The sequence below is a fragment of the Oncorhynchus mykiss genome, chromosome 24 (genome assembly GCF_057628025.1).
Source record: "Oncorhynchus mykiss isolate SJ-2025 chromosome 24, ASM5762802v1, whole genome shotgun sequence".
In the NCBI taxonomy this organism is placed as follows: domain Eukaryota; kingdom Metazoa; phylum Chordata; class Actinopteri; order Salmoniformes; family Salmonidae; genus Oncorhynchus; species Oncorhynchus mykiss.
In genome coordinates, this window is record NC_143045.1 from 21,632,627 (window position 1) to 21,736,009 (window position 103,383).

The 103,383-nt window shown below is 43.1% G+C and overlaps 4 protein-coding genes, 2 long non-coding RNA genes and 1 pseudogene across 8 annotated transcripts; 3 read left to right on the plus strand and 4 right to left on the minus strand.

The window, feature by feature from the left end:
* Positions 1–1,712: 1,712 nt before the first annotated feature.
* Positions 1,713–33,761, minus strand: LOC110503988 (mediator of RNA polymerase II transcription subunit 13-like). Of its 2 annotated transcripts, none has more exons than XM_036961322.2 (30): positions 33,001–33,761; positions 31,357–31,591; positions 30,465–30,633; positions 24,520–24,665; positions 24,055–24,252; positions 23,731–23,916; positions 21,569–21,728; positions 21,359–21,469; positions 15,931–16,626; positions 15,521–15,737; positions 15,128–15,158; positions 14,867–14,988; positions 13,081–13,168; positions 12,758–12,966; positions 10,494–10,693; positions 9,505–10,397; positions 9,178–9,345; positions 8,121–8,344; positions 7,814–8,009; positions 7,241–7,613; positions 6,774–6,990; positions 6,434–6,625; positions 5,938–6,161; positions 5,674–5,816; positions 3,944–4,102; positions 3,623–3,808; positions 3,307–3,452; positions 3,035–3,199; positions 2,734–2,834; positions 1,713–2,600 (listed from the first exon to the last, which is right to left on the minus strand). In XM_036961322.2, the coding sequence occupies exons 1-30, from the start codon at positions 33,064–33,066 to the stop codon at positions 2,468–2,470; spliced, it is 6,354 nt and encodes a 2,117-aa protein (XP_036817217.2). In that variant the 5' UTR covers positions 33,067–33,761; the 3' UTR covers positions 1,713–2,467. The 2 variants fall into 2 exon arrangements, with proteins under 2 accessions (XP_036817217.2, XP_036817216.2); XM_036961321.2 differs by having other exon boundaries at positions 13,081–13,171.
* Positions 33,762–36,954: 3,193 nt separating this feature from the next.
* Positions 36,955–50,481, minus strand: LOC110503989 (ribosomal protein S6 kinase beta-1). The gene is made up of 15 exons (XM_021582705.3): positions 50,268–50,481; positions 49,147–49,190; positions 48,913–49,033; positions 48,702–48,770; positions 48,014–48,161; positions 47,480–47,537; positions 47,139–47,239; positions 46,243–46,333; positions 46,011–46,101; positions 39,325–39,432; positions 39,179–39,241; positions 38,854–38,931; positions 38,654–38,761; positions 38,110–38,222; positions 36,955–38,005 (listed from the first exon to the last, which is right to left on the minus strand). Exons 1-15 carry the CDS (start codon positions 50,334–50,336, stop codon positions 37,750–37,752), a joined length of 1,518 nt encoding a protein of 505 aa, XP_021438380.1. The 5' UTR covers positions 50,337–50,481; the 3' UTR covers positions 36,955–37,749.
* Positions 50,339–56,965, plus strand: LOC110503368 (tubulin delta chain-like; annotated as a pseudogene).
* A 1,042-nt stretch (positions 56,966–58,007) lies between these two features.
* LOC110503992 (vacuole membrane protein 1) lies at positions 58,008–80,472 on the minus strand. Of its 2 annotated transcripts, none has more exons than XM_021582708.3 (12): positions 80,341–80,472; positions 79,653–79,736; positions 78,858–78,990; positions 78,625–78,715; positions 77,510–77,620; positions 67,659–67,826; positions 67,192–67,323; positions 63,324–63,404; positions 61,856–61,972; positions 61,223–61,284; positions 58,977–59,079; positions 58,008–58,840 (listed from the first exon to the last, which is right to left on the minus strand). In XM_021582708.3, the coding sequence occupies exons 2-12, from the start codon at positions 79,726–79,728 to the stop codon at positions 58,688–58,690; spliced, it is 1,227 nt and encodes a 408-aa protein (XP_021438383.1). In that variant the 5' UTR covers positions 79,729–79,736; positions 80,341–80,472; the 3' UTR covers positions 58,008–58,687. The 2 variants fall into 2 exon arrangements, with proteins under 2 accessions (XP_021438383.1, XP_021438382.1); XM_021582707.3 differs by having other exon boundaries at positions 79,653–79,806; positions 80,341–80,417.
* Positions 80,473–80,783: 311 nt separating this feature from the next.
* Positions 80,784–84,266, plus strand: LOC118944113 (uncharacterized). The gene is made up of 2 exons (XR_005039433.2): positions 80,784–80,908; positions 82,738–84,266. It is a non-coding gene; the product is annotated as an uncharacterized LOC118944113 (long non-coding RNA).
* LOC110503990 (uncharacterized) lies at positions 81,239–96,123 on the minus strand. Its single transcript, XM_036962161.2, has 11 exons — positions 95,203–96,123; positions 93,642–93,782; positions 93,127–93,501; positions 86,101–86,457; positions 85,657–85,859; positions 83,412–83,516; positions 83,212–83,307; positions 83,010–83,120; positions 82,728–82,848; positions 82,279–82,581; positions 81,239–82,183 (listed from the first exon to the last, which is right to left on the minus strand). The coding sequence occupies exons 1-11, from the start codon at positions 95,402–95,404 to the stop codon at positions 81,324–81,326; spliced, it is 2,874 nt and encodes a 957-aa protein (XP_036818056.2). The 5' UTR covers positions 95,405–96,123; the 3' UTR covers positions 81,239–81,323.
* Positions 96,124–98,194: 2,071 nt separating this feature from the next.
* Positions 98,195–102,241, plus strand: LOC118944065 (uncharacterized). The gene is made up of 7 exons (XR_005039369.2): positions 98,195–98,325; positions 98,618–98,939; positions 99,148–99,385; positions 99,461–99,767; positions 100,093–100,203; positions 100,937–101,203; positions 101,534–102,241. It is a non-coding gene; the product is annotated as an uncharacterized LOC118944065 (long non-coding RNA).
* Positions 102,242–103,383: the final 1,142 nt, after the last annotated feature.

The following is a 103,383-nucleotide window of genomic DNA, read 5'->3' on the forward strand; positions in this document are numbered from 1 at the left end:
CCTAAGCTCCTGATTTGATTTTATCACTTAACGCGCAACAGGAGTGTGAACAACAGGTGGAATTATAGGTTGTAGTGTAGCCAGAGTTTCTCATTCAGCTGTTATATAGTGACATAAGTCAGAGGGATAAATCACTATTAAAATCATCTCACTGTGATGGAGCAGCAGTGAGCAGGAAGAGACTCCAGGGATTTTCCGTTTCTCGAAGCTCAAGTAATTTATTAAACCCAACCATACACATCAGGCCCTCAAAGCTAGGGACTGCAAACACAGTTGCACTTCTACATTATGGTATCCTTCCGCTCCTGGAGGACTTATGTTGTGTTCAGAAGTGGGAAAATCGGAAAATAGTACAACTTGTAAACTGGGAGCAATGAGTGTGCATTCACATGCCTTCAACTCATTGAGAACACCAATTGGCTGATGGCAAACAAGCTGTAGGCTGTACTTTCAGTTTATGGTTATCATGCTTGTAAACAAAAGGAGTTCAAAACATGTTAGATGGCTTTTTCTAAATGTTTTGTTGCCTTAAACTGCAGAAAATGCTGTTAGAGGTAATTTCCTTAGTACTGTATGTGACATCAGCATTCAGCATGTGGGAGAAGTCGGAGCTCAGATGGTAGACAAGTTTCCCACTAGTAATTAGCAGTTGGAGGGGTGTTCAAGTGGACTTTTCCCAGTCCTATGCTGGTATTTGAAAAGTCACCTAAAGCGTGAGAGGAATACTGATGCTGAGGGTTCATAATGAGGATGACTGGCTACTATTCTGAACTGTGTGGTGAGCTTTCTGGCACCCAGAGCTGCTGAGGCATCACCCAAGTGATGTTCCACAGAGTGAAAGAAGTCGAGTGGCTATAAGAATCAGGCTGGTTCCCAGACTTGCCCTCAACAAGATCAGCAGCAGACTCCATCTACCATCCTGACCAGCTCTCTCCACTCAAGCCATGAACTGACCAACTCCATCTTCAGAGGATACAGCTTTTAAAGACTTGGCCTCTATTGGCTGACCTGTCATGATTGCTCATTTGTTTGCTAAAAGCGATTAACTAGATGTTATGAACACAGAATTATATTTGAGATTCCTGAAGAACATGCTCAGTCACAGATCAGCTCTCTGATCTCACATCCCTTCAGCCTTGCGTGTACCCATATTGGCCCAAACTCCAATAAATACACACTTAAATTTGTCCATACTGTACGCTGCTTGGTCCCCAGATGATTTCAGTGTGACTGGAATAGTTGTGTTGCACTAGAATTGCCCTCAAATGACAGCTCTGGCACACTGTCCCTAATGCCCACTAACGAATGAGGCAAGTAGCTACCCTTCCAATGGGATCCCATTAGACTGAAAATAAGGCGGTTATTGGATGAGGCTTTGGGATGAGCTGTTCTCCTCAGTTAGCCAATTCCACTCTTACCGACCTGCCAAATCCATTTAGCTGGGGTAGGGGTTAAATGGGGGTAACCCTAAACCCGTGGTCCATTAAGGACCCATCTGGACCCTAGCCATGGCCCTGTCAACCCCTAAAACAACATCTCATTAATGTGCCAATCCAACCCTCACCCAGCAGTGAGGGTGTGGCTAACAAGGACAGAGGTAACATTTGTATTCTGAGTTAGATTTTAACAAACAAGGGCTAGAACCTTGTACCGGAAGAAATCGCTCCATTCCGCAACACTGCAATGTTTCCATAAGAGACAAAACAATTGGATAGGTAGACGCACTTTATTCCTAAAACAGAAGCTGCACCATCTGTAGCGGCACACATTTATATGTACACACATATACACACAATTCTCTAAATCTGTCATATAAAATATATAATCTGACAACCTGTACCTCATATCCCATTTATCTGAATGCATTGAATTACTGTGCAACAGACTCCGCCACTTTGGCTGAGCTGTAAATCATGTCCACTCAAAAGGAGGGGATATAAATGCCCAGCCTACTTAAATCTGTACATCAGGGCAATACCCTTTGAAAAAATAATACTCTAAAAGTGGCCTACAGCAAATTCACTTGAGCGGGTTTTGGTTTTGTAATTGAGAAAATTACTTTACATTTTAAACCAATTCCTTTTAAAGTGAAATGGCAATACACAACCTTTAGATGTTTATATATATAAAAGATAAAGAAATACAAATGACATTTAAAAACTTACAATAAATAATATATATATGCAGGCATTTCATTAAGATAAAATTTTAATCAGAAGATTGAAATCTAAGATTATTAAAAAGACTATTCTTCTTTATGAAAAGTCCCTTATCATCCAAAATGGACACTTGGCATTTGATTGATAGGCTAGGACACCTCCAGTGCTGCCATGGAGAAGCAGGCTGGGGGGGAGATATTCCTTATGGCCATGCCCCCAACCTGCAGTGTTGAGGATCCATCCACTTCAGGGAATCCCCTACCATTTGTTTCATGATGAGGTCCATAGATCCCCCTTGATATCCTTGTTCAGAGCATGTTCATGATAAAGTTGTACATCTGGTTGAGCACCACAAAGTGAACAGGCAGACAGGAGCGCCGGTCCTGAGTGGCAGGGTCACACGTCAGCCAGGAGAGGGCGTTGTACTGCTCCAGCACAAACCTTTCAGGGGAAGAGAGCACATCACTAGGTATAACTAAATATACATTCAATTCACCCCTTTTTTCTGCCTATCAAATCAATGTATTGCCCATTTGTTATTTCATATGGCTTCCATTCCATTTGAGCAGTGTACCTGAGCACATCTGAGGTGTGGTTGGAGTCCAGAGGGTGGGAGTGTTTGCTGTGGAGGAGCTCGTCTGATTGGACCGAGGACACGTGGAGGTGCAGGGAGGCCTGGGGAGGGACGACAGAAGGTCAGTTAGAAGAACACCTGAACATCACACCAGTTACATTAGAAAAGGGAACCATTCAAATGACAGGACTCCTGATCAAGTACACATTTAAGTAAAGCATAAATGTGATGCTGAGTTTTAGGACCCGAGAAGAACTTAAGCCTTTGCGAGCAGGTTAACTGTCAGAGGAGCGATGGGTACCTTGAGGAACAGTGGGCACTGGTTCTGTGCCTGGGGGCAGGCTGACCAGAACCAGTCAGGTAGGGGGCCAGCCTTGGCAGTGGAGATGAAGTAGCCCAGAGCCATAGGCTGCTGCAGGATGTTCAGGGCCTCCTCATGGGACTCCATACGGTCTGTGCTTTGGCCCTGGAACACACAGGGACACCACCAATCCTTATTCAACCCTCATTTACCAGTCGTCAGGTAAGCATACTCCTGCTGGTAGTGTTGTGGAGGGGCAGAGAGGGGCTTACCTTGCTGCCGTCTCCCCCCTGGTGATAGTGTCCACCCGGGGAGTGAACAGGGGAGGTGGTGGGGGAGTTAGGCAGGATGTTGATGAGGTCAGGGTCCACCATGTCGTTATCAAACAGGTCAAAGATGCCCATCCCATCTGAACCATCTATGGAGAGCGATAAACACAAAGAGTCATTCAATACTATATCCCAGTAGCTTAGACAGAGAGCTGCTCTGTCTCCCTGTTTCGGGTAACGTCGCCCTGTGTAGAGCCAGACTACAGCCAGAGCCTAGAAATGCATCAACATCTACAGTGTGTGTGTGTGTGTTACTGACCAGGGTTTATGGGGTTGAAGGCGATGTCTAGGTTCTGTTCGGTGGTGCCGTTGTTCACCTGCACCATGGCCGAGGTGGGGAACACCAGGATGTGGGTGCAGGACGTGTCCTGAGGAGTGCTCAGCTGGGACGTCTGCATGTTCAGAGTGGTGCTGCGACCGAACACTGAGCCTGTCGACACAGAGTCTACACACAGCAGAGAGAGGGGTTACCACGATACAGACATCAAAAACATTTCAGGAAACTCAGTGGACTCAGACGGGGGAAGCAAGGGCGCATTGTGCTGCCATCACTCAAGGTTCAACTTTTGTTCGTTTTTACCTGGCATGATGACAAAGGAGCCTTGAGGCTCCATGGCAACCAGGCAGGCGCTGAGGATGCTGGGTGTGTCTGCGGCAGAGATGCCACACATCCTGCAGGTCTCCTTGAGGCGCTTGCTGAGAGACTGCAGGTTCCTTCTGCTCAGTAGAATACTCCAATCTGGAAAACAGAGGGAGATGTCATCAGTCAGGGCACAACAATAAATATATTGAACAAAAATATAAATGCAATACGTGACAATTTCAAAGATTTTACTGAGTCACAGTTCATATGAGGCAATCAGTCAATTGAAATAAATTCATTGGGCCCTAATCTATGGATTTTACATGACTGGGAATACAGATATGAATCTGTTGGTCACAGACACCTTCAAAGGTGTCTGTGACCAACAGATTCATATCTGTAGGGGCGTGGTTCAGAAAACCACTTCAATGGCTGTGCGAAGTTGCTGGATATTGGCGGGAACTGGAACATGTTGTACACGTTGATCCAGAGCATACCAAACATGCTTAAAGGGTGACATGTCTGGTGATTATGCATGCCAGGGAAGAACTGGGACATTTTCTACTTCTAGGAATTGTGTACAGATACTTGCGAACATGGGGCCGTACATTATCAAGCTGAACAATGAGGCGATGGTGGCGGATGAATGACACGACAATGGGCCTCAAGATCGTGTCACTGTATATCTGTGCATTGAAATTGCAATCGATAAAATGCAATTGTGTTTGTTGTCCACAGCTTATGCCTGCCCATACCATAACCCCACTACGGGGCTCTCTGTTCACAAAGTTGATATCAGCAAACCACTTGTCCACACGACGCAATACACCCCTCCCGTGTGTCATCTGCCAGGTACGGTTGAAACAGATTCATCTGTGAAGAGCACACTTCTCAAGCGTACCAGTGGCCATCGAAGGTGAGCATTTGCCCACTAAAGTCGGTTACAATGCAGTCCGGTCAAGACCCTGGTGAGGACGAAGAGCAATCAAACGAGCTTCCTTGAAATGTTTTCTGAGTTTGTGCAGAAATTCTTTGGTTGTGCAGATCCAGTTTTATCAGCTGTCCGGATGGCTGGTCTCAGGTGATGCCAGAGGATGGGATGTAGAGATCCTTGGCTGGAGGACATTTCTACAGTCAACATGCCAATTGCAGACTCCCCCAACTTGAGACATCTGTGGCATTGTGTTGTGTGACAAAACTGAACATTTTAGTGACCTTTTATTGTCCCCAGCAGGGGTCTTTTGGATCATCAAGGTATATGCAAGGACTAGCCAAATCTTACCTCATTTGCACACACTGTATATAGACTTTTCTATTGTGTTATTGACTGTACATTTGCTTATCCCATGTGTAACTCTGTGTTGTTTGTGTCGCACTGCTTTGCTTTATCTTGGCTAAGTCGCAGTTGTTGAGAACAAGTTCTCATTTACTGGCCTACCTGGTTAAATAAGAAAAAAAAGTGCACCCGTGTAATTATTATGCTGTTTAAATCAGTTAATATGCCACACCTGTCAGGTGGATGGATTATCATGGCAAAGGAGAAATGCTCACTAACAGGGACGTAAACAACAAAATGGAGAGAAATAAGCTTTTTGTGCATGTGAAAAATGTCAGATCTTTTATTTCAGCTCATGAAACATGGGACCAACATTTAACATGTTAGGCTTATATTTTTTGTTCAGTGTATATCTCCCCCGTCTGGTGGAGTTTGGACTAGTGTGGCATACCTCGTAACTCTCCGTGGCCCATTCTGCCCAGGCGGCCAATCACCACCCTCCAGGGCAGTGATGTCACCTGCACCAAGCCTAGACACCACTCCCACAGCTTCTGCAGGCCCAGTCGTCTGGCTGAACCCTTTTTCCTCCGAGCCCTGGACAGAGGACACAACAAACAGTCACGAAAGAGAAAGATACCTGAATTGAATTTGTTTGCATGTCAAGTGTCTACCATTTGGCAAGTTGTGTGTGTGTGTGTGTGTGTGTGTCACTGACCTGTTAGGCACATCGATGCTGATGATGCATGTCTCCAGAAGCTCTCCTGATTGGTCAGTACAGGAGGCTAGGAGCCAGCGCTGGTCATGCGACAGGCAGTAGCCCACAAACAACACATTGTACTTCTGAGAGGCCTCGCCAAACGTCTCCCCTAGCTCTGTCTGCTTGTCCTTGATGGGTGCCAGGATGAATGGTGGTGTGTACAGACGCAGACATTCTGGCCTCTGCACAGGTGTAAAAGTCAAAAGGTCATGGGTCAAACCAATGGTTCCTTATGTTTCACTTAGCAAGCTGTATTTAGTAAGCAATTGTCTTTATTCAACAGAGCAGTGGTCTCTTGGATCATCAAGGTATATGCAAGGACTAGCCAAAGACCAGGATGTTATATTAAACAGACCATTCACATTGTGACCGTTTCTAAAAACCGATCAGCAGTCTAAATCAATCCAGGAACAATATTTGTGAGGTTTTGTGCAGTTTCCTATGTGCGGTTTACCTCTGTGCTCCTCAGTGCCATGTCAATGGCCAGGCCTGGGCCGAAGCCCGTCAGAGCCTTGATGTTGGTGTTGCCGGGGAGGGGCCGTCTGCACTGCGTGAACACTGAGAAGGCCAGGGACTTGAGGTGCTGACCGTACAGATGGCGCTCCTCAATGCGCACAGGCTGCAACAGGTACTGACAGGGAATGATCTGACCAACACAACATATTGTTAGAAACAGCCTTTTTAAACACACCAACCCCCACAGGGGTTTGAGATAACTTGTCTGTAGAGCCAATGTGCTGAAGATAAATGTGAATGGTCTGCAGTCTGGCTACATGTGTCAAGTCCTCCATTACCTGCACAGACACACAGTTTCTGATGTGAGGCGGCAGGAACTGGAGCATCTCCACATAGCAGCGCAGCAGACCCAGCGTCCACACACTGGAGTGGGTGTCCCTCTCCCCGTCCTCGTAGCTGAAGGGGTCCACGATGTAAACCACAATGGACGGCGGGAATGTCACAGCATGGGACTCTCCGTCTGTAGGGACGCCCACCTTGTCTCTCTCCAATGTGCTGTAGAGAGAGCAGCAGTGGCGTCAAAGGTCCAACAGCCAATAACCAACTAGCTTTAAGTATTAAAGACATTTAGCAGGCCAAAGTCTGGTGCATAAAAATGGGAGAGATGGGTAAGGTGTTGCAGTCGTAATTCAACCTATTCCAAGTGTGAGTCAATTACAAATGTGGGGCTACAAGTGGTGCTACAGAAAATCATTTAAACTCCGTGTGACTAAACCTGAGGATGCAAGATGGTGGGGTTACATACGTCTCTACGGGCTCGGTGCTGGCCTGGGGCTGGTTGGCAGTGGGGCCATTCTCCCCTGCAGTCTGAGGACACGACTGGGGCCCATTCTGGGAGACGCTGCCCTGCAGGCCTGATGTCCCGTATGGTGTGTAGGAGCTGGGCTTGGCCGACGGCATTCCTACTCCCCCTATCCCTCCCATTGCCTGGGGGCCTGTGGAGGAGGGTGGGGTGCTGTTGGTGTTGGCAGGCTGGGCAGTGCTGCTGGAGCTCTGGGGACCTGAGGAGGGGGTGGTGGAGCTGGGGGACTGGGAGGAGGAGGACTGAGGGGAGGCCACAGTGGGGCCACGCTGGTTTAACAGAGAGCTGTCCAGAGACTGTCCAGCCAGGTATGGAGCTGAGGAGAGTAACAAATAAGTAAAGAAAAAGACAGCCAATGTCAAATATTAAACTCAACTCAGAAAATAACCAATAAATTACATCTGAATATTTGCTTCTTGTACAAGCCACATAAAAAATTATAAACCCAAAAGAGATCCCATCTCTTATTCAGTACAATCTCCTGAAATAGAAGATGGCAATCTAATGAAGACGTACCCAGGTCATGCCGGCACACTTGGGCATACAGTTTGAGTTTGCTGAAGGCTTCGCTGTTTCCGTTGCTGCTGGCCATCTTGAGGAACCAGTCACTGAGAGGCTGCTCTGCCCGGTTCCTGCCCTCTGCTGTACCAACCCGCAATATTCCATCTGTATGAGTCTTACATATTGGTCTGTGCTGACCCAGTCGACAGGCCTGCAAAGAGGAAAAATATGGGTAAATGTATCATTGAAAAAATTAAAAAACATTTGTGTTTTATTAGACTATCGAGGTTGTCTATGTGCATGAGAGTGTGTCCCCGCTTACCTCATACGCAGCCGTAAGGTCCTTGAAGAAGCTCTTAGCCCCACGGAGCAGAGCCTCATTCTCGGGACAGATGACTACATATCCCACGTCCCTGTGGGAGCCGAAGGGGTCCAGCAGCAGCTTTTCCCAGTAAGGCAGGCCGAAGGGCGACAGCACCACAAAGTCATACTCATACCCCACCAGGAAGGTAGGGATGGGGAGGGGCTCTGGAGACTCGTCAGTGCCTAATGGTTCAGAGAGGAGGGACAGTCAGACTCATTGCAGAAGGAGTTGAGGGCGGCAGGTAACCTAGCGGAGAGGACCGCTGGGACAGTACCTGAAAAGTTCGCTGCTTGGAATCGACTAGGTGAAACAATATATTGATGTGCCCTTGAGCAAGGTACTTAGACCTATTTGCTCATGTAAGTCGCTCTGGATCAGAGCGTCTGCTAAATTACAGAAACAAAAAATAAATGTAGGTTGTCACATTAAACACTTGTTTCTGACCCAAACAATCATGATAAATCTATATGATCATTACATATTTAGAGCGCATGTGATACCAGGGATGGAAAATGCTTTGTGTAAACTTAAACCAGATATAAAGTATGTAGAAAAGATAATGGACCTATTTATTTTTATATAATATTATATTTGAGAACTACAATCACCAAAATAAAAGCTAGACAATAAGGGTGAACTCAATCTAATAGTATGGATTCTGTCATTATGTTTAAGCAAAAGAACACAGCATTAACAAAGTCAAAATTCATGGATTGCAGGAAATTATATTTCAAACGGCAAAGTTTTGTCAACTCCATGACAAAATGTAAAATTGAAGGAAATGTGCATTAAACTGCAAGATTCTCTCAGCTCCACGGTAAAACGTGGAGTAGAATAGCACAAAATGGGCCTTTTCTTCCAGTTCTCAGCTCCATAGAGACATTTATAGAATTGCAAGAATTCTATTCAATTCAGCCACACCAACAGGCCACCACCTAAGCCTGTTTTTGATCCAGAAAAAACCCTGTATCTTTATGTATTATTATTGCTTGATTTTTAAAGTCCTTGTGTTTACCGTAGGATCCCCTGCCGGCCATCTTGTGAAACTGCTGCCAGGTGAGAGGTCCCTGAACGCCCCAGGAACGTACGCTTCTCTTCTTCTGGATGGCATCTTGGAGTACAGGCTGAAGGGAGAGCAGCACCCGCAGCACGTCCTGAGAGAACAGCCTGCTCACTTCTGCAGCTGGAGGGGGAGACAAGAGGGTGAGAAGGCTCAGAATCATACATCTAACCAAGAAGACTGGGTTTTACATAAGAGGAGTAGGAAGAGAGAGGAAAATAAGTAAAGAGTAGGAGGGGAAACAAGTTTGTGCATTATCAATGAGTGAAGGAGCAGACTCACCTTTGCGTTTAGGCCAGTTGTGTAGACACGTGCTCTTAACCAGCACCTCGTCCACCTTGCCTCCTGACATGTTGTCCATGAACTGCCGGCCATGCTCCAGAGCCATGTAGCAGTCATTATAGCAGTCCCTCTCCTCTACCCGTAGAGAAGAGTGAGAGGGGCCGGAGGACAACGCCTTGGGATACTCCACCCCAGCCATGCGGGAGAATGGGTTGGTGCACTGGTCCTGCAGCAACAGGATGAGCTCGTCTGGGGGCCTCTCGGTGGGGTTGCCGGTCCTGTGAAGGGAGGCAGCGCGCAGCTCCTGGAAACGCCTCTCAGAGTCCCGGCCGGCGTCCGAGCCACGCCCCACCACGTCCAGCTCATCCTCCAGGAAGAGACCGGCCGAGCTGCCGTAGCGACGGTTGACCACAGCGCTGAAACCACAGGTGCAGGGGTACTGGGCCTCGCCGTTGTCGTTAAGATACACGCCCACATCAGCGCCACGGATGTTCATGTTGCAAACGCACACGCAGCAGCTGTCAAAGTTACAGTCCTTGAAGAGGTTCATGACGGACTCGGAGAGGATGAGGGTGACGTAGAGGCTGTGGGCCTCAGGGATGGAGGGCACAGTGGCTGGCTCCACTGAGCTGAGAGGTCGGCAAGTAGAAGGGGTGGAGGCAGGCGAGTAGAGGTCAGAGTTGTCGTATTTGAGCGATCCCTGGACACTGGCAGGCCCTCTTGGGGTGCGTGGGGTACGGGGAGTGCGTGGGGTGGGGGCGGAGAAGCGGGGTGTGGCCGGGGAGGGCAGGATGCCCGTGCCGCTGTTGCTGGGTGGGGCACTGTTGGACATGAAGGGAGTGTGGGTCTGTGGTGTGTAGCTCTGGTAGTCTGGCTCCACACTGGGGATGTTACTGAAATAAGGAGACAACAGCACACACATTAAAACCCCTGACACATGTGGGTATATGAGACTTGCATAACTCAAGAGGACCAGTCTGATTGGTTACCCGTCTTTGGTGAGGAGGCCCATGGTTGGCACAGGGGGTATGAGCTCCAGTTTGCCCATGTTCCAGCTGGGTGTGTAAACACAGTCCTCTGGCAGCTTGATGGGCATCATACACTGACTGGGCAGCATCTTCAGCGGAGCAAACATGGAGCAGCCCGTGAATGCCTTGCACGCCTCTGACTTATAAACAAACGAGAAGTCCTGGAGGTATAATGTGGGAAGAGAATGAAAATAAGCCACTAACACTTCAGCAAGTCTAAGCTAAGAAAAAGTATTGAAGCAGACACCAGCATGAATAGACAGTGTCAGTCTTATCCCCCACCCCCCCTAAAAAAAAACAATCTTGCACTTGTATTTTCCTACAAGCACCGGCTTGGATAACCTCGGAGGGAAAAATGTACTTAACTGCAAGTCATTCTGGATAAGAGTACCTGCTAAATGACTAAAATGTAGAACTTCCACGCTAGGCTGAAGTGTTCAAAGGCCAATTAAAGGCCCGGTGCAGTTAAAAATGAGATTTTACTGTGCTTAAAGAAATATTTCCACACAAGGTTAAAATAATACTGTGAAAATGATAATGTAAGAGCTGTTTGAAAAGACCACCTGGAAATTCTGCCCGTTTTGGTGGGATGAAGTTTTGGCATGCCTGGCGACATCAAGTTAAATAGACCAAAAACAAAGAGCATTTCAAACCTCTGCTAATAAAGGCTATTTTTCAGGTTACATATCCCTCCCATTATACTCATCCAATTAGGCCCCACACTCCGACCACTCCCAGACAGTACTAAGAAAATTCTTGCTTGAGAAATTGCTCTTTGCTTAGAAGCCATGAAGTGCTTTGAAAGGCTGGTCATGGCTCACATCAACACCATTATCCCAGGAACATTAGACCGACTCCAATTTGCATACCGCCCTAACAGATCCACAGATGATGCAATCTCTATTGCACTCCACACTGCCCTTTCCCACCTGGACAAAAGGAAAACCTATGTGAGAATGCTATTCATTGACTACAACTCAAAGTTCAACACCATAGTGCCCTCAAAGCTCATCAATAAGCTAAGAACCCTGGGACTAAACACCTCCCTCTGCAACTGGATCCAATACTTCCTGACGGGCCACCCCCGGGTGGTAAGGGTAGGCAACAACATATCTGCCACGCTGATCCTCAACACAGGGGCCCCTCAAGGGTGCGTGCTCAGTCCCCTTCTGTTCTCCCTGTTCACCCATGACTGCATGGCCAGGCACGACTCCAACACCATCATTAAGTTTGCCAATGACAACAGTGGTAGGCCTGATCACCGACAATGATGAGACAGCCTATAGGGAGGTCAGAGACCAGACCGTGTGGTGCAAGGACAACAACCTCTCCCTCAACGTGATCAAGACAAAAGGAGATGATTGTGGACTACAGGAAAAGGAGGACCAAGCACGCCCCCATTCTCATCAATGGGGCTGTAGTGGAGCAGGTTGAGAGCTTCAAGTTCTTAACTTGTTCTCACATCAACAAACTAACATGGTCCAAGCACACCAAGACAGTCGTGAAGAGGGCATGACAAAACCTATTCCCCCTCATGAGACTGAAAAGATTTGGCATGGGTCCTCAGATCCTCAAAAGGTTCTACAGCTGCACCATCGAGAGCATCTGGTTGCATCACTGCCTGGTATGGCAACTGCTCAGCTTCTGACAGCAAGGCACTACAGAGGATAGTGCGTACGGCCCAGTACACCACTGGGGAAAAGCTTCTGCCATCCAGGACCTCTATACCAGGCAGTGTCAGAGGAAGGACCTAAAAATTGTCAAAGACTCCAGCCACCTTAGCCATAGACGGTTCTCTCTGCTACCGCACAGCAAGCAGTCCCGGAGCACCAAGTCTAGGTCCAAGGATCTTCTAAACAGCTTCTACCCCCAAGCCAGAAGACCCCTGAACATCTAATCAAATGGATACCAAGACTATTTGCATTGCTCCCCCCTCTTCTACACTGCAGCTACTCTGTTGTCATCTATGCCAGTCACTTTAATAACTCTACATATTACCTCGACACTGGTGCCCTCGCACATTGACCTTGTACCAGTACACACTGTATATAGGCCCGCATTTCACTGTTATGTCTATAGCTGTTGTATTCGGCACATGTGACAAATACAATTTTATTCAATTTTTTACCATTTCAATTGAAAACAATAACAGTAAGGTACTTAATTATCACCCAGAAATGATTTGATATCAAGATGAAAATGGCTGCATTGGGCCTTTAAGTTACCTTGATCTCAGAGGGCTTGGGGCTGCAGAAGCCTTCCTCCACCTCCATCTTGTAGTGGCTGCTAAACTGGCTCCCATCCAGCAGAGTGAGGCCCACCCCGGCCTCCAGGCCACCGTAGTCCTTGCCCCCAGTGTTCATGGGGGAGTAGCCCATGATGTGCTGCTCTAGGGAGGGAGGGGTGGGGAACATCTTGTGCAGGTCAGCTGAGCCTGGGGACAGGAAGGTGAACGGGGGAATCACCCTATTGTTTGGTAAATTAATGTAGGATACAGTGATGACCTAAAGAGGAACTTTAGGGAAGGAATTGCAGAAAGGGAACATACTTATGCAGGACAGAGGGTCCAGATTTGATGTTTTGTGTTCCTTACTGCCAAACTTGTCTCCATGAACTCCTGCTCTCCTGGATCCAGGCTGCTGGGGACAGAACATTTAGAATGTTTTAAACAGGCTTTGATCAAAACATGTAGAGATATTTTTTAAGACTTTACACAATGTTCTGTTAGCAAAGTATCAACGGGAGATATGGAAACAGACAAAAGGATATGTAACCCAAACAATGTCCCCCCAATGTAGATGAGAACTACAGTGCCTTCAGTAAGTATTCATACACCTCTTAATTTATTCCACATTGTTGTTATAGCCCGAATTCAAAACTGGAGTAAAAAAATAATTCCCACCCATCTACACACAATTTCCCATGACAAAGTAAACAAATGTTTTGAGAAATTTTTGTAAATTTCATTTAAATAAGTATTCACACCCCAGTCAATACTTTGTAGAAGCACCTTTGGCAGCATTTACAGCTTTGAGTCGTCATGGGTATGTCTGTATCCGCTTTGCACATCTAGATTTGGGGATTTTCTCCCATTCTTCCTTGCAGATTTTCTCAAGCTCTGTTGAGTTAGATTGGGAGCAGCAGTGGACAGCAATCTTCAAGTCATTCCACAGATTGTCAATGAGATTCAAGTCTGGGCTTTGGCTGGGCAACTCAAGGATTTTCACATTCTTGTTCTGAAGCCAATCCAGCCTTGCTTTGGCTGTATGCTTGGAGTCGTTGTCCCGTTGGAAGGTAAATCTTTGCCACAGTCTAAGGTTGTTTGCACTATAAAGCAGGTTCTTATCAAGTATTTACCTGTATTTGGCTCCATTCATTCTCCCCCCCCCCCCTCTATTCTTAGTCTTCCAGTCCCTGCCGCTGAAAAGCATCCCCATAACATGACGCTGACACCACCATGCTTCACAGTAGGGATGGTGTTAGATGTGTGATGAGCTGTGCTTGGTTTTCTCCAGACATTGCGCTTTGCATTCAGGCAAAATAGTAAATGTTTTGCTTCATCGGACCACATTATATTTTGCCTTATGCTCAGTCTTTCACATGCCTTTTTTCATGCCTTGTGCTGTCATGTGCCTTTTTCCTCAGGAGAGGCTTCTGTCTGGTCACTCTTCTATAAAGCCTAGATTGCTGAAAGGCTGTATAGACTGTAGAGACCGATGTCCTTCTGGCAGGTTCTCCCATCTCAGCCAAGGAACTCGTAGTTCTGTCAGAGTGTTCATTGGGTTCTTCGTCACCTCCCTGACCAAGGTACTTCTTGCCGGGTTGCTCAGTTTGGTCAGACAGCCAGCTCTAGCCAGAGTCTGGGTAGTTCCAATTTTTCAACACTCTAGAAATGATTTTATACCCTTGCCTAATCACAATTCTGTCTCTACGACATCTACCGACAGTTGATTCAACTTAATTGTGTAGTATCAGTTCTTACATGCACGGTCAACTGTGGGACCTTATATAGACAGGTGTGTTTCTTTCTAAAAATCAACTGAATTGGCCATAGGTGGACTCCAATCAAGTTGTGGTAACATCAAGGATGATCAAAGGAAATTTGATGCGCCTGAGCTCAATTTGGACTGTCATAGCAAAGGAGTCCATTTAATTTTCAATAAATGTGCTAAAATCTCTAAAAACACATTTTAATTTTGTCAGTATGGGGTAGTGTGTGTAGATGGGCAAGAATTTGTATTGAATCTATTTTGACTTCAGGCTGTAGCACAACAAAATGTGGATTAAGTCAAAGGGTATGAATACTTTCTAGAGGCACTGTATACTCTACTGACCGCTAGCTCGTCTTCATCTGAGTTGAAGAGGTTGTCCAGGTCGTTGATGGACACAGCCAGGTCTGTCTCATGGATAAGGCTGGTGGAGGGTACAGGCTTTCCACCAGCTGCACCCTGACCATCTGCACACACACAGAGAAAGACAAACAAAGGAAGTCCCCTCAGTAACCACTCTGGATGACCATTTTATTGACATTCCAATCTTTTATAGTTTTACAGGAGTGATTAAAACAAAGTCTTCAACAAGAAGGAAATGCTCACCATCTGCTGAGGTTCCACTGCCATCGTCACCCTAAGAGAAACAAACACCAGCATAAAACGTGTTATTCTCTTGGCATCTGCTACATCAGTGGTTCCCAACCAGGGGTACTAAGACCACTGGGGGTACTTGAGAAGACTCATGAGACCATAAGCTTACTGGTAAAATGCACGAGAGAGTACTTCAAGGGGTACTACGGGCAAAGCAAAATTCAGTTGGTGGTACAGTAAGCAAAAAAGGCTGGGAACCACTGTGCTACAGCATCCCATAAGCAAAGGCGTAGTATACACGTCAGTCAACTGAACTAACAAATCCTACCACATTAGGTAAGATTAGGAAAAGTGTATAGGGATAACTATGGAATTAATTATTAGAAACTCATGTTTGATACTCACCTTGTGTCTCTTGCTGGTCTCTCTGTCCGAGCCAGGTTTGTCCTTCTTGTCAGTGAAAGTGAAGTCCTCGTCTCCCTCCACGAAGGCGTAGGGGTCTGGCTCCTCCTCCTGATCTTCGTCAGCCATGGCAGCCACCAGGTGGCTGTTCCTCCTCTGGGTGTAGGTCCTCACCAGGTCTTCAGATACCTTCAGAGGCCTGCCAGAGCCAGACATCAATCTGAGAGGAGACAATGTTACATAGATGATCAGTAATCATGTGAAAGGAGGGGAAACTGCATATATAATGCTCCAAGTGGATGTACACAGAGAGAGAGAGGGAGAAACCAAATATCTATCATAGCCACTCATCACCTTGGTGCTTATAGTAAGGTTTATCATTAAATGTTGAAAGAGAGGGGTAGTGTACTCACTCTGTGACAGAGACAATGTTCTCCTGCCCTCCTTCCCCGGAATCATCCTGTAGTTTGTCCACAGGCAACAGTGGTGTGAAGAAGTTGGAGGTCTTCTTCCGTGGCAGGTTGAAGTATTTCCAGGGGTTGTGGGCCGAGTCTTCGTTGGGGTTGATGGCTGATCCCACATAGACAGTGGGTTCCAGGGAATCAGGGTAGGCAGGTGGGAAAGGCAGAGGCAGGGGCTCCAGGTGGGGCTCGTCAGGCGAGGTCTTTTGGGGAAGCAGGCAGGGCTCGGAGGAGGGGGGGTAGAAGTGTTGGTGGATGGGCGTGGAGGAGCTCTTCATGGCCCCAGGGTCTTCTTCCCCGCGCTCGCAGGGGTGGGGACTGAGAGGAGGGGGCTGGGGGGAGCCGGCCAGGTCTTGGAGGGGTCTGTGGGTGTGCAACATGGGGGCTTTGGAAGGGGCCGTGTCCACGTGGTGCAGGCTGGGGTAGGGGCCCTCATCCTGGGTTCTCATACACAGCCTCTGGGGCTCCATGGCCTGCTCCTCAAACACATAGCTGCGGTGGTGGAAGGGTGTCTGGGGCCTCTTCTGCTGCTTCTCCCCCTTCTCCAGCTTCTCGCCCAGCTTGTGTTTGGGCAGCAGCTGTGAGGGCTGGCCCACCGACGGGGGGTTTCCTGAGGTGCTGCCTGATCGTTGCTTCTGGTTTTTATGCCTGGGGTAAAGAGAGAAATTATTTAAATAGCAATTTACTGAATGTTCACTTCCAAGGTGTCTGTGATTAAAACAAATCCCCTAAAGCATGCATTCCCAAACTGGGGATGTGATTATTCTTTTTTGTTGTTGTTTTTTTTAACATTTTCAGACAGTCCATTTATATTTTCCAACGGGGCTATACACAAGGTTTTTTCCCCTCGCTTGAGTAGCCTTGTTTCACTGACAAAAACTAAATTAAACCATCTAGTGTTCAGCGAAATAACACCAATGTCAAATACAGGTAGCCTAGTCAAATAATTAACATCCAAACACATTAAACATTACTCTCTCGTGGGAATTCTACTAACGGTCCGTATGTAGCTGCTGCTCTTTCCGTTTGCTCCAAAATGGATGAATGGTAAAAAAAAATAAAAAGAAGCAGCAAGGCCCGCAGCTCTACTGGTAGTACTGCTACTACCAGCAGTACTACACCTGCACCTGTCGATGACAAGTTGTTCTGCTTCCACGATCACATCCAATGCTAGCATTAGTAATTCTACATATGTTGTTAACCAAGCTAGCATGGACACTGACAGTTGTGAATCTGATGCAGCCGAAGAGCTACTGCCCCCTTACCCGGGAAAGCACCTTACAGACAGGGACGATGGACCATCGAAGAGGCGCAAATCCGATGATAACTACATCGATTTGGGGTTCACTTATATTGGGAGCAGTGCCTTTCCTCAGCCAGTGTGTTATAGGTGCAAAGGTACTCTCACAACTCGATGAAACCTTCACTCTTGCGCAGACATTTAGAAACAAAAACATGCCAAATTAAAAAATAAGCCACGGGAGTTAGAGAATTAAGATGACTTTCAAGTAGTAAGACACATATAAAAGCAACAGATACCATTAATAAGGAGCTAGAAGCGTCTTATATGGTGAGCTACCGAGTGGCTAGGACAGGCAAGCCCCATACTATTGTGGAGGACTTTATTCTTCCTGCTGCCGCAGATATGGCTAGGGGAAAAGGCCCCAAAAAACTATACTAACAATGCCTTCATCAAACACTGTTTCACGATGCATCAGCATCATGGCAGGAGATGTTTTGAAACAATTACTGCTGCGCATACAAGCCAGTGAATTATGTGTGTTACAGCTGGATGAGCCAACAAACGTGGCAGGCCTGGCACAGCTCCTGGTATATGGTGTTTATGGGGGGTCAATTAAGGAAGACCTCTTCTGCAAACCACTGGAAATTATTTTTTAAAGTACTGGAGAGCTTTGTGACATCAAATGGACTTTGGTGGTCAAGATGAGTTGGTATCTGTACTGATGGCGCAAAAGCCATGACAGGGAGACATAGTGGAGTGGTAACGTGCGTGTAAGCAGTTGCTCCTGACACCATTTGGGTACACTGCAGCATCCACCGAGAGGCTCTTGCTGCCAAAGGAATGCCTGACAGCTTGAGATATGTTTTGGACACTACAGTGAAAATTGAGGCTATGATTAAGAAGTTGGAGCTCCTCTCTGTCTGCATTAACAAGGACAACAGACAGGTCTTTCCATCATTGTAGGATTTGTGCAAATGAACTCAAGCTTACGGACAATGTAAAATGTGATATACAGTGGCTTGCAAAAATATTCACCCCCCTTGGCATTTTTCCTATTTTGGTGCCTTACAAACTGGAATTAAAATAGATTTGGGGGGGTTGGATCATTTGATTTACACAACACTTTGAAGATGCAAAATATATATTTTTATTGTGAAACAAGAAATAAGACAAAAAAACTGAACTTGAGCATGCATAACTATTCACCCCCCCAAAGTCAATAATTTGTAGAGCCACCTTTGCAGCAATTACAGCCGCAAGTCTCTTGGGGTGCCAATAAGCTTGGCACATCTAGCCACTGGGATTTTTTTCCCATTCTTCAAGGCAAAACTGCTGCAGCTCCTTCAAGTTGGATGGGTTCCGCTGGTGTACAGCAATGTTTAAGTCATACCACAGATTCTCAATTGGATTGAGGTCTGAGCTTTGACTGGGCCATTCCAAGACATTTGATGTTTCCCCTTAAACCACCCGAGTGTTGCTTTAGCAGTATGCTTAGGGTTATTGTCCTACCGGAAGATGAACCTCTGTCCCAGTCTCAAATCTCTGGAAGACAAACAGGTTTCCTTAAAGAATTTCCCTGTATTTAGTGCCATCCATCATTCCTTCAAATTTGACCAGTTTCCCCATCCCCACAGCATGCTGCTGCCACCACCATGCTTCACTGTGGGGATGGTGTTTTCCTTGATGGCCAAAAAGCTCAATTTTAGTCTCATCTGACCAGAGTACCTTCTTCCATATGTTTGAGGAGTCTCCCACAAGCCTTTTTGCGAACACCAACATGTGTTTGCTTATTTTGACTTTAAGCAATGGCTTTTTCTGGCCACTCTTCCGTAAAGCCCAGCTCTGTGGATTGTACGGCTTAAAGTGGCCCTATGGATAGATACTCCAATCTCCGCTGTGGAGCTTTGCAGGTCCTTCATGGTTATCTTTCGTCTCTTTGTTGCACCTCTGATTAATGCCCTCCTTGCCTGGTCCGTGAATTTTGGTGGGCAGCCCTCTCTTGGCATGCTTGTTGTGGTGTCATATTCTTTCCATATTTTAATAATGGATTTAATGGTGCTCTGTGGGATGTTCAAAGTTTATTCTAATATTTTTTTATAACCCTACCCTGATCTGTACTTCTTCACAACTTTGTCCCTGCCCTGTTTGTAGAGCTTCTTGGTCTTCATAGTGCCACTTGCTTAGCGGTGTTGCAGACTCTGGGGCCTTTCAGAACAGGTGTATTTTTACTGAGATCATGTGACAGATCATGTGACATTTAAATAAAGTCCACCTGTGTGCAATCTAACTAATTATGTGACTTCTGAAGGTAATTGGTTGCACCAGATCTTATTTATGGTCTTCATAGCAAAGGGAGTGAATACATATGCATGCACCACTTTTTCGTGTTTTGGATTTTTTTCCATTTCACTTCACCAATTTTGCGTCTGTCCATTACATGAAATCCAAATAAAAATCATTGTAAATTACAGGTTGTAATGCAACAAAATTGGAAAAACACCAAGGGGGATGAATACTTTTGCAAGGTACTGTAGCGAAGCACCTGAGTGAGTAGGGTGTGCAATTACGCAGGTACTTTCCCGAAACAGGTGACAAAAACAACTGGATTCGTTATCCTTTTCATGCCCTGCCTCCAGTCCACTTTCCGATATCTGAACAAGAGAGCCCCGTCGAAATTGCAACAAGTGGTTCTGTGAATAAATTAATTTAATCAGAAGCCACTTGCAGATTTCTGCGCTCAAAGTAACTTGCCTTGGCAAAACGCGCTGTTAAGACACTGATTCCCTCTGCAACCATGTACCTATGTGAGAGTGGATTCTCAGCCCTCACTAGCATGACAACTAAATACAGACACAGACTGTGTGTGGAAAATTATTTAAGACACTCTCTAATACAACCCAACATTGCAAAGGCATGTGCATCCCTTCAAGCACACCCTTCTCATCAACCTGTGTTGAGTTATTCACAATTTTCGATGAACAAATAAAGTTTTATATGTAAGATGACTAAATAAAGAGCAAAATTATATTTAAAATATTGTGGTACTAATAAGAGCTCTTTGTCACTTCCCACAAGCCGGGTTGTGAAAAACTCACTCGTTCTTATGTTTAATAAATGTATCGTATAGTGTGTGTGTGGCAGGCTTACAATGATGGCAACAACAACAACAAAACATTTGAGAACGCGCTGACCCTGGTGCTAGAGGGGGTACGCAGCTGGAGGTTGAATGTTTGAAGGGGTACGGGACTATAAACAATTTGGGAACCACTGCCCTAAAGGACTCTGGTGAGTTATGGGGGGAAATTATCAGCCTAAAACACGTGTAAAATATGGCCCACAGGCCAGATCTGGCCCATGACAATTCTCTCCAGCTTTCACAATGATTTGGGTTGTCAATTCATTTTGGCCCGCTTCCATACCGCACACGACGTGCTGCACTACAAGTCCCAGCAAGCACTGCCAACTTGTTGAGCGCCAAAGGCAGTGCATTGCCACACACACCTCCTCCCAGACTCAGGAGCCAGCCAGACATCTTCGTGTCAAAAAGCTATTAGATTAAGGATTCACACAGAGTATAAATTACTACTAAAGGACACACGCAAGTATAAATTAGTTAACAGTTGAGTCATCTACTTTATGAAATTACAGCCCGATGTGCTTGCACATCAACTCAACATCAATTGCGCTGTCCCGTTTTTAGCACGTAGCGGAGGAAAGTACACAGGAAGTCCTCCTAGGCTACTAAAATGTTGCAGTCTGGCTTCGGTTTTGAAGCTTGACCATGAATAACCCACCCCCCCCCAAAAAAAACACTACTAGGGTTTTACTAGGGTCGCAGCATATTAGCCAATGCACATCTGCAAGCATAGGATGGACAAATATTATTTATCTTGTTTCGTGTTAAATTGCTATATACACAGCACCCCATGGTCAATATTTACATTTTTAAAGGCGCATATTTTTTCCAATAAAACAAATGCCAGTGTGGGTTGCAGTTGTATGCACGTTATATTCTAAAAACAAACATACTATTTCTGGCCTGTAAATTATTTTTATTCAATATGGCCCGTGTGGTGATTGAGTTAGACAATCCTGGCCTACAACAACCCCCACCGTTATAAACATGAACCACAGTACCTTGAGCAGTTGCAGTGTGCCCTATGCGAGAACTCCACAAAATCCCACACTCCTGTTTTGTCCCCCTCCTCCTCCTCACAGGTACCATTGGTCAATGTAGCAAACTTCCTCCTGACAAAGAACCAGACAAACAGAGCTCAGCAGACAGACTCCTTCAATAGACCAGTAGTATACGAATCAGTAGGGCGATTTGACTTGTAGTGTACGTACTTGTTCTGGGCCCGGTTGGTAGTGCACTCCTGCCACACGCTCTCCACCACCTGGGCAGCCAGCCTGCGGGGGATCTTGCTGCCGTGGATACCGCTGCTGTTGGAGCTGAAACCATCCACTGTCGAGCAGAGCTTCAACCACCTCTGTGCTGCCTGAGAATCTACATGGGAAAAGAAAGTAACACTTACGTGATAATGACCGAGAAGCCGGTGTTTGGAAGAGATATATATATATATATATATATATATATATATATATATAGGCACAGGTGTTAGTCCCGCGAAGAAGTTGAGGGCCGGCAAACCGTGACAATATAGTCACCAAACACTGGCATGGGGCCTCCCAAACACATTCTGGGGCCTCCCGAGTGTGGCAGCGGTCTAAGGCACTGATCAGTGCTCAAGGCGTCACTACAGATCCGAGTTCAATCAAGGGCTGTGTCGCAGCCAGCCGCAACCAGGGGGAGGGGGGGGGGGGGGGGGGGGGGTTTGGCCTCCATGCCCACTGGCTTCGTGTCGCCAGCTGTATGGTGTTTCCTCCGACACAAACGGTGCGGCTGGCTTCCAGGTTAAGCAAGCAGTGTGTCAAGAAGCAGTGCAGCTTGGCTGGCTCACGTTTTTTGGAGGACGCATGGCTCTCAAACTTCGCCTCTCTCGAGTCCACACGGGAGTTGCAACAACCGGATAAGACTAACTACCAATTGGATATAACGAAATTGGGGATAAAAGGGGGGGGGGGGTAGCAAAAAAAACAACTTTGTTTTGATGTATTTAGTCATACTATTTCATCTTTCCACAAGATGTAGTCCTGACACAAATCTAGGGTTGCTACCCAAGCCGGCTAGTCATTCGTTCTATCGGTTCGGTTGCCAGAGACATAACCCAGTCGTTAAGTCTTTTTGTTCTAAATCTAAGGACGCGACTCGGGCGTTCGTTCTAAATGTTCCGTTGCCATTGTAACAGTATAGCTTCCGCCCCTCTCTTCGCCCCAACCTGGGCTCGAACCAGGAACCCTCCGCACACATCAACTGCCCCCCACAAAGCATTGTTTCGCATCGCTCCACAAAAACAGCGGCCCTTGCAGAGCAAGGGGAATAACTACTTCAAGGTCTCAGAGCGAGTGACGTTACCGATTGAAACACTATTAGCGCGCACCCCTCTAACTAGCTAGCTATTTCACATCGGTTACACCATGATGGCTGACAACGTTCTTATCCCTTACTTGCTAGTCAGCCAACTTCAACTAACAGTCATGTCAAACAGTTTTTTGGGGGATACATTCATAACAATGAGCTAATGATGCACGATTTCACCTGGCATTGGCTCTCTCGCCAGACCACTGTTGAGAAGAGATAGCCAAATACACAGCGAACACAATCACTTCAAACTGGAGCAGGAATGACAGCAAACTAGCTGCATTATGTATTTTCCGATTGACATTTCTTTGGGTGGGTGTGTAAATATAACACATATACATAAACACACAAAAATATTGCTGATTTATGATTTCGACTGACTGAGAAAAGCTGCCAATCTGTCTGCCTAGTCCCAACTCCAGAAACGCTCATTACTATGGGGACAGCAGGAGATCGAATTTCAACATTGAAACAATTTTGCAAATGTCAGAGATAGACAGCAAAGTTAATACAAATCTCCGCAGTTGAAAACCAAATGTTAGTCGAAAAGAAATGGGAGATAATGTCTAGATGGTTTTTAGTGTAGATCTAGTATATACATTGTCTGGCTGGGCTGATGAGACTGGATTGCACAGTCAGATGGTACAGAGTAAATAGGCATTTCAACTTCAGATTTAGACAGCGGTAACTTGTGGAATAGACATTGGCTGAAATGCGGTTTTAACCAAATCAGCATCCAGGATTAGGCCTACCCGTAGTATAAATGAATATAATACTCAGTATTAATGTACACTACTTACTTGTCAAAATAATCAGTAAGCCATTGTGCTTCTACATCTGCATTGCTTGCTCTTGGGGGTTTTAGGTAGAGTATCTATATAAGCACTTTGTGACAAGTGTTGAAATTTGATTGATTGAACTTGAATGCATCAATGTTAAATAATTCAAAAGATGGACACTGAACCCAGACAGCTACACTTGCAGAGTTTGTGGTCCTAATAGACTAATTAGTAAATGGTAAGGCTACCTGTTTGGGCCTCCTCCGGTGATGTGGGAGGGGTAAGGGTGACAGAGGACATGGCAGGGTCTCTGTGGGCCCCCAGGCCCTCACACAGGACGGGTGAGGGGTTGGCTGATCCCTGTGGGGCCAGTGCAGGGAGGTCTGACTGGGGCACCAGTACTAGACAAGCAGGGTACACCATCCTAACTCCAGCTGGAACAGATCAGCATAACACATTTAGTCAGTGAGTCTCCATCAGAAAAACACACACAACTGCATTGCCACATACTAACCATTAGAATAACATCCACACTGGACAACACACAACTGTAGCAACAACCTCCATCTTACCAACAAGGACCTCCACGGCTGCTAGTGAGTCGTCCTCCCAGTCTGCATCCTCCATCTTGTCCTCTGGGCGGTCCTTGGAGCTGGGGCTGATGGGATAGAACTGCCTCCACTCCTCAATAAGTTTCTGGGTGGGGTGGTCAGACATCTTGAAGGACTGGCCCGTGACCGTTCCGTTCAGACCGTATGGACTCAAGATGACTGTGGAAGGGAGAGAGGGGACAGGAAGTGTGAGGTCAGCACAGGTCAAAATAGAGTCTTGACTAGAGGTAAATTAATTATGACAGCAGAGAGCAAGACTATGCTTTAATTATAAACACTACTGCATTGCCTTTGATATAAAAAAGAAAAACCTATGGACATTCTAGTATCTAACCAATGGCAGGTAGATCAACGGTTGTCTCAATAGGATATGGCTGGGTGACCAGGATATAGCTGGGTGACCAGGCCATGCCTGGTTAGACCCACCTTGCAGGGGGCTGGCATTTTGTTGTGCCAGGCTCAGATGTTCTTCACCTAGCCTCTGGACAGGCTGGTGCTGGGCAATCTCCACGCTGGTGCACACGTTACTGTCCCCGTGCAGGAAAAAGGTGAACGCACACGACAAGTGCTCACTGCAGAGGGGATGGAAAAACAGTTATTCTCAGATCAATCTGGAAATACACTGCTCAAAAAAATAAAGGGAACACTAAAATAACACATTCTAGATCTGAATGAATTAAATATTCCTATGAAATTCTTTTTTCTTTACATAGTTGAATGTGCGGACAACAAAATCACAAAAATTATCAATGGAAATCAAATTTATCAACCCATGGAGGTCTGGATTTGGAGTCACACTCAAAATTAAAGTGGAAAAACACATTACAGGCTGATCCAACTTTGATGTAACGTCCTTAAAACAAGTCAAAATGAGTCTCAGTAGTGTGTGTGTGGCCTCCACGTGCCTGCCTCCCTACAACGCCTGGGCATGCTCCTGATGAGGTGGCCGATGGTCTCCTGAGGGATCTCCTCCCAGACCTGGACTAAAGCATCCGCCAACTCCTGGACAGTCTGTGCTGCAACGTGGCGTTAGTGGATGGAGCGAGACATGATGTCCCAGATGTGCTCAATTGGATTCAGGTCTGGGGAACGGGCAGGCCAGTCCATAGCATCAATGCCTTCCTCTTGCAGGAACTGCTGACACACTCCAGCCACATGAGGTCTAGCATTGTCTTGCATTAGGAGGAACCCAGGGCCAATCGCACCAGCATATGGTCTCACAAGGGGTCTGAGGATCTCATCTCAGTACCTAATGGAGGTCAGGCTACCTCTGGCGAGCACATGGAGGGCTGTGCGGCCCCCCAAAGAAATGCCACCCCACGACTGACCTACCGCCAAACCGGTCATGCTGGAGGATGTTGCAGGCAGCAGAACATTCTCCACGGCGTCTCCAGACTGTCACGTCTGTCACATGGGCTCAGTGTGAACCTGCTTTCATCTGTGAAGAGCACAGGGCGCCAGTGGCGAATTTGCCAATCTTGGTGTTCTCTGGTAAATGCCAAATGTCCTGCACGGTGTTGGGCTGTAAGCACAACCCCCACCTGTGGACGTCGGGCCCTCATACCACCCTCATGGAGTCTGTTTCTGACCGTTTGAGCAGACACATGGACATTTGTGGCCTGCTGGAGGTAATTTTGCAGGGCTCTGGCAGTGCTCCTCCTTGCATAAAGGCAGAGGTAGCGGTCCTGCTGCTGGGTTGTTGCCCTCCTACGGCCTCCTCCACATCTCCTGATGTACTGGCCTGTCTCCTGGTAGCGCCTCCATGCTTTAGACACTACGCTGACAGACACAGCAAACCTTCTTGCCACAGCTCGCATGGATGTGCCATCCTGGATGAGCTGCACTACCTGAGCCACTTGTGTGGGTTGTAGACTCCGTCTCATGCTACCACAAGAGTGAAAGCACCGCCAGCATTCAAAAGTGACCAAAACAACAGCCAGGAAGCATAGGAACTGAGAAGTGGTCTGTGGTCAACACCTGCAGAACCACTCCTTTATTGGGGGTGTCTTGCCAAATGCCTATAATTTCCACCTGTCCAACAGCATGTGGAATTTATTGTCAATCAGTGTTGCTTCCTAAGTGGACAGTTTGATTTCACAGAAGTGTGATTGACTTGGAGTTACATTGTGCAGTGTATAATGGTCGGTACGATATTCCTTAGAGAAGCAATCCGAGTGAAACATCAAAAGATTCAATGTCTTATGAGATACAGAAAAATAACAGAAAGTTATATTATTTATTGTCAATTGGATTAACTGGTACCAGGACAAATGACAGGTTTCATAAACGCAAAAGAATGCGCAATTAAACGGAGTTGAACAGGGAGGTGTATACTACAGCCAAATGAAAACTACAGTCCTTCTCCCTGAGGCTCACCCATGTTATACGTGCACTGAACAGCTAACAGTAAACGTAGTGATTAAAAACCCAAACTATTCCCATTTGTTTTTCCTCTATGGAAAAGGAGCTTAGGTGGTGGGTGTGGCAGGGGGGTATGGCAATGGACGTGGTCGGCACTGAAATTCTCTACACAATTTCCTGCAATTCTACCATTTCTCCATGGAGCGATGATCATTTTTTGAAGTTTAAAAGCTAATTTCGTGCTATACTACATATTCTGCAATGGAGCGAAGAGAAAATGTTATAGTTTTAAAGCTAATTTACTGCAGTTATATGCATTTTGCTATGGCTAATGCGGTGTTCTTATGCTCAAAACAAAATCAATACTGTTAAATTCATTGTTTTTGGAATGATCAATTCTCCCTGATTGACAAGCTTTTATTTTGGTGATTGTAGTACTCAAAGCTTATTATAAAAAAATATATCTACACTGCGCTTTGTAAAGTATTCTGACCCTTGAAGGTCCCCAAGAACACAGTGGCCTCCATTCTTAAATGGAAGATGTTTAGAACCACCAAGACTCTTCGAAGAGCTGGCCGCCCAGCCAAACTGAGCAATCGGGGGAGAAGGGCGTTGGTCGGGGAGGTAACAAACAACCGATGTTCACTCTGACAGAGCTCCAGAGTCCCTCTGTGGAGATGGGAGAAACTTCCAGAAAGACAATCATCTCTGTAGCACTCCACCAATCCGGCCTTTATGGTAGAGTGGCCAGGCGGAAGCCACTCCTCAGAAAAAGGCACATGGCACCTAAAGACTCTCAGACCATGAGAAACAAGATTCTCTGGTCTGATGAAACCAAGATTGAACTCTTTGGCCTGAATGCCAAGCGTCAAGTCTGGAGGAAACCTGGCACCATCCCTATGGTGAAGCATGGCGGCAGCATCATGTTTTTCAGCGGCAGGGACTGGGATACTACTCAGGATCAAGTGAAAGATGAACGGATCCAAGTTCAGAGAGAACCTCAATGTAAACCTGCTCCAGAGCGCTCAGGACCTCAGACTGGGGTGAAGGTTCACCTTCCAACAGGACAACAACGCTGAGCACATAGCCAAGACAACGCAGGAGTGGCTTCGTGACAAGTCTCTGAATGTCCTTGAGTGGCCCTGCCAGAGCCCAGACTTGAACCCGATTGAACATCTCTGGAGAGACCTGAAAATAGCTGTTCACTGACGCTCCCCATCCAACCTGACAGAGCTTGAGAGGATCTGCAGAGAAGAATGGGAGAAACTCCCCAAATACAGGTGTGCCAAGCTTATAGTGTCATACCCAAGAAGATTCTAGGCTGTAATTGCTGCCAACGGTGCTTCAACAAAGTACTGAGTAAAGGGTCTGAATACTTTTGTAAATGTTTATGGTTGTTATTAAATTAGCGAAAACATCTAGAAACAGGTTTTTAATTTGTCATTATGGGGTAGTAGTAGTGTGTAGATTGAAGAGGAATTGCTTTTATTTAATCAATCAATCAATTATTTAATCAATCAAAACAAGTCAAGGGGTCTGAATACTTTCCCAAGGCACTGTAGGTCTATTATCTTTTCTACATACCTTCTCTCTGGTTTTATAGTCACTTTAGTATACACAACGTGGTTTTCATCTCAAAATGTAATTAATCTACTTTGGATTTAGGCAGCCGTCAAGGATTACAACAGCAGAAACCTTTCCAGTCAAGTCATTAAACAAACCTTGATTTGCTATAAGGTTGAATCAAAGATGGGAATGTTGGCACGAGAAGGCACCTGACAGGGTTACCATTTTCAAACAAATCTTTACAATCAAAACTTTTACAGTCTGTGTCACATAGATAGCAGCTACATTACTTTGCTGAAAGGATAACAGTCTCAACATACCAGAAATACACCAGTCACATATAAATTGAAGACTATATGACAGGCTATTGGTCTGATCCTAGAGCAACAGGACCATGTCTGCACCACAGAAAAAGCTGATTGTCCATGAATGGGTCAGAGGATGGGTGTGAGGGTTGAGAGAAAAGGAGAGCAGGGAAGGGAGTAAGGACCGGAGTGGCAACAACATTCCTCACATATTTGTTGTGCACTTCTATGTCATTAAAATATACCTCCAGGTGCCAATGCCTGCTTACTGTGAGGAAAGTTATCAGTGAGGCCTGAGCCCTGGCCTTCAACCAGCATGGATAAGACAGAATATTATTTTAGTTAAAAGTGCTACTCCAAATTCCTTAAATAGGCCTTGTTAAAAATAGACTATTATGAAATTGAAATGTTAAACAAGGCTTTATTTCCTCACGAGTGCTGCACAGCCAAACGGCTAAACATACCAAAACAGTTCTTGTTGACATGGTTGGTGTAAAACCACAGTGCAGACTCAGCATGTTCCAAAGACAGCCCTGTTTACCAGACAGAGAGTACAGGCGACAGTGAGACCGCTGGATCTCACTCACACCCCCACCCACTCTCATTTTCACCAAGTCCAAGCAGGCACTGCTCTGCTTCAACACCCACTTGTAGATGTCTTCATCCAGAACATTGGAGGCCAAGGGGCCAATTCTCAAACACTTCACACCCGTAAACACATCGTGACACCTTAACCCCCCAGTGAACATGCATTGCAATCACCTCAATTCTATCTCACTCTCCCGTGTGTATGAGGTGGGGGCTCTGAAATTAACAGAGCAAAACGGAAATGCTTAAAACAGAAGAACTGCTTGAATTACTAGGGCAGGCAAAACAGACAGGGCTCAAATTAGCTCCTCAGGACACTCCAGGATTCCCCCAGGACCCATTCAAGTGCAGGGGGAAGCCAAAACTGTGATGTCATTCCCCTTAAAGAACCAGTCGGGCACACGTTTTCCTCTAGGCAAGACGAAGTCTATGCCCCTTCATCGGTGATTGGTCAAGAGTAGCGATTCTTCAATAAATTATGTCGCCATTCAAGGAGAGACTACTCATTTTTATGCACATTTTTACATTGACAAATACTGCACCAAACATCTTTGATGTAAAACTGGGCGACTAAAATTATCTCTGCAAAAACGTCAAAATTAATGACGGATTAATACCGACAATTTTGAGGAGGTGTATACTGGCTACGTCGTCTCAAAATGGACAAACAGTACTATTGACGTTTTTTTCTAGATTTTGAAGAGAAGATATTTTAAGGGAGTATGCAAGCACACTTGTTTGGTTGGCCTAGCCAAACTGAAGCATGCTCACGCATAACAGGGCAAGAATTAATACAGTATGCATGTCTACTCTCAGCAGCAGAACAAAAACAATCTGCTGCTTGTTCAGTCTGAGACAGGCATAGACTCCCTAATCTTTCCAAATTAACTTAATGGCAGTGTTGTAGTTTTTTGGGAAATCGATCAAATAATCTGTGCAGGCTGACTCACGTGAACAAGTATACATTCACCTGTACTGACAAATACTCTACGGACAACAGGAACAGGAAACTCTAGACATCCAAGTAATCCAGCCGGGCTATTAACAGAAAAGAATACTGAAGCGGACATGAACTATACACATGCTACCTTTGAAGAGCCAAGTGTCCTAGGTGGATTTCAATGAATCCATCTATACAATTTACCTCAGGGTTTCTTTCAAGAATAAACCATAAGGGACAAAAGTGTCAGATAGGGAGTAAATTACAAAGTGTCTACATTTATATGGCCTGTGTTAGAAAGCACACGCCCGAACATCAAGTAAGAGGAAAACGGCTGAATTTCACAACAGACACCAATGCATGTCATTAACAACTGATTGGCATCCACTCAATTTACTGTAGGTAAATTGTATCCAACCAATTTACTTTTCTTGACAGACATTTTAATCCAGTGCAATGCATTTCTAAAATCAATAAGGAAGTACACTGATCAGGATGACTCGTTGACCTGCTGTATACATTTACTAGAAACAGTCAACAGAGCACTCTGCAATACTGATGAAGATATCAATGCACTGGTTACAGAAGGGGATAATTATGGGGACTCTTACCTCTTATTGACGGGCTTCTCATCCTTCTCGTAGGGCTTGACAAACCACTTGCCAATACGGACAAAGCTGCGGTTCATGAGGCAACGCTCCAACAGGTTATGGACAGCTTTGAACAGGAGTGTACGGCACTCATAGGACAAGCCACTCTCCCACTCGCCGTCCTCCTCACCTGAGCCAGGAAGAGAGAAAAGACAGTTAGATACCTGCTGAATGCTCCATCAACATCACAACTGTAAACAAGAACTCAAGAATTGGTAGTGTTACTTTTTGCCATGGGTTCAAACACTTCAGAAAAAAGATAGGATGGGAATGTTTGACCATCTGCCAATGTTTACAATAAAACGTAACATTATGCAACCATGTAAATAATATGTTAAAGGGAAACTCCACTCAAAAACAGAAGTCAAGCGGTCTCGCCTTCAAGATATTTGACATTCAAGAATCAAAGTGCTACCACCCACATCATCATGAAGATAATTTTGTTGTTGTTTTGCTTTGTCAGTGGCAAGGCCTATAAGATCTAGCCACCAGGCAGCCCCTTAGCTCCCTACAGGGTAAAGCTAACTACTTTAACAGGAGCCGCGACCTCAATGAAAAAGCTGATGGGAGATAGAATTTAAGCGTTCATATGACAGGTATCGTGATGTGCAAACCCATTCCCAACAACAGGCAGAACTCAAAACTGTAGGCCCAACATGTAAACTACTTGCATGCTTTCAGTCATTGAAGTGTGTCAGGCTGTGGACTACTGTGGGTCCTCAACTGAGCAGTGTCTCTCCCCATTTGCATGACACTTGCAGCCCCTCTCCCAAGTGTCAACTGAGAGTTCATCCTAACTCCAATGCTATGTGAGCAACAAGCAACCCTTCCTGTGGCAGAGGCTAGCCCTTACTTGACAGCTCGTGGTGGATGAGCTCGGCGAAGCTGGGGTCATCCCCCCACCAGAAGAGCCAGAGCTCGCGGCGACCCGGGGTGTGGTGCCTTCGCCACACGCTTAGCACATCGGCCGCAAGGCACCGGCTGAAGCTGCACAGGATGGGGTCCTCCTCCGTCACAGGGAACAGGATGGGCGAGGAAGTGGGCCCCTGCCACACAAAACGCCGCCATTTTATCCCAGTCAGGTCAGCCTGGGGGACAGGGTGAGAAAAAAAAGAGCTGAGACAGAGGCCCAATCCCAAATAAACACTACACCCTGTGCACTTGTAGAGATTTGAGAAGATTTGACAGGTGCAAAGAATATGGTACTAGCTCCACCTTGCCATCTGATAGGCTAGGTGGAAGTTTCACCATATTGCTTATACCAACCAAATACTTTCAGATCTCCAAAAGTGCATAGGGTCAATTTGGGATTAGCCCAGAGAGAGGCTGCAAGCCCGCTGAATGCAAAGCAGTGCAGTAGTAGCCTGACAACTTTAACAACTGCACTATCCAATCAGTGTGAAGCACCTCCAAATACAAAATGTAAAGGAATGCACCTGTTCCTTCTGTGCAACCTAACCTTCCAACTCATTAGTCTTCAGAGTTCAAAGGGTGGGAAATCCCTTTCTATCAAAGTATTTAGTGCCAATGGATATTTCCTAGAATTCCTTTGAATGCTATGCAACACATTTGCCAGAGAAATAATATAGTACCAATTCAAAAATATGACAAGATATTTATTTTATCCTAGTTTCAATAAAATATAAAGTTTCAGAATCACTTAAACTATTTGTTGTTTTTGTCACATTGCTTTGCTTTATCTTGGCCATCCCGCAGTTGTAAATGAGAACTTGTTCTCAACTGGCCTACCTGGTTAAATAATGGTGAAATAAAATAACTAGTAGACTATAGTTGATATTATGTACACTTATCTGGGTACCCTGCTTAAAAGTTCTATCCATAAGGGAGTAGTACCACATAATACTACAATGAGGACGTGTAACACGCAGTAGAATCGAGTTGTAGTTGACAGCATTGGCAATAGGAATGCTCACTGAAGAAAACAATACTGTAGACATAATCATAGGCTGACTCATGATATTGTTGGCCTAAAAAGTTAGCCATAACTAGCTAGCTACCTAGCCAAGCATCAAGTTGTAAACAAACAAGGAACACTATGACTAGTTGCTAACTAGTTGGATATATCCAATTGCAGTCAAATACATAGCTAATGGTGCTGATGTGACGAATAATAAACAAATCTCACAATGACAGACATCACAAAACAAACTGAACCTAGCAAGCCAGTTAGCCAACATTAGCTAAATTAGCTAGCTAGTGAGCGACATGATTATAGGTAACTAAGTATTTTTGTTGTTTTTTAATCTGGGAACTTCAGTTGCTATAAACTAACATATCAACCAATATTAATGTTAGCTAGCTAACGTTAGCGCACTTGCAAAATTGCATTAGCCAGCAATCTAGAACAGGCCTTGACGCCTCCAGAGTCAGCTGTAGTCAAGCGGTTTAGCTTGCTGACTGGCTAGCCAAAATGGCTTTCTGGCCTCAGTTTGAGCTAGCTAACGTTAGCATGCTAACAGCGAGTTTAATCACTTACCAGGCAAAATAGGTTGGAGTGGCAGTCCTCCAAACTGGCCCCGTTTGGTACAAAACATGAACTCATCCTCACAGAGTGGTTGAACAATCCATCGTCTCAGTTACAAAGAGCAGCAATATTCAGCTAAGTTTTAATCTATTTAATCTGGATAGAGTATTTAGTCAAATACCCCATAAAACTAAGATGCTAACTGGCTAGTTATTTATACAACCGGTTGATGATGGCTAGCCACTACGCTAGCTAAACAATATCGCTGTCTTGATAGCCAGCTAACACAACTAGTTAGCTTTCTACGCTAACAAATTCATCAACCCCACTTCGAGCCCGTTTTCTTACTTTACTACACAATGCGTTTAATAAAATATATACACGAACCATACCACAACCTCACCATAAAGTGATCTACTAGTAATCTTAAACAATTTCAGAGCAAAGAAACTCTCCCCTCCTTCCGAGTTTCGCTAGCTAACATAGCCAACTCAGACTAAATAAAACAGTTAGCTAACACCACCCTTCTATTCCACATAGTCGCCGGAATCCGATAAAACTATAAAAACTTTCACTCAAATACTGAAATCATGATGTAAATGTCCAGTAAGGTTAAGCATTTGCGTTCACTGATTCTCGGGTCCGGCAGGTTTCCATTTGAATTCATGGATTGAATTCTTTAATGGCGGCCAGGAGGACAACTCTGCCTCCCAACTCCCATTGGCCAATGTGTGGTAACGGGGAAAAAAGGGGGGGGTTGTCAAACTATAACTGATGGCTCGTCGCTGAGTTTACTGATCAAACCAGTGAGATATTTGTATCAGGCAAATCTCAGCCTATAATGATCAGCACGCTTTCAGGCTCCAGTCAGCTATAATCTAAAACAACTGCATTGTATTATTAGCTGCCATTATAGCAAGCCTTTTGGAGTTTTCCCTGGCAATTAGAAAAAATATATAATATATATATATATATATATTAGATGAAACATTTCTAGGTATACCCTTGTACTGAATACCTAGAAGGGATAGATATATAGATACAATATAAATCTGTTTTTATAAATAACACCTACTACTATCAATAACATACAGTGGCTATTTCTATATCAATTTTGTGTGCATCCTAGATATGGGTGCTGCTGCCAACTAGAATATATGGGAAATATATGGGAAGGTGAGATAAGGAATACCTGGGAGAATGCGATGAGAATGCTGACCTTGAGTTTGTCTGTCAAACAGGGAAACTCTAATGCTCTGTGCTTAATGGAAATAGTAAAAACATAACCTCTCATCCTGGCCCAAGCCAGTCCAGAGGCTGCACCTGAACATCGCAGGTAACCCTCCTCAAGACACATAGGTCTTAAGTAATTTATCAGATGCTCTTATCCAGTGGTGTAAAGTACTTAAGTCAAAATACTTTAAAGTGCTACTTAAGTAGTTTTTTGGGGTATCTGTACTTTACGATTTATATTGACAACTTTTACTTCACTACATTCCTACAGAAAATATTGTACTTTTTACTCCGTACATTTTCCCTGACAAACCAAAGTACTCGTTACATTTTGAATGCTTAGCAGGACAGGGAAATTGTGAAATTGACACACTTATCAAGAGAACACGTGGTCATCGCTACTGCCTATGGTCTGGTGAACTCACGAAACACAAATGCATCTTTTGTAAATAATGTCTGAGTGTTGGAGTGTGACCCTGTCTATCCGTAACATTTCTAGGTATACCTGCTTTGCTTAATTTAAGGAATTTTAAATGATTTATACTTTTAACACTTAAGTATATTTGAGCAATTACATTTACTTTTGATATCTAAGTATATGTGAGCAATTACATTTACTTTTGATACTTAAGTATATTTAAAACCAAATAAGTACTTTTTTAAAGTACTATTTTACTGGGTGACTTTCACTTTTACTTGAGTAACTTTCTGTTAGGGTATCTATACTTTTACTCAAGTATGACAATTGGGTACTTTTTCCACTACTGCTCTTATCCAGAGCGATTTACCGCTGCAATTAGGGTTGCTCAAGGGCACAGAGAATAGTTTTTCACCAAGTCGGCATGGGAATTCAAATACCAACCAGAACATCAATACATCCACTTTTCATCTAATAAAATCTTCAATACATTTGAAAAAGCAAAAGATCAAACTGATTAATTTCACAAAATATAATATGGTTCATTATGAGTCTCAAATAAAGTGTCTGTATCACTGTTTTTATCTGGCAAAATCCAAACAAGTGCACCTAGTCATGCAGTACCACTTATCACCGTGTGGCAGTAGCACCAGTAAGATACATGTATTTTTTACAGAAATTGGCAGCAGCCACCCCTCCTGGCTCTCAGACTGGCTACTGCTGGTTTAGAGGGGATAGTAGCATAGAAGACATCCTCTTCCACAGTGAAGATGACGTCAAATAATTCATACATGAGGTTGTTGACACTGGCAAATATTATTCAAGGAGAGCTGGTACAACAGGCTGGAATGCTGAGTTACTTGAACTGGCCATATTTACTTTATGCCAAGATTGACCACGCAGCACAATATAATCTAGGCAGTATACAAACCAGATGAGGTTTAACACTTTTTAAAGTCTACACTACCAGTCAAAAGTTTTAGAACACCTACTCATTCAAGTAAAAAAAAGGCTATACTGAAGATAACCCTATTTGGTAAAATACCAAGTCCATATTATGGCAAGAACAGCTCAAATAAGCAAAGAGAAATGACAGTCCATCATCATTACTTTGAGACATGGTCAGTCAATATGGAACATTTCAAGAACTGAAAGTTTCTTCAAGTGGAGTCTCAAAAACCATAAAGCGCTATGATGAAACTGACTCTCATGTGGACCACCACAGGAAAGGAAGACAGAGTTACCTCTGCTCCAGAGGATAAGTTCATTAGAGTTACCAGCCTCAGAAATGGCAGCCTAAATAAATGCTTCACAGAGTTCAAGTAACAGACGTCTCAACATCAACTGTTCAGAGGAAACTGTGAATCAGGCCTTCATGGTCAAATTGATGCAAAGAAACCACTACTAAAGGACACCAATAACAAGAAGAGACTTACTTGGGCCAAGAAACACAAGCAATGGACATTAAACTGGTGGAAATTTGTCCTTTGGTGTGGAGTCCAAACTTGAGATTTTTGGTTCCAACCGCAGTGTCTTTGTGAGACAGGTGTGGGTGAACACATGACCTCTGCATGTGTATTTCCCACCGTAAAGCATGGAGGAGGTGGTGTTATAGTGTGGGGGTGCTTTGTTGGTGCCACTGTCAATGATTTATTTAGAATTCAAGGCTCTGGTAGCCACACTTAACCAGCATGGCTAACAGAGCATTCGGCAGAAATTTCACCATCCCATCTGGTTTGGGCTTAGTGGGACGATCATTTGTTTTTCAACAGGACAATGACCCAACACACCTCCAGGCTGTGTAAGGGCTATTTTACCAAGGAGAGTGATGGAGTGCTTGCTCAGATGATGTGGCCTCCACAATCACCCAACCTCAACCAAATTGAGATGGTTTGGGATGTGCCGGACCACAGAGTGAAGGAAAAGCAGCCAACAAGTGCTCAGCACATGTGCGAATTCCTTCAAGACTGTTGGAAAAAAGCATTCCAGGTGAAGCTGGTTGAGAGAATGCCAAGCGTGTGCAAAGCTTTCAAGGTAAAGGGTGGCTACTTTAAAGAATCTAAAATAGTTTGATTTGTTTAACACTTTCTTGGTTACTACATGATTCCATATGTGTTATTTCATTGTTTTGATGTCTTCACTATTATTCTACTAAGTAGAAAATAATACAAATAAAGAATAACCTTGAATGAGTAGGTCCTAAAACTTTTGACCGGTAGTGTAGGTCATAGTCCTTGGACTGCGTCACAGTAATTCTAGTCCCACTAAGCAAATGGTACCTTCCCAACAATTAAAAATACACTATGACAGAGTTATTCATTTGAGTGTGGTGCATATTGTTTAATATTATAGAGGATATGCATGTACTCATTTAGTTCTTACCCAACAACATTCTATCAGTAAAATAATACAAATGTAATAACCAAAAGTCCACATTCAGTTAGTAATTCAAAATGTAAAAAGTAAACATGTATTTTTATTGAGGCCCTCATGAATTGATATAGCACAGTAGATGCATCCCTTTTGTAAAATACTTAAGACATAAAGCTATATTCAGAAACTCAGCTTATTGATACCCCTCCCAATCATATATGTTTTCAATTAACAATAATTTGTATGATTTCATCCTGAGCCAGGAAGCAACCTTCAAGAAATACTGTCAAATCTCCCAAGTGTTCAGTGGAAGCAATTCATTCCTCATCAGCAGTTAATCATCTAACATGAAGGACTTTGGATGATGTTTTATATACGGCACGTTACTGTGAATTGTGATGGGTCACATTTGATACGTTTTATCTCATTCCTTTTTTTTGTGGTAGGATGGAGTAATAAAAAAAAAAAAAAGTTAAATATCCATAGTGATGCCCCGTCCCGCTGGTCCAGTCCTGTTAGGGGTCAGGCTGCAGAGGTCAAGGGGACCTGAGGGAGTGGCCGAGTCTGCCGAGCTCAGCTGCAGCACACTGGAGGTTACAGCCTTGGGGATACTTCAGGTAGTGATGGTGTGTGTGTAGAAGTGAAATTTAGAGTTTCATTGTCTCTAGTGTCCTTATCTTAAAAAATAAAGAATAATTATCAACAAAGAAAAAAAATCCTCTAAGATGAGCTGCTGGTCATAGGTTCATGCGTAAATGCTCGGGCCTCTTGGCCATGACGGGGTAGGCCTGTTGTTTGAACTGGGACAGGTTGGACCCAGTAGGCTGGCGGATGGGTAGGGGGGCTGAGGCCTCAGAGCTGGCCTGCACATCCATCTGTTCTGGGGGTGACACATACATGACCTGCTCCTGTGGCGACTGGAGACATAGAGAGGATCCGCCGGGCATCAATGGGCCCCGGGGCCACACGTCACCGGCAGAGAACTTGAGAGGGCTGAAAAGGAATAAAGGACATACCCTGACTATGTGGTGATGTGGCATACTCAATGTTGTACAAGATATGTAGGAACAGCTGAAGAGGCTGAAATGACAGAATACCTGACTGGTGTTCTTGGGCTCCCCAAAAACCGTCGGGGTGAGCGGATTTTTGGCTCGAATGAGAACTTTTCCTTTACATTTTCCAGTACTGATGGAGCAACATACGTAAAGCCCTGCAGGAGCAATGACAGAGGGGTTACTGTCACCAGTACTGCCTACCAAGGTATAAGGAGAAATTAAGGTGAATTCTGTCATATCATGATTTTGTCTTATGAGCAAAATTAATACAAACACATATACTACGCGATAAGACAGGTTCCGAATTTATGTGAAACATCACAGCACAGCTGAAAAATATATGGCTTATGGAAATCATAAGAGGGCGGTTTACGGAGATAGGTAGGATGGAGAGTAGCCGAGGGGTGGGTTTAAATGCTCATGTTCTATAATAGTTAGTACTTATACATTATGTTTTCAGTCATATCTAGATGTAATGTATGTCAATGTTGCTATGTAAAAAAAAAGTGTAATGTGTATGTTACAAAATAAATAGCTGTAAAAAATAAAAACATGTCATCTCTAACAAGATATGTAGCAGTCTTACCAGAAAGGCTTGGTTGGCGCTTTCACTAAGCGTAGAGTCGTCTGGGCTGTCTACTGGTGTTTGGCTGGTGAACTTGGAGTCAAACTGGCTCACATCTTCAGCAGATTGCTATGGATACAAGAGATCAGGTATGTTACAGAGTCTAATGCCTTTGAGAGCTGGAAAGGTTGCTTAAAACAAACAGAAGCTCTTCTGCTTACCAGGAAAGGCTTGAATGGAGCCTCCACTTTCCTGGCCAGGAGCTCTTCCCAGTTAATGTGTCGGAAGAAGGGATGAGCCTAAGGGAAGATTAGCAAACAAAATATTATAACAATAGCATTTTAATTTCAATACTTCCCAGTCCCCTATCACTTTTGAACACTTCTATTTAGGGTAATATTTTGTTGTATTGTGATCAGAGGCTAGAGACAAAGTGTTGCTTGCCAGAATGAGGTAGAATCTCAAACTCAAGGTTGAGGTTACATTTGTCTTGGTAGCATCAAGTCACTCCATCCAAAAATGTTCCACTCCTTCTCTTGTTCTCACCTGCACCTCTGTAGCATCTCCAGCCCCTGCTCCAAGTCTTGATGAGGCATTTCTCTTCAGAAGCTGAAAAACAAGAACAACTATAAATACATATGCGATAACCAAAATTAAAATAAAATGGTCAAATATGTTAAACAAATAGTCACCCTTTTCAGGAGATCTCTGGCTTCTTGTGTGAGGTAGGGTGGGAGGTTCAGCTTGCATTTTAAGATTTTGTCAATGGTCTTCTTCCTGTTTTCACCAGTGAAGGGTGGCTGCATTTGAAAAATAAAATAACTTTGGGTCAATACTAGGGCTGTGGCAGTCATGAAATTCTGTCAGCCGGTGATTGTCAAGCAAATAACTGTTGGTATCACACAGTAATTGACCATTAACATATTTAGCAGATCGTTGGAACATCTACATTTCAAAGTCTAATAAATCCATGTAATACCTTCACAAAAAATACACTTTAGACAGGTCTAAAGAAACATGACATGAAGAAAATGTCTATTTCAGAAAAGAACAGCATACTCTGAGTGGTCCTTACGTTGACAAGATGGAGCCGGAGAACAAGGCTGACATTTTACGTATTCCTAACCAATTGTGTTTTTTTTAATAGATTCTTTGCATTGTTTAAATGAACTTGTTTGTACACAATGTTTCTGCTACCATCGCTTATGACCGAAAAACCTTCTGGACATCAGAACTGCGATTACTCACCACGGACTGGCACAATTATTTTTTTCCTTTAACGACTCTGACGTGAATGGCATATTGCTTTCCTGGGAACAGGCCCGCTTTCAAGGAGCGGGACTCTAAGCTTAGGAAAAAAAATCATTCTATGCCCTCCAACGAACAAACAGGCAAAGCGTCAATACAGGACTAAGATCTAATCGTATTACGCCGGCTCTGACACTCGTCGGATGTGGCAGGGCTTGCCAACCATCAGACTACAAAGGGAAGCACAGCCGAGAGCTTCCTAGTGACACGAGCCTACCAAACAAGCTAAATTACTTCTTTGCTTGCTTTGAGGCAAATAACACTGAAACATGCATGAGAGCACCAGCTGTTCAGGAAGACTGATCACGCTCTCCACAGCCCATGTGAGTAAGACTTTTAAACAGGTCAACAACAGAGATGCTTGTTCTAGATCCCAAGAAACAAAGAGATCTTCTGTTGAATCTGAAAATTAATATTAATGGTTGTACAGTCGTCTCAAATAAAACTGAAGGACCCTGATCTCTCTTTTGACGAACATATCAAGACTGTTTCAAGGACAGCTTTTTTCCATCATCGTAACATTGCAAAAATCCGAAACTTTCTGTTAAAAAACGATGCAGAAAATTTAATCCATGCTTTTGTTACTTCTAGGTTAGACTACTGCAATGCTCTACTTTCCGGCTACCCGGATAAAGCACTAAATAAACTTCAGTTAGTGTTAAATACGGCTGCAAGAATCCTGACTAGAACCAAAATATTTGATCATATTACTCCAGTGCTAGCCTCCCTACACTGGCTTCCTGTCAAGGCAACCCTATTACAGGGGCTGAGTCACTGGCTTACTGGTGCTCTTTCATGCCGACCTTAGGAGGGGTGTGTCACTTGAGTGGGTTGAGTCACTGACGTGATCTTCCTGTATGGGTTGGCACCCCCCCTCAGGTTGTGCCGTGGCGGAGATCTTTGTGGGCTATACTCGGCCTTGTCTCAGGATGGTATGTTGGTGGTTGAAGATATCCCTCTAGTGGTGTGGGGGCTGTGCTTTGGCAAAGTGGGTGGGGCTATATCCTTCCTGTTTGGCCCTGTCCGGGGGATGTCATCGGATGGGGCCACAGTGTCTCCTGACCCCTCCTGTCTCAGCCTCCAGTATTTATGCTGCAGTAGTTTGTGTCGGGGGGTCAAGAGCCAGTTTGTTATATCTGGAGTACTTCTCCCGTCTTATCCGGTGTCCTGTGTGAATTTAAGTATGCACTCTCTAATTCTCTCTCTCTCGGAGGACCTGAGCCCTAGGACCATGCCTCAGGACTACCTAGCATGATGACTCCTTGCTGTCCCCAGTCCACCTGGCCGTGCTGCTGCTCCAGTTTCAACTGTTCTGCCTTCGGCTATGGAACCTTGACCTGTTCACCGGACGTGCTACCTGTCCCAGACCTGCTGTTTTCAACTCTCTAGAGACAGCAGGAGCGGTAGAGATACTCCTAATGATCGGCTATGAAAATCCAACTAACATTTACTCCTGAGGTGCTGAATTGCTGCACCCTCGACAACTACTGTGATTATTATTATTTGACCATGCTGGTCATTTATGAACATTTGAATATCTTGGCCATGTTCTGTCATAATCTCCACCCGGCACAGCCAGAAGAGGACTGGCCACCCCTCATAGCCTGGTTCCTCTCTAGGTTTCGGCCTTTCTAGGGAGTTTTTCCTAGCCACCGTGCTTTTACACCTGCATTGCTTGCTGTTTGGGGTTTTAGGCTGGGTTTCTGTGTAGCACTTTGAGATATCAGCTGATGTAAGAAGGGCTATATAAATACATTTGATTTTGATGATTTGATATGTCTAGTGCAAACCCAACACCTCTCATCACCCCGAGAACATTTTGGTGGCATCATCATGCTGTGGGGATGTTTTTCCATCAGCAGGTACTGGGAAACTGGTCAGAATTGAAGGAATGAAGGATGGCACTAAATACAGGGAAATCTGTTTCAGTCTTCCAGAGATTTGAGACTGGGACAGAGGTTCACCTTCCAGCAGGACAATGACCCTAAGCATACTGCTAAAGCAACACTTGAGTGGTTTAAAGGGAAACATTTAAATGTAATGGAATGTCCTAGCCAAAGCCCAGACCTCAATCCAATTGAGAATCTGTGGTATGACTTAAACATTGCTTTACACCAGCGGAACCCATCCAAATTGACGGAGCTGGAGCAGTTTTGCCCCGAAGAATGGGCAAAAATCACAGTGGCTAGATGTGCCAAGCTTATAGAGACATACCCCAAGGAGACTTGCAGCTGTAATTGCTGCAAAGGTGGCTCTACAAAGTATTGATTTTGGGGGGGTGAATAGTTATGCACGCTCAAGTTCAGTTTTTTTGTCTTATTTCTTGTTTGTTTCACAATAAAAAATAATTTTGCATCTTCAAAGTAGTAGGCATGTTGTGTAAATCAAATGATACCCCCCCCAAAAAAAAAAAAATGTACACTGCTCAAAAAAATAAAGGGAACACTTAAACAACACAATGTAACTCCAGGTCAATCACACTTCTGTGAAATCAAAACTGTCCACTTACGAAGCAACACTGATTGACAATACATTTCACATGCTGTTGTGCAAATGGAATAGACAACAGGTGGAAATTATAGGCATTTAGCAAGACACCCTCAATAAAGGAGTGATTCTGCAGGTGGGGACCACAGATCACTTCTCAGTTCCTATGCTTCCTGGCTGATGTTTTGGTCACTTATGAATGCTGGCGGTGCTTCCACTCTAGTGGTAGCATGAGACGGAGTCTACAACCCACACAAGTGGCTCAGGTAGTGCAGCTCATCCAGGATGGCACATCAATGCGAGATGTGGCAAGAAGGTTTGCTGTGTCTGTCAGCGTAGTGTCCAGAGCTTGGAGGCGCTACCAGGAGACAGGCCAGTACATCAGGAGACGTGGAGGAGGCCGTAGGAGGGCAACAACCCAGCAGCAGGACCGCTACCTCCACCTTTGTGCAAGGAGGAGCACTGCCAGAGCCCTGCAAAATGACCTCCGACAGGCCACAAATGTGCATGTGTCTGCTCAAACGGTCAGAAACAGACTCCATGAGGGTGGTATGAGGGCCCGACGTCCACAGGTGGGGGTTGTGCTTACAGCCCAACACCGTGCAGGATGTTTGGCATTTGCCAGAGAACACCAAGTTTGGCAAATTCGCCACTGGCGCCCAGTGCTCTTCACAGATGAAAGCAGGTTCACACTGAGCACATGTGACAGACGTGACAGTCTGGAGACGCCGTGGAGAACGTTCTGCTGCCTGCAACATCCTCCAGCATGACCGGTTTGGCAGTGGGTCAGTCATGGTGTGGGGTGGTATTTCATTGGGGGGCCGCACAGCCCTCCATGTGCTCGCCAGAGGTAGCCTGACCTCCATTAGGTACCGAGATGAGATCCTCAGACCCCTTGTGAGACCATATGCTGGTGCGGTTGGCCCTGGGTTCCTCCTAATGCAAGACAATGCTAGACCTCATGTGGCTGGAGTGTGTCAGCAGTTCCTGCAAGAGGAAGGCATTGATGCTATGGACTGGCCCGCCCGTTCCCCAGACCTGAATCCAATTGAGCACATCTGGGACATCATGTCTCGCTCCATCCACCAACGTTGCACCACAGACTGTCCAAGAGTTGGCGGATGCTTTAGTCCAGGTCTGGGAGGAGATCCCTCAGGAGACCATCCGCCACCTCATCAGGAGCATGCCCAGGCGTTGTAGGAAGGTCATACAGGCACGTGGAGGCCACACACACTACTGAGCCTCATTTTGACTTGTTTTAAGGACATTACATCAAAGTTGGATCAGCCTGTAGTGTGGTTTTCCACTTTAATTTTGAGTGTGACTCCAAATCCAGACCTCCATGGGTTGATAAATTTGATTTCCATTGATCATTTTTGTGTGATTTTGTTGTCAGCACATTGAACTATGTAAAGAAAAAAGTATTTAATAAGAATATTTCATTCATTCAGATCTAGGATGTGTTATTTTAGTGTTCCCTTTATTTTTTTGAGCAGTGTATTTTAATTCCTGGTTGTAAGGCAACAAAATAGGAAAAATGCCAACGGGGGTGAATACTTTGGCACGCCACTGTAGATGTACATATTACCTCAACTAACCGTTGCCCCTGCATATTGTACCGTACACCCCTGAATATGGTCTCGCTTTTGTTATTTTACTGCTGCTCTTTAAATTACTCGTTACTTTTATTTCTTATATATATATTTTTTACTGCATTGTTGGTTAGGGGCTCGTAAGTAAGCATTTCACTGTAAGGTCTACTCCTGCTGTTTTCAGTGCATGTGACAAACGTTTTTTGATTTGATGTTAGGTCCTGATGTGGCTAAGGGCTAGTTCATTCAGTAAACAAGATTTGCTTAGAATTCTGTGGCATTATTTTATAGTATGAAGAATACGGAATGAAATAAATATTTAATCCAAAAGATTTGCACATGCAGCTATTCTGTGTTGAGCGGTTAACAAATAAATAGGTACTCCTATATGCTTCATTTAGAGTTATTAATGTAACTTTAGTTCTACAAACATTAGGCTATAAGTTTTCATTTTTAATATATTGTAAGGCTGCATGATGAGACTAGTACTGATTATTTTTTAAAAGTAACTTGAAAGGCATGAGCTCAGCTTTGTTTTTTTTGCGCAGACTGTACACACTCCAATAGTCTCTCATTCACAATTTGACAAGCACTTGATAATGACTCGAATTTCCCGGCGGCATTCCCTTTTTGGCTGTAATGCACCCTGAAAAAACCCATGCCTTTTGCGGCCCGCAGTGCTGCCTTGTTCCAGTCTACCTTAGTGCTGCGCAATCCGAAGGGCCTCTCACTCACATGGCTCTCCATCACGTGATTGGGTCTTTCTCACAGGCTACAAGTGAAGACAGACACCAGGGACGCAACTACACGTGTCCTCATCCAATTCAGAGGTGTATATTGAAGACAATGGAAGAACTTTCCACATTTACTTTGTCAGCTAACAAGATGAGTAGGCCTAACAAACAGCAAAAGCACTAACCTATGTCAATCTACTATCCCCCATAGTACAAAAATGTACCTATGCTATTGGTCAACTTGACCTTCTGCGCGAGAAAGAAATATTCCAAACATAGTCTGAGAGTTGTGGGATGGGATAGATCCCATATTTATACAACCACTAGCATCAAAAAAACATTTTTTCACAATGTGACTGACCAACAGAACGTTTAGCTTCAAATATTGATAATCTATTACTTCACATTATAAGCGCAGCAATGCACACATGGCAGTAGGCTATAAGCGCGAATGGTCCATTAGCGGGAAAACACCATTATCAAAAAGTGACTGCAAATGCAATTATACATGTACTGCTTTTATTAAAAAGGAGCATTTATATGGTGAAAATTATCTTCCCCAAACTTGAAACTCAGGTGCTGCTTATGTATGCCAGTTAGGCTCTAAACACCTTGTAAAATAGATTAATGTGCTTCATTTTAAGAAGTTATTTGGCCACTTCAGTTGTGATACACGCCGTATCAAAACATACAGGCCTTTAGGGTAGGCTACATGAGGTATGCGACTATGATTAGAAAAAGCTGTAAAAAAATAACATATGCTGATATTATCACCCATCAAACTATTCTGATTTCATCTCGTCTTTACATATTCTAAATAGTATGTGTGACATTTGCTTTGATTTAGAATGGACCATTATCATGCAACTGTCTCAAAACTTGGGCAGCGGGAAAAAATATATAGTAGACCTAGCCTATAGAAAGCTGATGGGATCCTCCTCTTTTGATACATGGCCATCACTCTGTTTCCTCGTGCAATCAGAGTGATTAGAGGGACAATAGTGTGCTGAGTACTGGCAGTTAGCAAGTTTGGTAAGCTACTAATGACCATCAGCAGCATCAGAGAGCTTGGAGAAGCCTAATTACCGTGACTAAACGGTCATGTGGAATTTGATTGCCTTCATGACTCGGGACCGCCATTGTGGCAGTAATACGGTCACTACAACACCCCTAGTCAACACCGATTGATTGTAACAGAAGTTGTTGTATTAATACGTCATTATAAACAGAAGTCTATGAAAGAAGTTGTGCACTAACCGCTCCAGTCAGCATGTCGTACATAAGCGCTCCAAGACTCCACCAGTCCACTGCTCTGTTGTGTCCACTTCTCATCAGGATCTCTGGAGCCCTGACACAACAAGTTTTTTTAACACATCTTTTCATGATAGACTGAGGCAGTAACTGAGGCAGTAAATAGATTTTAAAAAATAGCAGCTTTCAACAGATTTACATGAACAACAGGGTGTGTATTTTACAAAGTGTGACTTACATGTACTCTATGGTGCCACAGAAAGTATGGGTGACTGTGCCGCCGTGAATGGACTCTTTACACAGCCCAAAGTCAGTCAGTTTCACATGGCCTGGAAAAACACACAATACAGAAACACTACAGCCAATTTCACTTTGAGGTGGACATGCAGAAAATTTTCTAAATTACATTTCCTGCGGACTAAATTAAATGTTAGTCACATGCGTTGAATATAACAGGTATTCACCTTACAGTGAAATGCTTACTTACGAGCCCCTAATCAACAGTGCAGTTTTTAAAAAATACAGATAAGAATGAGAGATAAAAGTAACAAGTCATTAAAGAGACACAGTAAAAAAAATAAAAGTGTAATAGTGATATGGGGAATTTTTTTTAGTTCGTTTTTTTAGTTACATATCAATTAAATTTTGGACAATATTATACCAATATTTGACTCCAATTATCAATTTATATTTGTTTGCTACGGTAGGTAGCATTAGCTAGCGCTAGTCAGCAGTACCTGCGCCAAAAATTTGTTTCATCCTATAGCTTGTTTTCCATCTTCTTAAATAGTGAGCCAACAAGTTTTCAGCACTTATTTCCATGACTGATCAAAACTTGCTTTCTCACACTCCGTCTCTCAGCAGCAGACTTAAGGTGAGCAATATTTTTGGAACATCAAATCGCAATACATATACAATTGTGAAAATCGCAATAAATATAGTATCAGCAGCTAAGTATTGTGATAATATCGTCTCATTAGGTCCATGGCAATTCCCAGCTCTAATGTCGAACATGAAGTGCATATACATGCACAAATGTGGATGCATTTACAGCTAATGTAGCATCAAACATTGTCTGCAGTGCACATGATTGCAACTCAGGACATCTGTTGTGACATCTTTTCCCAGCATTACCTTGGTTGTTAAGCATGATGTTTTCAGGCTTCAGGTCTCTATAGATGATGCCTTTCTGGTGCAGATGGCCCAGAGCCATGGAAATTTCTGCCAGGTAAAAGCTGCAGATAAGAAACCACATTTACATTGTACACATACACTGATTTTTACTAAATTATTTTCTGTGCCAGACACAGCCAACACCTGGTAACCTAATCTTAAGTTTACTGCTTTTGTAAATAGCATTTTCCCTTTCACCAACTAACATACTGGTGTAGGTTATTCCAAATATGTGTCTTAATACAGTGGATGTAAGAAAACAGACTGGTATGACAACATTGCCTTTTGTCATCTCTACTCACCAGGCGGTGTCTTCCATAAAAATCCCCTCTCTTTCCAGTTGCATAAACAGCTCTCCACCTGAAAAGTACAACAAAATTCAAACTGAAACAGACATAAAAAATTTAAAATAAGAACAGTGTTGCACAAAATAGTTGTGGGGAGACTACACCAAATTAACTCTTTCACCCATTTAATTTTGAATTCTGACTGACTTCCACATACCATACATTCCAGCAGACAGGAAGGGATGGTGGACAGGATGTAGGCACTATTACATACATTATGGTTAGATGCAATGAGCAGAGGAGGCCCATTAAGTGTTCATGTAAATCATGCAAAGGCCAACGTCCTGTGTGAAACAACAAATTCAGATGATTTGAATCATATTTTTTGTGAAACCATCCCTTGGTCTCAGAATAAGAGAAACCATCTGCATGACTGGGACTGCTAATGTGTAAAGAGATTCAGTCGGACTGCCCAGCTACTCTTGAGCAACAGGAAGAGTGTGAAAAGAATGGATGTTTATCTATCTGCGTGACTCCTGATTTACTGACCGCTGAGGTACTCCAGGATGAGGTACAGCTTGCCCCCCGTCTGGAAGGCGTAGATGAGATCCACGATGAAAGGATGCTTCACTTCCTCCAGAATGTTCCTCTCTGCCTTGGTGTGGGCCGTGTCCTTAGCATTGCGTACAATCATAGCCTGCAAGGCCCCAAAACATTTATGACCATTAGTCATGCTAATACCGCTAGTCTGCCATTCAAAAAGCCACATGATAAAATACACTTCATTATCAGTTCTAGAAATGCCACCACTTTAAAGAATGTGCTAACATTGACTTCAGTGTTGCTTAGAACATTTCTGTTCGAAATTAAGCAATTGGCTTTTCAGGGAATTTTTGCTGCATAGCTTAGGGGACAAATCTTGATGAAGTGGTATGTGACAGCATCTCTCATTAAAGTACATTTCACTGATCAAGCAAAAGCACAATCTATTGTGCAACATCTAATGGACTGAAACAGCTTCTGAAATGCCAAGACTGCAGCAGTGAAGATGGCAAACTACCAAAAACACCAACAGGCTTCAAGGAAAGCCAATATTTGCACAGAAGCAACATAAAACAATGTTTATTTGTCATATTTACTAAGTTTGAGACAAAATTGAGAGACTTGATAAATATGCCTGCTGCCAATTATGAACTAATTGTAAATAAATGTGTCTTTGAATATTATTTTTAGGTACCTTCTTTAAAACCTTCATGGCAAATATCTTCCCCGATGCTGCTCCAGCAACTTTTCGAACTTGAAAAACCTAAAAAAAAAAGAAGGGAAGAACCAGTTCAACACAATGGGCCAGGCCAAATAATGACAAGTTTGAAATTGAATTTTAATAAAACCTCATAAAAGCCAATGAAAACGCATTTTAAATGGCTCTCAGGGGAACAGCACCGTACCTTTCCATAACCACCCTTTCCCAGCACCCGCAGCAGCTCAAAACACTCTGGCCTGATGTTCTCTTTTCCTTGGTTGACGTTGTCCTCAGATATCTCAATCTTCTCACAGTCGTCCATATTGCTGGGGAAAGAAGTAATGTATGCTCACTGACCGAAGCACGGTACAATTACTGTGACAACTCAACATAATTATTCATCTACCAGGCATCCATAATGCTAAGGGTGAACACTTACAATTCAAAGCCGCTGCACTGGTCCATGAAATCGTTGATCTGAGCCTGACAGAAAATGTCAATTAGAACATTGTAAAAATAAATCTGCTTTATAACTGAAATCACTGCAGAGCCATATAACAGCAGTAGCACTTCATTAGATTCAACAGGAATGTTGATTATATTATTTTTAAAAAGTGTTACATCTTAGATGCAAGGATATCATCTGAAATCAATGCAATGTTAGCTAAAACATTAACTCAACATAGACCAACATGCGAGAGTATACCATCATGTGAAAGAAGGTTAAATTCAAATCTGTTTTGTTCACATTTCAGAACCCTAGATAGAGGATCTTGAGCTGTAGACTGCTTTTTTTGTATCTCGACAGCTTTGGAATTGACCCCAAACTTAGATTTATTTTGTTATGTTTACAAATCTTTATGGAGATAAACATTTTACACCCAAAAAACATGTAACGTGATATTTAGTGTAGCCCAAAATCCTTGCCAATGGGCACTGAACATGAGATGTTCAATAGAGTACGAAATGTTTATGATAAAATGGTCATTCTTGGTAGCTAACTGTCAGAGCATGAATAGAGTTCGTTCATACCATGTAAACTGTAAACATGGCCCTATACAGCCAATTTACTAGCTAGCTATCACAAATAGTTCACAGGTAGGTCTATTAGAACGGCGAATGTCCACTATAACCAATCATTAAATCTTGTCCAAATTGGGATTTGCATGTGTCCACATAAGGACCTCCAGTCCATATTGTTCCAAACTGCAGAAGTACCAAAATAAACTGTTGCACGACAGCAACCAAAGCACGCTTGCCTTTGCTGCACATTGTCTAGCAGGCTTTAAAATATAATATTCAATATTCGCATAAAGTATGCAAATATATGATTTGTATAACTACTATCTCCCAACAGCTGAGAACAAGTGACAGCTCATGAGTGTTAACTGGCTGATCTGTGGCTAGCTAATGTTAGAAGGCTAGCTTGGAGCGTTGTCAAAATTGGGCCTAAAGCATTGGCAACAAACCAAGACGTCGGGCCTATAGCTAGCTAGCATGGCTATCAGCAATTACATCGAACACTCGTGCAACAATACCCGACAGAATCGAGAAAATTACCTCCTCGAGCTCATCTTCGGAGACATTTTCCTCCGGCTGATCCAAATCGATGTCGAATACACCCGCCATCAATGCTTTCGTTCAGGTTCAGTCGGTGAGAATAGCTCGCGCTCATCCGCCTCATGGACAAACACACATCGCCGCCGCCATAACCGGCTACTAAACAGAGCATGCGCACCACACAACCAACCAAGTGAAGCGCCGATATGACAACACTGTGTTTTCATTTCTTTGCGTGGAGATACTGTCCATGGACCACGTCTTGAAGAGGTGGTGGTGGACAACGTGAGGAGAGAGGTGGTTGTATTTTAAGACGGTTAAATGCTCTACTAACAAAAAAGCTGTTAGAATTGTAAGTATATGCATGTCCCTTAAGGTCCTTGTGTAATTGTAATGTGAAAATTGTACCCCCTAGCTCGATTGTCCCTTGTTTGTAATCTATGTATGCTTGTGTTCCCTCGTGTGCTTTATGTATTGATTTGTTGTTAATAAAAAAATATATATTAAAAAAAGTGAGGAGAGAGGTGGAGCGCTATGACCATATGGCAGGAATCATGACATGATCAGTGTGGCAGGGGGCACAAGGTCAAGGATGGGCACATACGCCACTCGGTGTCTCCTGGAAGACTACCCAAATTCCTTCATCCTCAACCACCTGACATGGCCCTATGGCACTGGAAAGGCAAGAGGCTTGCTTCAGCAACTGGAAAACATCACAGATCTGGCAGATAAAGGCCTACAATTTATGTTTTACAAACAGACATATTTCCTATGTTCTAAGAAAGTAATATTTCAAAGCATTTTATTTTTACATTTTAGTTGTTTAGCAGACCTTCTTATCCAGAGCGACTTACAATTAGTGCATTCCTCTTAAGATAGCTAGGTTACAAAGGATTGACACGGTTACAATAATATAATTTCTGAAGCCAGAAACATCATCATCATCAGTACTCTTTGGATGACCAGTTTTCACTAACTGCTGTTTTGTCCAGAACTACACCTCTGTGCTCACGCTGTCACACCTCTGATGCCATCCTCGTTCACAAAAATGACACAGTGCACAATATCTTTACCCAGGTCATGAACATCAACACATATCATTCAGTGACTTCAACAAAGTAATCGCCCACCAGCTAGGGAGTGTTCTGCAGTCTGCACTCACTGGTGACTTCCACGGTGTCTACAATAGAAACCCCATAGGTGAGCACTGAGCATCAACACTACTGCAACAAATAAACCAGTGTGTCAAAGTCTTGAAGTTGCATATCACACACTGTGCACTGTGTTTCCATTTGAACTGATGAGCGGCCTGGTGTGTCACCCAGAGTACAAGCTGCTCATCTTCTGCAACATTCCCCAGGTGTCCAGCTCCTCCATGGCTTACAGCGTGTTCACCTGGCCAGGCCTGCTCCAACACCAACATCAGATGCTTACTGCATTTTGCATGTTACTGTTTAATAAAAATAAAATGAAAAATAAAAATCTCTGTGTAGCCATAGTGCATTTGTCAGAAATGAGTGCTGTACTAGTTTTGAACACCATGGGGAAGCATTGGCTAACTATGAAATTCAAAGGTGTGAAATTTCAAAACAATTGACGTCCCCGTGCAGCTCAATATGGGCCTATTTACAGTACCAGTCAAAAGTTTGGACACATCTACTCATTCAAGGGTTTTTCTTTATTTTTACTATTTTCTACATTGTAGAATAGTGAATACATTAAAACTACAATATAACACATGGAATCATGTAGTAACCAAAAAAGGGTTAAACAAATCAAAATATTTTATATTTAAGATTCTTCAAAGTAGCCACCCTTTGCCTTGATGACAAGGCATCAAGGCATTCTCTCAACCAGCAAGGCACACATTCTCTCAACCACCTTCATGAGGTAGTCACCTGGAATCCAATATACAGGAGTGCTTTGTTTAAAGTTACAGTGACTTATGAAAGTATTCACCCCCCGTTGGCATTTTTCCTATTTTGTTGCCTTACAACCTGGAATTAAAATTGATTTTTTTGTGGGTTTGTATCATTTGATTTACACAACATGCCTACTACCACTTTGAAGATGCAAAATATGTTTTATTGTGAAACAAACAAGAAATAACATGAAAAAACTGAACTTGAGCATGCAAAACTATTCACCCCCCCAAAGTCAATACTTTGTAGAGCCACCTTTGCAGCAATTACAGCTGCAAGTCTGCGAGTTCAGTGTGTCAAATTGGAGGGCCTGTTGTCCGGACCTCTGGCAGTCTCTATGGGGGTGCCAAAGGGTTCAATTCTCGGGCCGACTCTTTTCTCTGTACACATCAATGATGTCGCTCTTGCTGCTGGTGATTCTCTGATCCACCTCTATGCAGACAACACCATTCTGTATACCTCTGGCCCTTCTTTGGACACTGTGTTAACTAACCTCCAGACGAGCTTAAATGCCATACAACCCTCCTTCCGTGGCCTCCAACTGCTCTTAAATGCAAGTAAAACTAAATGCATGCTCAACAACAGATCGCTGCACGCCCGACTAGCATCACTACTCTGGACGGTTCTGACTTAGAATATGAGGACAACTACAAATACCTAGGTGTCTGGTTAGACTGTAAACTCTCCTTCCAGACACACATTAAGCATCTCCCATTCAAAATTAAATCAAGAATCGGCTTCCGATTTCGCAAAAAAGCCTCCTTCACTCGTGCTGCCTAACATACCCTTGTAAAACTGACTATCCTACCGATCCTTGACTTCGGCGATGTCATTTACAAAATAGCCTCCAACACTCTACTCAGCAAATTTAATGCAGTCTACAACAGTGCTATCCGTTTTGTCACCAAAGCCCCATATACTACCCACCAATGCGACTTGTAGCCTCTCGTTGCTGGCCCTCGCTACATACTCGTTGCCAAACCCACTGGCTCCAGGTCATCTATAAGTCTTTGCTAGGTAAAGCCCTGCCTTATCTCAGCTCACTGGTCACCATAGCAACACCCACTCGTAATGCACGCTCCAGCAGGTATATTTCACTGGTCATCCCCAAAGCCAACACCTCATTTGGCCACCTTTCCTTCCAGTTCTCTGCGGCCAATGACTGGAACGAATTGCAAAAATCACTGAAGCTGGAGACCCATATCTGCCTCTCTAACTTTAAGCATCAGCTGTCAGAGCAGCTTACCTATCAATGTACTTGTACACAGCCCATCTGTAAATAGCACACCCAACTACCTCATGCCCATATTATTATTTTTTTTGCTCCTTTGCACACCAGTATCTCTACTTGCACATCATCATCTGCACATCTATCGCTCCAGTGTTAATGCTAAATTGTAATTATTTCACCTCTATGGCCTATTTATTGCCTTACCTCCCTAATCTTACTACATTTGCACACATGGTGCATAGATTTTTTGTTTGTGTTATTGACTGTATGTTTGTTTATCCCATGTTTAACTCTGTATTGTTGTTTTTGTCGCACTGCTTTGCTTCATCTTGGCCAGGTCATAGTTGTAAATGAGAACTTGTTCTCAACTGGCCTACCTGGTTAAATAATGGTGAAATAAAAAAATAACTAGTAGCCTATAGTTGATATTATGTACACTTATCTGGGTACCCTGCTTAAAGTTCTATCCATAAGGGAGTACCACATAATACTACAATGAGGACTTGTGAAACTCAGTAGATTGGTGAGTTGTAGTTGACAGCATTGGCAATAGGAATGCTCACTGAAGAAAACAATACTGTAGACATAATCATAGGCTGACTCATGATATTGTTGGCCTAAAAAGTTAGCCATAACTAGCTAGCTACCTAGCCAAGCATCAAGTTGTAAACAAACAAGGTACACTATGACTAGTTGCTAACTAGTTGGATATATGCAATTGCAGTCAAATACATAGCTGATATAATAGAAATTCATATGTTTAAGGTAATGGTAAGATATTAACTGAATTATTTATATCTTAAAGGTAATGTTATTTAGATAATGACTAAAAGTATTCTACCCTGTCACTGTATAATGGAGTGAAATGTATTTGAATCATAAGACTGGAATTCTTATGATTGTGTGTGCATAGGACAAGTTAAGACTTACCATTTAGAAGTTAGAAGTATAGGCGAGACAGTGTGTGCCTAAGAAATTACCGAGAACAATTCAACTGTGTTTGACCCGACCTGGCTAGAACTCTGAGAAACTTATAAGAGGACAGGGAGTACTTCTCAAGGTTTCCCTAATCTCGGGGGAATGGAACTGTCGGCTGGGTAGTGATACACAGTGGTGAGAACTCTGGAGAAGGATACAACTCACCAACTGTTCGTGTGTATGTATGTGCATAGGATATCTACTGTTTGTGTGGAAGTATGTGCGTAAGTAAGGAGCAAGGTATAAAATGGATGTCTTCAGAACGTTCTCGTGAATTGTAACTGTACTAACCTTTTGCATAAGCTGAGTCTTTGCCTAATTATTATTAAACCCATGGTCTTACAAACCTTGGGGATTGGTCAAAGCTATTGATTGTTAGTTATTATCATTGGGGTTGAACATTCTCGTGACAATAGCTAATGGTGCTGAGGTGAATAATAATAAAAAAATCTCACAATGACAGACATCACTACAAAACAAACTGAACCTAGCAAGCCAGTTAGCCAACATTAGCTGCCACCATGGTGTTCTCGGGGTGATGAAAGGTGTTGGGTTTGCGCCAGACATAGCATTTTCCTTGATGGCCAAAAAGCTAATTTTTAGTCTCATCTGACCAGAGTACCTTCTTCCATATGTTTGGGGATTCTTCCACATGCCTTTTGGCGAACAGCAAGTGTGTTTGTTTATTTTTTCCTTTAAGCAATCGATTCTTTATTGGCCCCTCTTCCAAAAAGTCCAGTTCTGTGGATTGTACGGCTTAAAGTGGTCCTATGGATAGATACTCCAAACTCCGCTGTGGAGCTTTGCAGCTCTTTCAGGGTGATCTTTGGTCTCTTTGTTGCCTCCCTGATTAATGTCCTCATTGCCTGGTCCATGAGTTTTGGTGGGCGGCCCTCTCTTGGCAGGTTTGTTGTGGTGCCATATTCTTTCAATTTTTTAATAATGGATTTAATGGTGCTCCGTGGGATGTTCAAAGTTTATTCTGATATTTTTTTATAACCCAACCCTGATCTGAACTTTTCCACAACTTTGTCCCTGACTTGTTTGGAGAGCTCCTTGGTCTTCATGGTGCCGCTTGCTTAGTGGTGTTGAAGACTCTGGGGCCTTTCAGAACAGGTGGAAATATACTGAGATCATGTGACACTTATTAAATAAAGTCCACCTGTGTGTAATCTAACTAATGTTGTGACTTCTGAAGATAATTGGTTGCACCAGATCTGATTTAGGGGCTTCATAGCAAAGGGGGTGAACACATATGCATTCACCACTTTTCAAATGTTTTTGTGTGACTATTTTGTGTATGTCCATTACATGAAATCCAAATAAAAATCAATTTAAATTACAGGTTGTAATGCAACAAAATAGGAAAAACTGCAGGGGGATGAATACTTTTGCAAGGCACTGTAATTTGTGGAATTTTTTTCCTTCATGCATTTGAGCCAATCACTTGTGTTGTGACAAGGTAGGGGTGGTGTACAGAAGATAGCTCTATCTGTGTGAATCAAGCCTTCATGGTCAAATTGGTGCAAAGAAACCACTACTAAAGGACACCAATAAGTAGAACGTACTTTTTTTGGGCCAAGAAACACAAGAAATGGACATTAGATCGGTGTAAATCTGTGCTTTGGTCTTATGAGTGCTAATTTGAGATTTATGGGTCCACCCGCCGTGTCTTTGTGAGACGCAGAGTAGGTGAACGGATGATCTCCGCATGTGTGGTTCCCACTGTGATGCATAGAGGTGTAATGGTGCTTTGCTGCTGACACTGTCAGTGATTTATATAGAATTCAAGGCACACTTAACCATCATGGCTACCACAGCATTCTGCAGCAGTAAGCCATTCCATCTGATTTGCGCTTAGTGGGACTATCATTTGTTTTTCAACAGGACAATGACCCAAAGCACACCTCCAGGCTGTGTAAGGGCTATTTGACCAAGGAGAGTGTTGGTGCTGCATCAGATAACCTGGCCTCCACAATCACCCGACCTCAACCCAGTTGAGTTGGTTTGGGATGAGTTGGACCGCAGACTGAAGGAAAAGCAGCCAACAAGCCAAATAGTGTCTAACTATTATGGGACAATAGACATTAATAGATACTGGTTGATTCATTCAAGAATCTCTATTTCTATATCTATAGGTGGATTTCAGGATCCGACCCTATATACCCCCTGGCTTTCAGCATGTGGAAAAACCCAGTCCCCTTTAACAAGTATACGTCTCCTACACTGGTCAGCAACAGCCAGGATCTGCTGAGGCCTCTGGACCACATGGGGTGGATAGCTTAGAATATGTTTGATCCAGGTAAGGTTAGGCACATAATGTAAAAAAAATTTTTTTTTAAAAAAGGCATGCATGCTCACTTATTTAGATTTTTTCCAACAGCATGAGTCATTGTCAATCATTGCAAAAAGATTGGTAATTGCATTTTACTGTTCTAAACTGCCTCATTCCCAGGCTATTGGGTATATTGATATGGTGTCTCTGCTTGTGTCTCTGCTTCCACAAGGCCTACATTCATCTGTACACTAAGTTTGGGATCTCGGAGGAAGATTTCCTGAACAGGTAATCTCTAGCGACAGTCAACTTTGGACAAGTAAGATACTGTTTGGGATCCAATCCGACCGCAGATTTGGACAATGCACTTTAAAGGTCATTTCCGATAGTCATCATATGCAGCATTTACTGCGAATGTGTTCTCTGAACATTGCCTATAAAACATGCATTGCAGACAAAGCGCAATCATATTGTATTCCTGCCTAAGCCAATTGACTTGCAGAGGTGATACTATATTGGCATGTTAAGAACAGGAGATTGGTACAAGTAGAGTACATGTGTGTAATGATCAAAGGAGTCATGTTGAATGAATATGTACATTTGAGGGGTATAAAAACAACATTTTATATGAACAAGGCGATTTATTGAAGACAGCATGATTTTTCAGATAAGACAACTGATTCCCTACAAATGCACACAGCCATGACGCCCTACAAATGTCTGTTGGAAAGTTGTTTGGTAGCTAACGGCTTGAAAGTTTGACTCTGGTAAAAAGACGGCACTCTTCAGATGGTTAATACCCAGAACTTCAGACAGCTTACAGACCGTTGTCGCCATGCGATTCAAACAGTCAACACCAGTCTGATAAGCTATCTGACAGGATGGGAGATGGAGTACAACACCTGCAACAACCAGGACCAAGTCTGTACAAACCAGCTTCAGGAAACTCATTGCCACAGGACAATAAGCATTGCTTTCTTTAAAACATTAAGCCATGAGAGAGAGAGATAGATAGATATATATAGTTTCTAATTACAACATACCAACTGCATATTTTCTATAAGATTTTTTTTAATACATTTTTACAAATTTAAAAAAGCATCCGGATTGCTATTGGAGAATCTTGACACTTACCTTTTGGATGTTAGTTCTCAGAGATTCAAGCATTTTTTCCTGTCCTGGTGTTCTGATTGCCTAAGCATCATTAACTCAACAGTAGAAGATGCTTTATACAATAACATGGGGCAAGCTTACAAGAATGGGAGCAATTGTTTTCATATTTACACCTACAAAGAGTAAAATAGATGGAAAAACTCAGACATGGAAACAAGAAAAATGATTTAGGCATTTTATACATTCTGATCAGAGACTCAGTAAATGTACAGAATAAAAATAACACCAAGTTAGCCGAGTGTAATGTAAGTTCTGTTTTGGTTCAAGTTAGTTTGTCCAGATCATTCTAAATGCATGTGCATACATACCGCCCAAAAAATATTTCCAGGATGTGCAAACTATCAATAACATGTTGAGACGACTTGATATTGCTATTTCCAATTGCAAACTTGAATTTCAAACAAATCCAAGAAACGCGAATGACAGATGGCCTATTTCTGATCAACAGGACAAAAACGCAAGAAAAATGTAACCCTGAAAACATCCTTAGCATCATATCAGCATAGAGTCCATCCATACAGTGAAAAATGTACAAATCAAGTCGTGATCAAGAACTGTGTTCAATGGAAGTAGGACCCTCCACCTTGCATAAGGCATCGCAGCTGGTATAGCTGCCAGCAAAAAGTTGACATCCAACTGCTGCTTCACTGCTCATATCCTATCATTATATTATTAAAATCACACAAGTTACACAAATGGAGGGGAAACTACAAAACCATAAGAGGGACAAACAAACAGCACATACATCCGTAAGCAAACACAGAAGTGTCAGTTCAGCCTCTTAAGAATGGAAGAGGGCGAGGTTAGTTTGTGATCAGAGCTGAGGGACTCAAGAGTCTCGTCACTTGGTTTTCTCCTCAGAGTATCGCTGCTGCTGACTCCGTTGTCGTCGCTTGGCGTAGCTCTGAGCCATGGAGTTGATGATAGAGAAGATAAAGTAACAGACCATGACCAGAACCACCTTCTCAAAGACCCACGACAGCCAGTTCTCACTCTGCAGAGACATGCATACAGAGAAATATTACTCTATGGACACTAACACATTAAAATTTGTATAATCTTGCCAATCAATAAAATCACATGCTTTGTCTCAACATAGAAAGGATGGATGATGGTAGTAGTGCTCTTACCGCCGGGGTGCCTTGTCCGGTGTGGTGGTGGAGTTTACTCCTCTGCGCCTCCAGGTACTCACTGAAGGGCTTCTGTATGGAGGGACCTACCCTCGGCAGAGACCTGACACAGTGGCAGGGCAAGGACATCCACAGGCAGGGGAGATGCGAGGAGGGGAAGAGAGAGGCAAAGACAAAGACATGATTATACTTACCATACCAGCAGTATCCCTTCACATGGTAAAATAATTAGGCTGTGGAGAGGGAACCCTTGGGCTATAGGACCAGGGTTTAAAGAGAACAGTCCATTGCTCAGGATGTTGAGAGTTCAATTTCCTATGCATTTCTAGTTAGGCCTCTAGCTGGGAGTTCACACTGCAAGTGTAGTTGCTGGGAGCACGCAGCAGAATGAAGTGAGGCAGTCCTCCCCATCGTTCTTATTTATCCCGGAGGTTCCTATAGGAAACCAGTCTGAGACCAATAACCAGGAAGTGACTCAATATGCTGTCATCACAGCCTTATGGGTGGAAACAGAACAAAATAGGCGTGTTCATCAATATGACTGTCCATATATGGGAGATAGCGCAGAGGATTAGATCACTGTGGGTCACCCAGTTCATAGGTGCTCTTAAGATTATAGTTAGAGAATGCAGACAATTTGATTGGAAGAGAACCCTCAGACCATGAGGTACTATAACTTGTACCTTAATAAATCCACAATCATTTGTAGTTGACTGCACTATACCAACAATAATTGGTATAGTCTAATCAATGTATCACAACCATATTTAAATAGAATATAAATATGGATAGAGAGTTTAGTTTTAATTCAGGTGTTAATATAAACTTCCACATTTAAAACTTGACTAAACCGTTTCAAGACTATTTACTATCAGGAGTAGAAAAGTTACAGTTAACTGTAATTGCTGATCTTAAGAAAGGGATATGGCAAGCCCATTCCCAGGCTAACTGACTGACACAAACTGCTGCAATTACAAAAAGTCCCAATTCAGCATTCAAGCACCAGTGTAACCTCATAGCGAGTCAGACCAGTCAATTGCAATGGTAGCAAGAAAGGGTTCTTTCTCATGCAACTAATTTTAACTGTGAATAAGACGGCACTATAAACTGATAGGGCAGCTCACAATTGGCCCAGCATCGTCCGGGTTAGCGGAGGGTTTGGCCGGGGTAGGCCGTCATTGTAAATAAGAATTTGTTCGACTAGCCCAGTTAAAATCATTAGTTGCGAGTACGATTTTAAATTAGATTTGTTAATGATAAAAAAAATGGTGAGAAGTAAAAGCCAAGGAAGTTGTTAGATGTGTAATATGGAAGTGATTTATTGTTCTTAAATAAACCCTGCAGTTATTTTGTTTCCCTGCTGCTGTCGAGAAGATTCTGGTGCAGTCAAAGCTAAACTGCTGTGAGTCAGAACAGAACAGAAGACATTCCATCTGAGAAGACCCCACAAGGCTGGCTGACCACCTATGTGGGGGATTAGTTTCTGTGTAAGGGAAATACCCTTAATGGAGGGGGCAAAACACACATCTGACTTTGAGGTTATGCTTTTGATGCCATTTGTTCAGAATGAGAATGATCAAACCATCAGCAAAACTGGTTTCAAACGTATAATCCTAAATTCATACAACCGCTGCACAAATACAGTATCAGTCAAATGTTTGGACACCTACTCACTCCAGGGTTTTTCTATATATAGATGTTTTTTTTAAATTTTCTACATTGTCGAATAATAGTGAAGACATCAACTATGAAATAACACATGGAATCATGTAGTAACCCAAAGTGTTAAACAAATCAAAATATATTTTATATTTGAGATTCTTCAAAGTAGCCACCATTTGCCTTGATGACAGCTTTGCAAACTCTTAGCATTCTCTAAACCAGCTACACCTGGAATGCTTTTCTAACCGTCTTGAAGTAGTTCCCACATATGCTGAGCACTTGTTGGCTGCTTTTCCTTCTCTCTGTGGGCCAACTCATCCCAACATGCATATCACATACACTTTGACATGTAGGCTTTTTTTTAAATGTAGATTAAAAACAGATTAGAATATTATTCCAATTTTGGCCTCTGATCCAATTCTGATCCGAGTAATTGTTTGATATTGTGATGGGATTATTACGTAACAAAAGGACAAACAAAAAGTGTGGAGCCCTGTCCCCATTAAAGCATAGAGGAAGGATGCTAACCGGGCAAAGCACCTCTCTTCATCTATACGCATACATTAACAAAGACACATACTCACCCGATCAGAGACACCATCTGTTCCACTATGTGCTTGCTGAACGTTATGATAACAAACAGTTTCTGTGGGGAGACAAATTAATCAACTGGGTGATTAGTGATCAGTCTCAGACAGACACAGTGAAAACCTGAGTCATCATCTGCACCGAGGTGGGGGATATATCCTATGTCTGCTTTGAACACGGTGACACATGCCGTCCCAGCCAAGTCTGGACAGTAAAAGACCCTTGATGTCTGAGGAGAAAAAAAACAAAGCATCCCCCGGACCCTGGTCCTCCTCAACCCTGGAGGGCTTTGTCAGAACTGGTGAGATCACTGGCTGGTACCACAGATGGATTGGTCTGGTTAGACTGCTCAGCTCTCACCACCACAACTCACAGAGACACAGTCAGTCTCTCACCGTCTGGGAGTAGATTAGTCACCGTGGCAGACTCAACAATACAGCCGAAAACTAAGAGTTTGATCTGGTTTACAAAAAGCAATGGCTCTCATTAAAGTGCTCTCCATACTCCTTTCATCTGGAATGGTCTTCTACAGCAGCACTAGAAGTACTTCAAAAACACAGAATTACAGCCAACAGAAAATATTCAGACAATGTCCATGTGTAATTGTTAAGTACAACTAAAATATTTACTTGTATGTGCATCTTGATGATGGCTTTCCCAATAAGAGTCGCTCCAAAGAAGGTCCAAAATGGTACCAGGAAGTGGCCACATGTTATACCAGCAAGGTCAAACAGAGGATTAGGGATCTGAAAGACATGTCAAAATATATTCTGTAATAGAGTGCATTCGAATTCTACCTTCATTGTCATAACTTCATTGTAACAAACATACACTACATGGCCAAAAGTATGTGGACCCCTGCTCGTCAAACAACTCATTCCAAAATCATGGGCATTAATATGGAGTTGGTCCCCCCTTTGCTGCTATAACTGCCTCCACTCTTCTGGGACGGCTTCCCGCTAGATGTTAGAACATTTCTGCAGGGATTTGCTTCCATTCACACAAGAGCATTAGTGAGGTCGGGCACTGATGTTGGGCGATTAGACCTGGCTCACAGTCAGTGTTCCAATTCATCCCAAAAGTGTTTGATGGGTTGAGATCCACACCGATCTCGACAAACCTTTTCTGAATGGAACTTGCTTTGTGCATGGTGGCATTCTCATGCTGAAACAGGAAAGGGCCTTCCCCAAACTGTTGCCACTTGTTGGAAGCACAGAATCGTCTAGAATGTCATTGTATGGTGTAACGTTAAGATTTCCCTTCACTGGGAATAAGGTGCCTAGCCTGAACCATGAAAAACAGCCAGAGACCATTATTCCTCCACCAAACTTGACAGTTGGCACTATGCATTGGGGCAAGTAGCGTTCCCCTGGCATCCGCCAAACCCAGATTCGTCCGTCGGAACTGCCAGATGGTGAAGCGTGATTCATCACTCCAGAAAGCGTTTTCACTGCTCCAGAATCCATAGGCAGCGAGCTTTACACCACTCAAGCCGATGCTTGGCATTGCGCATAGTGATCTTAGGCTTGTGTTCAGCCATGGAAACCAAATTCAAGAATCTCCCGATGAACAGTTATTGCTGCAGACGTTGCTTCCAGAGGCAGTTTGGAATACAGTAGTCAGTGTTGCAACCAAGGACAGGCAATTATTACGAGCTACGCACTTCAGCAGTCCCGTTCTGTGGCCTACCACTTCACGTCTGAGTTGTTGTTGCTCCTGACGTTTCCACTTCACAATACCAGCACTTACAGTTGATTGGGGTAGCTCTAGCATGGTAGAAATTTGATGAACTGACTTGTTGGAAAAGTGGCATCAAATGACGGTGCCACGTTTAAAGTCACAACTCTTCAGTACGGGCCATTATACTGCCAATGTTTGTCTATGGAGAGTGCATGGTTGTGTGATGTACACCTGTTAGCAACGGTGTGGCTGAAATAGCTGAATCCACTAATTGGAAGGGGTGTCCACATACTTTCGGCCATGAGTGTACAATATTCAGTGATGCGCTTTAATAATAAAGGCCTAAACTTTAAAACAGTATAAGATAAGAGTGCAAGTCAAGTCAAAAGGTTGCCTGCGATGTAGTTTTGGATTTACCGAGGCACAGGCTAGAATCCCAAAGAATCCCACTTTCTGCACCATGTTCTGAACTCCCAGTTTTGCTCGAGTAACAAAATCCTGAAAACATAATTCAGTTTACAATCAAATATAAATGTATGCTTCACACATTAAACAACTTCTACAATAATATCAATAATGATACAGTATAACCAAAATAAAAAGCAAAAGTCTAATGTAATTCTGAAAAAGGAGTTACTTGATAAAGAATTCATGTGGTATAGCAAATGCTATCAGACGGGCTATTATCTTTTCCTTTGATCTATTTGAGCAGCTCTGGTAAAAATCCAAGGCAAGAGTTGTTGGCAGAGAGCTATTGAACTCATTTGATCTGATTGATACACACTACAAAGGGGGGGTGAAATATTGTGGTTTCATGTTGAGGGTGAAAAAAATAAACATTTTGTTATGTTACAGCCTTATTCTAAAATTTAGTAAATTGTTTTAATCCCTTCAATCTACACACAATACCCCATAATGACAAAGCAAAAACAGGTTTAGATTTGCAAATGTATATATATAAAAAATAAAACATTTTTACATAACTATTCAGACCCTTCACTCAGTATTTGTTGAAGCACCTTTGACAACGATAACATCCTCAACTCTTCTTGGGTATGACTCTACAAGCTTGGCACACCTTTATTTGGAGAGTTTCTTCCATTCTTCTCTGCAGATCCTCTCAAGCTCTGTAAGGTTGGATGGGGAGCATTGCTGCACAGCTATTTTCTGTCTCTACAGAAATACCTTATTTACATAATAATTCAGACCCTTTGCCATGACTCGAAATTGAGCTCAGGTGCATCCTGTTTCCATTGATCATCCTTGAGATGTTTCTAACAACTTGATTGGAGTCCGCCTGTGGTAAATTCAATTTGTTGGACATGATTTGGAGAGGCACACAACTGTCTATATACGGTCTCACAGTTGACAGTGCATGTCAGAGCAAAAACCATGCCATGAGGGGAGAGGAATTGTCCGTAGCGCTCAGAGACATGATTGTCAAGGCCCAGATCCAAAAAAATTCTACAGCATTGAAGGTTCCCAAGAACACAGAGGCCTCCATCATTCTTAAATGGAAGAGGTTTGGAACCACCAAGACTCTTCCTAGATCTGAGCAATCAGGGGAGAAAGGCCTTGGTCAGGGAGGTGACCAAGAACCTGATTGTCATTGACAGAGCCCTAGAGTTCCTCTGTGCAGATGGGAGAACCTTCCAGAAGGACAACCATCTCTGCAGCACTCCACCAAATCAGGCCTTTATGGTAGAGTGGCCAGATGGAAGCCGCTCCTCAGTAAAAGGCACATGACAGCCCACTTGGTGTGTGCCAAAAAGGCACCTAAAAGACTCTCAGACCATGAGAAACAAGATTCTCTAGTTTGATGAAACCAAGACTGAACTCTGTTGGCTGAATGCCAAGTGTCACGTCTGGTGAAACCTGGCACCATCCCTATGGTGAAGCATGGTGGTGGCAGCATCATGCTGTGGGTATGTTTTTCAGAGGCAGGGACTGGGAGACTAGTCAGGATCGAGGGAAAGATGAACGGAAAAAAGTACAGAGATCCCTGCTCCAGAGTGCTCAGGACCTCAGACTGGGGCGAAGGTTACCTTCCAACAGGACAATGACCCTAAGCACACAGCCAAGACAACGCAGGAGTGGCTTCGGGCCAAGTCTCTGAATGTCCTTTTGGCCCAGGTTTCATCTGACCATATGACATTCTCCCAATCTTCTTCTGGATCATCCAAATGCTCTCTAGCAAACTTCAGACGGGCCTGGACATGTACTGGCTTAAGCAGAGGGACACGTCTGGCACTGCAGGATTTGAGTCCCTGGCGGCGTAGTGTGTTACTGATGGTAGGCTTTGTTACTTTGGTCCCAGTTCTCTGCAGGTCATTCACTAGGTCCCCCCGTGTGGTTCTGGGATTTTTGCTCACCGTTCTTGTGATCATTTTGACCCCACGGGGTAAGATCTTGCGTGGAGCCCCAGATCGAGGGAGAATATCAGTGGTCTCGTATGTCTTCCATTTCCTAATAATTGCTCCCACAGTTGATTTCTCCAAACCAAGCTGCTTACCTATTGCAGATTCAGTCTTCCCAGCCTGGTGCAGGTCTACAATTTTGTTTCTGGTGTCCTTTGACAGCTCTTTGGTCTTGGCCATAGTGGAGTTTGGAGTGTGACTGTTTGAGGTTGTAGACAGGTGTCTTTTATACTGATAACAAGTTCAATTAATACAGGTAATGAGTGGAGGACAGAGGAGCCTCTTAAAGAAGAAGTTACAGGTCTGTGAGAGCCAGAAATCTTGCTTGTTTGTAGGTGACCAAATACTTATTTTCCACCATTATTTGCAAATAAATTCATTAAAAATCCTACGGGATTTTCTTTCTGATTTTGTCTGTCATAGTTGAAGTGTACCTATGATGAACATTACAGGCCTCTCTCATATTTTTAAGTGGGAGAACTTGCACAATTGGTGGCTGACTAAATACTTTTTTGCCCCACTATGTAAATATGATGTGTTTTTTATTATTTGTAATGACTGTCCTGTGAGGATCACAATGGGTCAGAGCAGCTTGACAATGGCTGACAATAACCAAACCCTCTCGCACCCGCAAGGGGATGACAGCTAAATGAAGTCCGAGTGGGCTCTCTTGCTCTTTAGTATCAACCAAAGGAATGTCTGTTCAGAAACTTTTGCCCGCCTAACATCCAGAAAGTGAACAACGGAACGCTATTTCTAACATAATGATGTGGGAAATGGTCAGTGGGAAACTATGGAAAATGAATGTAATATTGCTTTCCATTTTGTGATGTTATTAAAAACTGGATGGACCAAATAATTTAACTTTTTTAGGAAATCTGAAATCGACGATAAGTGTGCCTTTTTCTCCCCCCCACCCTCTCCATTATGTTGTAACAAGCCATCATATCTTTCAGCCCACTAGGGAGCTTTGTCTCATAAGTTTGTGTATTCTGTGCTATTATATAGTTAGATAATAAATAAAATGATTCAACCAATGTGTAGTACTGAATAATGCGTAAAGCTGTTTTTTTTTGCAGATCCAAGGTCACGATCGTTTAGAATGAATATTTGATAAGAGGTAATGATTAATAAGATGACTGTGTATCGATGTTATAGTTAAAGACCTTTACAGTTTAATTCGGGAGATGGTAATGCTAAACAACTTGTTCCATGATGCCCCAAATCCTAATGAGTTCATTTGTTACATGATTAAAAAAATAAGACTATTTTTAATTTAAATCTAGCAACAATTAAACATTTGATTAAATGACAGTCATCAGATTAATAAAGTAAAGACACAAAATATTTGCAAACATCTCTAAAAAACTATTTCTGCTTTGTCATTGTGTAGATAGAAACAATCATTTTTTCCCCATCATCAATGTTAGAATAAGGCTGTAACGTGACAATGTGGAAAAGGTCAAGGGGTCTGAATACTTTCCGAATGCACTGTGTACACCCCCCTCCCCCAAAGGGGCAGTCATGTTGTCAGTAGCCTGTTTACATTGCCTGTCCCTCAAATGAAAGGATCATGAAAAGAAATGCCTCTGGGATGATTACAGGCGAGCTTGTTTCACCGTGACTCACTCCACTAGCAATGACCTTACTGGAAATGGTGGGAGGGGCTTTCAGAGAAGTCATGTGATAACTGGAGGCCAATCACAGGCCAGATAGAGAAGTCAGTAGATAGTGATGACAGTTAAGTAGAGTCAAACCCAAAAATCAAAGACTGAATGAGAGTATTTAGGACTCCACAGATTTAGATGGAATGGGGCATTCAAGGGGCAGGCTACTACACTCAGAGGGGAAAACAGTCCCCCACTCACCTGAGCAGTCTCTGCCTGCCCCAGCATCTCCTCAAACTCCTCATAGTCTTCGTCATCTGGGTCTGCTCCAGATAGCCTGGCCGCTCGAGCCATGAAGTAGGGCGGCAACTCCCCAATGGCTGTGCCTGCACCCTGGAGACAGTCACACACTGGGTTAGCTTAGCACTGATTCACACCAGAGTCAGGCATAGCTCTATGGTGGATGTCATAGTTGAGGAGACGTGATGTGAACCAATGTTGAGCACTAAAGATGCCCTTATTGTTCTAAACACAAAAGGACAGGTTTCCCAAGGAACAGATTAAGTCCTGGACAATTTCAAAATAAAACTATTTTTAATGGACATTATCCATTAAGGGTGTGTTTTTTGTTGTCCAGGACAAGGCTTAATCTGTGCCCAGGAAACCGCCCCACAGAGTTCACTAGAACGATGAACCTAGACTTTAGTTGAATAAAGACGTTTCCTCACCCACATACAGGCCTCCAGCCGGACCTTTGAGATGATGGACCAGAGTGAGATGCTGCCCTCCATTCCTCCTGCCTCTGGGCAGATGATCTGGTCTGGGTACGGGGGCTCGGGGAAGTCTGTAGAACCACACTCGTACGCAGCCAGGGTGACTGATGCTATGTGTGGACCCTGAGAGCCAGAGGATGGATGGGCATTCCTTAATTCAACTGAATATGGACAGTTGCGACACACTAGAGCTGGGATGATAAACCAAAAATGACAGACATCGCCTTCTTACCGAAGCATTTTGCTTACATTGGTAATTCTGTGATTTTGCTACACAACCTTCATATAGATTGACCAAATAATAGTTTTAGAACAGTAATAGCCTACGCATTGTTGGTCCCTGCCGGCTGCCGACTCACTCCCTCTCCCCACTGTGTGCACGGAGGAGGGAGCGATGTATTCTGAGAAGCACAAGAAAAAAACAGTGCATTCGGAAAGTATTCAGACCACTTGACAATATCCACATTGTTACGTTACAGCCTTAATCTGAAATTGATTGAATTGTTTTTACCCCCTCAATCTACACACAATACCTCATGACAAAGCAACAAGTTTTTGTTTTGTTTTGTTGATAATGTAAAAATAAAAAATATCACATTTACATAAGTATTCAAACCCTTTACTCAGTACTTTGTTGAAGCACATTTGGCAGCGATTACAGCCTCAAGTTTTCTTGGGTATGACGTGACAAGCTTGGCATACCTTTAATTTGGGGAGTTTCTCCCATTCTTCTCTGCAGATCCTCTCAAGTTCTGTCAGGTTACTGCACAGCTATTTTCAGGTCTCTCCAGAGATGTTCGATCGGGTTCAAGTCCGGGCTCTGGCTGGGCCACTCAAGGACATTCGAGACTTGTCCCCAAGCCACTCCTGCGTTGTCTTTGCTGTGTGCTTAGGGTCATTGTCCTGTTGGAAGGTGAACCTTGATCCCAGTCTGAGGTCCTGAGCTCTCTGGAGCAGTTTTTCCATCTAGGATCTCTGTACTTTGCTCTGTTCATCTTTCCCTTGATCCTGAATAGTCTCCCAGTCCCTGCCACTGAAAAACATCACAGCATGCTGCCACCACCATGCTCACTGTAGGGATGGTGCCAGGTTTCCTCCAGACGTGACGCTTGGCATTCAGGCCAAAGAGTTCAATCTTGGTTTCATCAGACCAGAGAAGCTCGTTTCTCATGGTCTGAGTACTTTAAGTGCCTTTTAGCAGAACTTCAAGCAGGCTGTCATGTGGCATTTACTGAGTGGCTTCCGTCTGGCCACTACCATAAAGGCCTGATTTGGTGGAGTGCTGCAGAGATGGTTGTCCTTCCATCTCCACAGAAGAACTCTTGAGCTCTGTCAGAGGGACATTCGGGTTTTTGGTTACCTCCCTGACCAAGACTCTACTCCCCTGATTTCTTAGGTTATCTGGGCATCCAGCTTTAGTTAGAGTCTTGGTGGTTCCAAACTTCCTCCATTTAAGAATGATGGAGGCCACTCTGTTCTTGGGGACCTTCAATGCTGCAGACATTTTTTGGATCTGTGCCTTGACAATCCTGTCTCGGAGCTCTAGGGACAATTCTTTCGACCTCATGGCTTGGTTCTTGCTCTGACATGCACGGTCTAATGTGGGACCTTATATAGACAGACCTTCCGAAATCATGTCCAATCAATTGAATTTACCACAGTGGACTCCAATCAAGATATAAAAACATCAAGGATGATCAATGGAAACGGGATGCACTGGCGCTCAACTTCGAGTCTCATAGCTAAGGGTCTAAATGCTTATCACATTTACATAGTTTATTTTATTCATAAAACGTTGCCAATTTTAAAATAACCTGTTTTCACTTTGTCATTATGGGGTAGTGTGTGTAGATTGATGAGGAAATGTTTTTATTGAATTCATTTTAGAATAAGGCTGTAACATAAAATGTGGAAAAAGGGAAAGGGTCTGAATACTTTCCAAACGCAATGCATGACCGTTGCTCAAAATATTGCGGAGTTCAATGCAACTGTGGTTCTACACTGAACAAAAATATTAGCGCAAAAAGTGAAGTGTTGGTCCCATGTTTCATGAGCTGAAATAAAAAGATCCCCAAAATGTTACTTACGCACAAAAAATAAAAATATTTTGGGCACAAATTTGTTTACATCCCTATTAGTGAGCATTTCTCCTTGGCCAAAATAATCCACACACCTCACAGGTATGGCATATCAAGAAGCTGATTAAAACAGCATGATCATTCATCATGTTGAGGGAGCGTGCAACTGGCATGCTGACTGCAGGATTGTCAACCAGAGCTGTTGCCAGATATGGTAATTTAATGGTAATTTCTCTAAGCTGCCTCCAACCGTAGTTTTAGAGAATTTAGCAGTACGTCCAACTGAACTTACAACCGCAGACCATGTGTATGGTGCTGTGTGGGCAAGCAGTTTGCTGTTGTCAATGTTGTGAACAGAGTGCCCCGTGGTGGTGGGGTTATGGTACAAGCAGGCATAAGTGACACACAATGAATACAATTGTATTTTATTGATGGCAATTTGAATGCACAGAGATACAATGATGAGATCCTGAGGCCTATTGTCGTGCCATTCATCTGCCACCATCACCTCATGTTTCAGCATGATAATGCACAGCGTGTCGCAAGGATCTGTACACAATTCCCAGTTCTTCCATGGCCTGCATACTACAGACATGTCACCGATTGAGCACGCATGGGATGCTCTGGATCAACAGCGCGTTCCAGTTCCCGCCAATATCCAGCAACTTCACACAGCCATTGAAGAGTGGGTTAACGTTCCACAATCAGTCTGATCCACTCTGACGGAGATGTCGTGCTGCATAAGGCAAATGGTGGTAAACTAAATATTGACTGGTTTTCTGATCCACTCCCCTACCTTTTTGTTTTTAAAAAGGTATCTAACGAACAGCTGCATATCTGTACTCCCAGTCATGTGAAATCCATAGATTAGGGCCTAAATTATTTTCAATTGACTGATTTCCTAATGTGAACCAACTCCGTAACATTTGAAATTGTTGCATGTTGCGTTTATATTTTTGTTCAGTATAGTTATTGAAAGGAGAGTCACAACATTCTTTACATATGTCAACTTATTTCTCGCCTCTTAATATTGAGTTCACGGCACCACATTACAACCGGAGTAGGCTGTAGTTAGTATAGTTTGAATGTGCCCGCGGAGCAGAGCACTCCATTTGCCTACATCAAGTAGCCTAGGCCTAGCGCTGGAAAGTTTTTGTAGGACATTGATTAATTTATCAGAAAATGTAAGCTAATCAGTCTACATGGCTATATAGTGTTACGCACACCTCTTGGAGGGAACGCAACACCCTGCAACACCCAACTCCCCGTGGAGTGAAAGAGGTATGTGACTGCAGGTGCGGTTAAGGGTGACAGAGGCAGAATATATTACCATTTACAGGGAATTTATTTCCTTCACACAGTAATTTGGGGAAAAGGGGCTGGACGGAACCAAAGCAACAACAAAAAAGTTAGAGCCCCCTCTCCTACCTTACCTAACTAGCACCAACTTACCTAACTAGAACCAAGCCATTTCTTGAAATACACACAAACCCACAACACAGAAACTGGGGAACGTAACTCTAGCTATAATATATTTAGAGTTCGCAATCTAGCGAAGTGCTTTGAGGCCCCATTTCCTCAGGTGATAAATAGGCTATAGATTATAGGCCAATACACACAAAGATGTTGGCAAGTACTATGAAGAGCCAAAAATACATCTGATAATTCCAGATCCTATTTTGACAGGTTGCACATCAAAATATAAAATCATGCATTTGCTGGATGTGCGCAATGAAATAGCTTCCTTTTTAAAAAATCATAGGCTACCTCAGTTGTCTTATCTGGCACTGGGAAAAAATGCTAGAGCCGTGGTGCTAATGTAAAGTAACTGTCCATAAAATAAAATCCTAACATTTATTGCAATATGACTTTTGGTACATGTCGCCCAGGTCTAGCACCACCCCCAAAAATAATTGTCATTTATCATTATCACAAAAACTAATCACAATATGGATTTGTCCATATTGCCCAGCTCTCTCTCACACACACACACACACACACACACACACACACACACGAAAGCCCGGCATGCAGCTCCATTAATCAGAGCCCAGGCTTAACCACCTGGCTTCATTAACAGTGAGGGCAGTCAGGGCAAATCAAATCAAATGTATTTATATAGCCCTTCGTACATCAGCTGATATCCCAAAGTGCTGTACAGAAACCCAGCCTAAAACCCCAAACAGCAAGCAATGCAGGGGTAGAAGCACGGAAGGGCACCTGAAACCACAGTACAGGAGGTCTATTATGCCTCCTGTTGAGATACCACAGTGACAGGAGATAGAAGACAATTAGTCAGTGCTGATCCCCATAGCTCTGAGAGAACGAGCAAACGTGCTGAGGATTCTTCTTTTCACAATACGTGTTCACAAGGTCTCAATCCCTGCCTTTCCTTCCGTTACAAATCTATTCTTGTTTCACCATGATGGTGACTCAATGATAAGACAACACCTTTCCATTATTTTGAAATAATAATTGAAACATAGCAAATTAAACACAGTGGCTATTGCCTTGTTTGATTTCCTTTGTTTAGCAAAATAAGAAAACACAGTCCCAAAATTTCCATCTGAATCTAGCATGACCAGACTCATGAATACAATTATACAATTATCATACAATTATGCTTGTAATGCCCAGCAAAATATCTAATTCTTTAGGTCTGAGGTAAATCCATAGCAGCTCTTCAGAGGGCAGATGTTTCTGGCACCCTTCAACTAGGGACTTTTCAATATGTTGACCTCACCTCTGAATTATTTGTGTATGGTAAAGTGTGCACATAGCCTATTTTAGCAGAGAGCACATATACACACAAGTGGTTGATATTTTAGTGATGCCTTGATTCAAATAACATACTGGTAATATCCACATTTGTACAATACAAAGTAGGCCTACTGCTCTAGAAATCATGACACTGCATCTAACTCATATAGGATAATTTGAGTGTTTGTAAGTTGCATTAAAACAGCTACATTCTCATTTTGGAGAATATGACTGAAAGCTGATGGAAATAGCCTCCCTCACATCGAGTGGAGAGATGTTGTATGACCTCATTCCCTTTCCCACATGTCATCTTCCATAGATGTGTGTGAGGTCAACACCACCAACACTACCATAGGCTGTGGTTCACAGGCCCGTCTCTACTAGTGGGTTTGGGTAGTGTGTGTAGTGAGGAAAATGGGTAGTTAGGCATATAATTGGAAAGGCTACAAAAGTAAATTGTATTTTCAAAGCAGCTATTTCAAAAGTTTAGTAAAAACCTTTCAAATTCCCATTTGTAATTGTGGAGCTGTTGACTCAAGGGTACATCATAAGATCTAGTGAACAATGGCCATGTCACTGAAAAAGTGGGGACCTCGGTAGAATCACTTGTCTTAATCAGTTTAATGCTTCATTTCATCACAGCAAGATGGATGTCAAACAAACCACAGTGAGGAAGGAGCGTGACTCAACCACAGTCACACTGTTCACTTTCACTCATCAGAAACTAGGGCTGTGGCGGTCATGAAATTGTCAGCCGGTAATTGTCATGCAAACAACTGCCGGTCTCAAGGTAATTGAGTGTTAATTAACATCTCTGGGCATCCACACATAGACAAGCCACTTATGCAGACCTTTGGAACATAACATTTAAAAAATGTCTAGTAAATCCATTTAATATAGCTAACACCATCACAATAAATCCATTTAATATAGCCAACACCATCACAATAAATCCATTTAATATAGCCAACACCATCACAATAAATCCATTTAATATAGCCAACACCATCACAATAAATCCATTTAATATAGCCAACACCATCACAATATATCCATTTAATATAGCTAACACCATCACAATAAATCCATTTAATATAGCCAACACCATCACAATAAATCCATTTAATATAGCCAACACCATCACAATAAATCCATTTAATATAGCTAACACCATCACAATAAATCCATTGTTAATTTTAGGCAGGTCTAAAGAAACATTGTGACATGTAGCCCATTCAGAAGAACAGAAGAGCATATTCTGAGTCATCCTTATGTTTGTCCCTGATTTGTGGGCTTAACTAGTTCATTTAGCAGATAATATTTGCGGAATTATTTTGAAGTAAGAAGAATACAATGGAACACAGCTGAATAAAATAGAAAGGATATTTTCCCCAAACGAATTCCGAGGGAGTGTGGACATGTGGCTATTCTGTGGTCAAAAAAGTGATCATTTGAAATAGGTCCTCCTATATGCTTAATGTAGAGTTATCCATGCAACTGTAGCTGTGTTACAAACCTTAGGCTCCATGTTTTGATTTAATACATTATAAAGGCCCCGTTTACATCGTGGCACATTCATTACGGTAGGTAGTCTGGTGGTTAGAGCGTTGGACTAGTAAATGAAAGGTTGCAAGATCGAATCCCCGAGCAGACAAGGTAAAATCTATCCTTCTGCCCCTGAACAAGGCAGTTAACCCACTGTTCCTAGGCCGTTATTGAAAATAAAATCTGTTCTTAACTGGCTTGCCAAGTTAAATTACAGGTAAAATAAAAATAAATACAATCACTCCATCTTCACAGTCTTGCCCTGCTACTGAACAGACAAGTGAAGTTTTTGTAACGCAAGATGGAGAAGAGCCAGTTTAGTCGGTGCAGCAATCTATTACCAGGTCCGACACACCTTTGCCTCCAGAACAGCTTGAACTCTTTGGGGCATTCTACAGGGTGTCGTAAACGTTCTACAGGGATGTTAGTCCATGCTGACATTATGGCATCACGCACATGCTGCTGATTGGATGGCCATGCTATGAACAGCGCGTTCCATCTCATCCCAAAGATGTTCTATTGGGCTGAGGTCTGGTGACTGCACAGACCACAAGTAAACTGAACTCACTGTCATGTTCCATGCAATGTTCTTAACTGACTTGCCTAGTAAAATATATATATATTTTTTTTAAAGTCTCAATTGTCTCAAGGCTTAAAAATCCTTCCTACCCTTCATCTACACTGATTGAGGTGGATTTAACAAGTGACATCAATAAGGGATCATAGCTTTCACCTGGGCAGTCTCATGGAAAGAGCAGGTGTTTGTAATGTTTTGTACACTCTGTGCATGTGTGAAATGTATATATTCTTTTGAATAGCCCCCCCCCCAAAAAAACAAAGCAGCCTGCACTTGAATAGCGAACGGAGGAAGCGCTTCCCTCAGTTCCGTTTATAATATGCCAGGTAAGCTACACCAGTTATGCGATTACATTTTAAGAGTTGAGCAATAAATATAGTAGCACGGGAAAGCTGGGATCCTCTTAAATATTGGCCAGTCAAAACTCTGTTTTCAAACTCGATTGTGCAATGATAAGTACGTTTCACAACTCTGTAGGCTAAAGGCTATGCTTAGACATTTGGCCACTAGTTGTGATACAAACCTTATCAAAACATATAGGCCTATGGACTAGGATACATGATGCATGGGACTATGATTTGCCTTAGACTCCACACGCCGGGCATCAATATTCTCACCCATTACACTGTCAATTTAATCTGGTCTACATGTATACTAGACAATGTCTGAAATTAGTTGATTGAGAATGGGTCATTATCAAGCACCTGTCGGAACAGACGCAGAAAAATAAAAACATGTCATCCATATGCACTTGAATAGTGAATGGAGGACACTTTCAGGCGTTTCATTTTCATATCAGCCATGTAGGCTACTCCGGTTGTAAAGCGAAGCAATGTGCTTAATATTAGGATAGTTGAGAAATAAAGTCAGCCTAGTCTAGAGAAAGCTGATTGGATCCTCTTTTTAAATGGAGACCATTAAAACACTGTGTGAGAAAACAATTGCATAGCCTATAGAAATGTTGCACAACATGGGCTAACAGGAACACATTTAATTCCATGCATCACCCAGCTATGAGGAGCTGGTTCTCGCTGCCCAACAGGTGATCATATTCCCCTCAAACTGAATGCCAGGGCTCTCATGAAGTGTTTGATTTTCGATTGCATTTGCAGCAATGTCAGAGTGATTCAAAAATAAAATAGCCCAGCACATCATCGGAGCCAAGCCATCTGACATCCAGGACCTCTATACCATGCAGTGTCAGAGGAAGGCCCTAAAAATTGTGAAAGACTCCAGACACCCCAGTCAGATGGTTCTCCCTGCTACCAAACAGCACCGTAGAGCCAAGTCTAGGTCCAAGAGCTAAATAGCTTCCACCCCCAAACCATAAGACTCCCGAACAGCTAATCAAATGGCTACCCAGACTTTCGTGCCCGGTTTATCAAAAGTTATCTGGACATAGTCCAAATAGAAAAACTGGGCCCCAGAGGTGAATGGCAGTTCTATTTGGACCAGATCTATGGAGAACTGAACACACTGAAAGAATGAGATAGGATGTATGAGGCCACCCACTGGACAAACTGTGGATATGTATTAATTTTCTGGCAGTGATGAATCAAATGATGGAAATAGCCTGTGCACAAAATGTGTCCCTCTAGGTCAGAGGACAAGCACAAGCCTGTAAACCAATTCACCGCAACTACAATTTTTTTGTTGGTCTATCGTGCTAGTTATGGAACAACAAGCAGAGCTAACAGGCTCACAAAAACATCCAGAGTCACATACTGTACCAGCGTTCTCAGAAAAAAAAGTAAATACTATTGTGGACTACAGGAAAAAGAGGACCGAGCACGCCTCCATTCTCATCGACGGGGCTGTAGTGGAGCAGGTTGAGAGCTTTCAAGTTCCTTGGTGTCCACATCAACAACAAACTAGAATGGTCCTAACACACCAAGACAGTCGTGAAGAAGGCACGACAAAGCCTATGGCCCCTCAGGAAACTAAAAAGATTTGGCATGGGTCCTGAGATCCTCAAAAGGGTCTACAGCTACAACATCGAGAGCATCCTGGTTGCATTACTGCCTGGTACGGCAATTGCTCAGCCTCTGAACGCAAGGCACTACAGAGGGTAGTGCGTACGGCCCAGTACATCACTGGGGCTAAGCTGCCTGCCATCCAGGACCTCTATACCAGGCGGTGTCAGAGGAAGGCCCTAAAAATTGCCAAAGACCCCAGCCATAGACTGTTCTCTCTACTACTGCATGGCAAGCAGTACCAGAGTGCCAAGTGTAGGACAAAAAGCCGTCTCAGCAGTTTTTACCCCCAAGCCATAAGACTCCTGAACATGTAATCAAATGCCTACCCGGACTATTTGCATTGTGTGCCCCCCAACCCCTTTTTTTACACTGCTGCTGCTACTCTCCGTTTATCATATATGCATAGTCACTTTAACTATACATTCATGTACATACGTCCTCAATTGGGCCGACCAACCAGTGCTCCCGCACATTGGCCAACCGGGCTATCTGCATTGTGTCCCACCCACCAACCCCTCTTTTACTGCTACTCTGATCATCATATATGCATAGTCACTTTAACCATATCTACATACTACCTCAATCAGCCTGACTAACCGGTGTCTGTATGTAACCCGTCTTTTTACGGTTGTTTTATTTCTTTACCTACCCATTGTTCACCTAATACCCTTTTTGCACTATTGGTTAGAGCCTGTAAGTAAGCATTTCACTGTAAGGTCTAAACCTGCTGTATTCAGCGCACGTGACAAATAAACTTATATTTGATTTACCAAGATACAGCAGGCTTTTCCAATGTCTGAGTGAGATAAGTTAGCTTACATTTTTGATGTCACTGCTGACAGGCAAGGGAAGGGTGGTTCTCTTACTTACCAGGTATAGTAGGAAGGTATGCAGGCCAGTCCCAAGGCCTACTGAGGACAAGATGCCCAAACCTACCCAGTAGGCACACCACAGGAACCTCTTCTCCAGGTACTGCACATACTGCAGATGAGAACAGACAGGAGGGGGGAGAGAGTAGAGAGAGCTTTAGGCTTTTGCATGGACAAAGAGCAATAACACACGACTTCACAAGACATTTATCCTTAGGAGAAAACATTGGAGACCTACAGTTGAAGTCGGAAGTTTACATACACCTTAGCCAAATACATTTAAACTCGGTTTTTCACAATTCCATATCCATTTGGAAGACCCATTTGCGACCAAGCTTTAACTTCCTGACTGATGTCTTGTGATGTTGCTTCAATATATCCACATAATTTTCCTTCCTCATGAAGCCATCTATTTTGTGAAGTGCACCAGTCCCTCATGCAGCAATGCACCCCTACAACATGATGCTGCCACCCCCGTGCTTCACAGTTGGGATGGTGTTCTTCGGCTTGCAAGCCTCACCCTTTTTCCTCTAAACATAACGATGGTCATTATGACCAAACAGTTCTATTTTTGTTTCATTAGACCAGAGGACAATTCTCCAAAAAGTACAATCTTTGTCCCCATGTGCAGTTGCAAACCGTAGTCTGGCTATTTTATGGCGGTTTTGGAGCAGTGGCTTCTTCCTTGCTGAGCGGCCTTTCGGACTCGTTTTACTGTGGATATAGATACTTTTGTACCTGTTTCCTCCCACATCTTCACAAGGTCCTTTGTTCTTCTGGGATCGATTTGCACTTTTTCTCACCAAAGTACGTGGAGTGGATGAAAAACGGGTTTTGATGACTCCAACCTAATTATGTAAACTTCCGACTTCAACTATGCCAAGGATAGTAATGGAAAATTAGGAAATGTGAACAATTTACACAATAGTAACACATTGGCTAAGAAACATCCAAAGTACTGGCCTGAGCATCAAGTAAAAAAATATCGCACAACACATCTTCTCAGGTGACCTTTCCTCCAGGAATGCAGAGCATCTGAATAAACAGTTACTTATCTTTAACCATCCCAAATAAATAAATTACAGAGGAGATGAGTTTGTTTATCTCCTTCCTTACCTTCTGGTGTGCTCCCTCAGTGGAGTAGGCAAGGGAGAAGAGTGAACACAACACCAGGAACAAGAACGCTGTCCCCCTTCGTCGCCATAACCTGCAGAGGGGAAGAAGTGGAACAGTTTGATACATCTACCAAATGGCTAGACTGGTAGAGTGTTACTTTAAACAACAGAACTGAGACAGCTTTCAACTAATCAGTTGGTTTCTAGTTTTACTGTCAAGTAGTGGTGGTTTACTTTAATGTCCACTCCTTTAGTGTGATGAAGGTTTCCAGGAGGAAGTAGTGTAGTGTGATGATAGGCCGCCTCCACAGCACCAGAGCGAGACGCTCTTCCCTATCTTTCTGCCTCCTCTCACTGACCACAGAGTCTGTAGATACAGGAGCACACACGTGAGGTCAGATTAATCTATAAAAGTAGCCTAGTATCAAAAAAAGCCATAACAATATCCCCTTAATTTGATGGACATAGGCTAGCCTTTGATAAAGTCATGTCACTTTGTCTAGGCCTAAGTGGGAACATAACACTAGCAAATGGTGGAGTTCACTAGTCTAGACCTTTGAATCATGTATAATTATTTAGTTTTTTCTAAACTATGGAATTAATAAGTACACAACTGTTTGGGAACCATTCTGGTGTAACAGTATAATTTTAGACCGTCCCCTCGCCCATACCCGGGCGCGAACAAGGGACCTTCTGCACACATCAACAACAGTCACCCACGAAGCGTCGTTACCCATCGCTCCACAAAAGCCGCGGCCCTTGCAGAGCAAGGGGAACAACTACTTCAAGGTCTCAGAGCAAGTGACGTCACTGATTGAAACGCTATTTAGCGCACACCGCTAACTAAGCTAGCCGTTTCACATCCGTTACACTGGCAATACGTTGTAAGAAGAATTACCAAGATAACAATTTGTGCATTGCTGCATACCTTTAGCAACACAACCCTTCTCCTTCCTTGGTAAAATTGTTAATCTATTTTCCATAAACACAGGCTAATGCTGGTTCACTTGGAGAAGTTTCACAACCAACCTGCAAAATATCCATTCGGTTTGTCTTTGGTTCCTCGCTTCTGTGGTTGTTCACAGCTTGCCTCATTCGTCGCCATCTCATTCACTTTGAATCGACCAGAAAACACAAACACATGACCAGCAAATATGTTGTATTGGGTTTTGGCCTATATCAACTGTAGGAAGAGCATTAGTTAGTTATTACTTGTCACTGACTGACAATTAGTGGCAACATCTCCCACGCGCTAACGTTAGTTAACTAACCGGCATGCATGCTAACAAAACAGCTGATGGCAAGTAACCTTTATTCACGACTCCATTGGATTTCATTGACCGGCTGTGTAAACCACCTTGGGTTCTCGTTAACTAGCTAGCAAGTAAAGTGTGTAATAGCTAGCTAGCGGGCGTGAGTTAATAAAAACATAACTGGTTTACTACAATTGTTCAATGTTTATAACTATGAATTATAAACTACAGTAACCTATTGCATGTTCACGTAGCAAGTTAACAAGGTGACGTTAGCTTGGTAGTAGCGACACTAGGAAATATAGGCTACAACCATTGAAATATGTTTGGATCAAGCTACTTCGGTTGTTGTCTTGAGAAGTAAAATACTATAATGTCAAAACGTTTCACAGTCGAAAATGTTACATACTAATAACAAATATGAATTTGTTAGGTCACACAAATTGAATGAAACAAGCTCATACCCCAGAGCGTCTTCTTCCTGAAGCCGTGGCAATCACTTCCGGGCAATACATTTCCTTCCAAGTAAAAGTCCTCTTTACATTATTATATATTCATCAATATTGAATTGGTTTCTGCATATTCATACGTGATAATTGCATTACTGTTACTTTAAAAAAAAATGTTGTGCCCTTGAACGTTGAGTTGCATCTAGCCTTTGATCATGACTAAGTTCCATTACACATAAGAGTAATTTCGTGAAGTTTTGTTAAGCCGACCCGAGGCTCGGTCTTAACATTAACTTGCGTCGCTAGCGGTACGGGTTTGGAAGCACGAGACCTAATCTTTCATGTCATCGATAAATTGTTTTCAAAAAAACTAAAGGTTAAATTGATACACAGCTGTATATGGTTAGGGTTCCCACACGGCCATATCTCCATGTTACATTTCGTGTTTATGATAGACATTGGTACCACCTGTGCTAATTAGCCATCTAGCATGCTGTGTGTAACAAAAGGCCGCCAGAAACGTGTTGTGAATGAAAAATACTGCTTGCTGCAACAGTGAGAAAGCTGGTTAAAACAGTGTACAGTAAGTGTATAGTTTGCATTTGTGAAATGATTTTGATGATATGAAAGTAAAGGGCGTATTGTTTCTAGGACCGTATCGCAATTGAGACTCGATCTACGTTTGGATGGAGTATTTGGCTGCCAGAACCAGTCTGTCTACCTCTGCAAATAACATATTTGGACCATAAGGAGTAAGGGTAGACTCCTTATTAATAGTACATCTTGGGCTAGTTTGAATCTAGAGGCATGGACTCACCATATTAACAGTATAGTGTGATTATGGGCAGGATATTGATAAACCCCTCACATTGTTCACAGGTTGTTCAAAACAAAATGCACAGGGAATCGTTAGTCACAAAACTTGTTCAGTATTTAATGAAATTGTTTATATTTTAATTAAAGTCAATTCTATGAGACTGCTCCTGCAGAATCCCATCCTAAAATCTATGACTTTTAAGATGTGTATTCAGATTTCCCCTTACAGAAAATCTCTTCCCACACTTGTAGCACTGGTGAGGTTTTTCGCCAGTGTGAGTAAGCGTGTGTCTTTTAAGGCCTCTTGCCGTAGTAAAACGTTTTGTGCACAGGGTGCAGGGGTATGGACGCTCTCCTGTGTGAGATCGCATATGAAGTGTTAGATGGCATGATGCTTTGAAGCCCTTTCCACAATGTTTACAGGTGTAGGGACATTCTCCTGTGTGTGATCGTGTATGCAACCTCAGTTCTCCTGAGCTAAGGAATGCCTTACCACAGATGCTACATAAATAGTTTTTCTCCCCTGCATGCATCCGCATGTGTCTTGCTAGATGTTGGACAGATGTTTTCCCACAAATAGTGCAACAGTAGGGACGCTCCCCAGTGTGTGTGCGCACATGCCATTTGAGTGAACCTGCACACATGAATTTTCGGTCACAGTGAGAGCATTTGAATGGTCTTTCCCCTGTGTGAACTCGCTGATGTTTTTTCAGACCACACCTGGAAGAAAATCTTTTCTCGCACTGGTTACAATGGAATGGCAATGTGTGAATTCCTATATGTACTTTCAGGGTTTTGGAGCATTTGAAAACTTTACCACAATGAGTGCATTTGTGAGTCTTGATTATTGGTGCATAGGGGATTATTTTAGTGCTGCTTGAGGGAAAGGGGTGATCAGTCCCAGATTCCTTAGAACATAAAAGCTTCCGGTCCTCTCCTCGATGCCTAATCCTGATGTGCTGGTGGAGTTTTGCAATTTCAATGTGATTGAATGGGCATAGGGAGCAGGCAAGGATGCGGGATGACATTTCATCATTAAATCCTGCAATGACAAGATCAGGAATTTAGATTGTATAACAGATGTTATCAATAATTTGATGACATGAGATCAGTGTTTAAATTCCTGAATACCCTTACCGTTATTGGGCATTGGGATACACAGAGCAGACGTCTCTGCCGTTGAAATGCCCATCTGCTCCTGTTGCTCCAAATCCTGCCTTATATAACTTATTTCATTGCAATCTTCATCTTCCCAGTTCTCTTCATTCTGTCTCTCTTCCATTTCCTCCTCCTCTCTGTCCCCATTAGGTTGTCCTTCTCGCTCTTCTCCATCTCTCGTTTTGTCAGAGCTGGGCTGCTCAGAGCCAATGACAACTCTTATTGTTGGAGGGAGGGACAGTGTGGATAGGATGGTATCTGCAGTGTAATAAGATAAATAACCTACGAAAGATGGCACACGTTACTCTTGCTATATTTTTCAGCAGCGTTTTCCTTTCTCTTACCATTACAGCTAAAATCATTGTCACTGACACCTGCATTATCAAGTTCAATTGGCAGGAGTTTGGTTTGACTGGATGGAGACTTACTCTTTTTCAGGTTTCCATGATGCTGATGGTGCTGCAGAAGTGTCTTCAGCTCTTCAGTGTCAAATATGGCATGTCCACATTCCTCCAAGACAGAGGGGCCTGCACCAAGCCATGCTGCCGTCTGAGGTGCAGGGGAATAGTGTTAAAATACAGTATGCCAGACAACTGATATTTTATACACATGGAGTATATTCCATTCAGTTGTACTCCAGCCATCTTTGCAAGCTTAAAACCTAGTGTAGACAAAGGATCAAACTTATACTGTGATGCTTTATTCTGTACCTGTGTGAAGTCTGGTACAGGTAGCAGCTCCTCCAGTCTGGAGAGGAACTCCCACACCAGTACCCGCAGTGCTGTGTCATACCGAGGGCCGTAGTGTATTGGGAACACCACCTGAAAAATGTATAATTTATGACAAAGTCCTGTGCCAATGCTGATACAAGCAATAGTCACCTGCAAGTCACAAAACAGAAAGCTCTTTTACCTGAAAGAAGTGCTCCCTCTCAGAAGGGTCTTCCAGCAGGGTTTGGACCAATTCCACAAAATTAGACAATGTAGCCTTCAACTCATCATCATTACTCTGTCAGTAAGCATAAACAAACGACATCAGACATTAACTCAACATGTGGGCTGAAAACTCCCCTATATCTTTTTAAAATATGCTGCCAAAATAAGTTAACTTACCTCTTTGTGTACAGAGAATTCTGTCAAAGAATGGATTTTATCCAGGTGAGGCTGGATGGTCACGAGGTCAGCTGTGCATTCATTACGACATAACTCTAGAACCAGCTGAAAAAGAGGTAGAAGTGAGGTAGCACCAGGGGAAAACATACTACAGTCGTAGCCAAAAGTTTTGAGAATGACACATTAATTTCCACAACGTTTGCTGCTTCAGTGTCTTGATATTTGTCAGATGTTACGATGGAACACTGAAGTATAATTACAAGCATTTCATAAGTGTCAAAGGCTTTTATTGACAATTACAGGAAGTTGAAGTCTTTTTCAAGACCTCTGCAATCTGCCTTAGCATGCTGTCAATTAACTTCTGGGTCACATCCTGACTGATGGCAGCCCATTCTTGAATAATCAATGCTTGGAGTTTATCAGAATTTGTGGGTTTTGACCACAAGTTCTTAATGGGATTAAGGTCTGGGGAGTTTCCTGGCCATGGACCCAAAATATTGATGTTTTGTTCCCGAGCCACTTAGTCATCACTTTTGCCTTATGGCAAGGTGCTCCATCATGCTGGAAAAGGCATTGTTCGTCACCAAACTGTTCCTGGATGGTTGGGAGAAGTTGCTGGATGTGTTGGTACCATTCTTTATTCATGGCTGTGTTCTTAGGCAAAATTGTGAGTGAGCCCACTCCCAAATTGCCATCATACAAACTGAGGCAGCAGACATTGAAAATTAATATTTGTGTCATTCTCAAAACTTTTGGCCACGACTGTACACTGAACAAAAATATAAACGTAAAGTTTGGTCCCATTTTGCATGAGCTGAAATAAAAGATCCCAGAAGTGTTCCATATGCACAAAAAGCTTGTTTCTCTCAAATGTTGTGCACCAATTTGTTACATCCCTGTTAGTGAGTATTTCTCCCAAAATAACCCCTTCACCTGACAGGTGTGGCATATCAAGAAGCGGATTAAACAGCATGATCGTTACACAGGGGCACCTTGTGCTGGGGACAATAAAATGCACCATTTTGTCGCAGAACACAATGCCACAGATGTCTCAAGTTGAGGGAGGGTGCCGACTGTGGCTGGTCATTTTAGAGACCAGCTACCCGGACAGCTGATAAATGTGTTTGCACAACCAAAGAAATTCTGCACAAACTGTCAGAAACTGTCTCAGGGAAGCTCATCTGCTTCCTCACTAGTCTTGACGTGACTGCAGATCGTCGTCGTATCCAACTTCAGTGGGCAAATGCTCACCTTCAATGGCCACTGGCATGCTGGAGAAGTGTGACCTTCACAGATGAATCCCAGTTTCTACCATACCGGGCAGATGGCAGAAAGTGTGTATGGCGTTCTGTGGGTGAGTTGTTTACTGATGTCAATGTTGTGAACAGAGTGCCCCATGGTGGCGGTGGTGTTATGGTATGGGCAGGCATAAGCTACGGACAACGAACACAATTGTATTTTATCGATGGAAATTTGAATGCACTGAGATACCGTGACAAGATCCTGAGGCCCATTGTCATGCCATTTATCTGCCGCCATCACCTCATGTTTCAGCATAATAATGCCCGGCCCCATGCTGCAAGGATCTGAACACAATTCCTGGAAGCTGAAAATGTCCCAGTTCTTCCATGGCCTGCATACTCAGACATGTCACCAATTGAGCATGTTTGGGATGCGCTGGATCAACATGTAAGACAGCGTGTTCCAGTTCCTGCCAATGGCTGTGCGAAGTTGCTGGATATTGGCGGGAACTGGAACACGCTGTCTTACATAATCCCAAACATGCTCAATGGGTGACATGTCTGGTGAGTATGCAGGCCATGGAAGAACAGGGACATTTTCAGCTTCCAGGAATTGTGTACAGATCCTTGCGACATGCTGTGCATTATCATGCTGAAACATGAGGTTGCTGGATATTGAAGAGGAGTGGGCCAACGTTCCACAATCAACAGCCTGATCCATTCTGCGAAGGAGATGTGTCGCGTTGAATGAGGCAAATGGTGGTCACACCAGATACTGACTGGTTTTCTGATCCACGCCCCTACCTTTTTTTAAAGGTACCTGTGACCAACAAACGCATATCTGTATTCTTAGTCATGTGAAATCCATTGATTAGGGCTTAATTTATTTCAATTGACTGATTTCCTTATATGAAAATCTTAAATTGTTGCATGTTGCGTTTATATTTGTGACTAGTTGCTGCCCATAGTTTTATCGGAATCCTCTGCATTTGCACCGCTCTCACCGTTGCTCTCAGACCCAGGAGGAGTTGGGTCCTCTGCCTGGAACTCAGCAGCTCTGGAACCACCTCTGTCACCAAAGTCACAAACTCTTCCAGTTTCCCAAAATGCTTTACAGTATGCTGCTGAGCCACTTGCCACAGGAATGCTGACATCAGGCGTAATGGTGGAGCAAGGAGACGTAGGGAGGAGAGAGTTAAACGGGAACCTACAGTGGGAAACACAAACAAGAATATGTATTACATAATAATAATAATAATATCATCCTAGGACAGTTTAAACCAAAAGTATTGTATAGGTTTGATCTAAAAATGCCTTTAGCTAGGGTTTGGGATACTAGCCAGCTTCAGTAAACATCTATGAAGCCAGGGACCATTTAAAAAACACTCACACAAACAACATAGGGGCCAAGTTAACATTTTGAGAATGTATAGTACAACTTAATTTACCAGAGTGTTCTGCCTCGGGCAAGGACTTAAGCGGAGTCGACTCCAAAAGCATTGAAGTTCTTGTTCGCTGACTGAGAACAGCATCCATGATGGCAAACCATCTTGTTCCACGAATATTGGAACTATTTTTGCTAGTGTCATTCTTGATTTTTTTGTATTCCTGTTTCAGCTTTTTTATTTTCTCTCTGCACTGTTTAGATGTCTTCGTAGATCCGAGGGCAGCGAGCTCGGAACTAAGTTTGGTGAAGACTCTCTTGTTTCTCACTGATGAGAGAAGCTGCTCCTGAACACTCCCATCTGCCCAGAGTCTTAACAACGCATGGACCTCCTCAGGTGACCAGCTGGCTCGAGATTCATCTGTGAATGCACCAGATCTGTTAAAAGCACTTAAACTGGCAAACAATGTTACCTAGCAAGTTTAAACAGTTTTCCAAAAATGTGTACTATACTGAGCAAAAATAAAAACATTAAACAATTTCAGTGAGTTACAGGTCATGAGGAAATCAGTCAATTGAAATAAATTCATTAGGCCCTAATCTATGTACAGTTGAAGTCGGACGTTTTACATAAACTTAGGTTGGAGTCATTAAAACTCATTTTTCAACCACTCCAAAAATGTCTTAAACTATAGTTTTGGCAAGTCAGTTAGGACATCTACTTTGTGCATGACAAGTATTTTTCCAACAATTGTTTAGACAGATTATTTCACTATCACAATTCCAGTGGGTCAGACGTTTACATACACTAAGTTGACTGTGCCTTTAAACAGCTTGGACATTTCCAGAAAATTATGTCATGGCTTTGGGCTAATTGACATCATTTGAGTCAATTGGAGGTGTACCTGTGGATGTATTTCTAGGCCTACCTTCAAACTCAGTGCCTCTTTGCTTGACATCATGGGAAAATCAAAAGGAATCAGACAAGACCCCAGAAAACAAGTTGTAGATCTCCACAAGTCTAGTTCATCCTAGGGAGCAATTTACAAAACGCCTGAAGGTACCACGTTCATCTGTACAAAAAAATTGTACATGAGTAAAAACAGCATGGAACCATGCAGCGGTTATACCGCTCAGGAAGGAGAGGCATTCTGTCTCCTAGAGATGAACCTACTTTGGTGAGAAAAGTGAAAATCAATCCCAGAACAACAGCAAAGGACCTTGTGGAGATGCTGCAGGATACAGGTACAAAAGTATCTATATCCACAGTAAAAATGAGTCCTATGTCGACATAACCTGAAAGGCAGCTCGGCAAGGAAGAAGCCACTGCTTCATGTATGGTTAATGAATAACTACTCATTGTGTGATAACATAGACACTCCTTTTGTTCACCTGGCCTAGAATACCTCAATCAAATGCCCGACCGTATTACCTCCCAAGAGAATTCTCTTCGGTTAATCTCGGCCGCGTATATCCCCCTCAAGCCGATACCACAACGGCCCTCAAAGAACTTCACTGGACTTTATGCAAACTGGAAACCACATATCTTGAGGCCACATTTATTGTAGCTGGGGATTTTAACAAAACACTACCAAAGTTATACCAACACATTGACTGAACAGTGAACAGTGTCGTTATTCCCTCCAGAAGGCAATCAAACTGGCAAAATGTCAGTACTGAGAAACTGGAGTCGCAATTCAACGGCTCAGACACAAGACGTATGCGGCAGGTTCTACAGACAAGCACAGACTACAAAGCGAAAACCAGCCATGCCGCGGACACCGACGTCTTGCTTCCTGACAAGGTAAGCACCTTCGACAGCTTTGATGAGAACACAGTGGCACCGACGCGGCCCGCTACCAAGGACTGTGGGCTCTCCTTCGCAAAGCATGTGCTGACCAGCTGGCTGGTGTGTTTACGGACATATTCAATCTCTCCCTATCCCAGTCTGCTGTCCCCACTTATTTCAAGATGTCCACCATTGTTCCTGTACCCAAGAAAGCAAACTGAACTAAATGACTGTCGCCCTGTAACACTCACTTCGGTCATCATGAAGTGCTTTGAGAAGCTAGTTAAGGATCATATCACCTCTACCTTACACCCTAGACCCACATCAATTTGCTTACCGCCCCAATAGATCCACAGACAATGAGATTGCCATCGCCCTATCCCCTATGTTAGAAAGCTGTTCTTTGACTATAGCTCAGCATTCAACACCATAGTACCGTCCAAGCTCATCATTAAGCTCGGGGCCCTGGGTCTGAACCCCGCCCTGTGCAACTGGGTCCTGGATTTCCTGACCCCAGGTGGTGAAAGTAGGAAACACCTCCACTTCGCTGATCCTCAACACAGGTGCCCCACGTGGGTGCTTTCTCGGCCTCCTCCTGTACTCCCTGTTCACCCATGACTGCGTGGCCACGCACGCCTCCAACTCAATCATCAAGTTTGCAGACGACAACAGTCGTAGGCCTAATTACCAACAATGACGAGACAACCTACAGGGAGGAGGTGAGGGCTCTTGGAGAGTGATGCCAGGAAAATAACCTCTCACTCAACGTCAACAAAACAAAAGGAGCTGACCGTGGACTTCATGAAACAGCAGAGGGCGCACGCCCCTATCCACATCGACGGGACCGCAGTGGAGAAGGTGGAAAGCTTCAAGTTCCTCTGCCTACACATCACTGACAATCTGTAATGGTCCACCCATATAGACAATGAGGTGAAGGCGGCGCAACAGCGCCTCTTCAATCTCATGAGGCTGAAGAAGTTCCCTCAAACTTTTATAGATGCACAATTGAGCCTGTCTGGCTGTATCACCGCATGGCGTGGTATGGCATGGCAACTGCACCGCCTGCAACCGCAGAGCTCTCCAGAGGGTGGTACGGTCTGCCCACCGCATCACCGGGGGCAAACTACCTGCCCTCCAGAACACCTATAGCACCCGATGTCACAGGAAGGCCAAAAAGATTGTCAAGGACATCAACCACCCGAGCCACGGCCTGTTCACCCCACTATCATCCAGAAAGCCAGGTAAGTACAGGTGCATCAAAGCTGGGACTGAGACAGAAGCTGTTTTTCAATCTCAAGGCCATCACTGTTAAATAGCCATCACTAGCCAGCTACCACCGGGTTACTCAACACTGCACCTTAGAGGCTGCTGCCCTATATACATAAAATCACTGGTCACTTTAGTGATGTTTACATACTGTATTCTATTGCACTGTATTTTAGTCAATGCCACTCTGACATTGCACAATCTAATATTTACAGTACCAGTCAAAAGTTTAGGCATACATACTCATTCCAAGATTATTATTTTTTACATTGTAGAATAGTGAAGACATCAAAACTATGAAATAACACATATGGAATCATGTAGTAACCAAAGAAGTGTTAAACAAATACAAATATTTTTTTAGATTCTTCAAAGTAGCCACCCTTTGCCTTTGACAGCTTTGCACACACTTGGCATTCTTTCAACCAGCTTCATGAGGTAGTCACCTGGAATGCATTTTAATTAACAGGTGTGCCTTAAGTTAATTTGTGGAATTTATTTACTTAATCAGTTTGAGCCAATCAGTGGTGTTGTGACAAGATGGGGGTGGTTTTCCTAAGACAGCCCTTTTTGTTAAAATACCAAGTCCATATTATGGCAAGAGCAGCTCAAATAAGCAAAGAGATATGACAGTCCATTGCTTTAGGTCTGTCGATCTGGAGAATTTTAACAACTTTGAAAGTTTCTTCAAGTGCAGTCGCAAAAACCATCAAGCACTATTATGAAACTGGCTCTCATGAGGACCGCCACAGAAAAGGAATACCCAGAGTTAACTATGCTGCAGAGGACACGTTCATTCAATTTACCCGCCTCAGCAATTACAGCCCAAATAAGTTCAAATAACAGACATCTTAACATCAACTGTTCAGAGGAGACTGCGTGAATTAGGCCTTCATGGTCAAATTGCTACAAAGAAACCCCTACTGAAGGACACCAATAAGAAGAAGACACTTGCTTGGGCCAAGAAACATGAGCAATGGGCAATGGAAATCTGTCCTTTGGTCTGATGAGTTCAAATTTGAGATTTTTAGTTCCAACCGCCGTGTCTTTGTGAGACGCAGAGTAGGTGAACGGATGATCTCCACATGTGTGGTTCCCACCGTGAAGCATGGAGGTGGTGTGATGGTGCTTTGCTTGTGACACTGAATTATTTATAGTTCAAAGTACACTTAACCAGCATGGCTACCACAGCATTCTGCAGCGATATGCCATCCCATCTGATTTGGGCTTAGTGGGAATATCATTTGTTTTTCAACAGGACAATGACCCATCTGCTGCTTCAGATGACTTGGCCTCCACAATCACCCGACCTCAACCCAATTGAGATGGTCTGGGATGAGTTGGACCACAGAGTGAAGGAAAAGCAGCCAACAAGTGTTCAGCATATGTGGGAACTTATTCAAGACTGTTGGAAAAGCATTCCATGTGAAGCTGGTTGAGAGAATTCCAAGAGTGCACAAAGCTGTCATCAAGGCAAAGGGTGGGAACTTAAACAAATCAAAATGTATGAGATTCTAACACTTGGTTTCTACATGATTCCATAACTGTTATTTCATAGTTTGTCTTCACTATTATTCTACAATGTAGAAAATAGTAAAAATATAGAAATACCCTTGAATGAGTAGGTGTGTCCAAACTTCTGACTGGTACTGTATGTTTCTTAATTCCATCCTTTTACTTGTGTGTGTTGTTGAGAATTGTTAGATACTACTGCACTGTTGGAGCTAGCAACACAAGCATTTCACTACACCTGCAATAACATTTGCTGAAGGTGTGTGACAAATAACATTTTATTTGAAAACTGCACATTTTAGAGTGGCCATTGTCCCCAGCACAAAACAGTGCATGTGATTGTCCCCAGCACAAGGTGCACCTGTGTAACGACCATTCTGTTTAATCAGCTTATTGATACAGTGCCTTGCGAAAGTATTCGGCCCCCTTGAACTTTGCGACCTTTTGCCACATTTCAGGCTTCAAACATAAAGATATAAAACTGTATTTTTTTGTGAAGAATCAACAACAAGTGGGACACAATCATGAAGTGGAACGACATTTATTGGATATTTCAAACTTTAACAAATCAAAAACTGAAAAATTGGGCGTGCAAAATTATTCAGCCCCTTTATTTTCAGTGCAGCAAACTCTCTCCAGAAGTTCAGTGAGGATCTCTGAATGATCCAATGTTGACCTAAATGACTAATGATGATAAATACAATCCACCTGTGTGTAATCAAGTCTCCGTATAAATGCACCTGCACTGTGATAGTCTCAGAGGTCCGTTAAAAGCGCAGAGAGCATCATGAAGAACAAGGAACACACCAGGCAGGTCCGAGATACTGTTGTGAAGAAGTTCAAAGCCGGATTTGGATACAAAAAGATTTCCCAAGCTTTAAACATCCCAAGGAGCACTGTGCAAGCGATAATATTGAAATGGAAGGAGTATCAGACCACCGCAAATCTACCAAGACCTGGCCGTCCCTCTAAACTTTCAGCTCATACAAGGAGAAGACTGATCAGAGATGCAGCCAAGAGGCCCATGATCACTCTGGATGAACTGCAGAGATCTACAGCTGAGGTGGGAGACTCTCTCCATTGGACAACAATCAGTCGTATATTGCACAAATCTGGCCTTTATGGAAGAGTGGCAAGAAGAAAGCCATTTCTTAAAGATATCCATAAAAAGTGTTGGTTAAAGTTTGCCACAAGCCACCTGGGAGACACACCAAACATGTGGAAGAAGGTGCTCTGGTCAGATGAAACCAAAATTGAACTTTTTGGCAACAATGCAAAATGTTATGTTTGGCGTAAAAGCAACACACCATCCCCACTGTCAAACATGGTGGTGGCAGCATCATGGTTTGGGCCTGCTTTTCTTCAGCAGGGACAGGGAAGATGGTTAAAATTGATGGGAAGATGGATGGAGCCAAATACAGGACCATTCTGGAAGAAAACCTGATGGAGTCTGCAAAAGACCTGAGACTGGGACGGAGATTTGTCTTCCAACAAGACAATGATCCAAAACATAAAGCAAAATCTACAATGGAATGGTTCAAAAATAAACATATCCGGGTGTTAGAATGGCCAAGTCAAAGTCCAGACCTGAATCCAATCGAGAATCTGTGGAAAGAACTGAAAACTGCTGTTCACAAATGCTCTCCATCCAACCTCACTGAGCTCGAGCTGTTTTGCAAGGAGGAATGGGAAAAAATGTCAGTCTCTTGATGTGCAAAACTGATAGACATACCCCCAAGCGACTTACAGCTGTAATCGCAGCAAAAGGTGGCGCTACAAAGTATTAACTTAAGGGGGCTGAATAATTTTGCACGCCCAATTTTTCAGTTTTTGATTTGTTAAATAAGTTTGAAATATCCAATAAATGCCGTTCCACTTCATGATTGTGTCCCACTTGTTGTTGATTCTTCAGAAAAAAATACAGTTTTATATCTTTATGTTTGAAGCCTGAAATGTGGCAAAAGCTCGCAAAGTTCAAGGGAGCCGAATACTTTCGCAAGGCACTGTATGCCACACCTGTCAGGTGTGTGGAAAATCTTGGCAAACAAGTTTGTTGATCAAATTTGAGCGAAATAAGCTTTTTGTGCATTTGGAAAAAATTACTAGGATCTATTATTTCAGCTCATGAAACATGGGACCAACACTTGTATGTTTCGTTTATGTTTTTGTTGTTTGTTTCTCATTGACTATTTTACTGTCTGGTCCCTCAGATCGTTAGCAGACATTGAGTCTGTAAAAAAGGTTCAGAAAGACATGACTAGATGACCATAATATTCTGTTTCTAGAGGGGAATCATTCGACTCCAACAGCATAGTAGGTGAATCTATCTTAGTAGCTGAGGTTCCAAGTCGGTGACCAAGGAAACCATGGACCTTGTCAGGTGTCCAACTGGATGGAGATTTGTCTGGGGAAGCAACAGATCAGTTGACAAACAATATTAACTTCCGAGCTTCCAGTCGCAGGCCAATTTAGTGTTTTGAAAATGTCACTAGTGTTGATGCTGTACTAGGCAGCTTAACTTACCAGAATCTTTCACTTCTTGTGGGGAATTAGGTTGAGTTGACTCCAATATATTTCCATCTGAATCTATTACCAAAGTACTTGGTTGGTGACGGAGGACACTATCCATGATGGCAAACCATCTTTCTCTACGGCGGTTGTAGCTCCTCTTCTTATTGTTGTCCTTGATTTTATGATACTCTTGTTTCAGCTTTTTTATTTTCTCTCTGCACCTCTTTGACGACCTGTTAAATCCCAGGGCAGCGAGCTCTGAACTAAGTTTGGTAAAGACGCTCTCGTTTCTCACTGATGAGAGAAGCTGCTCCTGAACACTCCTGTCTGCCCAGAGTCTTAACAATGCATGGACCTCCTCAGGCGTCCAGCGGAATGGAGATTCATCTGTGAATGCACCAGATCAGTTGAAGGACACAAGAAAACGCAGATAAAATGGTATCCAGTAAGGTCATAGGCCATTTAGGCCTACTAAAAATGTAATGGATCAGCCGTTGTTTCTGTAAATGTAATGTTTCTGAACTTACCATAATCTTCCGCTTTTTGTGGGGAATCAGCAGACTCCAACAGCCTAGAAGCTGAATTTATCCTGCCAGACCCTGAAGTCCCTGAACGGTGACTAAAGAGACTGTGGACCTCATCAGGCATCCAACTGGATGGTGACTTGTCTGTGGAAGCACCAGATATCGAGTACTCACACAAACAGGGACATAATAACTAGCAAAGATTGTGTAACACGGTATGTGAGAGCTTTGTACTGTACTGCCTCTGCCCAGAGGTCTGGGCTTAGCATGTGGCACAAGCTGTTTCATTCCCACCGCTGCTGTCAATGTAGCGGGAAAGAAGAGAGCTGCATCGTGGCTTTTACTGTGCAGATGCAAGCACCTAACGGACTGCACCGCAAAAGCCTGGGCCTCTGGGCAGAGCTGTATATTGCTAACATATGCAGTGTTAACCTACATTTGCAAGTAGACTTAGCTATGGAATCACCATTCACCATTTCCTAATGTTACTTAGTTTATAACACTGGGAAACCAGTGGAGGCTGGTGGGAGGAGTAATGGCTGGAATGGTATCAAACATATGGAAATCACATTGACTCCAATCAGCCCGTTCTCCTATAGCTCCTCCCACCAGCCTCCACTGTGGGAAACGCATGGAAAGTCACATTGGTGTTGGCATGATGAAAAATAGGCCATGGCCCAATACTTTTTTTGCCTGGGTGGAAATACAGGCCAAGTGTAAACCAATGATATATATATATATATATATTATATACACACACACTAGACCAGTTATAGTGGGCGCTGTGTTGAAGCCACCGTGCCTCCATCTTGGCACTCCTCCACATTGTAAAAAAAATATTTTGGAAGCTATAAAAAAAATGCATTTATGGTCTACATTCGTTTTTGCCACATGGATTTAATTAGACACCTTAAGGCATACTTTTAAATTAGATTGTGTGCTAAGCATGCAAATAATAGTCAAATGACTATTTGCATTGCCCCCCCCACCCACCCTCTTCTACTCTTATTATCTATGCATAGTCACTTTAATAACTCTACCTACATGTACATATTACCTCAATTACCTTGACACCGGTGCCCCCGCACATTCACTCTGTACCAGTACCCCCTGTATATAGCCCGGCTATTGTTATTTACTGCTTGCTCTTTAATTATTTGTTATTCTTCTCTTCTTTTTGGTATTTTCTTAACTGCATTGTTAGTTGTAAGTAAGCATTTCACTGTAAGGTGTACGTACACCTGTTGTAGTCAACGCATGTGACAAAAACAATTTGATTCAATAAATAAAACATTTTCCTTAAAGTATATATTACAAATGTTACTGTCCACGAGAACAAAAAAAATACTTAAATACATGTAATTCTGTCCTTCAAACATTTCATTGAAATACTGTAGAATTCCATTAAATCCTATAGAGGACTGCTGCTACTGGGGAGTGCCAATATGGCCGACCGGTGGCTTCAAAGCTTCTCAATGGCCAATACATAGTATTAGCAATCCAGAGTTTATATACAGCCTGGTGTAAAACCCTACTTTGGAACAGGGACATTAGTCTAAATTACCGGGATCTTCCTCCTCTGGTGGGGCATCAGGCGTGGACTCCAAAATATTTTGAGAATTCATTACCAAGCCAGACTCCAATAAGGTACCACTTGGTTGGTGACCGAGGACACTATCCATGATGGCAAACCATCTTCTTCTAAGACCGGTGGAGGCATTCTTGTTTTCGTCGTCCTTGATTTTTTTATATTCCTGTTTCAGCATCTTTATTTTCCACCTACACTGTGTCTATGTTTTGATGAAGCTTATGGCATCAAGCTCTGAACTAAGTTTGATAAAGACTCTCTCGTTTCTCACTGCGGAGAGAAGCTGCTCTTGAACACTCCCGTTTGCCCAGCGTGTTAACAATGCCACTACCTCCTCAGGTGCCCATTGACATGCACAGGACAGGGATTTTTTTGTTTTCCATGGTTATGTATTTGCTATTTGTAGAAGTTTATAGAATACCCTTTTCACAATAGTCTGCCTAGCACGGTTCGGATATTGCAAAGATGTGTATAACTAAACCAAGATAGACCACAGCCTGTCGTTTCAAATGGGAACAAATGAGCAATAGTGGGCAGAACAAGCAATGAGGTGGGCAGAACAAGCAATGAGGTAGGCAGAGCCAAGCAGAAGCAAGCGTGATCCTATTGGCACGCTCATTTGCATTTCTCCGTTGAGGAACGCCTACTCTGAAGTGCGCGTGAGCAATAACTCAATTCGCCTTTGCACGCCTTCTAAACAACGCAAATGTTTAAAACTTTGGCCAAGGGTCAAGTTTACCAAACTTAGTCCACTCCGTTCGTAACATATTGTATTTTTGGGAACAGAAAACTGTATTGAGATCAAATGTTTAATTTATGAGTAAATTAGCAGAATATCGGCCAAAATCCATCTCGTTCCAACTTCTCCCACTGCCGGCCAGTGGGCTTCCTCTCACTACCATATTTGGTAGTGAGTGGAAACTTAAACCGGATTCTCCACATTCATACATCCGGTGAAATAGCGGTCTCATTGTTTCATCTGTGATAAAAGTGGGCCGAGATAGCCCACCTATTGGTCAGAAACAAGAATCAAAAATCACTTCCGGCTCACGTTGTTTTTCCCAAATCCTTCAAAATAAGAGTTTTTCCAAAGATGAAAGGGATTAGTTATCAATCTCTTTGGTATTCCCAATGGATCTTGGTTACAGCAAAAAAGTTAAAGGTCCAATGCAGCCGTTTTTATCTCAATATCAAAACATTTTGATATTGAGCTACTGAGTGGCGCAGTGGTCTAAAGCACTGCATCTCAGTGCTAGAGGTGTCACTACAGACCCTGGTTTGATTCCAGGCTGTGTCACAACCGCCGTGATTGGGAGTCCCATAGGGTGGCGAACAATTGGCCCAGCGTCGTCCGGGGTAGGCCGTCATTGTAAATAAGACTTTTTCTTAACTGACTTGCCTAGCTAAATAACACATTTCTGGGTAACAATTAAGTACCTCACTGTGATCGTTTAATTAAAATGGTCAAAAATAAACAAAAATACCTTCTTAACAAAAAACTATTTATCAAGGAAGAATTTTACTCTGAGTTGGTAGGGGAAAACTAACTTTGGTTTGGAACCCTTTTTATTGGTCTATTAACAAATTTAGCACCTCATGGTGTCACCAGGCAGGCCAAAACTCCATCCCACCAAAACAGGCTGGAAGTTCATGCAACCATTTCAAACAGGTCTTAAACATTTCTGACAAGTTATAAATAGCTCTCAAAGGTGTGCCATGACTGACATAACAAGAGGAAAACTGATGATGGATTACCCAATTTCAAAATTGCAGCTTGTGCATTTTACTATTACAACTTTCAAGAGTACGTTGAAAGCTGGACCGAGTAAAAATGGTTTGGACCTGTTTGGGAGCAGTTTGGGAGCCACTGATATAGACCACGTAGAACCTTGCACAAGACTGACTGAAATTAAAAGGATGTGTGCTGGCAAACCTATTTTTTGTTCATGAATAATTACAAAAAAATACTCTGATCATAATCATATCCAGAAAATGGCCAATATCCGTTATGATTCTCATTTTGTCCATATACTCGGCACAGCCCAAATTCACAGTTTCAACTACTTCAGGAAGTAATGTTGCAGTCTAGCTCAGTGCTGCCCCCTCTCGTTGAGTAACTCGAGTTGAAGGCAGACCGGGGTACTGCAGGCTGCAATTAGCAGCTAAATTACTTCTTCTGTGTGCAATTTTTAAATAATTGTTTCAAAGACATACATCTGGTGTAATAGAAGCAATTTTTGGTACCATGATTGTCTTTGATTTTGTTCTATTTTTATTCACAGATAGACCACGAAGATTGCCATTTTCCTATTCGCCATTTTCCTATTCGCGGTCGGCCTTGAACTTCAATGAAAGGGGGAGTCCTTCTCCCCTGTTTAAAGCAGTGTGCGGAAGGGGTGGGGCTTTGTCCCAGAAGTAAATAAGGAAGCTGACCAAATTTCACAATAATTTACTTCTGGGAAACCTGAGATCACCAAAAGGTGCAAGTTGCTCCAAAACAATCCTCACCCAAGCACATACAGGCACATTAAACAACAAAGGGAACTTTTAACCATGAATACACATAAATAGACCAAATTGTAAATGTTAAACATGATTGCCTACATAACAAAGGATATAGAGAACTTAATTACGACAAGGTTGTTGACAGCACACTGATCAGAAATAGCCGGCGGTTGTTTGTTTATTTATGTGAGTGCTTTTATCTGATCTGGTGCTTTTCCAGACAAATCATCATCCAGTTGGACACCTGATGAACTTCCACAAACTTCAGGGTCTGGGGTGAGAACTTGCTTTTGTAGTCTACCCAATCTGATTCCCCGCAAGAAATTTAGAATTCTGGTAGGTTCTCTCATACGGTCTCTCGTACACATTTTTTTTTTTTACACAGTAACTTGGCCTGTTACCACAACCTTGGTAGTTAATATTGATTATGTGAGTACTGTCAACTGAGCTGTTGCTTCCACAGAGCAATCTTCATCCAGTTGGACAACTGATGAGGTCACCAACCAGGATCTTCAGGGTCTGAGAGGATAAATTCAGCTACTGTGCTGCTGGAGCCGACTTAACCGGATTCCCCTTTAAAACAGGAACCTTATGGTAAGGAATTTAGAACAGTCTTTCTCAACCTTTTTTGTACCAGGGATTAGCAAAATGTGTTCCTCTTACTTGGTAGACTGCTTGGATAGAAACTAGTTTACTACTACTAGTTAACTAAGTTAATGTCTGCTAACCATCTGAGGGACTGGCCAGTAATAGCCAGAATTTGAAAAACACTTATCTAGTACACATTTTTCATAAACTGTACAATAAACTTGCTAGCTTATATTGTTTACCAGTTTCTGATTGCTTTCAACTGATGTGTTTCTTTCACATTAAAATCGGGATACAGCTGAACGTCTCAGGAGATCCATGCATTAAAACTCTGAGCAGATGAGTGTTCAAGAGCAGCTTCTCGCCTATAAAAACAAGCATGTCTATGCCAAATTTAGTTCAGAGTTTGCTGCACAGAGTTTGCTGCACTTGGATTTAACGGGACGTTGAAGCAATGCAGAGAAAAGTAAAAAAATCTGAAACCGGAATAAAGAAACCTCAAGGATGACGACAAGATGAGTGGTTCCATCTATCTTGAAGAAAGCGGTTTTGTCGTCATCGTTAGTCCTCACTAACCTATCAAAAACTCAGGCTTATTCCTTTCCAGGAGCAGAAGACTGGTAAGTTAACTTTTACTGTGTACATTTTTGTAGTTTGTGTGAGGGCTTTCACAATGGTGACTGGCTAGTTAAGTAGCTAGTTGCTGATGCTGGCTAGTTTCCTAATGTTTTTCTGGATACATTTTGTTTTATAACTCGCCTACAGTATTTCCAATATGTCATTGGCTTTTACGCTATGATAATTTCTTGTTTGTGTTTCCCACTGTAGTTCCCGGTTTAAAGCTGTCCTTGCTGTGTCTCCTTGCTCCACCATTACGCCTGATGTCAGCATTCAGGTGGCAAGTGGCTCGGCAGCATATTCTAAAGCATTATGGGAAACTGGAGGAGTTTGGGACTTTGGTGACAGAGGTGGTTCCAGAGCTGCTGAGTTCCAGGCAGAGGACCCAACTCCTCCTGGGTCTGAGAGCAAGGGTTTGTGAGGTGGAAATGCAAAGGATTCTGATAAAGTATGGGCAGCTACAACTAACAATAAGTATGTTTTCCCCTGGGGCTGCCTCTAACATGTCTACCTCTTTTTTCAGCTGGTTCTGGAGTTGTGACTCAGGGAGAGCACCGGTGACCTTGTCCATCCAGCCTCACCTGGACAAAATCCATTTGTTAGCAGAATACGCTATACACAAGAAGGTAAGTTAACTTATGCTTTAAGTTGAAGAAAATATAAACTTTTTCAGCCTTATGTTGAGGTTGACTTCATGTCTGAAGTAATTTGTTTAGTTTGTTTATGCTTACTGACAGAGTAATGATGATGAGTTGGAGGCTACAGTCTAACTTTGTGGAGTTGGTCCAAACTCTGCTGGGAGACCCTTCTGAGAGGGAGCACTTCTTCAGGTGCGTATTTAATGCATCCGTAAGTGCATTTGTTTTTGGCACAAATCAAATAAAATAACATTTATTTATATAGCCCTTCGTACATCAGCTGATATCTCAAAGTGCTGTACAGAAACACCGCCTAAAACCCCAAACAGCAAGCAATGCAGGTGTAGAAGCACAGTAGTCACGTCAAAGCCAAGTGTTGCTATTATTGACATTGTTAATTGTCACATTAACAGGAGATGATTGCAGACTTTTCCACATGAAAAATGATCCCCGAAAGCCATGCTGAAGAAAATATTTGCCACTGGACTTATTGTGTGTTAAATTGTCTATTTTTCAGGAGGTATTCCCAGTACATTACAGCCCTCGGTATGACACAGCACTGCAGGTACTGGTGTGGGAGTTCTTCTCCAGATTGGAGGAGCTGCTACCTGTACAAGACTTCAGACAGGTACAGATTGAAACATCAGTGCCCATCAAGTATTGAGGCGCCTCCCAAGTGGCACAGTGCTTGCTGTCCAGGCTCTGTCACAGCCGGCCACTACCGGGAGACCCATGGGGCGGCGCACAATTGGCCCAGTGTCATCCGGGTTAGGGGAGGGTTTGGCCAGCAGGGATGTTCTTGTCTCATCACGCTCTAGCGACTCCAATGCACACTGACAGGTGATCGCCAGGTGCACGATGTTTCCTCCGACACATTGGTGCGCCTGGCGTCCTTCGCCTCTCCCAAGTCCGTACGGGAGTTGCAGCGATGGGACAAGACTGACTACCAATTGGATACCACGAAATTGGGGAGAAAAAAGAGATTTGAAAAAAAAACATGAAAAAACTGTTGAGTGCTGATCACTGTTTTAAAAATTTTTTGGACTGAGGACTATGGTGAGCTGAAGGAAAACATCTACCCAATGCGCAAGGCTATGGCATGCAGAGAAGGAACAATACAAATGATACAGTGTTGAATTCAATGTAAAATCTAAAGCATTGAAAAACACTGAAATGTAATAGATTACAAATGTATGTAGCACCACCACCACCAGCATCATGGAAACCCGAAAAAGACTAAGTCTCCATCCAGAATTATGTATTTGTCACTGAGTATGTTAAATTATTTGTCTGGTATGTAGTGGAATACAAAGTATGGCAATAGTGTAACTTACTGGATCAGTATGTTCTGTCTTTCCTAGGTTCTTTCTCTTACTACACTGCAGATACCATCCTGTCCCTCCCTCCAACAATAAGAGTTGTCATTAGCTCGGAGCAGGCCAGCTCTGACAAAATGAGGTCATGCTCAGATGGAGATAAATGCTTCAAGAATGGGACAGAGAGAGCAGGAGATGGAGAAGAGAGAGAAGGACAATCTAATGGGGTCAGAGAGGAGGAAAAAGATAGGCAGACTGAAGAGGACTTCTGGTCCGTGTATCCCAGTACCCAGCAACGGCAAGGAAATTCAAGTAATTACTAAAATATTTGACTTCATTTTACAGCATTATTATCACTGTTATTTTTCTGGTATTTAAAATGAAATTACTTAACAATTGGTACCATATCGTAATTAGCAACTTGGAAATGAACAATCTGTAAATTCTTGATAACAATTGGTACATCCTTGTGTTCTTTGCCAAATAACATCAATGCTTATCTTTTGTTTATGTACTTTGTAAGTAAATACCTGGTAATCAGCAAGTTGTTAAATGTAGTGTTACTCAAAATTGATTTCTCGAATGATAATTCATTCATCTGGACTTCTTAAGCAATCTGGGCACCTAATTTTGGCATTGCAGGTTTGAATAGTGTCATGGCATCCCAGGTCCTTGACTGCTCCCTCTGCACATTCTCTCATATTATGGTAAAACTCCACCAGCACATCAGGATTAAGCATGGCGGTGAGGACAAGAAGCTTCTACGCTCTAAAGAATCTGGGACTGAAAGCACCTTTCCTCAAGCAGCACAAAACTCCCCCAGCGTATCAGCACTAGGCACCAAAGGAAGAACTGGAAGCGCCTCAACTCTAAAGAATCTGGGAATGATAATTCCCATCCCACACGCAGCACAAAACTACTTCACCAGCACATCAGGACTAGGCACCAAGGGGATGAATGTAAGTGTCAACACTCTTAAGAATCTGGGACGGAAAACCTTCACTCAAGCACAAAAATTATCTCCTATAGACCCGATAACATGACTCTAAGTTGCCCTCATTGTGGGAATGTTTACCAAAACCTCAACTCCCTGGAAAAACTTAAGAATTCACACATTTCCATTCTGTTGTAACCAGTGTTACCCAGATTAGATCTCAAAAGACATCAACGAGCTCACACAGGGGAAAGACAATTCAAAAGCTCTCACTGTGATGTGTGCATATTCACTCAAAATGCATGTACACACACACACTGTGGAGAGTCCCTACTCTTGCACCATTTGTGGGAAGACATCTGTTCAACATCTAGCTAGACACATGCGGCTGCATAAAAACTATTTATGTAGCTTCTGTGGTAAGGAATTCTTTAGCTCAGGAGAACTAATGCTGCATACATGATCACACACGGGAGAATGTCCCTACACCTGTGAATGTTGTGGAAAGGGTTTCAAAGCAGCATGCCATGTTCAGATTCATGTACAAAGATTTCAAGTAGGGGAGTGTACATACTCCTGCACCCTGTGCACAACACATTGTCATTCTCATGGAACATAAAATACATGTTAATTCACACGGGTGAGAAATCTCACCAGTCGTCCAAGTGTGGAAAGAGATTTTCTTTAAAGGAAACTCTGAAAACGCATCTTAATATTAAAAGGCATGGATTTTAAGACATTCCAGACAGATCATATTAGTTATGCATAAAGTCTGGTAGATGGTGTTACTTCTTCCCCCCCCCAGGTCCGGCGTTATGGGCCGGCCTTAGGGGCCTGGCCCGGCCTACCGTAACCTTATTTCCCGTACAAATAAAATACAGAAATATTAATAATTTATTTTACCGAGACGCGCACCGACAGAAAGACTCAATCTAAGTTCAGGCACCCGAGCTTGCGAAATGGTGCCCCTCTGTCTCAATATGTGTAGACCATGTATCTGATGCTGTCTGCACCAAAGGAGTATTGCATGTCATACTATTTCTGACCAGACAGCATCAGATACATGGGCTACATATAGAGGGGCACTGTTTTGCTCACTCGGATGCTTTCTCCAGTGATTTAGTTTCAGCAGAGAGGAAAATGCGAAGCGAGAGGGCTCACTCGCCAAAATCTGTCCAGAATAAGAGCCAATTTATGCTTGATCCGAAAATGTGGTCAGCGGCACCTTATGGATGGTGTGACGTAATTGGGGAGCCTTCTGAGGCACGCAGAGACAAAATTTACCTCTACTGCACCCTGTGCGCCTTTAAAAGTTTGTAACAATGCACATAGCTACCTATATGTCCGCATTGACATGATTGGTTGACAGTAGGTGAGGGCGGGAGGTCCTGTGTAAACACCAACTCACTTTCTTGACAACTTAATTCACAACATCCCTCGCAAGGATGCCCTGACTTCTGCAGAGGCTGTGTCGCAGTAAATGCTGCACAGCCAATGCAGACTCGGATTGACCATGCAGCGCCTTTTAGCCCAATGCGTTTCTATGGGCATAATATGC

Excerpts from the sequence above, each read along its gene's own strand:
- LOC110503988 (XM_036961321.2), bottom strand. The coding sequence starts at position 33,066 with ATGAGTTCATGTTTTGTACCAAACGGGGCCAGTTTGGAGGACTGCCAC. Across the intron at positions 14,989-15,127 it reads CAGTGGAACCTCAGCAGATG|ATGGTCAGGGTGCAGCTGGT; the intron begins GTGAGCATTTCC and ends GTGTGTGTGCAG. Across the intron at positions 7,614-7,813 it reads AGTGTGCCGGCATGACCTGG|CTCCATACCTGGCTGGACAG; the intron begins GTACGTCTTCAT and ends TACTCTCCTCAG.
- LOC110503992 (XM_021582708.3), bottom strand. The coding sequence starts at position 79,728 with ATGGCGACGAATGAGGCAAGCTGTGAACAACCACAGAAGCGAGGAACC. Across the intron at positions 78,991-79,652 it reads ACCGAATGGATATTTTGCAG|ACTCTGTGGTCAGTGAGAGG; the intron begins GTTGGTTGTGAA and ends CTGTATCTACAG. Across the intron at positions 63,405-67,191 it reads GGCAGGCAGAGACTGCTCAG|GATTTTGTTACTCGAGCAAA; the intron begins GTGAGTGGGGGA and ends TTATGTTTTCAG.
- LOC110503989 (XM_021582705.3), bottom strand. The coding sequence starts at position 50,336 with ATGGCGGGTGTATTCGACATCGATTTGGATCAGCCGGAGGAAAATGTC. Across the intron at positions 48,162-48,701 it reads CCATGAAGGTTTTAAAGAAG|GCTATGATTGTACGCAATGC; the intron begins GTACCTAAAAAT and ends GGGGCCTTGCAG. Across the intron at positions 39,242-39,324 it reads CCAGAGATCTCCTGAAAAGG|CTTCTGAAGAGAAATGCCTC; the intron begins GTGACTATTTGT and ends CTTGTTTTTCAG.
- LOC110503990 (XM_036962161.2), bottom strand. The coding sequence starts at position 95,404 with ATGCTGAAACAGGAATATAAAAAAATCAAGGACGACGAAAACAAGAAT. Across the intron at positions 82,849-83,009 it reads CTGTACCAGACTTCACACAG|ACGGCAGCATGGCTTGGTGC; the intron begins GTACAGAATAAA and ends CCTGCACCTCAG. Across the intron at positions 82,184-82,278 it reads TATCCCAATGCCCAATAACG|GATTTAATGATGAAATGTCA; the intron begins GTAAGGGTATTC and ends TTGTCATTGCAG.